Source organism: Anastrepha obliqua, chromosome 3 (assembly GCF_027943255.1).
Source record: "Anastrepha obliqua isolate idAnaObli1 chromosome 3, idAnaObli1_1.0, whole genome shotgun sequence".
NCBI classification, from domain to species: Eukaryota; Metazoa; Arthropoda; class Insecta; order Diptera; family Tephritidae; genus Anastrepha; species Anastrepha obliqua.
In genome coordinates, this window is record NC_072894.1 from 74013632 (window position 1) to 74146952 (window position 133321).

A 133321-nucleotide genomic window follows, 5' to 3' on the forward strand; every position below is an offset into this window, starting at 1 on the left:
TCGGAATTCGGAGTACGTAGGTTCGAATCTTCATGAAACACCAAAATGAAGAAAAAGTTCTTTCTAATAACGGTCGCCCCTCGGCAGGCAATGGCAAACCTCCGAATGTATTTCTGCCATGAAAAACCTCCTCATAAAAATATCTGCCGTTCGGAGTCGGCTTAAAACTGTAGGCCCCTCCATATATATATATAATATACCTGTATATAATATATATCACATAATTGGCACTTTTACCGTTTTTAAGTGTTTGGCCGAGCTCCTCCTCATATTTGTGGCGTACATATAATATATATTGGGTTGGGGAATAAGTTCGTAGCTTTTTTACCGAACACTTTTATTTTAACAAAAAATAATAATTTTTTGAAATTTTATTTACAACCTCTTCCCTCCTCTCGACCAATATGTTGATGCCGTTTCGCCAAAAATCGCCTGGTCTTGTGTCAAAGAAGTTGTTGAGTCAGGTTTTAAGAACCTCTTTGTTATCGTAGGCAACACCCTTCATATGGTTTGATAGGGAGCGGAAAAGATGGTAATCGGTCGGTGCAAAGTCCAGAGAAAATGGCGTATGACAACTTGTGCAACAGGGGTCCTGGCGTTGTCGTGAAGGAGTACGGCTTGCCCATGTCGATGAGGTCTTTTCAGTCAAATAGCCTCATTCACGTGGTGTAGCTGGGCAATTTAGAGCTCCTTGTTGACCCTGGCATTCTGTTCCAGCATTTCCCAGTGCACCATGTTCTCCCAGACCCACCAAAAAAATCTTTGGATGAAGATCCGGCTTGACTCTCGGCTTTCACGCATCTCCTGGAGTCACTCATTCCTTTCTTTGCTTTATATTGATGTATAGGTACCATTTCTCATCTCCTGTGCCGATTCGGTACAAAAGGCGCAATTTATGACAGCGTGTTGTTCGATGGCGTGCAAGATACTGAAAAGCAATTTGAAGGCGACTTTCATTGTTTTTTTCGTTGAGTTCGTGAAACACCCAGATTCATTATTTTTCGGTAAATCTCATTGAGTGATGGTGATTGAGAATTGTTTTATGAGCGCTCTTCATTTGTTCCGCCAACTCACGACTAGTTTGGTGACCGTTCTTCTTCAAAAGTGATTTGAGACGTTCTTCATCGTATTCAGACGACCTTCCGCTGCGGGACGTATCATCGACGTCCCCTCAATGAAAAGCAAAGAAGAGCAGGTGTCGAAAATGTTGATTTTTACCTCCTGTGCATTCCATTTCTAAGCCCCAAAACTAATACAAAATTAAAAGGTTACATGGGTTTCGTCGGGCAAAAAAGGCCTATTTTCAATATTTTTTTTTCTATGTAAAAAATTATTTATTTAATTCAAACTTTTTTTGTCTTATACAGGGTTTGATTGAAAAGTAGTGGCCTTATTTTTTTTAAGCAGTTTTATTAAACCTTTTGGCTTATACAACTAATATTCTTCAAAATAGGACCATTGACCGCTGGCAGCGGTTCTTTCACAGCAGGAAACATTTTTTAAACTCATCCGCCGGAATCGCGCTCAATTCGGCTGTCACAGTTTTTTGGATCGCCTCGATGGAGTCGAAATGCCTCCCCTTCAGCTTTCTTTTCAGACGCGGGAACAAGATGAAGTCCGGAGGCGACAGGTCTGGGCTGTAGGGAGGGTGGGGAAGCACCGGAACCTCCCTCTTGGCCAATACAGAGGTGCAGAGAAAGGCGACCTTCCAGATCGCTGTTCGTCTTCGACGTCCTCCCGGCTTTCCTTGAACGACTCGTGCCATCGTTTTACCTGGGCACTGGACCGAGATTGGTCCCCGTAAGCCTCCTTGGGTAGCCCAATGGTTTCGATACTCGTTTTGTTTAGCTTTCCGCAAAATTTGATCGAGAAACGTTGCTCCAACGATCGCTGCATTTTCGCCACTGCAAAATCCTAACACACTTTTAAAACAGCTTTCATGCACGGAGCGATGTTGACTGCACCGCTGTTGCCAGTGAACTAGGACCGGTTTCTAGTGAAAGGGGAAGGTCCAACGATCATTTTCCCCCTACTGAGATTTTTTCCGAAGAAATCTGATATTATAAGTGTAGTTGTTGTTTATGTTTCTTTTATTTCCCTACACAGAAAATCTGTTTCTTGCTTTGCTATTAGAATATCACTCAGAAAGAACTCCTCATCATCTATTAATTTATGAATCTCCGAATCTTCTGCTTCAATGTAGCCATCGTCATCAGCAGGGAATCCATGGAGGCAATCTACAACTAAACTCGTAAGTACTTTCGTCAGATGTGTCGGGTCCTAATTGGCTTATTAATTTTAAAGTTAAATAAATCACAATTCCCCCAGAGTCAGTTCTGTGTTTGAGTGATTTTCGTTGTTGTTCTGGACTTTTTAAAGCTCTATTTTCAACTAAATTGATTACCTCAGTGTATTCAGAGTTTTCGTCATCTAAATGACTACCCATCGATTTGGAACTGAAACATTCAGCGGCCCACACTGTGCGCACAATTTCGCAACTCTCTAAAGCTTTCGGGTGGTTTTCTAGCTGCATGAGAACTATCAATGTCGATAACTACAACTGAACTCCTAGCTGGCATTTTGAAGCTTCCCAGACTGGTGGACTATGCAAAATCGAGGAGTGGGAACGGAACGATCTAAGACAGGGTGAGTCCATCCATGTTGTTGTTGTTGTTGTTGCAGCATAAACATTCTCCGTGCACATACGAGGAATGCTGCTGAAGGACAGTCTATGGCCAGATATAAATCCGGGTCGTTCCGGTTACGTAGAGCCGACTGTCGTGGGAACGAGTCCATCCATGTATCCACAAATGGCACAAAGCTCTAAAGTAGGTTTCGAACATTTCGGCTTCCCTACTACTATAGTATCTCTCAGGCTGAACTGATCGCAATACTAAAAGCCGTGGAAATGGTACAGTGAGATGCGATACCTGGAGATGATATCTACATTTTCACTGATAGCCAGGCGGTGATACAACATCTCATAAAGCAGTCGACAACCTCCAAGGTAGCTATGAAGTTCCGTTCATCTCTTAACGAGATGGCTGAGTCATTTCACCTAAAGGTAACATGGTTTCCTGCCATTTTGACATTGAGAGTAACGGCAGGCCGATGAATTATCGAGACTTGGCACCAAGTTGACTGATAAGTGCACAGGCAATGACATGGGCATTCCCTTACAGACGTGGAATCTATTTATCTTCGAAGAAATTGTTAGGGCTGCGAATGAAAGATAGCATAATGAAACCATCTGCAGACTCACCCGATAAATGTGGCCAACTCTCAATGGTACGAGTAAGCCCACAAAATCTAAGCCAATGTGAGCATAGTCTTAGCACACTATTTTCCGTTATAACGGGGCAGATACGCCCAGACGAAGGGCTGAAAGCACTTGACTTCTGCAAAAGGAAGAGACGGTAAGAAAGAAGAAGAGTTGTCCTGCCCTATACAGACCATTTTTTAATGAGTTGAAAGATCTCAATACTCTAAAAATTACGGAGCTTCTAAAATTCTTGAAAAGTACACATTGGGTTTAGGAGAGATAAGGACGAATTCCCGACGCAGAATAACAATTGGCTATGAACCTGAGCCAATTGTGATGCTGTCCCTAAAAGGACAAACGCTTCAACTAATTTAACTTAAATAATAAATTCTTAAAGAACCTTTTGGGGTCTTAATACCATATTAAATAGCCGCATAGTCTGGCACATTAATAATATCTGACGTAAAACATTTAGAACTTTGTACCTCGCACCATATAAAATGAAATGGTGCAAAATCGATCAAAATCATTTTTTTTATTTAGTAAAAAAGTTATTCAAAACCAACATTTATGATGAAAACTGATTAATTTGGAGCCACATTGTCAACGCAAATATAAATATAATAATATTATATATATACAGTCTACACGCCTCACAATATCATTCAAATAATAACGGCTTCCAAAGCAACACAAAAAATGTTTAATTACAGAAGCAGAACTTTTCTTTTAGCAGCAGAGCTTTCCACAAGCAAATCGGATTTTTTCTAGTCTAGATTTACTTTCCTCTAAATGAGATGAAATTTTCAGTTATATCAACTCGGGGGAGGGACTAAATTCAACACCAACTCCTTGCACAGAGGAACCACTCCCATATTATGCATCTCTCTTTTCACAAAATCCTGCTTTGGTCCCGTTATATTGTTTGTCTTCAGCTGGATAATCTTCTTTGCTCAACAAACTATGCTGTTGTGTTTACCTCTTACCTATTCTGCTTTTTTTTCTGATGAAAGTTTCTTTCGGTCACAATCAAGTTGAGAGTGGATACAAGAACTAGAAATTTGAGAAAAAATGCTAACAAACTTTGGAAGTAGTGCAAAAGAGAAAAGAAAATCACATTTTAGTAGTGCATCAGCTGTACATGAGAGTTGGTTTCTAGGCAGCGATATTACATAGTTAGCCTTGCAGTTTACTCATATTCTTTTTTTTACAAAAACAAACACAGAAAAAAAATCAACATTTGTAGCATCTAAACAACTCAAACCAACTCTGCCGAACTGATTTTAAATGTGGGTATCTGCTTTCGAAGTTAAACCGAGAAATTAAACAAAACGCGTTTGTGCTTGGTTTGTTCAATGCATGCTTTTTGTGCAAGTGAAAACAACTGTTTTAGACTAATTTGGGTGTTTTCTTTTTATTTAAGCGGCCGCCGTAGCCGAATGGGTTGGTGCGTGACTACCATTCGGAATTCACAGAGAGAACGTAGGTTCGAATCTTGGTGAAACACTAAATTAAGAAAAACATTTTTCTAATAGCGGTCGCCCCTCGGCAGGCAATGGGAAACCTCCAAGTGTATTTCTGCCATGAAAAAACTCCTCATAAAAATATCTGCCGTTCTGAGTCGGCTTGAAACTGTACGTCCCTCCATTTGTGGAACAACATCACGACGCACACCACGAATAGGAGGAGAAGCTCAGCTCAAAATGAGTTTTAACCGATTGTTTCGATTTGTTTCCCGTCGGTGGCCTGCTTTATTTGTGTGTGACATTCATTCCCTTTTTTCCAAGTTTGGTATTTTTCTTCTCCTTCGAGGAGTCAAATGTCTCACTCGCAACTGCAGTTTTGCCTAATTTTGGATATAAAAAAGCATTTACATGCATTGTTGTGAGAGGAACATAATATAAAAATTTACTCCAATCCTGATAAAGAGCGTGTGTATGTACCCAGCTGAGTTATTAAGACAATTTGGATACTACCACATTTTTGTAAATACCCACTTGCTTCATTAGGATTTATTAAGAATTACTAGAGATACTGCAACCACTCCAATTTAAAACATTAATACTTTTACAAATATATATAATTTGAAAACTCTTTTTCAAATTCAAGCATGTGAATAACTCTTTTTCGCAGAAAAATGCAGATACCCTCATTTTAAATCCGAACCGCTTAACTATGTAACTTTCAAACTTTTTCCATATGTTACGAGTGCCCATACACAGGCACGTGCATACATGCATATTTATACTTAGACATGTGTTTTTAGGTTTGCCAAGAAATTCCACGCTTACAACGTCAACCCTCTTCAGTTTATTGTGTGTGCAAAATACTTGTGATTTTCTTTTTCATTTTACTTATGCATGTTTACACTTTCGGTGGCTGTAGAACAACACCAATATGAGGCGTGTAATAAATGTTTGCAACTCGCTTATAAGTAGAGACAATTGAGTCAACAATACACTAACCCATCAGCAAAAAGTTTCGCAACTGAATGAAGTAGGCGAGTTGGTAATAGGTCGCGGGGCAGGGAACGAAACGATTTTATCATCAGAGCGGAATATTTTTTGTACCTTTAAAGAAATTTTAATCCCAATCATATGAATCAGTACAGTCGTCGTATATATATAAGTTGTGAATTCCTTAATATCCTGAGAAGATGCCACTGGTTTTGGTTTTTTTTCGGTGAAAACATTTTCAATCGTTACTACTGTCGCGGTGGCGGCAGACGTTGACAAGACGAATCCACTCGCTTTGAACGTTGCCTTGCAACATTTTTTTTTTTCTCAATTAGTACAATAGAAGCTTGCATTAAAAATAAATTTGAAGTTAACTAAAAAGTTGTTAAAAAGAGTAGTAAAATGTAAAAGAAAAAGTTGAGTATGAAATGAAGAAAAATTGAGGTATGCATGAATGTAGCCAAACAGAAAATAGTTTGCTTACGCAGAGGATTGTCGACAAAGTAGAGAAGAAAATGAAAGCCCCAGCTTGTGATTTAGTATTAAAAGGCGTAGCTACACTCAAGGGACAACTCATATTTCTTTTTGATTTTGTAGTGAAAATCTATTAATTGCTGAAATTGAGTTCTGTCTGCAGTGTTAAGGTGGCTCTAATAAAATTTTATAACTAATTCATTATTATTTTTTAAACATGTTTCTGCTATAAAAACATTATTCAAAAATAGAAATTGCATGAAAAAAATCTTCAGCGATAACGACACATCCCAGTTAAATTTTGATAGCCTGAAGGAGAAGATCGCGTTTAAGAAACTTAAATGCCTTAAAACGAATAATGCCATCGTTATTTTATTTTATTGTTCAGAAACAACACAAACAGAGGGGTACACCAAACTTAAGAAATTATTTAAATGGGTAAAAATGGATGCCACAAAGCAAATTCTTAAAAAAAGTTTAAATTTAACAAAATAATTTGCACAGAAACTATTGACCTACCCCCTTCATCAAAAAGGGGACGCTCTAAGTCAACTGATTTCAGTTCTGCTTGTTTTTGTTAAATTGCCACATCTATGATTAATATTCCTATCAAAAATTCTATCCTCATTGCTTGGCATTGGTAAAAGTTATGGTGTGTTTAGGTAATCTATCTTCTGCAACTATCTGAGAGCTCGCAGAGAACTTGAACATTGCTTATGGATCAATTTAGGACATTGAAGTTGCAAAGTTTTTCCTAAGTGATCTGAATTGCAGGTAAAAAGGGACCGAGTTGATATCGCCGGAAATATGATTTCTAAGGTTGAATCCGATTCAACATTCATCAAACGCATTATTACTAGAGACGAGACGTAGATTTATGTGTATGACTCGCAATTCAGACATCAGGCGAGTGAATGGGAACTCCGAATGAACCAAGAACAAAAAGAAAAAAGAAGGCGATGCTTACGGTTAAAATCTACACGGATGGATCTAAAATCGAGCCCGGTATAGGATCAGGGTTATATTGCGAAGAGCTTTCTATCAGTGACTCCTTTTAACTACTGAATCTCTGTAGTGTTTTTCAAGTGGAAATAAACGCTATTTATGAATCCTCAAAATGGTTAAAGATAAACAGAATATCACTACGACAGCTAATAAGGCATATGGAATTATTTGGGTGTCGTAAGTCGTTTACGCGAAGCAGTTCGCCAAAAAAGAGAGGTTTAGCGGGAAAGCAACTTGAGAATATTGCCCCATAATAACGTACCTTCGCACAGTGCCATCATTATCCGTGAATATTTGACCAAGAACGAAATGAATACCATGCAAGCCATCGAATTCATCTGATATGTCTCCTGCCATTTTTTTCTCTTTGATCGAGTCAAAAAACCACTACTATGCTTTTTAACAGCTGCAAGGAAGTAATGGAAAAATCGAGACAGCTCTGATGGCTATACTGAAAATAGAGTTCCAGAAATGTTTCGAGAGCTGGATTAAACGCTGGCGATTATAATGCCTTCAAGGCGGTAATATCATGTTTGAGGAATAACCTTGAAAATTGAATTTTCGGAATATATCCCGGGATGTTTTTGCTCAAGGTGGTATTCAATAAAATACGGATATATGAATATGATTTCAGTTCTCAACGTACATTAATTTAATTAACGATTTAAAAGGAAATGTAGGAAATATACTCATATACATATAGATATAAATAAATGCATGCCACTCTTTTATATGGAGAAAATATGTAACATCCTCAAGAAAAAACTTTTAAAAAGTTAACGAGATTTTTGGCTATGTCGAAATTCATCAAACAATTCAACCATTACTAACTAATTTCACAGTTATTACTTTTGCTACTGGGAACACAACGCCCACACAAACACTAATACGTACGGTTCGTACGCTTCCAGGAACCCAGTTAACAAATAATGGGACTTCTCCAAATGAAGTCGAGAAATATTGATTTGACTACAAATAAGTCTGAAGCGATTCATTGCAGGGACAACCTTTGCAAAGTTCGACTAATATATTATATTAGATTGCGGAAAAAGAAATTCAATATTTTTCTCGCTAGGTGGCTGTAGTGATCGATGTCGCGTAAAGTATCGATCAAACAATTTAAAGTTTATGCTCGTTGTCAACATTTCACACTAAAAAAAATCGTTTTCTGTTTTTGGATTGTTTCATTCAGTTGTGATTTAGAGGGTTTCAACAATGAAAGTCCACAGAGATAAAGTTCGGTACATTTTACGGGTTGTCTTTGATAAAGGCGAAAATGCAACTCTGGCCTCTGAAAGTGTGAATGGTGCTTATGGGGCCGTTGAAATTGAAATTTGAAAAGGTCGAACCAAGGAGCATCAGGAGATTTGGTGGCTCCTAAAACACTCAGGCTAAAAAGCCCGTTGTATTTAAAACTCTGGAAAGGGGGTGGATAGTCAAGGAGGGAAGGAGAAAAGTATCAGAGAAAGGGATAGGAAAGAATAGAGACATAGATAGAGATAGTTAGTCCTGTGAGAATTTTCCAGATTCTTTGAAAAATCTGTAAGTATCGTCCAGTTTTAGAGAACGAATATTACTCATTCTCATGACATCGGAACCCAAAACTCATAGCCGTGCTCTAGCAAAGGCAGGACACTCACAGCCAATGATTCCAATGGTGGTCACATGCTGACCCCATGGGTTGTGTCCTGTAATGATACCAACCATCAACCTTCTAAGTTTTAGTAGAAAGTTTGACAGTTTTCCGTTCGGAAAATAGGAGCAGGAGCTTGGACAATCATCTAACTGCAGTGTACGCGCCAATTATTTATTTTTTTTAAATACGCCAAATTCTTTTTAAATCAGCTTACAAGGGTGTCAGCTTTTTTTTTAATTTAAACACATTTTTTTGTACAGCGGGACATAAGGCTACAATGTAATGATAGCCTGCCCAAGGACAGCCGCGACCTTGCCCAGCGAAGGAAGAACTATACACTCGGTGTTTAAACTCCGTCCGAATGTTGTGAGTCAAGCTGCAATGTAATGTAAACTAGTAGTCTTGAACGAATGCGCGAGGCGGTTGCGGCGCTTGACCGCAGCTTGGAAGATATCCGTGGTGGAGTTGTTGTTGTTGTAGCAGCATACACGGATATAAGTGTGGATCGTTCCGGTAACCTAGAGGGAATTGTCGTGGAAACGTGAAGTGGTTGTCTTGTTCGTAGGTAACTTCCGACAGATGCTACTGGTCACTGAGCGAGGCACCCGACATACGAAATCAGTGCGCTCTTCAAAGTTTCGCCATTGTGACCGTGAGTGGAACTCACAACTCACATCATAGTCCAGCTATGCTTTATGCCCAAAACCTGCTCAAAATCGGTGAGGACCGCACAGCAATGGATGCGTTAGATCCTACTATATTCAAGAGTTGTTTACGCAATGTTGCGAGTTTGGAAGTTAGTCTAATAAGCAAAGCTTTTCTCCCCAGAAACCTTTAATTTTATCAAAAATCAATAACTTCCGAAACGTTGTCTTTAGAGGTGTATTGCGATGGATTTGTTTTTAGAAAATAATGCGAATATGCTGCCCTGTGGAATGCGTCGTGTTTCTCTGCCCAAGTAGTATGAGAAAAACAAGAGTCTACGACGATCGTTGGATTAGGTTAGATTATAAATCTGCATTTTCTATAGATCCGCAAGTAGGAAAAAAAAAATCGCCACAATTACTTTTAGCAAACTTTTAAGGGCAGCATGCAAGTATGAAACTAATTTGAAAGGGACAAAATGTTCTATACTTAGGTTAAACTTGGTTGATCCCCTAGATTGCACCTTGTCCAGGAATTGATACATAGTGATAATAAACTATCTTAGTTCCTAAATTTTTTCTTATCCCGACTGAGTCAACCTCTTAACGACAATTCTCCCTTAATAATTCTATTAAAACTGGCTTCTCGAATTTTTGTTTGGTAGGTTGCTCGTATATATTTTTATTTAACACATGCACATGCAATAAAACGCACATTTTCACCCAACATATGGCTAAATAGCGGATTGTGTGTAATTGTAGCGCAGTGAAGTGGCTTCGTACTCGAAAAGTATGCCACGAATTTAATGCTTTTGTTTTATTATTTTTGTTGTTTGTCTTTCTTTCTTTTGTGCGTTGGATTTGCTTTTGTTGCGGTTGATTGTTAAAGTTTTTATTTTAAGCCACCATTGTAACACAACAGTTACACACAAATCTCCATGTTTTCATCGAGCCTCTCTCTACTTGTTAGACTCTCAACATTTCATTTTCATTCGGTATTTGACAGCCGTTGCATTTTGTTAAGCAACGACTCAATTCTATACCATCAGGCTATTTTGCTATGTACGAATTTTCTTTTGTAGTTCCTTTTTTTACACGCTTTTTTTTCCTCTTGCTTTCACCAGCTGTTGATTCTAGTTTTATTTTCTAGGAAAAGAGTTTATTTTTGTTGCTCCTTATTAGTAGCGCTAACTGTGTGGAAAGAAAATAAATTTTTAAGTCGTGTTAGTTCTTTCAACTCGATTGAGCAGCTGGCAACATCACTTGGACTATATTGGCTATATAGTTTGCAACAAGGTCGTGCCACTTTGCTTGCACTCCTTCTACTAAAGTCTATGTTATGCACTCTGTATACTATATTATTTCGGACTAGGTTAAATCTTCCGCTTTGTTGCTTTTTTCCACTTTTCAATTTCCAATTTTCTCGAAAAAGATTTATTTTTGTTTTTTGCAACTAAGCACTTTTGTATACATATTTGTTTTTTTTTGCACCTGCTTAGTTTTCTTATCATCGGCTGTGTGAAATATATTTGTAGTTGTTGCAGTTGCAGCAGAAATTCAAAATCTGACTAGCCTTTTTGCCAAATCCAAACACAAAAGCAGATCACTCGATGCCATAAAAAAGTAAAGTTGGCTGCTAAGTGAAATCATTGTTATGCTGAGAAGTTGTTCGACTTACTTTTAATGGGGAAAACCAGTTGCCAGCTCTCTGAATATATACCATTAAGTTTTGCTGCACATAAAAGTAGATAAATCAAATGTAATGAAGTTCCTTATCATTAGGATTTGCCTCAGTAGCAAAATATGAGAAAATTAAGTGAAACATCAGTTTATGTTTATGAGAATGAAAACTTATACAATTTTAAAGAATTCATTTTATTTCAACGGTCAAAAACAAAAAAAAAAGTACTTCCTTTAGTAGGTAGGTGAAATGGTTGAAATGCCAGTAGGCACTTCCCAAATAGCACCAAAGCGCCGTTTTGATACCATTATGAGACCTCCAACAGGAAGATATCTAAAGCCAGCCGGAGTTGCTGATATAATGATGAATATTGATGGGATTTAGATTGGCACACTGCCCCAGGCTGTCAAACCCGGACATTAACAGAGAAAGTGCTCAATAGTTTCCTTCTCTGAAAGCTCTCCACAGCTTCTGTAATGAGGGTTAAATGGTAGACCTAGCTTTTCCGCGAGTGTGCCGATCGTCCAGTAACCGGTAAATACAGTTATGAGTTTGGAAATTGAATGGTGAGGAGTCCAAAGGACTTTCTGAGTCCTCCGTATATTGTACTGGGGTCAAAGAGTTTTCGAATTAACACTTGAAGAAATGGAGCTCCATCTTTTCTGCGCTTTGCTGAAAATAATTTTTGCAGTTTTCCTTTAACAACTTTCAGGGGGAAGCCGATGCGCGGGTATGAGATTTCTGAGGCCAATTCAGTCCCTTTCCTGACAAGCTCATCAGCAATTTCATTTCCCTCTATGTTCCTATGTCCTGGAACCCAGATTACAGAAATGTTACCTGAACATCCAAGGGATTTTATCTCCTCCTTACAGGAGTTGATTAGTTTCGTTCTGCACCATGGCGTCGTCAGAGCCTTGATTAAGGCTTGACTATTGGAGAAAATGTTAATACTCCCTAAGCATTTTGCATGCCTGCAGGATCGCAAAGACTTCTGCCTGAAATTCACTAAGAGTATTCGTTAGTTTAAAGGAGATAGATAAATTGGCTGATTCCATCTTGGACCCGTCAGTGAAGACAGAGGTGCAAGCTTCGGTCCAACCCTGCCTATATGGAAAGATTGCCATAGCACGACCCTCAAACTCCAGTTTGCGGATAGAGAGATTTGTTTGAAATTCGAAGAAGTACGGTGTTAACTGCCCGAAAGTGCTACCATGTCCCTTGAGAGATTGCCTCCGGATGCCAACCTCCTTTAACCTGATGGCACTTTGAGCTGCGATGGAAATAGCGTAAAAGTCGATGGAAAGTAAATGCAAAAGGACATTTAGGGCACCAATGGGGCAAGTTTTACATGCTCCGGTGATGCCAATGCATGCAGTCCTTTGCACCCTCCCCAGTTTAGTGATATTATATAACTTCCGAAGAATTTCCCACCAAACCAGACATCCATACTATAATCCATTGATTTGCAGGAGTAGAAAGCTATACTGGCCTTCTTTACCCGATTTTCAATGTGTAGCTTCCAATGGAGTTTGGAGTCAAGTATCACTCCAAGATACCTAACTTCCGATGAAAGCGGGAGAACGTGGCTGCTTGATTTGGGAAGTCGGAAGTGTGGAGGTTTAAATTTTCTGGTATATATCGCCAGCTCCGTTTTGTCAGAGTTGACTCGGAGGCCGCAAGTGGCAGCTCAGCGAATGAGTACAGCCAGTGCCCTTTCCAAAATCTCAGCCATGACTGAGGGAAACAGTCCCGATACCATTTTCTTTGTCACGGCTTCAATAGGCTTGCTCCTTTAATGCAGATTTTACTTTGAGAAGAGGGACGCGATGTATGATCAGTTGAATAAGGCACTGAGATGCAGGATGAAAACCTTTTGACGTACAATGCTGATTGAACTCTTTTCCAGCGGAATTGAAAAACAATTTCAATATAACCAACAACTAGGTCCTTTCTAATTCGTTTACAGAAGTGAAAGATACTGCGTTTGAGAGAGAAGGCTTTATGAACAACGCTGTGGATTAAACGGTGACTGAGTTACGGATGCTTTAGCCGCTATATGCTGCTGATACAGTTCATCAGGTTGCTAATATCAAGGCCTGCTATATCAGCAGGCGTAGCAAAGTAGTGAGAACCAAGATGACGAAGTCTTAATCTCTCGAAAATAGGAAAGCTAAGAAGAATGAGTTGAGATGATTCCACTTCATTCTCCGTGTAGCTAATGCAAAAAAGACTCGAAGGAATACCGAGTTTCGCAGTATGCATACCTCGCGCATACTGTCTTATAAGGGCGTCATCGATATTTGGTAGCTAAATTTGGTAACTTTAAAAGATTTCACGAGCGGCTCCGATCCACACGTGGCCGCAATGATTTCGCGACATTATAAGTTTGTAGACTTGCCCAGTGTTCGCTGAGTTGACGTCAAGCCCATCCTTCCAGAAGCAGACCGCAGGTATTCAAAGCGAAACTACCTCGTAGCTCCATTGTTTGGCCAGCTCATCTATTTCCCATTTTTCTTTCCATGCCGCTGGGACCAGATACCTAGATGAGTCTTATGTCAAAGAATACGGATGCGATCGAATGTGAAACCAGGCATTACCCTACCAGTTTTAGGTGCACTACCATCGAGCCCATTACTCTGATTGTCGCTTAGCTATCGGAGCAGATATTTACTGTTTTATATAAGTGAGTAGCTTATTTGATTCCGGCTACCTCTGCTTGGGAAACATTTCAGCCTTTCAGTTCTGTCTCCAAATGTTGCACTCCACTCACTATTCCCTTGAAGAAATGTGAATGGAGAACGTTCTGCTTGGACTCGGCGATGGTGTACATTGATCAGTCGGCAAGAGGATGAACCCAAAGTTTCTGAGGATACTTGAATGTCCGTAAGTGAGGTGAATCCTGTAGCCCGCGTGTCTTAGTCAGATTGCGGCACATGTAGCGGCAGGTGCCAAATTTAACATTGCGTTAAACACTAGATTAGTAGCGCCCCACTGATTTCAATCGCTATTGGTGCCTTCCTTATCCTCTCTTCAATGTTGGGCTTCCAGGTTGGCCTTCAGTCAGGTATTGGACCTAAGTATTTCACCTAGTCAGAAACCACCAACGAAGCCCCCTGTTGAGAGGAGTTGAGCTATGGGTATTTCATATATATACTACGAGGTGTGCTCAAAAAATATCGCGAATTTTGAATTTTCGCAGGTTATGTTTATTCGAATTTCGCGTTTTTTGTAGCGATATGTTGGTACTCATGTCTCTCACTCATGCCGACAAGTTCGGCCATTTTGAATGTTCAGTTAATTGTTGACACGTGCTTCGGCTCGTCTTCCATTTTTACTTATTCAAAAAGATGGATCAAAAAACCTGTATCAAGTTTTGTGTGAAAAACGAAATTAAGTGCGCGGATGCATTCCGAATGTTGACTGTGACATACGCAAAAGCTACTTTGGACTAAAGCAACGTTTATCGGAAGTACAAAATGTTCTCAGAATGCCGAGAAGATGTAAACAACGAAAAGCATCCCGGACGCCCGAGCACTTCAACAACAGACGAAAAAATTGATGAAGTGAAGAAAATGGTATTGGCCAATCGTCAAATCAACGTTAGAGAAGTTGCTGAGGACCTAGACATATCGATTGGCTCGTGCTAAAATTCGTACCAAAACTGCTCAATTTCGACCAAAAGCAGCATCGTATGAACATTGCTAATGAGATGTTGGACTCTGTCCGCGACGACCCAAATTTGCTCCAGAGGGTCATAACTGGTCGTGGCTTTATGGTTATGACGTGAAAACCAAAGCTCAATCATCTCAATGGAGACTGCCTCAAGAACTAAGACAGAAAAAGCGCGCCAAGCTCGGTCGAATGTAAAAGTTTTGTTTACGGTTTTGTTCGATTGCAGGGGCGTTGTGCATCATGAGTTCTTACCACAGGGTAAACCGTTCAATAAGGAATTTTACTTGCAAATTATGCGCAATTTGCGAGAAGCAATCCGCCAGAAAAGCCCCGATTTGGGGAACAACAAAAATTGGCTCTTGCATCACGATAACGCCCCTGCTCACACGTCGTTGCTGTTTGCTGTGACTTTTTCTTGTCCCGAAACTAAAGAGGCTCATGAAAGGACCACGCTACGCTACGATTGACGAGATAAAGACGGCATCGAAGGAGGAGCTGAGCAAGATAAAAAAAAATGAATTTTTGAACTGCTTCGATTAGAAAAAACATTGGTACAAGTGCATAATATCTCATGGGGATTACTTTGAAGTGGACAAAATAGATATTAATGAAGAAATATATAATTTTTGAAAAAACAAAAAAATCGCGATACTTTTTGAGCACACCTCGTATATGCGACAAATACCCCCGAAGAATTTCGCTTCCAAATTCGTCTATCGGTTGAACAGCAAGAAAGTAAAAAATGTAATAATGTGAGTTCTTAATTGAAAATAATTTTGTTATTCAATAGATTTTTTTAATTTAATGCACTTATTATAAAATGCTATACCACATGCGAATGTGCTACTACCTTAAAGAAAAGCATTTCCGTAGGTAATTCATATGAAATAGCGATTTCATGTTTAGTCAAGCTTTGCTTTTCACGATCGATATCCCGTCCTCGCATCGTGTCTTTGGTTACATTAACACCACTTTTCCTTCGAACTCTAAGTTGGAATTTTCCCGGTCACGCTGCCATTTGACACACTGTATGTATATATATGTATGGGACCTTCTCTTTTAGGGATTTTTTACGTGAAAATTTATACTCAGACGCATTAAATTCCCTTTCATGTATGTAGCATTTTAAACATTTAATTGGACAACCATTTTAACCAAGCTACGGTGACAGATAATTAACTGTGGCATTCAACGGTCATGATGCAAACACGACAAATCGTCACAATAGCAGCATTGCACCTGCAGTAAAAAGGTTAAAAATGGCAATGTGTGTAACTGTAACAAAGTTTTGTGTAAAAAGGGTAGAGCATGGATGGATGATGTTTGGAAGGAGCACCCGACATCCTCATATGTAGCAGAAAGATCTTTTAAGTGCGTTTAATTAGCATTCATCTGCTCACTATACAACATTTCAACAGTATCACTTTGACTATGCATTTGCATTAGGGTGATCGATTTCAATTTAAAGTGTCGACATATTTTCCATAGAATTTTAGATATATCATAAATAGTCTAGCAATAGGAATATATATATATATATGGTATAGAAAGTTAACATGCAGCCAAAGGAACTCAAATATACTATTATTATGTGCATGCTTAGGCCTAAGTGACCATATAAATGTAAAGAAAAAGTATTACCTAGCAGCCGTAAAAAAGAACAATCACTTGTTCGGTGTTTCTATAGGTAATATCCGTCTTTAGTTGTCAAAAATATTGCAGTGTGTATTGACAGAAAATACTCGCAGCACGAGCAGTATAAGTGACGCTTTAGGAATTTATCTCAAACTATGCTGTCCAGTTGCTGGTTGTGGAAATATTCCGCCCCTGAGTGAGGCTCATTTGAAACTTAAAATGCATCTAAATTACATACGAATGTGTAGTTAGCAAAAGTGCCGGACGTCAAATATATATAAAACCATGCTACAAAAAAAGAAGACAGTTTGACTTTGAAATTTTTGTACGTAAACTATGCTTGTCGACGTTTACTTACTTACTTAACTGTCAACCGCGCAATCGACGGTCGGTCTTGGCCGCTATCAAAAACTTTCGCCAATCACCTCTGCATTGCGCGCTTTGACGCCAGTTAGAAACACCAAGGGTAGTCAGGTCGTCGTCGACTTGGTATTTTCAAAGTAGGTGAATACATCCTTTGTTGTGAGTTTCGCAAGTACATTTCGTGACCTAGCCAGCACATCCGCAGAGTTTTAATGCGGTCCTTTACGTCAGTGTAATCATACAGCTCTTACAGTTCCATCTTATTCGGTATACATCCTTCACGCAAATTGGACCATAGATCTTGGGAATAATTCTTCTCTTGAAACCGGCCATCAGTGTTGGTATCCAAGACTCCGCGCCATACAGGAAGACCGGGAGGATGAGTGACTGACTGAGAATACGGTGGCTGTGGGATTATTAGTGTGTTGTTCTCGGCCCAAAAGTCGAGCACAAGCAACGATGTGTGAGCAGGGGCGTTATCGCGATGCAAGAGCCAATTTTTGTTCTTCCACAAATCGGGGCGTTTTTGGCGGATTGCTTCTCGAAAATTGCGCATAACTTGCGGGTAATATTCCTTATTGACCGTTTTACTCTGTGGCAAGAACTCATGATGCACAACGCCCCTGCAATCGAAGAAAACGGTAAGCAAAACTTTTACATTCGACCGAGCTTGGCGCGCTTTTTTCGGTCTTTGTTTGTGCGGCAGCTTCCATTGAGATGATTGAGTTTTGATTTCCACGTCATAACCATAAACCCACGATTCGTCACCAGTTATGATCCTCTGGAGCAAATTTGGGTCGTTGCGGACAGAGTCTTATATCTCATTAGCAATGTTCAAGTGATGCTGCTTTTGGTCGAAATTGTGCAGTTTTGGTACGAATTTTAGCACGAGCCAATCGATATGTCTAGGTCCTCAGCAACTTCTCTAACGTTGATTCGACGATTGGCCAATACCATTTTCTTCACTTCATCAATTTTTTCGTCTGTTGTTGAAGTGCTCGGGCGTCAGGGATGCTTTTCGTCGTTCACATCTTCTCGGCCTTCTGAGAACATTCTGTACCACCGGTAAACGTTGCTTGGGTTCAAAGTAGCTTCTCCGTATGACACAGTCAACAATCGGAATGCATTCGCGCACTTAATTTCGAAATGGTTCAAAAAGTGAAGAAGCGACTTGAGCGAAATTCCCGATGAAGTGCCCATGAAGAGGCAAAAGAACTGAAAATATCTGACCGTAGCATCCACCGCATACTGAAAAATGATCTCAAAATCAAGCCTTACAAGATCCAAAAGCCGCATGATCTCACACCAAAGCAGCAACAAGTCGTACTTGAGAGATCGCACGAGTTGCTTTGCTTGGCCGAAAGCGGTCAACTTCCGAACATTGTGTTTTCTGACGAGAAAATTTTTCAAATTGAGCAGTTTGTAAACTTCTAAACTCCAAAGCTCGAGGATGGGTAAAAACCAACGTTCCTAACTTCATAACGTCCATACAATGGCTCTCAAATTCACCACACGCGAATCCGATGGATTATTCTCTTTGGACCAATTTGGAGAGCAAGGTCCGAACTAAACGATCCATCAGTCTCGAGACGCTGAAAAAAGCCGTTGTCCGCGAGTGGACCAAAATATCAGCAAGTCATATTCGGGCAGTCAAGGCCATAGTCAAGGCAAAAAGTGGTCATATCGAGCAAAAGTAAATTGTTAATTTGGTATTATTTTCCCACATTTTTTACTTTGAATTGAATAAAAGTAATTTTTCAAACTAAGTTTATGGCCTTTTTAATTCGTTACACTTCGAGTGTAGTCTTTAACTACTCTTTAACTAAAGTCTGTCCACATCCGTTCATGCATTCAGTAGAAAAAGAAAAAGAATTGTGGAAAATTTATTAATTGTGAGTTCAAATAAGTCACACCTAGAAGAATAATGGCTGTATTGAAGGGTAAAGAAGGGTCTGCACAATATTGAACCAGAAAAATAAACACATTTGTTAAATTTGTCTAAATGATATATGAACTCGATTTTAATGTTAATCGAAGTTATAGTTTGGAATGTTTTCTTATCATTCGTAATTCGATGCTGCAGTGTTGCCTGTAATGCTTAATACAATTTTATAAATCATGTTTTTTTAGATATATGTTCAAAAGAAAGCTTAAACTACTCAATCGAGAACACTTACATAATTTGGACTGCGAATAACCGATCTCCTTAATATTCAAAATAAATGTATAATAAGATGACATGAATGGACTGCGGAAGAGTCCTTAAAAATCGGTTCACAAATCCGGCGACCACCCTTATGCATAAGTATGTGTACATAGGTGTAACTTACATAAGTTCACCTTTGACCAATTTTGGAAACGACCACAATACATACACGTATATATATACATATACAGGTACTCATACATACATACACACATGTGTGTAGTATTGAAAGGAGAAATTAAATGTGCACTTACTCCATAGCTGTAAACCCAAAAACCCGTAGTTACTATGTCAAAAGCTTGAAAAATTGAAAAAAAATTCTCTAAACACAAAAAAATGTTTGACAACTCAATTGAGAGTATATTTAACACAATTTTATTTAAATTGATGGTGCGTATAATAATAAAAAGGAAAATAATAAAAGTTGTAAAGGTTATTGGAGCACCTTTCACGCGGAGGTATACACCTTCAATGTGTGCGCGGAGAATTCACACGGCAGTGAAAAGCCAACTAGTCAGCAAAGTCCATGTATTGGTATTTGTTGGAAAAAGTCATACTAGTTCGAAAGTGAACAGAACTGATCCAGTTCAAATGACCAATTAGATCGGCAGGTATTCAAAATAAATATAATATTATGCCTCTTTCATTCGTCACTTCTCTGCCCGTTATCTCTCTGTTCGACTAGGTAAGGTTAGATTGAAGGCTCATAGCCCATTGTGATTCCGCGTGGCGAGCTTTTCCTACAGGGTTTGATTGAAAAGTAATTAGCCTTCTCGCGCGGAGCGTCTGCCAAGCGGTCAACCGAATCGGCTGGTGGGGGAAAATGATCGTTGGACCTTCCCCTTCCACTAGAAACTGGTCCCAGTTCGCTGGCAACAGCGGTGCAGTCAACATCGCTCCGCGCGTGAAAGCTGTTTTAAAAGTGTGTTAGGATTTTGCACTGGCGAAAATGCAGCGATCGTTGGAGCAACGTTACTCGATCAAATTTTGCGTAAAGCTAAACAGTTTGTACTTCCAGGAAGCACTGTAAGCACTGTTCCTTCGGCTGAAAAACCGCATCGCCCGGGTTCGGCCCGACTTCGTCAACAATTGGACCTTTCATCACGTCAATGCGCCGGCGCACACCGCCTTCCTCTGCACCTCTGCATTGGCCAAGATGGGGGTTCCGGTGCTTCTTCACCCTCCCTACAGCCCAGACCTGTCCCCTCCGGACTTTTTCTTGTCCCCTCGCCTGAAAAGAAAGCTGAAGGGGAGGCGTTTCGACTCCATCGAGCCGATCCAAAAAACTGTGGCAGGCGAATTGAACGCGATTCCTGCGGATGAGTTTAAAAAATTTTTACTGCAGTGGAAGGACCGCTACCAGCGGTGTATTGACGCTCAAGGGTCCTATTTTGAGCAATATTAGTTGTATAAGCCAAAAGTTTTAATAAAACTGCTTAAAAAAAATAAGGCTCATTACTTTTCAATCAAACCCTGTATTTCTCCTAAAACCAGTGGGTGCTTTTCATGAATTTTAGAATACCTCCTATTTCTGCAGAACTGAGATCTTTCAATTCATTAAAAAAATTACCTGCTTAGAATAGCAAATCTCCGTCTGGATAGAGCAGGACAACTTCTACAGAAATCATGTGCTTACACACTCATTTTTGGGCGTACCTACCTAGTAAACAATGTCCCGTTATGACTGAAATCAGTGTGCTAAGATTCTATTCGTTTAGCATTGAGAGTTGGCCACAGTCGATGGGCGATTTTGCAGGTGGCTTCATTGCACCATCTTTCGTTTGCTTTCCTTACGATTTCTTCAAGGACAAGTAGCTTACATGTTTATAAGGGAATGCCCTTGTCATTGTCTATGTACTCATCAGTCAACTTGGTGCAGAGTCTCTGTAGTTCATCGTCTCTGTAGTTGCCCTCAATGTCGCGATGGCCAGGAACCCATATTATCCTTTAGCGAAATGATTCAGCCATCTCGTTAAGAGATGAGCGGCATTTTACGGCTATCTTGGAGGTTGTCGACTGTTTTGTGGGGAATATTATCGCCGCCTAGCTGTCAGGGAAAATGTAGATGTCATTTCCAGATGTCGCATCACACTGTACAAGTGTCGCAGCTTTCACTATTAGCATCAGTTCAGCCTGAAAGACACTACAGTAGTCGGGGAGCTGAAAACTGATGGAAATCCCCAGATGCTCGGGAGTGCTAGCCAGGACTGCTCGACTAACCTGATGAAAAATTTGTGTGCTAAAGCAATAAAAAAGTTCTCAAGTAAGATTCGCTGGATTATTAGTGCGGAGAATGAAATCAAAATGTCAGAAGCATTATCAAAGGTGCTGTCACACCAATGGTATGTGGGGCATGCTACCACTAACACTATAACATTCCTCCTTCCGTCTCGGCTGATTTCCACCCTGGAAGCGCGCTAGCATTTCTTTAAGGTAGAGCCTCGTTTAGGTCTATTGACACAACAGGTTTCTTCATCCAGATGCCGCTTTTTCTCTCTGTCACTTCTCTTCTTTCGTCCTTGACTAACAACCTTTTTACCTTCCAGAGCTTTAAATACTACAATCAACTTTTTACGTGAGTGTTTAGGGGTTACCATTCAATAGGTGCATTCTTGGCTCGCGTTCTCCAATTTCAATTTTCAGCAGACCTCTTAACTGCTAATAAGCAGTTCTGGTGGAAATAGGGTAATACATTTTTATATTGAAATATGACTCTGATTTCTTGTCAAAAACCACACACTTTTTTCATCTCAATTTTATTTTATACTGGGAACCCTTATTTAGAGTTTATTTGGCGATAGGGTTGAGAATTCTAGACTCGTGCCAAACTCAACATGCATTTTGGGTAGAATTGAAAAATTCCAATTCTTTCATTCCTTTCGATTTTCAAAACTCTTGTTTAGTGGAAATATGCGTAATTTATACAAACTCACTGGTGTGGTGTGGTATTTGTGGAGTCGCATGTTGTCAATGCGGCAATCAACAAAGGGCTTATGTGGATTTGTGCATAGGCAAAAATGCTAGTACAAAATATCAATGGCATGGTTCGAGGCAACAATGGCTAAAACATCCCCACATAACACAATTACACTAGACAACACAGAAAATTTAACATCTCATTACTAGTTGCTGCAGCCGATGTTGACACTACTTTGGATCGGCTTTCTATGATCTCTCCCTCCATCCTAATTTTCGTCACCGTACGCTTTGTACTTTTCGCGCTTAGAAAACTACAATTTGGTATGCATAATAAATATGTAGATTAGAAACGCACCCCCAACCAAGGGATCCCTCAATGCTAATTCCATTCGACCATCCACACCCACTTAGAAGTGGCGGGCGGATCAGTGCGCGCTGGTAAAAAATAGCAGCTCGGTACCATTGACGTGGATAGCCGTCAAACCAGCAACAAAATATAAACACACTTAAAGTTCGCATGGGTTATGCTGGGCTTTGCTAAACTGTAAAAGGGAGGAGTGGTGCTTGTGTCGTTGATGCAAATGAGCAAACAAGGGGGCGCACAGTGCTGTCACTGGGCAAAAATTGGAAGGTTTGCTATCTTGAAAGTAATCGAATTAGGTAATGATTTAAAAAGAAATGTATTAAGTATTAAAATTTATTTATTTATTTACCTATTTACGCGTTATAAACTAAAAAGTGTTTGTGTAAGCTGTGTAAATTGTGTATATATATTTGTAGTTAAGGTCACCGGCTAGTACAAAATTGATTTAGAAGATTTGCCTAAAATGGCTATAATTTAAAAATTCTTTGAACTAATTAATTGTTATTTTTCAGAAAACGCAATACCATTCTATCAATGCCAATACCATTTTAGGGCTCAATGACCCCAAATTTACTATACATATAAAAAAACATTTTAGTCTGCCTGATACTCTATTTTTGGCCGCTCTTTATATGGGTTCAAAGCACTGTGCGATGCTATGCTAAATTTGCGAATCTAAAGTAGAAAATACGACCGAGCAGCAGCACGGTATGTCATGATGAACTCCATTATACTTGCTTTTTTGAGTTTTGTTTTATATCTCATGCCTTTCATTGCTGTATTGTCATGTAAATTTTGTTGTTGTTGTTTTTTTTTTTTTGATTGGACAGATGTTTTATGGTCACTTAAAAGTTCAAAGTTTAAGCTGCATCTTTTCAGTTAACAATATTCGTTTCATTTATAGATACTTTGAAATTAGCGATGAGGAAGTAGATTTGTGCGTTGTCATACTTGTTAGTCTAATATCAGAATGATTTTGGAGTATTGATTCAGGGTACCAAAAGTATGAGGTTAAGCCAACAAGCATTTTCTGCAAAAATGATGTACATATGTTTAAGAGACCGTTATAAGAGTTGTCATATTCAAAATAATTGTTTCATTAAAAATTCAATATTTTTACAAGAATTACAAGGTGAATCTACAAAAGGTGTTATTGATTTTACAAATAAAACATTTTAGTGGGTTATTATCAAATTTCACCTGAAGAAGAATATGAGGAATAATACAAATACTCTCACTTTGAGAATCAGGCACCAATCAGCTGATGAAACAACACCATATTGCATAGATTTGCCTTTACCTTAATTGCGTTTGAGTTGTGTGATGAGTTTGCAGAATTGAATATGTATAAGTAAATAAATCAAAATGTAATTCAATTGACTAATGATCTAATTTTTTATATTAAACTTTTAATATACTATTTAAAATGGGCAATTTTTTTGTTCAAAGAAGTCAAAGCTGCAAAATACAAGAGAATTGATACCTTAAGATCAAATAGATGACGCTAGAAAATCAGCAAATTGAAAAAATATTTGAGTCACTTCTCGCTTCGGGGTAAATTAATAGCATTAAAAAATTGAAGTTATAATAGTAAAAGTAATGTAGGTTTGCACATCCTAACTTAATCAAAAAGTTCCTGGAACAACCATCAGGTGACGCCCTAAGTCAACGGAATTGAAATCGTTTTTTTTTTGCTAAATGCCACATCTGTGATTACTATTCCTACCAAACATGTATCGCCATTGCTTGACATTTGTAAAAGTTGCATCGTCTTGAGTAAATCTACCTCTGCACGTGTTTCGGTAATGATACTCTTAAGAAAACAGCTTCGCCAGCCCATCGATGATGACGAACGTAGTGGCTGGCCGTCGACATCGAAAACTGATGGAAAGTTGATCAATAACCGCAAATTAAAACCAAAGAACTGGCAGAGGACTTGAACATTGCCTATGGATCCGCTCAGGACATTGCAGTTAAATCGAAATCCAGACATCAGGCGAGTGAGTGGAGAGCCCCGAATGAACCAAGACCAAAAAAACCAAATCGTTTTCTGTGAAAAAAGAAAGTGATGTTCACGATTTTATGGATTACAACGGTATTGTGTCACGAATTTTCGCCACAAAGTTAATAAGGACTGTGGTATTATTTGGGTGTTATGGGACGTTTACATGAAGCAGTTCAGCAGAAAAGAAAGGATTCGTGAATTTTTGAAAGGAAATAATGAAAAATCGAACCGGCATTGGTGCTATAGCAAAAATAGAATAGAATAGAATAGAATAGAATAGAATAGAATAGAATAGAATAGAATAGAATAGAATAGAATAGAATAGAATAGAATAGAATAGAATAGAATAGAATAGAATAGAATAGAATAGAATAGAATAGAATAGAATAGAATAGAATAGAATAGAATAGAATAGAATAGAATAGAATAGAATAGAATAGAATAGAATAGAATAGAATAGAATAGAATAGAATAGAATAGAATAGAATAGAATAGAATAGAATAGAATAGAATAGAATAGAATAGAATAGAATAGAATAGAATAGAATAGAATAGAATAGAATAGAATAGAATAGAATAGAATAGAATAGAATAGAATAGAATAGAATAGAATAGAATAGAATAGAATAGAATAGAATAGAATAGAATAGAATAGAATAGAATAGAATAGAATAGAATAGAATAGAATAGAATAGAATAGAATAGAATAGAATAGAATAGAATAGAATAGAATAGAATAGAATAGAATAGAATAGAATAGAATAGAATAGAATAGAATAGAATAGAATAGAATAGAATAGAATAGAATAGAATAGAATAGAATAGAATAGAATAGAATAGAATAGAATAGAATAGAATAGAATAGAATAGAATAGAATAGAATAGAATAGAATAGAATAGAATAGAATAGAATAGAATAGAATAGAATAGAATAGAATAGAATAGAATAGAATAGAATAGAATAGAATAGAATAGAATAGAATAGAATAGAATAGAATAGAATAGAATAGAATAGAATAGAATAGAATAGAATAGAATAGAATAGAATAGAATAGAATAGAATAGAATAGAATAGAATAGAATAGAATAGAATAGAATAGAATAGAATAGAATAGAATAGAATAGAATAGAATAGAATAGAATAGAATAGAATATAATATAATATAATATAATATAATAGAATAGAATAGAATAGAATAGAATAGAATAGAATAGAATAGAATAGAATATAATAGAATAGAATAGAATAGAATAGAATAGAATAGAATAGAATAGAATAGAATAGAATAGAATAGAATAGAATAGAATAGAATAGAATAGAATAGAATAGAATAGAATAGAATAGAATAGAATAGAATAGAATAGAATAGAATAGAATAGAATAGAATAGAATAGAATAGAATAGAATAGAATAGAATAGAATAGAATAGAATAGAATAGAATAGAATAGAATAGAATAGAATAGAATAGAATAGAATAGAATAGAATAGAATAGAATAGAATAGAATAGAATAGAATAGAATAGAATAGAATAGAATAGAATAGAATAGAATAGAATAGAATAGAATAGAATAGAATAGAATAGAATAGAATAGAATAGAATAGAATAGAATAGAATAGAATAGAATAGAATAGAATAGAATAGAATAGAATAGAATAGAATAGAATAGAATAGAATAGAATAGAATAGAATAGAATAGAATAGAATAGAATAGAATAGAATAGAATAGAATAGAATAGAATAGAATAGAATAGAATAGAATAGAATAGAATAGAATAGAATAGAATAGAATAGAATAGAATAGAATAGAATAGAATAGAATAGAATAGAATAGAATAGAATAGAATAGAATAGAATAGAATAGAATAGAATAGAATAGAATAGAATAGAATAGAATAGAATAGAATAGAATAGAATAGAATAGAATAGAATAGAATAGAATAGAATAGAATAGAATAGAATAGAATAGAATAGAATAGAATAAAATAAAATAAAATAAAATAAAATAGAATAGAATAGAATAGAAAAGAATAGAATAGAATAGAATAGAATAGAATAGAATAGAAAAGAATAGAATAGAATAGAATAGAATAGAATAGAATAGAATAGAATAGAATAGAATAGAATAGAATAGAATAGAATAGAATAGAATAGAATAGAATAGAATAGAATAGAATAGAATAGAATAGAATAGAATAGAATAGAATAGAATAGAATAGAATAGAATAGAATAGAATAGAATAGAATAGAATAGAATAGAATAGAATAGAATAGAATAGAATAGAATAGAATAGAATAGAATAGAATAGAATAGAATAGAATAGAATAGAATAGAATAGAATAGAATAGAATAGAATAGAATAGAATAGAATAGAATAGAATAGAATAGAATAGAATAGAATAGAATAGAATAGAATAGAATAGAATAGAATAGAATAGAATAGAATAGAATAGAATAGAATAGAATAGAATAGAATAGAATAGAATAGAATAGAATAGAATAGAATAGAATAGAATAGAATAGAATAGAATAGAATAGAATAGAATAGAATAGAATAGAATAGAATAGAATAGAATAGAATAGAATAGAATAGAATAGAATAGAATAGAATAGAATAGAATAGAATAGAATAGAATAGAATAGAATAAAATAAAATAGAATAGAATAGAATAGAATAGAATAGAATAGAATAGAATAGAATAGAATAGAATAGAATAGAATAGAATAGAATAGAATAGAATAGAATAGAATAGAATAGAATAGAACTATAATTTTTGTAAATGGTGTCGTAAGTCGTCATATTTAACGCTTGTGAGCTAGAGAGTTGTAGTATACAAAAGTACTAGCAATGGAGCGCGTAACGGGAAAAATAAAAATTTCCATTACTCAAAATAATTTTTTTTTCGTATTTAGGAAAAAAATTATTCAATACAGAATTGAATAATAAATTGTGTGCCACATTTTACTTACCGTCGGTAACTATAAGCCGCCAGACTGCATTGACATTGTTTAGATGTACATGCAAATAATTTCCGATTTGTGATCTCTTGAATCTTGCGTTGAAAGCGCATGCGCCGTATTTCAGCCGCCATGATCAGTTTACATATTAAAGCTTTTCTTCTCTTGTCGCTTAATATCGAATAAATTAATTGGCCCACCAATTTGACAAATTTTCACTGAAAATTTCAACGCGAAATGCCTAAAAAGTTAAGTTCGTGGGAGTTAGACAGTTAAAAAAATTTACACACAGACAGTAGCTGACATACAATTTCTATGGTCAAAATAATTGTTTGTGTATAAAACCAAAAAGAATAAGTAACAATTGAGCCACTTGTACACAGATGGCCAACCCTGTATTTAATACTGCAATCGTACCCTAAAATTTTTCTTTCTTCTTCCACTTACATAATTTTGGCAGAGTTTAACAAAGCGCCAGTTGTTTCTTTCTCGTAGTAACCGCCACTTGGACACACTAAGTGAAGCGGAATCCTTCTTCCACTGGCTGCTACTGCATCGAATACTTTCTGAGCCAGAGCGTTGGTATCCATTTACTGGTATCCATTTACTATTTCATCGTTTTCTATGTTGTCGCAAAGCTCATACAGCTCATCGTTCCATCGCCTAGAACACTCAGCGTTGCTAGCATGTAAAAGTCCAAAAATCTTCCGCCGAATCTTTCTCTCAAACACTTCAAGAGACACCTCACCGGATATTGTCATCGTCCAAGGTTCTGCGTCAACTTTTCGTACGTTTGTCTACTTAGTCCAAAGTAGCATTTGTTAGCAAAGGCTTCTTGGTTGCTTTGCCTTCTCACATTAGCGCGCTCTCAAACGGATGTTCGAAAGCTACACAGAGGATACTTGCACGAAGCTTGGAAGTTGTGATATGGTTGGACTATATGCACTCCCAATGGCTTGGACGGTTTGTTACCCTCTTTCTTTGCTGCCATACAATTTCTATGTTGGTCCAAGCTTAAATATATTTATGCATGTTTTTGTTTTTTTTTTGGCTGCTAATATAAAATGATAATATTTTTACTATAATAAAAGTGTTAAAAGACGTGTCTATACATTGGACATTTCTTTAAAGGAATGACCGAAAGTGAAGCATTGGATCTAATATAATACCTACATTTGTACCACTTTTAGAATTTTGTCTGTCTGATTGCTGATTAGTGACTACATAGTAACCTCGGACATAACTTAGGGTATTTTATACCCTATACAAAATCGTCATATGGACGAAAAGATGGCTCGGGTTCCTGAGTTCCAGAGCCATTGTTGGAAATTGCTTCGCTGGTGAGTTGCCTAAGAGGGGAAGTGGTGTTAAATCAGCCTATTCTGTCCAGTAAGTGGGCATTCCTTTATCCACAAGCAAGTTCTGCCCACATTACGCAAACCATTAGTCTATGGACCGCGAAGCCCACTTGTAAAATAACAGGCCTGAGAGAGACGAAGTGGTTTCACCATGGTTGGAATTAGCGACAACTACCCCTTCAAACTAAAGGACCTCTCTATAGTATATACATCCTTATGGAAAGTTAGATAACCCACGTAGGTGTTAATAGAAAGTTTATAAACAACTTTGATTTTTTGTTCTGGTGGTGGTCTTTATATCTATCAGGTCGGTCCATAAGTTCGTGCGTATTTTACCCATAATTTCACTTTTGTACGATTTTTGCATACAAAAAATTATTCGCGGAAATAACGGAACTATTTATATATATTTTCATATCATTTGTTAAATTTTTTGTTGCAAGGGAATGTTGCAGTAAATTATATAATGTGAAGTAATTATTTCAATACAAACGTATCCAAATACTGACAAATTAATTTATTTCAAGTTGTCAAATACCTTTTTTTATCAGTTTAAATAACTTAATTTGTTTTGAAACTTGAAAATTTGTCATAGTTCGCTAACAGTTATTTTGTTATTGTAGTCGTTCTATGCATAATTTTGTTTATATTAAATATTCGCATAGCTAATCACCAACACAAACATAAAGAATAATAATTGTGCCAAAAATTAACATAAATTATTGGGAATTAATTAAAGTACTTACATGAAATATTCCCAATCATAAAAGCAATCAGAGCAAACAAATACGAAGTATGTATGTATGTGAGTACACATGTGGTGTGCATATTTATGTAATTAGAAAACAATCGCTCCCCTACAAATGCGTATATACAACCTTGATCAAAAAGTTCTCGGAACAAACGCGAAGTGGCCCTCTAAATCAACTGATTTGACTCACGTGTTTTTTTTGTTAGGTTTCCGCATCTGTTATTAACATTCCAACTAAAATGTTATCGCCATTGCTTGACATTTGCAAAAGTTACGTCGTCCTGATTAAATCTACCTCTGCACGTGTTTTCGTTTTTTGTTTTTCAGTTTTATATCTGGATTTCAATTTGTAACAACGAGTTTGTATTAAATTTTGCGTTATAAATGGTTTTAATGGTGCGAAAACCTTAAAAATGTTGGGAAACTGTTTCGGTAATGATAATGGGTTTATTAGTACGACACGCAATACATATATGAGGCGAGTGAGTGAAAAGCTATGAATGAACCAAGACCAAAAAACCACGTCGTTTTCAGTCAAAAGCGAAAGCGAAGCTCACGGTCTTTATGGATTACAACGGAAATGTTTGCGAGAAGGTCAGATTAATATTTGGATGTTATGTGACGTTTACGTGAGGCAATTCGCCAAAACAAAAAGAAAAAAGGATTTGTGAGAAATCAGCTCATAGCTTTGCCCAGTGTCATCATTACCCCTGAATTTTTGACCAAAGACGAAATAAATACCGTCCAACTGCTATAGAATTCACCAGTTACAGCTCTCTCCGATTTTTTCTGTTGATCGAGTCAAAAAAAGCACGTACGAATTTTAACAGCCGAATAAAGTACAGAAAAATCGCAGGGGGCTATATCGAAAATAGAGTTTCAGGATTGTTTCGAGGGCTGAACCAAACGCTGACATAAGTGCGTTGCAGTTGATGGGGAGAACTTTTAAGGCAATAATATCACTTTTGAGGAAATTTGGGGATATGTGTGAAGAGGAGGTTAAATGATATCTGTCTGTAAACATTTTATGCCAAATTTGTGGAAGAGGGTATTCAACGATTATTTTTTAAGCGTTAGCGAATCGGGTAAATATTGATTAAATAAATGAATAAAATATAGGTGACTCATTTTTGAGGCCATAGGAAATATTTACGAGAATTTCTTTTCCACTAAACTAATATTACTTATTATATATGTATATATTTAATTTTATTATTTAATATATTATATATAATTAATTTTGCACCACCTTGCTTAAGTGATTTGGAAGGCCTTTAATATTAAAGAGGCATATTTCAATATATTTTCAGTTTTAATTAAAAGTTTGCTCACTAAGTAAGACCAACCAGTATTCGGTTTTCTCGTACGAACCACATTTATATCCACTTAATTAGCCTACACCGGATTACAGGCGCAGTTAATTCTGATTAGATTTGCAGTGTGACAGATGGTTGGTACGCGGACGCTGTTCACTAGCTGTTTTGTTTATTTGATACTTTTGTCAGTGAAAGATGGATGGATGCAGGCGAGCAATATGGATATTAGTTGCACTGATACTAAAAAACAACTATTTAATTAAATAAAATCTTAAATTGCAATTTTCCAAACTGCTCCATAATATCACCACAATTAATGTAATTTCGAACGTGTTAGTACAAATTAGCGTTGCATTTAGCCTTTGTCGTTCTTCTCTTTAAATGTTCCATTATTTTTATTCGCAATAGATAATAACTGTCGTTTGTCGCCAATGTTGCCACCAAAAGCTCCCCAAACCCGCTTAAATTATGAGAATCATGTCTATTTGTCAATCCGCAATTCCTGAGATAATTTCAAATTAAGTCGTTAAATCCGATTAACGCCACCGTCGTCTAGGCTAAAAGACTCTTACTTCAACTGCATTTCCAAAGAGCTTAGTTGGCATAATTTAATTGTTTGCTATATTCGAGGTTGTATGACCAGATAAGAATATGCGCTTACGGCTTTAAATCATATTCAGTAAATTCAAAGGCTTTTTAAGATTTATAAAAAGGTTGTAAATGTTAAGAAGAGTTGAGAGAAGATGATCCAATATTCTTGCATAAACTCAAAAGCAGCAAAAAACTAGATTCCCACCTTCAAAATATCAAATTTTACAAGAATCAAAGAAGTTTCAATAGCCTTTAAATCTCCTCAGCATAAGCCTTAAACGAGAGAGTGATCTGTTTCAGCCTTCTTGTTTGAATTACAAATTCTTTTAACTTACAATTTCAGTAGCTTTAAATTAGAATAAAAAAGAAACAAACGCCAAACTAAACCACTAAAACACTGCATAACTATACTATTGTGACGTCACGCACTCCCTGATAGACGCAATCTTGTTTCTATCATTCTTAGATTTTCATTTTATAAGATTCGAATCAACTTATTATTCGCCATAATTTATTTCGCTAATGTAATTTGTTAGTAATCCGTACCTGGATATCTACTGCCTTTCCTCCACAGACGTACAAGGCTAGCAACTAGCCTCGACAACTTCCCACGCAACTAAGTACTTTCTTATCTGTATGGCTATTGAATATCTGTTAATTTTGCTAAATCGAATTTTTATTAACAAAATATTCACAGCGCCTCGGTCTATCGAATTATTTGGTATTTGTTAAATATTTCCTCACATAAAGCTCTGAATAGTCAAAATATAAATAATATTTAATACATATAAAAAGTAACTGCACTTGATAATAGTATATTTGCGGCTGCTGCTTTGCTGCTTTGTATGCAGAAAATCAACAAACTGTTCGACATACATACATACGTACTTATATATTTAACACTTTCCAACAATAATGCTAAAACAAGCAAGCATATTTGTATTTTTTTATTTGTATACATGCATGGATTTAGTTTGTTTAGGTGCATGCGCACATAAAATATTCTAAATAAACAAGTTTAAAAAGTGTATAAATATATCTGAAGTGCTTTTTGAAAGCCACCGGAATGGGAAGTACTGCAGTTATGAGTATGCAGCAAAAGTTAACTTACGGTAATTCGTCTATAATAGAGACTGTTAATGATTTAGGCAGGAATAGTGAATATTCACAGAATGATCAATATGAGAGTAATCTTAAAATAAAGGGCTGGTTGTCTGGTTAGCCAAGTGGCTAGAGATTTTCCAGCCCGTAATTGTTTGAATAGTTGAGACTAAAATTAAAAGTCTAACTCTGTTAGATCGGACATAAAGATATGCCAAGGGAACGGATTTTCGCTAAATTTAATTTACTCACTAATTTGGCTTTTTTTGTCTATGAAACACCCTGAAAATATCCTAATAAGAAATCCTAACTACACATGAGAAAGCTTGTAGAAGAATTACTCCAAATTATTAGTGAATGAGAGAAGCGTTCCAATAACGTAGTCAAAAAGCATTTGATTTAAATTTTAATGCCAGACAAAATTTCATTATTATATGTAAGCCATGCTGTAAATGTAAGATTTTTATCAGTTTACACAAAAATTTCTTTATTTTGTTAGCGGGCCAATCAAGTGCGATCACCGATCAAGCGATTTTGGCCTAATTTAACAAAACGCGCCAGTCGTTTCTTTCTCATGCTAACCGACACCAGTTGCACGTACTAAGTGAAGACGAGTCCACCTCTACATGACCCTTTTATCTTTTTCTTCTCAAAGGAGGCCTTCCTCTTTCTCTGCTACTACCAGCTGGTACCGCATTGAATACTTTCAGAACCGAAGCATTTGCATCCACGCGTACAACATTAACGCTGGGTTATCGCTTCATGTTTATACCTCGCCGAGAAGCTCATACATTTCATTGTTTCATCACTTGCGTTACTCACCGTCACCAATGTGGAACGGCCCAAAAATCCTGAGCGGCTGAGAGACCCGATGTGCTTCCAAGCATCGTGTTTATGTGTATGTGTATAAAGCATTCGTGGCCTTCTTCACCCTTTCCCTAATATGGGATTTCCACGTCAATTTATTGTCCACTATTACTCTTAGGTGGCCGCCGTACTCGAATGGGTTGGTGCGTGACTACTATTTGGAATTCAAAGAGAACGTAGGTTCGAATCTCGGTGAAACACCAAAATGAAGAAAAAGTTTTTTTCGAATAGCGGTCGCCCCTCGGCAGACAATGGCAAACCTCCGAGTGTATTTTTGCCATGAAAAAGCTCCTCATAAAAAATATGTACCGCTCGGAGTCGGCTTGAAACTGTAGGTCCCTCCATTTATGGAAGAACATCAAGAGGCACACCACAAATAGGAGGAGGAGGTGTATATTAATTTTAGGTATTTGGTGCAGGATTTCAGCGAAGAGAGACACCGTTGACCGAGGATAATGTCCATGCTGAAACTTTGAACTTCTTGGTTAAGAGTAGCAATTCCTTTTTTTAGCATTGACAATCAGACCAGTATTGCTACCTCAGTTGTGCATTGTGTTAAGGGCGTCGCTCATTAGAGCGCTTAGCGTGGATAGGAAGGTAATAACTGCAGCAATGTCATCTGCATAGGCAATCAGTTTTGGAGCACTACCTTGAAATCGAGAGAGTATTTGATTTGCAACTAGCGACCAGAGAAACGGCTGTTGATAGCCCCTTGAGGAGTCCCTCTGCGTGCTTCGCCCGCTAAAATAGTCTCATCCCATTCTACCGCAATCCTTACGCAATTCAGGAGACTTGGAATCAAGAGTTATTATATACAAATGATCTACGAAAATATTTCTCGTGAAATTTTGCTAGCCCTTTCCTATGATTTCGCACAAACTTATTTTTTAACTATCTTTTCCACAACTGAGGCTTTTTCACAACCTAAGCTTTTCAAATTCAATTAGTATTTTTTTACAGAATGGGTATACTTTCAGAAAATATAATATTAACAAAGTTCGGACTGGTTTCAGTTATTGCACAGGGTAAACAGCGCTAAAAAACATACAGATGTATGTAGATATCATATTTCACATATCGCGTACTGAGTACTCTCAACGAATCAACGAGGCGTATGAGTGATATTTCTGGCTGTGAATATACATTTTTTCATTTTTGTCGGCATTTGTTTCTGCTACGCACTTCTGGTCTCTGTTGTTTAGACTGCCGTGCACTAGTAGTGCAATGCAAATACAAACATATGCATTTCTGTAGCAGAGCTCGTAAATATTGTTTTTACCACCGATTATTTCGCGTTTATGCACAAATCACTACTCTATTTATTCGACTACTGGCATCTGTTGTGTGAAACCGTCGAAATGAATTCGACTACTGCTGTTTTGTGCAACTCGATTGGTTTGACGTTGCACCCGAATCGTTGTTCTTAATATTAACAAGCGATTGTAAACAACCGATGCGTTTGAAAATGATGCGTTTCATGTTTATAATTTCATTAGTTGATCTTTGCTTGCTGGACGTAACCTAATGAGTGTATAAACATTTGTATTTATGTAGAGATATATACACATACATACACCATTTTGAGGATACGTATTATCAGCGTTAATATCCAGCAATCACGAAAACAATAGGGCTAATTTGAAATGCTATTGAAATAACTGTACTAGTGTATTAGTGTGTCATTAATTGCTATCTGACAGATTGCACTGAAAAGTGACAGTCAGACAGTTGATAGGCACATCAGACCATTTATTTGAAACATTTTGTATGCCTTTCTATACACTGTAGGAATAACTGCTTTCTCTGTGTAAAGTTCCGTCGGTCGACTTTGAATCTTTATTATGCTGCTCATATTGTTGTAATGCTAGTGTTCCGTTCTTTTTATTTGAAATTAAGTGTCACCGGATGTAAACTATTCCAACAGTTGAAATTTTCCATTGGTTCAAAAGCGTAAACATTTTTTTGAGACCTAATTGTTAATTTTTCCCAAATTTTAGTTTATAATCGCTTCTAATCGCGTATACAAATAGCCATATAACAGATTGGCTGACAAAATTAAGAGAGAATCGAAAAAATCGATTTTCAGAGAATATGTATGTATGTACCCAGTGTTATATAAATTACAGTTTGTCTCGAAAATATTTTCAATGAAAATACATGACAAAAAAAAAAAATTGAAGTGGATTTCGAAAGTAACGCACTTATTTATTTATTTATTTTTATGACAAAACTAGCTTTATTCATTTGTACGACAGTTGTGAAAAGGATATTTATTTGTTTAAAGTGATGTAAAAAAAGATGTTATATTTGGCACTGTCGCAAAGTACTTTTTACATTTCAGCAAAATAAATTAGAAATAAATGTAAATCGTTAAGTACTTTCCTATACTAATAATAAAATTCTATACTAATAGTGTTGTGATCGCCTGGGCGACAGAGGACAACCTTGCCTTACGCCTACGTTGGTAGTGAATGGATCGCTGATATCGCCTTTGTGAAGCACTGCCAGTTCGGAGTTCTCGTACAGGACTTTGATGAGGCGGATTATCTTGGTGGGAACTCCCTTTTTACTTAGTTACATTGCGTCTCCTGAGATAGTGTCGAACGCCTTCTTAAAGTCTACGAATAGCATGTAGGGCGCGGAGCACCACTCAACTGATTGTTTTACTATAATCCTTCAGTTGGCTTGGTCAACACAGCTTCGGTGAGGGCGAAAACCAGCTAGCTCGTCTCTTAAGGAGCGTTCGATATCTTTGAGTCTGCCTTGTTTGATCACAGCATTTTGTAGATGGTATTAAGTAGGGCTACTCCTCTCCAGTTGCCGCAGTCACGCAGGTTGCCTTTCTTGGGCAGCTTCTCTTTGGTACCATTTGTCCTTCTGACGGCGATGATGTGGGGATGAAGAATTTCCGCTGATATTTACAGGTCGGCAGCCATTAGTTCAGGCTGTATGCCATCTGCACTCGCTGGGCAGGATGTTGTTATTTTATTGCTTGTTGTGCTGCCCACTTCAAAGCTAGATTTACTGATAATAGCAATGTTTCTAGTTGCTTTGAAGTGTTCCTTCCATCTGCAGATCTGGTCATCATTGGAAGTCAGCAAAGCACCATTCAGATCTCTCATCTGCTGGTTGCTGTTACTCCGCTGGTTGGTTAGGTGGCAAACTATGCGGTACAACTGTCTCATGTTGTTTACTTCTGCTGCCGCTTCGGCAAGGCCAGCAAGGCGAACGAACTTTCTCTTATCATTTCTGGCCGATTTCTTTACTTGCTTCGCCACCTCTCTGTTGGTTGGCCGAAGGGATCCATCGGTTTTAAGTTCGTTTCAGCGCTTAATGATGCCCCAAGTGGTGTCAGAGATCCAATGGTCTGCAGCTGGTGGTATTTATTGTGTCAAGTTTTTCCAATCAGTGTTGCTGTGGTTGACGAGCAGGTTCTCGCGAAAGGCGCTAGTTGTTTCTTTTCTGGTCCGCGGATCACGCAGCAGCACTTTGAGTCGCTTATGCCTGCGTGGTGTGTAATTTGTCTTACAGCATTTCAACTTGATCTTGACATCACCGGTAATTAGGTGGTGGTCGCTGTCTATGTCGGCTCCTCGTCTGTTCCTGACAACAAGTAACGAGCCTCTCCACTTACGACTGATGGGTGTTGCGCAAGCTCCTTTTCCTATTTGCAGCGTGCGTCTTGATATTGTTCCATAAATAGAGGGATCTACAGTTTCACGCCGACTCCGAACGGCGGCTGCATTTTTATATGAAGAGTTTTTTCATGGCATGAGATTTGCCATTCCCTGCGGAAGGGCGAGCGCTGTTAAAAAAAACTTTTTCTGTAATTTTAGTGTATCATGTACGGAGATTCGAACCTATGCACTGCCGGATAATAATGACATACCAAACCCTTCGTCTTCGGCCGGCATTACACTTTACCATAACCATAGCTTCCCAAGTTTCAATGTGGGAACAATGTTCTTGATTTTTAGTGCTGTTAGCGGCTTTCTCTAAATTATGTTGGATCCATAGAGGTTATATAGCATTATTTTTAACTCATCATAAAAAAACAATATCCTAGTATTCCATTGAGTGCGAAACGTGAGTTAGAGCAAACGAAAGTATAGGCTTTTCCAGTAACAGGGAGAGTTATGGTTATGGAAAATTTCATGAATGGTGGTCATTTGCCCGATCTTATTTTCCACTATTAACGGCATACCTTCCTCTTTATAATGAAATAAACATCCGGCCATATATATTAAAAAATAGCATTTTTCTTTGAATATCAAAACAACACCTCTTATTGGAAAACCCTTTAGCTTCTCTGTTAAATCTTAACAAGCTTTTTGATCGACCACTGTTCCATTTCGGCCATGTCTGTCTGCTTAGTTCGCATGTTGAGAGGTTTTGCCAACTTGTTTGATGGTTTCCCTATCTATAAGTAGTTTCTTTATATATAATTAGTTTATCTCTTAAATAAAATCATGCTTTTTGGGCATCTCTCCCAACGAAACATATCGAAATAAATCATTTAAAACAGATAATAATTGCGATTTAATTAGCACCATCAAATTTTACAAACTTTGCATACATATCCACATTCCTCTCATGCCATTTGAGAATTTCGCATTTACAGGCAAACTCTCATATGTACTACACAAAAATAATTTCATTGGCAGCTCATTATGGCCAGGTGGCTTATATTGCAGAAGGACACTCATTTATATTTCCATAAATTATAATAGCATAAATAGTAGGTGATTCACAAATAAGCAGAAGCTCTGAGCGAATAAAAGTCAAGTGAAGTAACAGGAATTTGAAAATTTGATAATTGTGAGTTGTTCAAAATCCTCATGGGATAAGCCCAAATAGCTTTGCTAATTTATGTAAAGTACATGCTGAAATTGTAAAGTATTATATTTTCATTTCTACGAACTCATCCATAGCTCATCCATATATAGACCCATTTGCATAGTTGTGCATATGTATGCATGTACATTCATATACAATTTTATATAGTCTTGTGAAGCTATTCGTGTATTCATTTCCATCTCCGAGTTTCACAGGCTATTAGAATATTTCTCATTTAATGTGTCTACAGAATATTGCATTTAGCTTATTAAATTTACAAATAAATAAATATACATTTAATAAATCAATTATTTTGATGCAAGGAAGTAAATCGTTATTTTTTTATTTATATTTATGGCAAGAAAATCAAAACAACTTTTTTGTAATATAATTAAATTGAAAAATATTCAAACTGATGCTACAGAATAACTAAACAAATTGAGAAGGCATAAAAGCAGGCGTAAATCTAACATAGAATAAAAGGGAGTAAATGCAATGCTGCTTCGTCCGTACAGTACTTCTGAATACATGAAATTGGTTTTGCAATATTAGTTATTCATTATGGAGTGAGGTTGGAGAAGTCATGAGTCTAAAAGCTCGATACCCACTGATTTTAACAGGGTGTTTCACAGTTCGATTAAGGGGACAGGTACCTGTAAACGGCCATATTTTCCCTGATTTTCATTAAAATTATTTAAAATGAAGAAGTCAATATATTTTTCAAAATTGGCATACAGTTTATTTATACATTAAAATAATATAAACAATTTTTTTTATTTCAATCATTTAAAATGGCGGATGTACACACATTTCTTCCAGGAAGGTCGCAGCAGGGCTTCTCAATTGGTGGGCATTGTAGCATCGGCGTCAGTGACCTGAAACCAAAAATTGTTTTCTTTATTAATGTCATAATTTCTATATTAATTAAAAAAATGGAAAAAAATGCGGAATAAAATGCTTAAAAAAATGAATTTTGCGTGTACGCCAATTCGAAAAATATAGTTTTGAGAAAAACGCGTCTAAAGTTTGAATACATAACTATACCTCTCCCTCGAACGCAAAGAATAAAGTCGGCACGGTTGACGATCTTTAATATAAGAAATACTTAACCCTCTAGTGCATAGAAAAGATTTTTTATTGTTATGTTTTGTACTAATTAGAGGCCATAAAACACAAATATAATATTATTTTTATTTGTACGACCCGAATTCGCTCTGTGGCCCTGGAAATTAGCACCCCGCCTCTGGACGGTCTTATGCAGGTAGCTTAAAAAAAATTACTAAAAATACAATACAACTTAAACAAGTAAACAGAAAACGTTTATTTATAAAAAATTAAGTAATATATAAAATAGTATACAAATTGTTAAGTTTGGTTCAAAGTCTAAGAAGAACGAATATAAATGTCCTTTATTCAGCATGAAATTCCTTAAAACATGATTTTTTGACAGACATGTAAAGTGGTATGTTGCATTTTTCGCAATAAACTTGAGTCTCCGATTGACATGGCTTGTTACGACATTGACGTTTACTACTTTTATCGCAGAAATTTGGGCAATGATTGAGACAATCATACCTTATATTGGATGGTGGTAGGTGCAGTAACTTGCTTCCCTTTGGTCCTTCTTCGGCTTGTTTTTCTGCAGTAGTGGGGCGACCCAATTTTTCCGATTCCGATATGAGCAGGAGAGTTTCGGCGATTTCTTCCCGAAATCGTGGAAGCTCGACACGCTGATGTTTTTCACGATTGATGCGATGGTATAAAACGTAAGCATTCACTATTGCCAAGTCGTTAACATGGTGAAATATACGAGATGGCCATTTACCAGTCTTCATGCGAATTTTGTAGCGACCAATTAGAATGTCCATCAAGTCCACTCCGCCCATGTGCCGGTTGTATTCTTTGACAATGTTTGGACAGCTCACATATTCATACTGTTTTCTATTGCGGTTATACGACGGGACAATGTGTTTCGGTCGCTCGGATTATTCGAGTTAAATGGCTGCACACCTGCATACGTTGACGCTAAACGAACTGGTTTGCTGTCCTTCCCAACAACAGTAGAAATATCTACTCCAAATGCGGTGGCAACGAATTCCTCCGAATATCCACGAGGAACTTTTTTCACCACTGGCTGTTCATCGGTAGATAGTTTACAGTTTTTCACACGGTTGGCTCGAAAAGTTCCAAGCGAGTAAATTCCACGACTTCGAAGGTAAACCAATAGTCCAAGCGACGTAAAGTAATTATCGAAATACACTATGTGGTTTGAAAAGTCTGGTATGTTTCTTGACAAACGGACAACAATATTTTAAGCGGCTCCCAAATCAGGCATTCCTTCTTTACGGACGTTATCGGCAGCGCCTGTAAACAATTCAAAACTATAAGAAAAACCTTTGGTGTCACAAATGGAGAATATTTTGAAACCCCATTTATGAGGCTTTTTCGGCATATACTGCTTGATATTTGTTTTAGACATTTTCGTGCCGCACATTTGTTCGTCGACGCTCAAACGCTGGGACATTGGCACAGAGGAAAATCGAACATTCATATGTTTGATAATAGGTACAACGAACAAGGTACAAGATATCATAGTCAGCGTGGTCTCTAGATGGTCGTTTCGATCCATCAGCGAAGTATGTAGCTCCGAATTTCTTCGAATCGATTTACTGGCATGGCATTTTTTATTGGTTGAAAAGAATGTCTGCCTCAATATGATCGCACATTCGGAAAACGATATATAGACATAAATATCAGTATGCCAATATATTTTCGTATTTCTTGCACTGTGCAGACGAAAGTTGAATTTATTTTCTTCTGACGAGCATAGAGATTGGTTTCGTCACAAATCAGTTCCAATAGCTCTGTATTAAAAAAGTATGCGAAGCAGTCATAGGGTGTTTTTAAGTGAAAAAACTTCTCAAGATTCGGGTTATGAAACGTCAACTCTTCAACATTTATTTGAAGATGATTTTTACGCCACAGTAAGTTTTGAAACTCTTTCATATTGTTTCGAAGATTAGCAACATCGCATTCAAAGTGCGCTGAAGAAGTTGGTATATCCCTTCCCGAAAATTCGTCTGTTCCTGTAATTTCAATTTCTCCTTGTGAAACCGGTACAGACATGCTTTTTAGATTTTCTTGTGGACCAGTTGGTACAGCAAGGGAAAGAGAAAGATCAGAAACATAAATGTTGTTTGCTGTTTCTTGTAGAAAGGAATCATTTTGATTGGGGACCACAAAATCTGGGTCATTCACGTCGTTGTCACTATCGAAATCATCGCCTTCAATTTCCTCATCACTGTTTTCGCAAAAGTCCATAAAGTCGTTGAACTCCTCATCTGACATCTTTGACAAGTCGTATTTGCGTTTGCGTCCCCACCGCAACATTTTTCTAGTGATAAAAAATATAAATCAGCATAATATGTGAGCTTGAAGTTCAAAATAACCGAACATTTTTTTTGAACGCACTGCATACGGCCTCCTGTAGACGGTTGCAGCGGGAAGCACACAATGGCACAATGTACATAAAAAAAAAACTTGGAGAGCACTTTATCTCACTCTACACTTCTCAATCTACTTACCAAATATTTTTTTAACTCAATATTCCAATAGGGCACTTCTTAGGAAGTCTCACAAAAACACCTTCTCAGAAAAATACTTTTTTCGGTTATTTGATCACTTCTTTTAATTCCACTTGCAAAATTTTTGTAATATGAGCACATGCAGCTTTCACGATCAAGGGTAAACTGAAGAATATGAATCGTGTAAGCTGCATGACAAACAAAAAAGCACTTCATGTTTTTATTAGTTTATTTTTTTTTTGCTCTTAAGTGTTGCCCGCCTGTAGGCAACATATTACATTGACATATTCTTAAAGGATTGCATTAACATTTTATGAAAAAAAAAAATTTTTTTTTTCGAAATTTTTCAGGTATTTGTCCCCTTAATCAATATTTCGCTAAATATGAACTAAGTATTCCGCATTGGATTAAATAATACAAAGTTAATGCTCCTCTGCACATATCTTCTCTTGTTTTCACTAACTGGCAAAAATATTCTTCCTTCAACTTTTTTTCAAATAGGTAAACCCTGTGTATGCGTTACTAGAATTCAGTAGTAGTAAATTTCCATTTTTGGCTTTCCACCAACGATGCGAACTTTTTTTTAGGTTTTTGTTTTTTTATATAGAAACTAGGAAAGTAGGTAAATTAGGAAAAGTGCGAGGGCTGTGCACGCACACTGGACTACCGCGGCCGCTGATTATCACACCTACTCCCATATAAAAGAAAAAAGTGGAATGTCTGTTATAAATCAAGCAAAATGTAATTCAAATAATGAAACCGCGCAAATAAATACGATGAAAGCAAAATTTTGGAAAATGGACGTTACCACACCCATTTTTGGATAAATTCATGTATCTCAAGAACGACTTTTTATATTTTGCTAAAATGTTCGTAGGTATATAAAGTTCGGTACGGACTAGATTTATCACTTTTTTACTTATTTGAATTTCGTATTAGTATTAAGTTACGCAAAAATTATAATGAAATTAAAAAATATGATTTGTCGGTATTCATTTTTCCCAGAAAAATTAAAAAAAATTCGACATATGCCATCTCTTGAATGAATGAATGAAAATAAGGTATGCAATTCCACTCCACTCATCACAGCACCTCAACCAAACCCAACTCCGTCAATTAACCTAAATTGTAGCTGAGTTGGGCTGAGCGTATATGCCTTTCTTCCTTTTTCTCGATCTAGCATCATATTCGAGAAGAAGATGTGTTGGAGTTTGCGGGGATTAGTCTCATAGTCGGGCTGTAGAATCTGCAGTTGCCTTTAGAATGCCAGAGATCATTCTTAGTTTGTATTAGCCTTTATTTCTCAACTACTCTTTAATAGTGTATGTTCAGCGGCAAGGAGGGGCTCGGATCCTATTAATATCGAGGCCGCAACCTCTCTAGTCAATACATCCGCTATTTTATCCCTTGGTACACCCTTATATACTGGGTTCCATAAGAGTCGCATGCGATTGTGTATTCTTAATAAATTCAAGAACTAACGAGGACTTAAATTCAAAATATGGCAATACTTTGAGTGCCGCCTGACTGTCGCTCAAAATCTAAATTTTCATTCCGGAGGTAAGTTGACCTCTGCACATAGACAGATGGCATACACTGCCGCCTGGAAAATGCTGGGAAAACTAACCATCTGTACAGGCTGCTTTATTTTGGGGTCATATAATACAGTGCTTATGCCTTCAGGTATCCTCGATATCTGCATACCAGCGTTGGGTACACATTTGAAGTTTCCTTCGAGAGCAGGTGAGCTCTAGCTTACTATACTTTATCGTTCAGTCGGATTGTGAACTTCTTCTCAAATTTAATAACCTTAGTGATATCATCCGTGGGGAGCTGAGTAAGTGGGAGCTCATGGCTCAGCGAATCCTTGTTCTTGGATGAGATACTTTCACGTTGCTAAAACCTTCTTAGCTAAATAATTGTGCGAAACGGCATTAGCTCGAGCAACGCTAAGCGCTAACCTTGGTTAGTGCTGCCGTACTGTCGTCAGGCGGTTTTTGATACCCACACAGCACTCCATATGTTATCTTTGGCCTTATCATATACTACATCTCTCTCAGAATTCTTTTGGCCTAAGCAATTTCCCGCCAATACACTTAACTCGTCGAATAGCGATCCCATCCATACTGACTTCCCTTATTCCTGGTAAAACTCTTCTTCTAGTGAAGAGAATGATGGCTGTTGTTGACGGGTTTGTGTTAAAACCCACTCCATCACACCATCTTTTCTTCAGACTCTTTACATTATGTCTCAAAGGATATTCTCGAACTTGCCACTAGCCTTGATTAACACGTCATGCGCATATCCATGATAGCGGATGTCATTATTTGTCGGCAATTGCAGCAAGTCATCAACGACTTGTCTCCACCGGAGGGCGGATAGGTCCTCCACAGGCACCCTGTACATGTGTTCGCTGCTTTGGTTTCAGTTATCCTTGTCTGTAGCAGGGACTCTATTCAATTGCAGATGGAGTGAGAAGCAATGTCGAAAGCTCCCCCGGTGTTAAGCAAGGCGCAGCCAAAATCACTCTGGATTTCCGTAGACAGCTAACACAGGGATTTGGATGGGGAGGTACTGTGAGAGGCGCAGAGAGTTCGATCTGATTTTGGTTTCTTATAACATAAAAAAATTGCTTGTGCCTATTATTCTTTTCCATAATACGGTTCTCTGCAAAAGAAATCAATGGATCTTTGCTCTAATGCGTAACTCTCAGTATTTGCAATAACAAACACCAAAATGCCATAGTTATGTAATAGTTTGATTTCAATAAATTTTCATACGTATGAATGTGCTGAATTGGATTGACTATGATCTCTATGACATGCATCAGTGTACATATGTATAGTATGTATAATAACTACTTGTGGGCCAAATGCAGATGTGGTTGATTGATATGTACTCGAACCAGATTATTGCGATTTGGCTATTTGCATATTTGTTCTTGCCTAATTAGGTGTGTTTATGCAGAAGCGGAGTTGTTATTGTTGTTAGCAATGATATTATTAACATTGTTACGCATAATGAGGATGCAATTTTGTTCTTGTTATTGAATATTGAAATGTAATTTGGAATTTTGTTGTCGCTGAAAATTTGCAGCATCGGCTTGAATTTGATTATGAAAGCAATTAATGTGAAAATCCTTCAATTGTCAACAAATCGGAATTACCACCAAACCACGTGCTGGCACATTTAACCGTAAACCATACATACAGGGTTGTGTGGTTATTGGTAATTTTGTGGCTTGTCAAGGATACATACATTTCTGATAAAATTGGCAGCTATCGATAACACATACGCTTAGGCAGCAGAAGCGCACGTTTGAGGAAATGTGGTGGTCAATCGCTAATGCAGCTTATTAAGCGTGAATGAGAAAAATTGGATTGGAATTATTTGTTATTCCCGTAATATCTTTTTAATTCTCAAATATTTTCTAAACTTTAATTAAAACGTTTTATTTTTTAATAAATGAAGCAGTTAACCGGAAAATTTGATAGCATTATTTTGAAAAATGACTCTACAGCCATAAAAGATGCATGAATGTGGCAAACATGTAGCAGGATCCGCTAGCCACTGTACATACATATTGTTGCGAATTCAAATAAATCTCTTCCAATAACCCTCTGAGTTCGATCATTAGACTGTCAAATAAAAGTCACAAATTGATGGCAACGCACTTGCTTTGCTTTAATTCAAACACTTTACTTTAAACGTACTCTTTCATCTTAAGATCATCACTCTACTTTCTTTTTATTCCTTGTGCACTCCTCTCGGGAGCACGGGACCTCGACAATACTCTTCTATCGTACACAGTTCTGTGCTGCTGTTTTTGCACCGTCCCATGAGATGTCAGCATCTGCTAGTTCGCGCAGCATCGACCTTCTCCAAGTGTTTTTGGTCACCGCAACCTCTATTACTTTTAGTTTACTCACTTACAAGTTCAACTTACAACAGAATACCCTATGCGAATACACCTCCCTTTAAATGCTGTCAACAAACATGAATCAGTAAAAAGAAGAAGTCAAAGATAATTAAAGAGTGCTATTTTTTCTATCTAAATCGAAAAAATTTAATTTATTTGTAGTATGATTTGAAAGCGAATTAAATTCTCCCACAGTTCTAGAAATCGGAGCATTGGAAACATAATTAGTTCTTACCATCCCTAAGCAGAAAAAATCATGATTCCGTAAACTTCGCAGAGGAATATTGAAATTGACTTTGTAGAGTAGCAATGGGGAGTCAATAACCCCATTTATTAAATCGCAAGGAAAGTAATGGAGAGAGTAGTCCTTCTAATATCTAGTGATTTTAGATTTATGAGCAAGCACCGACTTTTATAGGATGGAATTGGATCAGTGAAATTTAAAGAACGTAAAGCAAAACGCACCAAAGCTTTGTGGACACGTTCAAGTTTACTTATATGACAAGCATAATATGGTCTCCAAATAAACACGGCGTATTCCAACTTCGAACGCACCAGTGACGTATATAACAACTTAAATCTAACTTATTTTTTTACACCAAGCAACAACGGTATCTAAATCAGATTCAAGGTTTAAAGAGTCCACTGTACTTGCTATCCCCGAGTATATCTCTAAATCATGGGCGTACAAGAGAAAATTTGCGTTATTAAAACAACTAGAAATGTTATTAAAAAAAGTATAAAATTATAAAAAGTAGTGGACCCAGTGTACTTCCCTAGGGTAAACCAGAGGACGCAATAAAAGAAATAGATGACGCTCCATCAACATTAACGACACATTTCCGAGAAGAGAGATAGGATTTAATCCATTTTAAAATAGTGGAATGGAATCCTATAGCACTCAATTTGGAAAATAAAACCCAGTTCTAAAATTTTTAAAATTGAGCAATTTGTAAACTACCAAAACGACAGGGTTTATGTGACCGACCATTCGTACGAGAATTTGAGTCATCGATTAGCCACCAGGAGGGAATGGTTTGGACCGCTGTAACCACAGATGGGCGCACTCCAAACGTTTTCATCGAGCTTGGCGTCAAAGTAAATGCGAAATATGTACTATCGGGAAAGTATTCTGGAGGTTGCTTTGAAGCCGTGGGCAGACAAACATTTCAATGGCAGACCCTTTCAACAGGACTCGGCACCGTCCCACAAAGTTCGAGTGATCGAAGAATGGCAAAAAAATACAAAGTTCCGAACTTCAGAACGTCCACACAATGGGTCTCAAATTCATCAGACGCGAGTCCGATGGAACATTCTCTTTGGGCTCTTTTCGAGAGCAAGGTCCGAACTAAACGATTTACCAGTCTCGAAGCGCTGAAAAGAGTGGACCAAAAATACCTGCAAGTCACATTTGGGCAGCTTGCGATTCATTTCTCGACGATGTCAAGGCCACAGTCAAGGCAAAAGGTGCTCATATCGAGCAAAAGTAAATTGCTTCTTAATTTCGCATTATTTTGACACATTTTTTACTTTGAATTGAATAAAAGTGGTTTTCCAAACTAAATTTATGATGTTTGTAACTGGTTACACTTCGAGTGCCAGACCCTGTATAAAAATTTCGCTTACTTTTCAAAAATGGTAAAACAATCGTTAACTTCAGCTTCAGAAAATAGTGATTGCCAGTTTGTGGAAAAGACTTCAGATTAATAAGTTTGTGCATGATGCAAATAGTTTGTAACAACTCCTACAAATTATTACGTTTTGGTGTTCAAGTACCCACAAAACTTGCAAAGTAGGGGAAAGTGAAGTTGCAAGTTTTCACTGGATAAATTTTTTCTTGTAAGAATTTGCAAGTGAGAAAACTAGCTGATCGCAAAGTAAACATATAATAATTGAAATTTGCGAATTGGGTAAAAGTTGTAAGTTTAAATAAAAACGGTGATTAAAATGGATAATGTATAATATAAGCCAGATAAGGTTTAAAAAATTTAGTTGAATTCATATATCAAATAGGAATCGGCCAACGATGCAGAGGCATGTATAGTACTTCTGGACTACAGTCCCCATCTCCGTTGCTGCAGCTCTCGAAATTTGCCATTTTGTAAGGGCTTGCTATGTTTGCAAAAGAAGACAATTTAGAGTTTATTTCCGAGATGCCTTTAAACACATCTGTTGAACTTACAATCGATTTCGAAGTTTGCAGAGGAAATGAAGTGAGAGATCCTATATGCCGTGAAATACAAACACATCACCAAAATTTATGAATGATAAAATCAGAAATTACAAAAATGAACACGAAAAATTTGTTTAAAAAATCACTTTTGATCGTGAGTAACATACATACACATATAACTAAAAATTTTCTGAATTCAATTAGAAAACCAATATTCATAAAAAAAGGAATTTAAAAAACATAGCTACTACAAATAATAACAAAAATATATAATGAAATTCAGGATTCTCTTAATTAAAATTATAGGGCAGTGTAGTAATTAATTCTCAGTCTCTTATTTTCATATCACTTCAAATACATATATGTATACATATATACATATACATATTTACTTTTTGAGGAAATCGATCAGCGACTTCAAAATATCGACTTCCTTCCTTTCTATATGGGCTTTCCCTTCTGCTCTTTCTTAATTTTTCCTTCCAGCATTTTAAACAATAGAGCATCGAGCGTCTCTTGCTAATTCCTCTACTGCTTCATCTCTTTCGGTGGTGAGCTCATAAAGATCTACTGTCTCTTACGGAGTTTCACCGGCTATTTGTTGTATGACTAGCTCTCACACTTACGAAATGCTCCTGGGAAACAAGTGATGCCAAGCTTTTATTTGTCTTTTTTTTTAATTTAATTTTTCAACGAAAAAAGTGGTATTTATTTGATTTTTCCGGCCAACAATTTAATAAGCAGTCCGTAAAACATGCAAATCGTTACTGGTTTTACGTTCATGTATTTTTTTTGGTATTTTTCTCTCTGAGCGAATTCTAGGAAATTAAGTTACTGGTAACCCTGTGGATATTCTTACATTAACAGACCTAATATCAAAATTTTAACATATAAAAGATATCCGAGCAACGATTTTCAAACTAAAAATTATTGTATAAAACTCAATATCAATACTAACAGGGTCAAGCCGTTCACTTAAATTAAAATTTCTATTTTCATTAATAAAAACCAGATCCGGAGTTCTGGTGACTTGTAGTGAAACTAAATATCGGGGATGGTTAATGGTTAATGGTTGTAAAGGGTTAAGGAGTAGCCCTTTAGCACTGCGACCATGTTGATCTATTGTGCACCCTATGCTGTCTATTGACTGTGAAGTATGCTTATGAATTGTACCAGCTCCTTCTGAGGGAGTGATTGAAGGTCTTCATCTGTAAGCATGAACTTGTTTAAAAACCTTTTCCTTCTATGCGTCAACCCCGGACATTCGATAATGAGATGTTCCATAGACTCCTCATCTTCGTGCAGAATCTGCAGGTGCTGGTGTTAGTTATGCCTAATTTATGTAAGTGTTTGTTGCAGGTGAAGTGACCCGTGAGGGCGCCTGTGAGAGTGCGAATGCTCTTTTTGTTTAACGTGAGGGCCATGTTGGCTCTTTTAGCGTTGAAACTTAGGAACTTTTTGGAGTGTCTAAGACCCTCTACATTGTTCCAATGCTGATTTAATAGAGTTCGGGGATAGATTCATATTTAAACCTTTTAACGATTTAGACAAACTGTTAACATATTTGAGAAGTAAAGTGAGATTACTGCCTATGCATACATACCTATAATGTCTTTACTATTTGTACGAGTATTCGTATTAACATGGTATTGGGGTTCAACGTCAATATCATATGCGAACTTTTCGATAACTATGGTTTGACAGCTGAGAATGGCAAACTGTGCCGACGTTTCTCTTCACTAAAGTTTTGCAAGTCATCATGAATCTGGCGTTAGACGAGCTTGCAAATCGTGGAAATTTACATTGAAAAAAAAAAATCTATTCGGGAAGTTTTTAGTGCACTGGGGTCATCATCGGTTGTTATTTCTTTCGAATTGAGGAAGAATCTGCCTTACGGCGAATAATGAGAGCTATCGAGCCATGCTGACTAAAGTTTTGTTGCAAAAAATTAAGCCGTTAAACATCAACGACATTTGGTTCCAAGAAGGCGGCGCAACTTGCAATCGATTTATTGAAATATTCAAGCCACCATTGACGCCATACGGCCAGATATATTGGAAAATGTAGTCGAAAATTGGACTGATTGAATGGAGCATATAACTTGTAGCCGCGGCGGACATATGTATGCCGGATATCTTACTAAAGAAATAAATGCAAAAAAATTATCTACAGCTAATAATAAAAAAAAAACTTCATTCCAACAATATTTTTGTTTTGTATTATCATTTTGAAAATCCAAAACTAACATAATAGCGACTCATCCGTAACAAAAAATGACCGACGCCTGAGGGTTCATCAAATATAATATATGTATGTATGTACTAGGCGCGTAATTTGTTTAGTCCCAGGCTGCGTTTTCTCTCGATAACAACGCATGCACGCACATATGACCACTGCATTGAAACTTATTTTAACAAGTGCATTCTAAGCGAATGCAACTCATCTCGCAATTGCTTGTTAACATATTAAACACACAAAAGCTTTTTCCATAAACAACAATCTACGTACATACAGTGGCTCACAGCATTCATGCAAGCGAACTACTTAAACTTCGAATGCTGTATTTTGAAAGCTAAAACTTTTTTTGACATCAATAATTTTTAAATATCAAATAATTTATACGCAATTGCAGTATAGAAAAGGTACTTCATATATTTTTTAAGCTTTAAATAAAAAATATAAAAAACAAAAACACAGAACAGTTCAAAATTTTATGTTACAGCTCATTTCATGGAGTATTTATTTTTTCTTAAATTTAAGTTAAACTAATAATTTAAAATTTATTCAGTACTTTGTGTGGCTTTATTAACAGCTTGGCTTTATTTTAACCTTTCTGGAATTGACTCCACTAGCTTTTACGTTACTTTCGGTCCGATTTTGTTCCACTACTCCAAAATTAGGGTTTTTATCTGATCTCTATTGATTATGTGGTGTGTGCGGATTTTGCTTCCAGTAATGACCATAAATTCTCGATGACGTTCATGTGAGGTGATCGAGTCGGTGGTTGCATTAAATGTGGACAGTTCCATATGAGCCATGTCTGCACGATTGCCGCCTTAGGTATAGGGTCATTGTCCTGGTAGAAAAGGAAATCTTGAGGTGTTCCAAGTTTCCCAGCACTTTGGCGTAGATTATCTCTAAGAATATGGAGGTACATTGTTTTGTCCATAATACCCTCAACAAATACTAAATTTCCTACTCCGGCTGCCGACATACATGCCCATACCATTATACTGCCACCACCATGTTTCAAAGTCGGTTTTATGTTGCTTTTATGGAGCTCTGCATTAGGTTTCCACCAGACGTAAGACATTCCATCTGAGCCGAATAGTTTGAATTTGGACTCGTCAGAAAATATTACGGTTTTACAGAAATCAAAATCTTTACTTTCGAGCTCTCTGGCGAAGGAAACTCGGCTCAATTGATTTTTTTGTATTCATGAATGGCTTCTTTCGTGCTACTCGACCATTAAAATCCTTTTCACGTAGTTCCTGTCGCACTGTTTCGACGCAACATGATTGAATTTCGTTTAGCAGTTTTGGAGCCGATAGCATTGGGTTTTCTTTTATTTTTTGAACAATTAAACGCTCATCACGTTTGGCCTTTATTTTGCATCCGATTTTCATGATCGAAGCGTTCAATGATATTTTGTTCTGTAGCACTACTCAAACAAAGTATTTCCGCAATTTTTCGCTCCAATTTTCCGCTTTGAAAAGGCTTGATGACCAGTTCTCACTGTTCAATTGTAGTACGTCAGCCCATTTTTTATATATTTTTATATTGTCCACTTGGCGATCCCAAACATACTAAAAATTGCATAGAACAATAACTGTGCGCTAGTTACATAAACTAGAAATTCAAAATACCGTTAACAAAGCGACTAGCCGCCCCCACAACATAAAAAAGTGCTTGCATAAAATAAGCTGTGAGCAAAGATACCGCATTGTGGTTGCATTTCATCCCGTAGTGTGAGTGCTACTCATTATGTTAGCAAGTCATTGAACTAAATATTTACAATAATTTTTTTTTTTTAAATTGCGTCAATTTTCCATTCTGCAATAATTTAAATTCATAAACTGAAACTGCACGAAATTAGCTGTGAGCCACTGTATGTATGCACATATGTATGCCTTGCTTGGATGGGCATGAGTGCCGTTCAAAGTCTCTTCATTGTTGTATCGCGCTCACTTTGTGAGATCAGTCTCTATTCTCTGATTCATAACAGCGCTCGACATCTGACGCTCTATAGAGCACACTCTTGCCATTGATATATGTATATTCATAAATACATTTATGCAGCAACAAATGTTTGTATGCATATGTGTATGGTTATGTGTACATATATACATAAATATGTATGTAGATAAGCGATCAGTACTTAGAGTATCAATGTGACGGCAGAGTGATCGAGGCGCGTGCCATAATTAGTTTGATAGCAGAATACATAAATAGGAAGCCAGTTCTACACACCTACAAAATTTAGCGTCAGACGGAAGATGCTTACTGAAAAGAGGGAGATATCTTGCTCTCTACTAAAATGGTAAACATATACATATGTACGCACACATGTACATATGTATGTATATATATTTATGTATACCACAAAATTTTATTTGATTAGCAACAATCAATTAATTTGAGAACTTTGTAGAGTGACGTAAATTTATTGTTTCTGTTTTGGTATCGTATGGTATAGCTGATAGATATACTGATATATACATGTGTACATACATATATATGTTCATTAAGGTGCCCCACTCTTCATACAAATAAGAAAAGGTTCTGCCTATGCTTTTACACTTAATAACTTTCACAAAAATGGTTGGTGCCATATAGGGTTATTCTTGAGATAGACATTGTTGAAAATAAATCAAAATTTCTCCTTACATTTTTGAAACGATTTGTGTTGGAAAATATGTTTTTCTTCGTCCAAATTTTATACTGCAGGATATATTTTTGTAAATGTTCGCACATGATAGCCGAATTTAAACTTAAAGCATCTTCATATATGTACGAGTAAGTTAAAAAACATTTATCACCAAATATAACGTATTACGTGTATTTTCAACATAATCCAGTCCACGGTCTTCAACGTATTGAATCAAAGAAATCGATTTTTTCATAAACAACCCCATACCGCGACATTTTGGTGGAAGTTTATTCGATTGGTAACAAGTAGGGAAGTACTAAATTTGGCCCGGACTAAAGTTTAACGTCAGAGCAACGCCTTCACATTTACTTTGTTAAAAATAAATTTGTTCGCGAAGTTCTTAGAGCACTGGGGGCATCATCGGCCCTTATTTCTTTCGAATTGAGGAAAGAGCTACCCTAATGGTGAATGGTGAGCGCTATTGAGCCATGTTAATTGAAGTTTTGTTTCCAAAAATTAATCAGCTAAACATGAATGGTAACATTGCCGCAAAACTCAAGCCACCATTGACGCTATACAGCCAGATTTATTGAAAAGAGTATTCAAAATGTGGACTGATTGAATGGACCATGTAACTCGTAGCCGCGGCAGACATATGTCGGATATCATAATCAAAAAATATATGCCTAGAATATCTATCAGATTATCAAAAAAAAAAAAAGTATAGCAAAAATAGTTCTATAGTTTCCTTTAAATTCTCATGCTCTTAAAAAACACCCTATATGTCTATATCTATCTCGTTTCCTCTATGCTGCTACATACAGCTGTTATTTGAACAATATTATAATTCCGATGTGTACACGCGAGAATCAAAATCAACTTTGTGAGGCCTCCCTAATGCACATACATACATACATACGTGTATGAACATATATCTATTATATATGAAGGCATTCATGAATAAGTGTGTACCTACTTGGGTTTTGTTTTGATCGAGAACTGACTGGTTCGTAAGATAATTACACGGAGAAAAATTAGGCAAAATATTTATTCATTACCTATAAAACTTTAATGAGGCACTAAATTGGAACTCTAATTTTACAAACGCCGATAAGTGTGACCAGAATGCGAGTAAACACTTTGAACAGCCGATTATCTTAGACGGGACTGCCGTGAAAACAGCAACTTTACGCCTCTTTATTAGGTCTGGTCACCTTCGAGAGCAGCAGCTCCTCTAAAAATGTACAGGAGATATATAGTCGTTTTGATCACGTACCGTTATTCTGCTCCCAGGGGTGTGTGACGTCAAACTTGGCCAATTTATTTGTGTAATTTTCTCTGCTTCCTGCATTTTTCTTCGCATGCCCACAATTCTTTTACGCAACTGAGCCTGTGTGAAGCTATGTATCGAACAATTACCTATAAATTAAATCCTTTTGTATGGAAAGTTTTAACAAATTTGGAATGCCATATTCCTGCCCTTGTGGTTGTCGCTCTTAAACTGCAAAAAAGGAAATTATTAAAAAAAAATATTATATTTGGTTAGAGGCTCAAAATGACATTGACGCCCTGGAACTATGGTGTGCCCCTTCTCGGCTTTTTTTAACCCTTAAAACGGGATTTAAAGTCACGTATTCGAAGTCACACAATATCCAATAGCCGACGTCTTACAACATTTCTCATTAAAGAGCTTGGCGTTATTTTTTCGAGTAACTTTTCACTAATAGACATATAAGTCATATCGTTTAGAAAGCTTACTCGGTATTAGGGTTTCTGAGGCAAAATATGATAGTTCCAATAGTTCACTGACAACGTACACGCACAAACTTTATACAAGTCTTTCGTTAGAGCCGATTCATAGTTATAAAATCTACATAAGCAACATTCAACGGATTAAAATTTTCTTCTTAAATATGTTTTACGTTCATTGAGATTTGTTGACCCAATTCCTACTTACCAAACTGGTTTACTTTTGATTAACCAAAAGTCTTCGTAAGTAAGAAGATCAGTCCTCTCACTTTCATTTGATTATAAGGTCCCCAATGACAGTTTTTGACTGCTCATTTCCTTTGGAAATAATTAATTTCAAAATAATAATAATATTCCAAGTTGTTTACCTTTCCTTGGTGCTAAATGTAAAACCAAGTGTTCGAGCCTTAGGTCAATTTAATTCAATTTTGGGTTCATCCAATCAGTTAGTTCGTCTCCCAAAAGGGTATTTTAAATTAATTTATATTCAATTTTTTAGGTCTTTAAATCATCCTCGACTGTTATTCTACTCCTCGTGTAATTAGTCTATAAGAAACTTGCGCTCATAGACTAAATAATAATAAATAAATCATATATAAGAAATTGCCACCAGCTCTTCATTTACGCAGTGTAGAAAATTCACACCGATGTCTCATTCAGCAGCAGTATCTCATTAGATGAAAAAGCGTCTTTACTTATTTCTATGTACTTATGCCTCCCAGTAAACTGAAAGTGTTTTGTGAGTTTATTTCACAACCCACTACTTGGCTTGGTGTACGGAGGGGTTTACGCATACATATGTCGATGCCGGCAGATAGGCCAATACTACAATGACCTCAACGCGTTACCAGCCCATTAAAAAACTTCTATTGCATCGATAAATGGTGAATGCAACTGTCTCGTTTACCTCTTATTTGAAGCGAATGTTGACCAAAGGAATACTCCTAAGTTCACAAATACGCTCGTTGCATAATCATGGTTCCAGAATTAGGAACATAAAATAATTTCCGAGAAAAAAAAAATTTTAGTCATACTGACAAGAGATAAAACCATCAACTAAGTTTATCTACTTCCTTATATTGGAGTCGGGTATGTGTCCCTTTGAAGGACTTGAAATGATACTGCAAGAGTTATCTATATTTATGTATATACATACATGTATATCTATACATCTTTCGTGTGCCTAGTTTAGTTTTAAAAATGCCTCGTTTCAGTTTTTCGCTATGGAACTATTGGGATATTCCTATTAAATTCTGACTTTAGTTTCATACTTAATTCCTAATCTTAGCTGACAGTGAAGAAATATAAAAAAGCACCCTTTTGTTTATTTATTTATATATATGTACATATACATATACATACACATATACATATTGAGTATATCACAAAAAGGAGGAAACAAATACAAATAATAGAAAATACTTGACAGTAGATTAAAAATCAGTGCTCAGTACATTCAGAGACGTTTCTTTAGATAGTGAGAAATCAAGAAAAACAGAAACATCTTTTGTACACATTCAAGTCTATCGCTTATTGATTTTAGCGTAATTTGTTATGACATGCGCCATTGCTTGGATAGATCATCTGCCATATGTGTGCCTTCAATAAACTCGAAAAGTAGACATTTGACCGAATGGGCGGCCGTCGTTGCCGAATGGGTTTTTATGTGCACTAATCGGTATTGGCTGGCTCTGAAACCCACTGTGTGAATGAAACACCACAGTGACGAAAGAGGTTTTTTCTAATAGTGGTCTCCTCTCTGGTATTGGGAAACTTCTGAGTTATATCTGCCATGAAGAAAAGTTATATCTGACATAAAAAAAAAAAAAACTGCCCGGCATCTATTCGGCAGCGGTATAAAACTGTAAGACCCTGCATTTATAGAGCAACATCGAGACTCACCTGACAACATAACACCATAAAGTATGTACTATGTACTTATAAGAGTATATAGGTATAAAGGATGATGAGATGTGAGGTACTTTTTCCAATAGCGTTTTTTTGGCATATCACAGGTAACTACTGTCAAACCAAAAACATTTTTTTTCATTATGCATTGGCATTTCATCATAGAAAAAATTACGCCTTAACAACGTTTACAAATCGTACAATTTCATTATGAAAAGCGACGCTCTTTGAAAAATGTTCATCGCGCGCCCAACTTATGTTCTTCAGCGTGAGGCCCTTTTTTTGGCTTAATGGCTACGTCAATAAGCAAAATTGTCGTATTTGGGCTGGAAAGCAACCCGATGCCATTACATCCATTGAAAACAACTGTTTGGTGTGGTCTATGGGCTGGATAAATAATATTTCTTCAAAAGGGAGGCTGGTGTCAATGTAATAGTGAATGGCGAACGTTATCGCGCCATGATAAACGGAAATTTGAGTCCGTGATCACCCCAACATTCCATGGTCCCAACAAGACGGGGATAGCTGATATGCAAACCGTGAAACAATAGATTTACTGCGTCGTCTTTTCGATGAGCAACTTATCTCTCTCCTCAGGCCAATGGATTGGCCCCCAAGTGCATGTAATATCACACCTTTGCACTTTTATGTGTGGGATTATGTATCTAATTGCTTTGTGGATAAAGCAGCTTGGATAGAGGCATTGGAGGCCAATATTACCAAAGTTATTCGCGAGATACCGACCGAAGCTTTCCAGGGAGTCATTCAAAATTGGTTTTTACGGGTGCCCAAATTACGGCGCAGTTTGCGGTAATCACTTGAAAGGAATTGTCTTTAAAATGTCATGAATGGTTCTACACAAAAATAGTAAAGATGATCCAATCAATTTGAATTTTTGTTTTTTATTTCAATTTAAAATCCGATTTGATCACCCTTTACTGATGTATATTTTTTAAACTGCAGCCATGTTAAATGCCCATTAGTAGCACTCATTTTCGCTGCATGTTCTTTGTAAAAATTCTCAGCGCCAATTTTTCGCAGTGTATCTGCAGACCTCTGCGCCTGCAGCCAACGCTAGCTGGTCTTGTTGTGTAGTGATGCCGCTTTTCAGTCAGTCACTTTCAGTTTTACTGCTAAATTCTGTGTATGAGAGAGTGATTTTTTCAATCGCATCGCCGCTAGACTGTTCTTTTTCAAGGAAGGAAATATTATTATGTACGTACCTACGATTTTGTGTTATATCGAACAAAGGCGATAAAAACATAACAATTGAACCGTTCGGTAGTGCGTGCCACGGCAATGAAAGCACACAAATTAATGTTTAGAAAATCGTAAAAAAGCTAAACTAAATTAAATACCATTAATCAACTATTTTAAGTGAATTTGTTGTGGTAAAAAATAATATGAATTATTGAAAAGCGGCAGTGCGAAATTCTACAGAAAAGCAAACGCTTTGCCGCGCTGATAAATTAATGAAAATTTTCTTAACACTAAATAAATGGAATTGATGGTAATTGTATTAAAATATGCATCAAAAATTTATACACCTATACTTGAATTTATATAATTTAAGCAAAACCATCAAATATGCTTTATAAAAATGTGAAAAAAATAAACGGGCCGTGAAAGAAAATAATGCGGAAAAATATTTTAAGTATAATTTGTTTGAAAAATGCATACAATTTTATGCAAATAACTTGACCTGATTGTCCAGCAATAAATGTGTTTGTTTCAATTTATGTTAATAAAAAATACATTTTTTTGCAATTATTTGCTTCTGCGAGCAACTTTGCGCGCTTCAACGCTTGAGCGCCCAGCGCCTGTGCGATAGTGTGAGATCTGCTATCACGCGTCTATGTATGTACATATATTTGTATGTGGTAGGTCTACTTCAAATTTATTTTTATTTTTTAATCGGGTTTCAATCGCAATTATAGCACAAGGCTTGAAATCTACCAATTTTTTAAGCAAAACAATTTTATTATTTCTGTCAGACAAAAATTCGCTCAAATCAGGGGTGAACGTCTTTTCCTTTGTTTCGTTGCCAATTATTTAGCAATTACTAAACGCCAAGGGATGTTTTTAAATAATGAATGGTCATCACTCATTTTTATTAAATAAAAATATAAGGAAATTTCATGCTACAGATTATTGAGTTCACTGTTTACAGTTTTACCTCACAAAGGCGACTGTCGTTAGTTTTGCCTTTTCGAAACTGTTTAAAGAAGCTATAGATCTGATAGTGAATTAAAACAAAGAAATAAGATCAATAAGTAACTCATGGTTGTAGATATTTGTTTTGCTACTCAGGGAGAGGAACTCTTCCGGCTTTCTTCTGCTCTAATTTGGCCACAGTGGCTTAAGAAGTGTTGCAGATAGTGATGTCTTTCCTTCGCCTGCCTGCTTTTTTAAGGAAGAATTCGTTAATTCTGAGCTTGTGGAAAAGAAGTCGAGCCGACCTAACCGTTTGCAGGTTAGTGAGATCTCTTTCATGTAAGCTCGTCAGCCCTCTTAGCTAACTGGTATGTTATGTATATCTACACCGGTATGTGCCCACACCAGCTTATAAGCAACCGGCTTAAAAGCAACCTCTAAAGAATCTGTAGCATTGCGCTACTGTTTCCTAGTGTTTCCACTTCATGATGGAGCTAAATATTATACTTTGAGGGCTGTTTGGTTACTTTTGTCAATGCCAATATCATTTGTTGTGAAAATAAAAGTGCGTATAGCGTAGTACACATAACAGAAGTGAAACTTTCAAGGCAGACAAAGAAAGAGGGAGAGACCCGAGAGAGAATGAGAGAGAGAGAGAGAGAGAGAAAGAGAGAAAGAGAGAAATAATATATATCTAAATAAATTCACAACATTTGCAGAGAATATAAATAGACAAAATTTACAAAAAACGGAGAAGGGTCGACCGGTGTAGGTAAACGCCGGACACAAACCGTGGCAACAACGCGCACTACTCCGAGCGTTTATCACCCGCAGAAACGCAGCGATTGCAGGACCGCAGCAACGGCACAAATTACCGCAAGGCAATACCAATAAATCCGACGCCGGAATGGGTAGCACTTTATAGTGCGCACAAGCTTTAGCCAGGGAACGGAAATAAGCGCCAAAAAGTAGGCACCAAAAAAAAAGGCCAAAAAAATTGGGGCCAAAAAACGCCCCAACCAGTAGGCAGCAAGGAAATATAACGCCCAAAAGTATGCACCAAAAATATATTTCCTAAGATATACCTATATAACGTATAGTTCTCTCTCTCCTTTTCCTCTTCATTATATCTTTTTTTCTCTCGCGGAACGAAAATGCCCAAAACGTTGCATGGCCTCGAAATTTTACTCTCCATTCTTGCTCGTCCATCGACGCCTAAGAAGTTTCACTTCAAAAGTTAGTCGTATGCTATCAACAGATTTTTGTACTGCCGCTACTTCGGTCTGAGAAATCTACGAAATGTTTTAAAGGCTTATACAGTAGGTTCTGTTTTTATGCGGTAGATACGTTCCGCAAGAAACAGCAATAAAAAAAGCTACTAGTTCTATAGTAAAACTATAGATACGTTTCAAAAGTGCTACAACCGCATAAATCTGAAATAATGTAATAAAATCGCATAAACAAAAAATTGTATTTTTGAAAATTATATCTTTATTTAAGAAACGTTAGAACCGAAAAATAAATTTACATCGTCAGAAATAGAATCAGACTATACCCGCATGTTGCGCATTCGTTTAGGATTTGGCGTAAAATCACTTTCGTCACTTGAGGAAATGTACACGTCTGATCTAGATGGTTATGCAGGCGGTTCCATACTTGTAGGATTAGCATTTCTGATGTAATCTGTGATGAGTTTTTGCTTAGCTGGCTTAGAATCTTGTTTATATGTACAATTCCCGATAGATCGACATGCATTTTGTAATTTAAAAAAAAACCGCACTATTTCAAAACCGCATAAAAAAAGCCGCATAAAAACAGAACCTACTGTACTTTATAATCTACACATAAGTATATCGATTCTACCCCATACAACATTAAAACTAAAAAAACCAAAAACTTAAAGAGCCAGCAGACTACCTTGCGGGCGCCTTATTACCCTGCAGGGTACTATTATTAAAAAATAATGACTGCACTACTTGCATAGCGAGTAGCGACATTTGTCTTCAGAAATTGACTGCGCCACTGGAAGGAAACAAAAAAGGATACGCATAAAATCACTCTTCACGTACATTCTGACCCTGGTATGAAGACCACGGCAACTGATGTAATATTTAAGTACTAGATGAATGAAGAGATAGAAGATGATTTGAATCTTTCAAATACAATGAAATTAAGAATTCTGAATGAAATTAAGAATTAAGAATACAATTCTGGAGGGAATGTGCTCATAATTCCTTTCCTCCTAAACTGACCACTTGGCTGATTTTGGGGCTGCATATTCTAAAAAATCAGGAAAAATCAATAAATGCTTTTAGGAAAACTGGATCCACTGGGTGGCGTTAGTGTTAATGCATTCCCAAAAAGCGGATATGCTTTAATGTTCAACAAAACAGTCTTCGCAATTTTTACCTTTTTTATGGACAAAATTTTAGAATTAAATCAACGAGTAATGCAACTGTAGCTTGTAAACTTCGGGAATATATTGCTTTAACTAGTCGAAGCTGCTTGATATGGTTTTATCTAAATCAAATATCGCAAAAAATCTCCGTTTAATTGCTTAATCTGGCATTTATATAAATTGATTTTATTTTACCTCGCCAATTTGGCTTTTTTGTTATATTTTTGGTTAATCTGTAATGCAACTTGTACTGTATATTAGCTTAATAAATAAATAAATAAGTAAATATTTCAGAATATATTTTATTTACATTGGGAAAAAACCTTTGTATAAAACTATTTCGCTACATAGCAATCAACTTATTTATGACTCGATTCGAATAATATGCAGAATATATTTTGAGTACGTGAGAATAAATATAATATTACATATTTGGATTATGCAGGCACATCAGAGGTTGAAATATTTCGAAAAATCGATTTTAGGGTTTAACATACAAATGTTTTATGTGTGCCATCCAGCAATAAATACTTTGCTGATTGCCCTTGCAGTGCTCAATTGCCCAAATCGCGGCATAAAATGACTTTTAGTACAGCATAAACGGTTAAGTATAGAAAAATCGGAAGATGACAAACACTTTCTCTTCAAATTAAGGGTAATATATTATAATAAATGGAGTTTTATAAGGGTTATGCCCAGTTAAAGCTAGGTAAAAATATTCATGGTTCACAAACAAAGCCGTTGTAAACAAAGAGATTGCAAAATACGAATTCCTTAAAAAAAAGAAAGCATATTTACATACCGATGTAGATCAGAGAATATCGTATTTACATGGTTTCAGGATGTAATGACATATTTCTTATGTAATAAACAAGTATTTAACTTCGGTTTTGTTTTTATCAAAGAATTAACTTTTCGTGGGTGGAAAAATCAAAAATCGAACCTAAGCAATGGTGCGTTTTAACTACCAACTCGGCTAATGAGAGAGAAGCAGTTTCTATAAGTACGAGTATAGGTGTAACCAATCTTATATTACTCTACGACACGTCGCTAATTTCTAGAGATTTACTAGTCGTACAGAAACGTATTATGTAACAAAAAAAGTCCTCGTTCTGAGACTTTGCATACAATTTTTACATTTAAGATTCATTGAATCGGTTTCGAAATATTTTTAAAAGTTTAAAGCATTGCTATGCTTGAGCGCAACAAGGAGAGTTGTTTTGATGTTGTTTTCTGATGAGACGAACGCGTATCTACAATACAGGGTCCGGTACTCGAAGTGAAACCAATTAAAAAGGCCATAAATTTAGTTTGGTGAATTACTTTTATTCAATTCAATTCAATTGTGAAGATAATACAAAATTAAGAATCCATTTACTCTTTCTCGATATGATCACCTCTCGCCTTGACTATGGACTTGAGATCGTCCAGAAACGAGTCCCAAGCTGATATGACTTGCAGATATTTTGGATCACTCGCGGACAATGATTTTTTCAGCGCCTCGAGACTGGTGAATCTTTTAGTTCGGACCTTGCTTTCCAAAATGGCTCAAAGAGAATAATCTATCGGATTCACGTCTGGTGAATTTGAAATCCATTGTGTGGACGTTATGAAGTTCGGAACGTTGTTATTTTTTTTGCCATTCTTGGATCACTCGAACTTTATGAGACAGTGTCGAGTCCTGTTGAAACGTCCATTGGTCTGCCATCAAAAGATTTGTCTGCCCACGGCTTCAAAGCAGCCTCCAGAATACTTTCCCGATAGTACATATTTTGCATTTACTTTGACGCCGGGCTCGATGAAAACGTTTGGAGTGCGCCCATCTGTGATTACAGCGGTCCAAACTATCACCTATGGCGGGTGCTGCCTCCTGGTGGCCAATCTACGACTCAAATTCTCGTATGAATGGTCGGTCAAATGAACCCTAACGTTTTGGAAGTTTACGAATTGCTTCATGTGAAAAATTTTCTCGTTAGAAAACATAATGTTCGGAAATATATCGCTTTCGGCCCAGAGAAGCAACTCCTTTGCTCTCTCAATTCTGATTTGTTGCTGCTTTGGTGTGAGATCATGCGCCTCTTGGATCTTACAAGGCTAGACCTTGCACTCATTTTTCAGTATGCGGCGGATGCTACGATCAGATATTTTCAGTTCTTTAGCTATTTGATTGGCGCTTCATCGAAGATTTCGCTCAAGTCGCTTCTTCTCTTTTTGTACCATTTCACGTGACGTTGCAGTCTTTTGATGACTACTTCCATTACGTTTCATTGTATCGAGTAATGGTGGGATAAACAAAAACTTTATTTACTTTAAGGTTCTCGAGCTCACGAACAATCGCTGGTTGTGATTTTCCAGCCAAATATAATGCAATCACACTATTACTTTTGCAATCCATAACTGAGTTTCTTTGTTTGTGTTTCCTTTAGGCAAAATACTTCCGCGGGCTTGTAATCAATACTTTGGACTGTTATTTAGCCAACTAACAGACAACTGATGCCCGTTCATTTGATTTCATATTTTTTAGACCTGGAGCACACCGATTTTCAGGGTTTACTACTAGTTTGTTTAAATTTTAATACTGATATAGAACTGTCGGAGAAGGAATACAACGCTGAACGATTTATAGTTCTTATGACACTCAGAAGGATAGCAAAATAGCGATAGTTTTGTACCAGTTGGATACCAATGAACTTCCTGCAGGGTATTTAAAGATGTTTTAATTTTAAATATTCATTATTAGATTACATTCATACATCTAATGGAGGAGATTTTCTTTCAGGTAGAATGGCTCCCGGGTGGATATTTCAATATATTTTTAAAACTTTTTGTTTCAGCCATTCGAAACTTGTTGTACATACATATGTAGAATGATAATGTCATAAGCATATTAACCCTATATGGGCCCAGGTACGTTTCAGGTCACAAGCCAATATATATCCACTTTTTACCAAATAGTTTTAGTTTTTTCACAAAAAGGCGCATACATCGTCTTGATTATGTAATGCTTTTGAAATAGCCAAGACCGATACTGATGACATTTGGCAGCACCACCAACCTAAAATGTGAAATGAAATACCTTGCAAGTTGTCTGCAAATAGCAACCGGAGGGCCATTCCCATGGCAGTCGGTTCTACGTCACCGGAACGAGTCGGGTTCTTCCCGACCAAGGGCTGCTGCCCTAGTAAACTAGGTCTGTCTAGTGTGCGGTACGCCACTATATTGTGCAATTGAAATTATTTGAACTTTAGCCAGTGCTTGCTAACTAAAAAAACGTGCATAACAGCTCTGGGGTCGTATATCAATAACAAATTATTTATTTGAATTTCAGTAATCATTCTGTCACTATTTCGATATGATAGAGTTTTGTAAGTTTCGGGTTACATTGGGATATTGTGGTAGATTTGGTCGAATTATTGGTAGCGTTGTACCGCATAAAAATTCGACCAAGAAAATTGTACCAACGTATGATGTTTCATCTATTAGATTTCACGGTAGTGAATGCGTGGCTTTTATTTAAGAGAGATTGTTCAATGCATTGTATGAGCTCCCAGCGTCAATGTTCTTTATCAGAATTTAAAACTGACTTTACGTTTTCTTTATGTCACGAGCATAAAGGACGTCCTGCTTTAAGGACACAAAGGACGTTCCCACGACAATCGGTTCTACGTAACCAGAACGACCAGGATTTATTTCCAGTACAAACCGTTAAGTAGCACATTGACCGATTTTTTCAGACAACAGAGCGCGCTGCATAAAGCGGAGGTGTTAAAGAGTTCCAAAAGTAAAAACTTTCAGATGCAACTTACGTCTATGTTTTACGCCAAATTCAAACTGTGTTGTGCAATTTTGCGCTTAAGAGTTTTCTATACAAAAGTCGAAACATTGTAAGCCGTTATTGCTTCAAAGTTACAAATTTCATAAATTCTTATAAAGTTGTCTAAACTGTTACATATTTTTTAACTGGCATATATAGGTTTATAGTAATCGATTTTGCGTTGCATGATTTTTTCATATTTAAGAAAAAAATTTAGCCCATAAAGGGTTAATATAACCACTTACATAAGTATGCGTGCATGAGTGTTCATATCTGGTATTTCAAGTTCAAAAACACATGCCTTACTTTCTGTTCTTTAGCTTGCTGATGTAAGCATAATCTGATATAGTGCTCATAATCACTTCATATTGCTTCCGAGGCAAACCTATACAAGGTGATATGAGTAGAACAGTTGATTGGGTTTTTCTTGCGATTTTGTATTTTGAACGGTAAAGTGACCTGCGCCTTTGTTGTTGTTCTGGTTGCTTATTTACATTCTGATTGAAATTTGAACATTAAAAACACGAAACTGCAAAAAAAAAAATATGTAAAAATTGTTGCTCCAGCGCCACCACCTTGTACTAACTCGCCTTTATGGTATTGCTCCTCGCACACATAGCCTCATACTTCCCTTTGCTATTGTTGTCGACTCTCTTTGTCTGGTTTCTCAGACTTTGTTAATTAAGCCTTCAGTAATAAGGTGCTCAACAATGAACTTCTTACTGCATTGTGTGTTGCTTGTGATTGTCATGTATGATTTTTGTTATCAGCCACAGCTGTTGGCTCAACTGATAAAGAAGAAACAAAGCGTTCGTGAAGATGTGTATTATAGGCAATTACTATTGATGAAATCATACCTATGACCCTACTGATTATTATATTGGAATGGCTGAATAATGTCCATAGTGTGAATGTGGATAAGAGATGAGTGGGGATTAAAATACTTGGCGCCCTCTGTCTTTGGAGGCAAACCCACCTATCGCGGTGCTTTCTTATTATAGCGAATGCCTACTTTGTTCAGATTGCCCTGATTCATACCTGGAGAAGCTGAAATTACTTTCAAGATAATACAAGGGAGTACTGATGATTGAAAATTATGCAAATATTAGCTAATATCCGTTATGCGTTGCAGTACTAATCAAAGGGTAGTATTTAGGTGCACTGTTTAGGTAAACTATTTAATCAATAATGGAATTTAAATAATGGGATTCATGGCAACAGTATATCTTATTCATTATAGTTTCCATTTCTCTTACTACAATAACCCCTGAAACCACAATAGGTATTATACAGGGTGGGCCACATAAGACCTACTAATGACTAAAGACTACTGCCTAGCAGTATGCGCAGTTACTCCATCTTGTTGAAACCACAAATTAGGATATTGCTCCGCCATTGGCCGCAAAAAGTTTTCAATCAATGTTCTGTAAGAAGCACCTGAAATCGATTCTGGCGTTTCACCCTCCTTTTCGAAGAAATATGGACCTATAACTCTAGTGGCCATAACACCGCCTCCAACAGTACATTTAGTAGATGGGTGCAACTGATGTTGGTGCGTTGCTCTTGGATTTTCAGAGCCCCACAATCTACAGTTTTGTTTGTTGACATAACCATTTAAATGCAAATGCGCTTCATCCGACATCAAAACATTATTTAAAAAATCAATTTGTGTGGCTAATCGTGTAAACCGAATAGCGTATTGTTGTTGTAGCAGCATAAACATTTCCCATACTTACATACGGTGAGTGCTGCTGGAGTCCTTGGTCGGATATAATCTGGGTCGTTTCGGTAACGTAGAACCGACTGTCATGGAAACGGTTGTTGTTGTAGCAGCATAATACTGCATCAAATACTTTCAAAGCCGGAGCGTTTGTATCCATTCGGACGACATGACCCAGCCAACGTAGCCGCTGGATCTTTATTCGCTGCGCTATGTCTATGTCATCGTAAAGCTCATACAGCTCACAATCCCATCGCCTGCGATATTCGCCGTTGCCAACGTACAAAGGTCCAAAAATCTTACGCAGAATCTTTCTTTTAAACACTCCAAGCGTCGCTTCATCGGATGTTGTCATCGTCCAAGCTTCTGCGCCATACGTTAGGACGGGCATAATGAGAGTCTTATAGAGTGTTAGTTTTGTTCGTCGAGAGAGGACTTTACTACTCAGTTGCCTACTTAATCCAAAGTAGCACTTGTTGGCAAGAGAGATTCTACGTTGGATTTCAAGGCTGGCATTGTTATCGGTGTTAGTGCTGGTTCCTAAGTATACGAAGTCCTTTACAACCCCGAAATCATAACTGTCAAGTCGGCGAGTGCGCCGACTGTTTGTTTGATGAAAGGAGGTACTTCGTTTTGTCCTCGTTCACCACCAGATCCATTGGCCTTGCCTCTTTATCCAGTTTGGAGAAGGCAGAACTAACAGCGCGGTTGTTAAGGCCGATGATGTCGATATCATCGGCATAAGCCAACAATTGTACGCTCTTATAAAAAATTGTGCCTGAGCGATTAAGTTCTGCGGCTCGTACGATCCCCTCCAACGTCAGATTAAAGAAGTCACACGACAGCGAGTCACTCTGTCTGAAACCTCATTTATTATCAGACATCGCGGCATACAGGAAACTCCTTTTCGTACTGTCGAATGCAGCTTTGAAGTCGACGAAAAGAATTGTGTGTCGATTCTCCTTTCGTGGCGTATTGTGGATATTTGGTCGATGGTAGACTTTCCAGGTTTTAAGCCACACTAATAATTTTCCTGTAAGAACAAAGACGGCGATCTGGTGACTGACATCCAGGGCATTCTTGAATTATGGAGGGAACAGTTCTCGAACCTATTAAATAGTGACAGCTGCTCATGTAACAGAGAATGTGAAGATCCCGATACCCCAATAGTTGACGACGGAATTGTCGTTTAGTTACCCGACCATGACGTGGTGAGAATAACGATTACACGTCTAAAGAACAACAAAGCCGCAGGCGCCAACGGACTGTCGGTTGAACTATTCAAACATGGCGGCGAGGATCTGGTAAGGTGCATGCATCAGCTCCTATGCAAAATATGGTCGAATGAAAGCATGCCTGCCGATTGGAATTTAAGTGTGCTCTGCCCAATCCATAAAATGGGCGATCCTACAATCTGTCCCAATTACCGCGGGATTAGTCTTCTAAATATCGCCTATAAGGTTCTAGTGAGCGTATTGTCACATTCACAGCCTGGGATAAAAAAATCAAACCCACCCTTGACGATCTTCGGCAACACTGCTAGCAATATGAACAAACGAAAATCCCTATATCCTTCAAAAGATTTCAAGTGAAACTACCTTCTTTTTGGTACTATAGCTGAGACTATGCTCATTAATCCCGGAAAGTTTCATAGTGGGGTTCTCATAATTCCAATTAAATATCTTTTGATATCTTCGCTCTACCGACCCAAAAGGCTAGAAACACAACTGCAGTATATAAGGCAAATAAAATGAAAAATAAACGAAATATTATATCTTCCACATTGAACGAACTAAGCACAGTGCGGCTGCCTTTGTTAGCTATTCGGGGTTTTTTTCACTTAAGCACCCAAGAACAATTCTAGTGAAGAAAGGCCGGGCGATGCCAGTAAACGAATTTCCCACATTTCTTTTTTTCTACATCAACAAGATCTTTGATCGCCCTTATTTTATCAGAGAGCAACGCTCCCTTTATTTGGCAACTCACAAAGGTTTTCATAATTGAATTTCATCCCTTTTTGACGGACTGAAATTGAACTGATCGTGTATGATTGAAAAAAGTGCTACCTCTTCTTCGTGGGGACTTTTGTGTTTTAGATTTGCATTAACGCTTCAGCAGTTAGGGTGAAGAACGCATGATTTATACGTAAACGTAATAGAAATTTCTTGTTTATTGGCGCCCAGAAATCAGCAGCGGTCTCGTTTTGTTTTTGCTGCAGTTGTTTTTTACTGTTTTCTTACTTAAGTGTAATATGGCGCTGCAATTGGTAATTTTGCACAAATGTACTTTATAACTAGCTATTTTGTATCGTCCAAATGAACGAAAATCAAACAAAAAAGGAATTGCCAAATTTTTAATAAAACTCTCACAAGCCTGATAAACGTTTTCGCTTTCTCTTTATACATACATATATTTGTTTGAGTTTGTTTGATGATTAGGTTTGCGAAGGCCCTTACAAAAATTGTGCGGGAAATTTTTTTTTCAACCCTCCATCGACCTATCAATTTAATATTTTTTGCAGATTTTTAAAGTAAAGGTCAAAATTACACACATGGAAAAGAAATATTGGCTTTAAAGGTGCCGCATTAAAATTTATTATAGAGGGAATTTTAATGTTGAACGTAATTTTAAACGAGATTTCTCAAATCATTTGGATGCACTTGAGACCAAATTAGGAAGACCTTAATTTACTATAAAAATTGCGACGTTTTGAGGAGATTATTCCATGAAGAGCGTTAACTATCCCCAACAAGAAATTCGAAAGAAAAAAGTTTATCATGCGAAAAATTAAAAAAAAAAGTTGGGAGACCAATAATTTCGCAGGTTTTATGCGAAATGTTCAATATACGAATGGGATTAGTAGAAACGCTTCGTTTTTAAATTCCACCTTTGATTTTATAATGTAATCACCACAAAGATTTCGCATTAATGAAAATATAGCTGTCAAAATCTCTGGGAGGCAGTTCATTGCAAGGGGTAAACCTCATGCCATTAGCTCTGCGATTTATCGCATAAGACCTGCGATGAGTAGTATCCATTTGCTCTATATCGCATGAGATGATTTTCATGCAATCAGCGTTCGCTTGGTGAGATAGGGAGTTAAATTTATGAAACTTCACCCGAATTGTTTTGTAAGACTATTGAGAGATATATTTGTATGCCTTGTTTGTATGTCCACAACTTATATAAAAATTATTTTATTTCAGTTAGCAAGTAGCTTGTAATATCGATAAGCTCCCCTACCACAAGCATTTGTTGTAAAGATGATAGATTTACAAGGTTTGGCCAATACCTATGGTGAAAAACAAAATTGTGCTTGCAACTTCAGTCACGAGCAATTCGGCAGTCGAAAACTGAACCGACAGCAGTTTGTCAAATTCGCTGAGAGCCGGATAACGGTCTGGTATTGGCCTCACCTTCTCAATTCTTTTCACCATGCATTTGTGGTAGTTAAGAGGGTGGTGTATTCATTTCTGAGTCTTGCTGTCCCTATCATAAAGTAGATCGTAGCACCTGACACGCATGGTGAAAAGATTTTAGATTTGACAGAATCAGCTGATGGCCTGATGTTACTTGGGGTGTCTTTAAAATCTAGCTCGTTTTAATGATAAGCGAAATAAATCAACGAATGACTGACTGCCTTGCCGTCTGCGCAACATGTGATGCGGAATACGCTGTGGCAAAACAGTTTGTCTATACTTTCTTCCTCTTCCATAAACAAATAACTCCCCTTCCTTTTATTCGTTTATTCATGGGCTCTAACGGCACAGCGAATTCGGAAGACGCAACCATGTATTCTATCATCCTTGTATTGGACGGATGTGTCAATACATGTGAATGATCGTGCAGAACGCGGCTGTCGAATCAGCCAAGTGGTGTGGCAGCCAAAGTTCCCCTCACAATTTTCTTTTTCACCATAGCGAAATAGCAAACCTGGTAATCTATCATACGAGTACTTGGCTGACACGCTGGTCGCTAACTGCACCATTGTGTTGCTTTCGTGGAGGGTTTTTTGCGTTTATTATGCCTAATTGTGTCAATATTTACCACTACAAATCAATTACTTTCTTTTAATGCGTGTAAACATCGCATGTGTGATATATCGTATACATATGAAAATATATATGTACCTATAAGTGCTTACTTAAGTACGGGGACGCACATACATACATACGTATTTTAGTGATGGGTCATTGCCCGCTGTTGCCTTATGGCCTTTTTTTATAATTTTTCTAAATATCTTATCTCAATAATGACAATCAAAATTTTCTGAGTTATCGTTTGAGTAAAAGTTCTTGTTGAAGAACCCTATATGAACCTCGTACTTATAAAGCTTTAGCTTTGGTACAAAATTTTACAAGAGAAAATGTGAAAGTTTTTTAATTAGCTTAGCGTTTAACAGGTACCTCACTCTTAAGATTAAAAAAAAATGTTTCTTTTCAGAAACCAATCAACTATCAGTTAACGGTTTCACTTTTGCTATCAATTAGGGGTGGGACTATTCGAATAAAAATTATTCGAATAATAAAATCTTTTATTCGAGAGGTATTCGTAATTCGAATAATATTTATTCGAATTTTTTATTCGTTTATTCGACTAATGCTATTCGAATACCTTACTATTCGAATACATCACTATTCGAATACTTCACTATTCGAATATTTTTGGTAAATATTTATTTAGATTAGCGGACTACTAATCGGTTTATGTACAAGTGCATGCACCATGAGAAGGGCCAATGTAATTTTTATATTTTTAAAAGCATTTTCTCCCTGATGTAAATGAATATATAGTGAGGTATTCGAATAGTAAGGTATTCGAATAGTGAGGTATTCAAATAGTAAACTATTCGAATAGTGAGGTATTCGAATAGTAAGGTATTCGAATAATGAACTATTCGAATTATTTGAAACGAATAGTATTATTCGTTTTATTCGAATAATGTTTATTCGAATATTATTCGAAAATAATCCCACCCCTACTATCAATAAACTTCTACTGTCGCTAGGCGTTAATTTTCTTTGCACAAATATCATAGATGCCGTGTTCTTGTATGCGCGACTGTCGTATGTACAGTTGTCCGCGGATTAGATACCCACAGTGTATATAAAACAGTACAGGATAAAAAAAAAATGTTTTTTATAAAAGCTACCGTACTTCGATTGGCAATGGCACACCTTCAAATGAAATTTTGTCATGAAGCGGCTTTCATACAAAGTCATTGCAATTTGGAAGCAGAATAAACCAGTTGGTCACTCCATTTTCAAGAAAAAATCTGCACGCACACCACAAGTTGGAAGAAAGACTAGGCCAAGCACATAACCACTGTACAAATCTATATTCCCGATACAAATAAGTTGGATATATATATAAGTTGGATGACATAATTTTCAACAGCTAAGATCACCTGATTTCAGACACATTTAGTATTCCGTAAAACAATTCGTGGAAGAAATGCCAAAAAGGCAATAAATGTGGAAAGGAAGGATTGAGAATTCTAAAATTAAGAATTTTTAAAGTAAAGTTCATTATACTATAGTTGTTAAGTTTGACGTCTCAGATATTTTTATTATATGGGCTTTAATCCTTTCAGACCGAGATGTATCAATTGCGCGGCTGGTTGAAATTTGTATAAATGGACTTATTGTTTTGTATGCAATATAGGGAAGTGTGCATTTCTTTCTTCTAACGTCCTGTATACGTTGTTTTGCATGTGAACTTGAAGATAATTTGCAATTTGTGTCATAGCGTAATTTTTTTCATTTGTGAAAGTTTGAGATTTTTCGAACGTATTTACTTCGTATTTAAATTACAGATATTTCAGGATCAAGTGCGATAACTTTTATTAGAGCCTAAAGCCAATTAAAGCTGGGGTTCCACAAGGAATTTTCACATCTGACTTTCCGGTCTCTAAGACTAGCACTACAGCTGCCTTTGCTGACGATACGTGCAAGCTTCAGGAAGATGTTAACAAAATTACCAAATGGACTACAAAGTGGCATATAAAACTTTACGATGCGAAATCACTTCATGTAGATTTTAGGAATAAAAAATTTTAATATCGTCCTATATACTAAATATCAGACATTCAAATTTCGAACTCCATTACTGCGAAGTACTTAGAATGACGCTTGATGCCAAACTCTGTTGGAAGGAGTACGTTAAAATAAAAGAAGCGAAATTAAACCTCGAAATGCAAAAAATAAACTGGTTTACTGCAAGAAGGAAACAACTCCCTTTACTCGAAGGAATACAGGCCCATTAGTCTGGGATAAACGCTAAAAAAACACTTTTTTCATGAATTTATTGTAGCGAAACGGTTCAAGTCAGTTTATTGAAAGTTGTTGCATATTATAAAGTAACATTTCAAGAATATTTGATAAAATTTTCATGTAAAAGTATTGCAAAATGAGCGAATGAGAGCACATTTACGTAGACGTCTTTTCAAAAATACATTTTGCAGTAGTCAGCATATCTCAGCGTAGAATCATCTGAAATCAAAAAAATCGAATAATTTATTGTAGTTAAAGTATGAGTTAAACTTCCCCCCAACGTTTATTTTGACGATTTATTTTCATTTTCAGCCATTTGGTAGTCGTTTGAAGTAAAAAGTGATTTTTGACGAAAAAATGCCGCCATTTTGTAGGTGTAAAACCACCTTAATATAAAAAAAAAATGGCGAAAAAAAATCGTTGGCGGGAGGTTTTTTATATGTAAAATATGTGTGCAAAATTTCAAAAGGATCGGTTGAGTAGTTTTCAAATGCCAATGACTACGAACTTTAAAAAAAAAGGTTCGAGAAAACCGCGTTTAAAGTTTGTAACGGACTACGCGCGCAACTGCTGCGTCTCGGCAGATGTTTGAGGCGGCTCGGCTTTATGCTCTATAACTTAAAAAGTTTTGCTCGGATTGACTTAAAATTTTAACACGGAATTTTTGAAATGTTTTACTACAATAACATGCAAAAAAAAAAATCTATTTTTATCCCTTACCCCCCCCTTTAAGATCATGCGAGGTACCTCAGAGTACTGGACAGTAACTTGCAGTGAAGCAGGGTGAAGAAGTCCAGTAATGCGCTGCATGCATGTAGAAGAATGCTGGGCGTTATTTGGGGTCTATCGCCCTCACTGATCCATTTTTGCTACACGGCAGTAGTTTGACCTATATTGCTGTATGGGGCCTTAGTATGGTGGACTGCGACAAGAAAATTGACATACTTAATGCCACTGGAAAGGTTTCAGCGACTCTGAGCATAACAGGAGTGATGAAAACCACTCCAACGGCGGCGCTGGAACTGATGCGCAGCATGCAACCTATTGACCTTATGGCGGAAAATCTGGCAGCGAAATCCGCGGGGAGGTTAGTGGCTGCTGTAGTATTCACTTGTGGAATCTTCGGACATAGCTCAATAGGAAAGAGGAGTTCCGGTTGCACAGACTACATGACTCCGTACTTTAATTGGGAGAGAAGGTTTCATACTACAACTGAAGAGGAGGGATGGCGCAAGGGCATGAAGCCTTGCCTTAGGACTTTTCCCATCTACACAGATGACTCTAAAACTTTGGTCGGGGTGGGAGCAGGCGTTTACTGCTCAAAACGAGGGATTATGCAGCCTATCAAGCTGCCAGACCACAGCAGTATTTTCAAAGCGGACAGCTTAGTGGACCAATCTAACCACATGCAAAAGATGTTCATGTGTAGAACAAAATGTGTAAAAAACCGATTCAATTCGTACTTACGCACTCGCGAAAGGACTGCAGAGCTATTATAGGTATGCGGATATGTTGGTTGCACATGCTCACAAAATAGGGATTACTAAGATGGACATATGCAGGAAATGCAGAGAGGATGTTGAGTAAACTGTAGAACACTTTCCGTGCGTTTGTCCGGCATTATCAAAAAAGCGCTTAAAATGCCTGGGAACCTCACAGTTTGTGGGTTTAGAGGACGTCTCAAAGACGGATCTCCCAGCTCTGCTTCGATTCGCCAAAAGCGTTGACATCCCATCATGTAGTCTCATCTACTTTCAGCTTTCATGTCTATTTTCAGTTTTCATAGAGGTCGGTCTCCATCTGGTATCGCTGGGTACCAAAAGGCTTAAGCGTGGCTTATTGCCAACCAGGCTAACCTAACTGGGAAAAGTTTGCCTCATTTCATACAAAACAAACTTTTAATTTATAACCAAGTATCAGGTCAGTCCATAAGTTTGAGCGTATTTTACCCATAATTTTAATTTTGTACGATTTTTGCATACAAAAGGTTATGCGCGGAATATAACGGAACTATTTATATTTTCTTTGATATATTGTGCATTTAACAAGTGATTTTAATCGCGGATAGGAGCACGTGTTGTTAAAAAATAAAATGGAACCTTCGAACGCGTATAGGAGGCATATTTTGTATTTTTTTATAAAGTGGTAAAAATGCAACAACTGCTGCTGCAGAAATAAACACTGTTCACGGAGAGGATACCGTGAGTGTAAGGATTGCACAAAAGTGGTTTTCAAAATTCCGAAGTGGTAACTGCGACGTGGAGGATGCCCCGCGTGCTGGTCGTTCTGAAGTCTTTATTGTAACTCCGACGCCTTGCTTGAACTCGTGGAAGCTGAACCAAATTTGACATTTGATATGATAGCTCAGAGGTTAAATTCATTGCATGGAACAGTTCACAGGCACCTGGTTCAGTTGGGAAAGGTTTCAAAGCTGGGAAAATGGGTTCCGCACAGACTTTCCGTCGCCAACCTTCAGCAGAGAGTGAATGTGTGTTCTCAGCTGCTGCAATGGCTTGAAAATGAAAGTTTTTTTGAACCGTATCGTTACTGGTGATGAAAAATGGGTCCCTTACAATCCTGCTCGCAAACGCCAATGGTTAGATAAAGATGAAACACCAGAACCGACCCCTATAGATGGCCTTCACCCTAAGAAAATTCTTCTGTCTATTTGGTGGGATATGGCCGGTATTGTTTATTATGAACTTCTGGAACCAAACCAGACGATAACTGCTGATTATTATTTTCATCAGCTATCAAACCTGAATGAGGCTCTTAAAAAAAATCGGTCGAGTTTAGTGAAAAGGACTTTTGTTTCACCACGACAACGCAAGACCTGATACCGCAAGGCAAACATTAGGCAAGCTGAAGGAGCTCGGATGGGAGCTAGTGCCGCATCTACCATATTCTCCGGATATTGCACCTTGTGATTATTACCTTTTCCGTGAACTTCAATCACATATGAGTAACAAAGACTACTCCTCAAAAGAAGCTATAAAAAGGGATATGAAAGCGTATTTTGGCCCCAACGACAAACAATTTTTTGAGCAGGGAATTAAAAATTTGCCTAAACGTTGGGAAGACATTGTAATGAAGGAAAATGTATTACTGATTAATTAATACTTTAAACATCTTTTTTATTAATTTTAAAACCACCTTTAAAAAACGCATGAACTTATGGACTGACCTGATACTTAAATCTGTGCGGACTTATGGCATACAGCTATGCGGCAGTGTCAAACAAACTCACCTTTTTTCAAATTCAACGATTTCAAAACAAGTTCATAAGAGGCGCCGTAAACGCTCCATGGTATGTGAGGAGTTCCGGTTTACAGCGTGACCTCAAAATACCATCAGTATCAGAAGTTGTCAAACATTTCGCTGCAGCTCATACCGAAAAGCTCAAAAAACATACCAACCTGGAGACTCGGCAACTTGCCGATCCAGATCAGCAATGCCGGAGACTTAAACGAAAAAAAAAAAACAAATGATCTTGTTCTAGAAATTCTAACGGCTGGCAAACAGATGTAAATTTTTGTCAGCTGTCAGTTATATAAGTATTTCATGTAAATATTGTCGCATTTGATAGAAAAGTTTACTTAGTGGTGTAGTAGAATAAAATATATTTAAGTATTTATTTCAAAAACAAAAAAAATGTAAAAATGACTGGTGCAAGTACGGTGTGATATTTATTATAAATTTAATTTAGTGTTAAAATAGAAGTGAACATATCACTTTTTCAAAAATAATGCCATTTTAACTTCGTAGAGAAGTGTTTGCTTGAACTGTGTTAATTGTGCCAGTTCTCCAAAATTTTGAAGGACAAATGGCAGGCCAAGTTGAAAAACTTGTTTTATGCTCATAAAAGCTGTTAATGACCAGAATTTTTACAAGTTTCACAAGTGCTTTAATCATGGAATGGAAAGGATTAGGGGAGATTTTAATTTTAATAAATTTTCATGTCATCCTATAGAAAGTGACTAAGCTTATTTACCTGCCAGCGTTCAAGTTTTACATGTCGATAAACATTTTATGGGGAAGGTATTTTATTTGTAGGCTAGCACAATGTGCCTGGCGAAAGATCTGCACATGTATAATTTATGATGTAATAATACTATATGAATTTATGTGCATATCTGTGCAAGTATTTATGGTACTTTTAAATCAAAATTGCTAATTCGCATAATAAAGTAATGATAAGCCGGTTGCATACGTGCAAACATTAGCTTTGAAATTTATGTCTATATGTGTGTATGTATGCACTTCTTGACTCAAATACGAGTATGACACACGTATGTATGTACATACACATTCATTTATGTACATCCCCTTTTATTGATAATAAAAATATTTAAGCCATAAAAACACTTCAAGGATGCATCATTTTGATCAGTTGCTTACGCTTCATACTATGCCAGTACAGCTTGGCGTTTCAATAATGTCCAGTTTATGGTTTATTAGCCTTTTATTAGCGTTGTATTTTTGTTTAAGCACATACATATGTACATATATTTATACCCGAGCGTACTAGTCTACACAAGGGTATTGTAATTTTGTTCACATGAAAATGTTCACAGCATAAAAAGGGATAGATACACACATACATATGTATGTACAGTAGAGACTCCATTTTATTTGCTTTGCGTAACACCAGGCATATCAGAAAAAAAATTTAATGAACGCGGTTTCGCCGAATTCCCAATAACCATTATTTTTGCTTTGTGATTTCCAGCAGCATTTGTACAAGTAAGGAAGGTTATTATCTCCTCAATTGATCTTATGCCCTGGACCCGAGGTTTCTTTTGAGCACACAAGAGTGTTATCGGGTACGAGCTTTCAAAATAAGTCATCATTTTTGATAATTTTTCTCCGCAAATTTTTAGCCATTGTATTCTATGCCTCTCTTTAAAGTTTGCAATAACTTGGCTTTCTTTTTTAGCATATCACTTGTATTTGGTAAGCTTCTGACCCTTTGATCCGTAAACAATTTGAACAACCCTCTCTTATTTTTACATATATTGTATATATATTTATAATTGGCGTACACCCTTTTTGTGTGTTTGGCCGAGCTCCTCCTCCCATTTGGAGCGTACGTCTTGATGTTGTCCCACAAATGGAGGGACCTACAGTTTCCAGCCGACTCCGAACGGCAGAAATACATTCGGAGGTTTGCCATTGCCTGTCGAGGGGCGACCGCTATAAAAAAAAACGTTTTCTTAATTTTTGTGTTCAACCGAGATTCGAACCTACGTTCCCTCTTTAAATTCCGAATAGTAGTCACACACTAACCATTCGGCTACGGCGGCCGATTCTATTCTATTTTTGTAAACTCAAAAATCTTAAGAGATTTCCTTTTAGCTGGACCAGATTCAGATCGCGTAACAAACTTCTTTATCGACTGTTAATTTTTTTTTAATACGAGTTATTGTTGCTCTATGCACGGTAGTGTTTTTTGCTAACACATTACTGCAAATTCCCTCACTTAATTTGTTCAGAGTATCAGCTTTTTCTTTTATTGTAAATAATTAATTTTCTCTTTGCCATTATGAGACCCCACCATGCAAAAGTTAACGCAAAACTTTCATTTCGTCAACAAATGAATTAGACGGTATTCCCCCTTCATTCAGCTGATTCAATTCGAAAAATGTCATTACCATAATGACATTGACGGTACTTCTTCGAGCTTTATTCTTAAAAATACAATGTAAAAAGAGGACAAGGACAATGTCCCGTAAGAATACCTACCAAATTCGAGAGCTGCAGCTTTATTAGCCTTAGAAGTTCTCTCGAGCGCCTCTGATCTACCCGTAGTCTGAAGGATCTTGCTACTTTGTACGTTTGCGCACTGCATCTTTCGAGTAGCAGACCACGGGTTCTCATTTTGCGATCAAACCGTCCCCAGGGTCCCATGTTTTGCCAGCACATCAGCCCAGCAGTTTCCCTCTAAGCCGCTGTAACCTGGACCCCAAATGATCCTAATACTGAAGTATTCGGATGCAATCAAGAGTAAACTCAGGCATTCCCCGAGTAATTTCGAACGCACTAACAACGAGCCCAAGTCCCTAATCGCCGTTTGGCTGTCGGAGGAGATATTTACATCCTTTATAGTAATTACAGAAGCAAAAAACCAATCCACTGCTTCCTTAACTGCAGCTACCTCCGCTGGGAAAACACTATAGTGTTCCGGAAGTCTAAATTTGAGTTTTATAGGAAGCTTTTCGCAGAATACTTCCACACAAACTCATCCGTCTAACTTGGAGTCATCCGTAAACAAGTTTGCCATGCCCTGTACCATTTGGAACACCCCGCTCGCTTTACTCAATCACGATTAACTTTTCCAATAGGCGATACCACTCCCACTTTGGGGTAAATGCATATCTCGATAAGGAACGAATGATGAATTAAGGAATGGAATTAAAGTATGTACTTCGACTTTACTCATCGCAGTACCTCATCCAAACTCAGCCCCCTTAATAAACCTTAGATGGGGCTGTGTTCCGCAGAGCGTATGTATCTTTCTACCGGCCAGATCCTGAGATATAATCCTTCTTCTCACTATAGCCTAACATTCGAGAATGCGGTGTGTTGAAGTTTACGAGGATTGTGCAGATGGCTGCGACTGCATAAAACTGCATAAATTTTATTAAAGTGTGCGCGGGTACATAAGTAAAAAGTTCCGTCCGGACCGATTTTAGCTTGTTGTTTATTTAATTCTTTATTTATGGTTTAGTTTAAAAAAATATTGAATGTTTATTGTTTATTAAATTGAAATTGAAATGCTGCTAAATTTTTACTTGTAAGCCATGCGATAGATTTCAAAGCAGCCAACATAAGAAAGGGCATCCTTTCTTTCAATGTTGTAATCTTCTTAACGGATAATCGTTTCTGATAACAGTAAAAAAAGAGTATGGTATCTCGATTACCATTTGAAGACTTCAATTGAAAGTTTTCATTTTCAGTGCTAAGGGGAATTCAATTCTTCCTACCCAGATATCGCAAAGGCTTTAATGCGATAAGATGTACATATAAATAAAGATAACTGGCGCTTAAACATTTTTTGGGTGCTTGACTGAGCTCCTCCTCCTCTTTGTGGCGTGCGGTTTGGTGTTGTTCCACAAATGTGGGGATCTACTCCTTTATGCCGACTCCGAACAAATAGTTTTTATGAGGAACTTTTTCATGACCAAAATGCACACGGAGGTTAGCCATTGCCTGCCGAGATGAGACAGCTATTCGAAAAACTTTTCCGGGTTTCGAGGGTACTCTTCCGGATACTTCCAAATGATACGACGGCCGCCTGTAAATATTTATTTAACCGCTAAAAACTTTACTGCATAAGGCAATTCGACACTTAAGATACATTCCCAAGACTGTTGGTTCTGCGTTACCGAAACCTAACCGTCCTATAATGTAATCCCTTATTTCCCTTAATAATGTAAACTAAATAGACATAGAGGTTTGGTTTGGTTTCCTATCAAAAATGTAATAAAAAATGTCTCTACGAATTCGCTAAGAAAATTTCACTATGCGAAGGATGTAATTAGTAAAATAACTCTATAAGTATATTCTCAAGTTTCCATTTTTTTTTTTGTTTTTTGCAGATCATACTCGTATACTTGTATGTGTCTTGAAAACACGTTCTGCTTGGAATTATAACCGTTTGTATTAGTAAGATGAGGGTTAAGGCCTTTCTAACGACATGCGCTTCAAATTGTAAAAGAAAATCGGTCGAAGAGTTCCAAGACAAAACTTTTTTTGATTTCTCAAGAACTACTTGTCGCTCCTGCAGCCCTTATTCTTACGGTTTGGAGCTTTACATATCTTCATTTTATGTTAATAAAAATTACCGCAAAAAATCAACGCAATCCGTGCCGATGAGAGAGAGATCTCAACTATTGCCGACAAAAATGTTAATATTGGTGAGAAATAGCTTCCACTTCTGCTCTCGTTTGTTGTTTGTACCTTTTGTGACTTCTAGCATTCTTTTTCGAAAACATAGCCTAATGAATGAATAAACTTTGAAAAATGCTGTGATGATATCAACAGACTTTTGATTCGAGTTTAAACGGCGGCAATTCCGCGTGCGTCTGCCCTTTGCGGTGACCATCAACGTATTAGAAGGCCAATCGTCGGGATTAATTTGAATATTCTGCGTTTCACGCATTCATAATTTTATGTCGCGTGTTCTCGTGCTCATTTGCGTGTACACCATAAGAAAAAAACTAAAATCTTTTCCAAGTAAATGAAATGGATTGAATTCATTTGAATCAGGAAGACGTTTCATTTAAGCTCTAAAGGAACGCTTACGCTTCTATTTAATTAGCAACTACATTTTGGCTACCACTGATCAGCTTCGGCTGTTGTCTTTGTTAGACATGCGTGCTCGGTGCGGCCAATATGAATTGGGATTGGAAGGTTAATTGGGCATCATAATCGTCTATGAAGAGTTACTTTCCATCAAAATTTAGGTGGTACGAATTTCACTTGGTACTTCTAGTATTTTATAAAAAAAGTTTTTGTACAATACGCTTACTTCTATCTCCACCCGCGGAAAGCCAGATAATCTGCTATTATATGAATAAAAGTCCCGTTGCTCTGCCTTACTGCGCCACATATAATTTTAGTTTTTTTTTTTTTTAGTATTTTCCTTTTTGTTTGATATTTATGGCGTGTGCATGTGCTTAACCCGATTACTTAATATAATTACTTGGTTGATTCAATGCAATAATTCATAATGGCCTTCACAAGTATTTAATTGATTAAATGGAATTTTGTTGAACCACATCAACCGTGGCGATTCTTAATAATCATTGAATTTTTATGAGGGTGGGGAATTTATATTATATTTATACGGAGGCTATATACAGTTACATGTTATAGTTATATACATTTTACTTTATATTCTATACTAAGTGTCGGCTTTTACGTGCTCTCACCGCTATTAGTTCGTATCCCTACGCTTTCTTCTCATACATACCATAGAAGTATATACCCCGTTGAGAAATTATAAGCACACCACATTTTTTTACCGTAATATATGCACAGTGTAGTTTATACTACAACAAATATCATATACTAGGTTCTTCAATAAGTTTTGCGCACCGATAAGATAGAGCCAAGTCAAGACAGTTGTTAAGTTGGTACACTCTTCATATGAACATATTTTGAGGTTTTATTTCAAAATGTCAATTCATTCTTTGTTTACAAGCCATTTCGTATCAATGTGTCACAGTACTTTATACAAAGGTAAAAATTAAGTATCGTTCAGTGATTGAATTTTTATTTTGGAAGGCTTAAAAGCAAAGGAAATTTATGAACGAATGGTGCAAGTGTATAATGACTTTTAACCATCAGTTAGTACAATAGAAAGATGGGTTGCTGAATTTAAACCTCGTTGTACAAGCCTAGAAGACGATCCACATCAAGGACGTCCAAAAACAGCAACAAATACCAAAAATCGCGGAAAAAATACAGCAGGATATCGTATTGGAAAGTCGTCGAGTGACTGAAAGAGAAATAGTAGAAGCCCTAGGCATCTCAGTGGGCAGTGCAAGCAACATTTTGACTGAAATATTGGGTTTCAGAAAGCTGTGTGCACAATCAGCGCCGCGCTCGCTAACAATGGAACAAAAACACATTCGAATGCGACTTGTTCAGCAACATTTAGAGCGTTTTAGAAAGGATAAAGTGGATTTTGTTCATCGGTTCATCACTATTGATGAGACTTAGTTCTATTACCATGATTCTAAATAAAAATAAGAGACTGAAGGGTGGAGTGAACCTGGTTCTTCCGCTCTGAAACTAGTTCGTGCCCAGAAATTGGCCAATAAGATGTTAGCATCAGTTTTTATGCTACGTAAGGGATTTTGCTTGTGGATTACTTGCGAACTGGTAAAACAATAAATTCTGAATATTATTGTAATATTTTAGACCGAAGAAAAAAATCGAATTACCCAGTTTGCAAATGAAAAAAATTCTTTTTCATCTTTACAATGCGCCATGTCAAGCATTTTGACAATGGTTGAAGTCCATGAACTAAAGTTTGAACTGTTGGAGCATCCACCGTATTTATCTGTTTCTAGACCTAACAAAATTATTGTGTGGAGAGGGTATTTCTTTATCAAAACGCAAAACTTATGGAATAACCTAGTAATGCAACGTTTCAAACTTTTTTAACTAGAATTTTCAAATTCTTCTGGATATGCAGTTTTATAGCTTATTGAGCTTTAGTATTACAACGTGAAGGTTTAAAGCGACTGTAAAATAGTATTGATTTTCGGCAATTCTTTCGCTATTGAGTCACACCTTTTCTTCCATGTCAAGCACATGCTCGGGCTTAGCAACGGAGTGTATATGAGGAGAAAGTGTTGGGGTGTAATTTAACAGTGGTTAGGAAAATTATATACCAAAAAGATCAGAATAACGCCTTAGTATCATAGATGGGCACTTTGCAGTAGCAGTTGCATTTGCAGTAAAAATATTGATAGTATAATTTGATTTGCATTATCAGTAAAATATATCAAACTTCGTGAAGGCATTTAAAGAGTTTGGAGTCGGATTCAGTAATTGCCATAAGTTCTGTTACAAGTTAAGTCCGTTATATACATATATGAAATTATAATAATTTTTTCAATGAAATTAGTTTTATTTAATAATGCAAATATTAAAAAAAATTTAGTTTTCATTCAAAATGCTCATCATTTGCTTTAACAGAAGCTTTCAATCAATTAGGGCAATCAACTTTTGCAGCACGCACTGTGAAAACAAAATTTTCATTTCACTTGACCGCGAGCCACGGAAGAAGTTGCTGTCATCTGTCGATTCTGTGGAAAGGGGAATTAGTCGCCGGTCCTTCGTCGTAGTCTTTCGAGGGTGCTTAGTTTTTTCATAGTCTCTGCTATGACATCGCATGCTGCCGTCCATTTTTGCCTGCTTTGTAGCATGGATTGCAAGAATGAATCTGGGTCGTATTTTGCTCCAAATATGCTGCGAACCTTCAACCTGCGATGCGTTGCGTTTCACTCTCAGCCAATACTGGAGCTTCGTTTGGCAATATCACATGCATTCCAGCGATAACCAGCGCTGCTTCTTCTGAAACAGTTTTTAAGGCGGAACAGAATCGAAGCGCACATAAACGATACGTTGCCTTCATACCGCGGAAGTAAGAAGGATGTTGCGTAGCCATGTGCCAAACAGGCACGTATTTGTTCCTAATCATTTGTGTAACGACGCACACGAATACCTCTGTTTGTTAAGTCTGTCCTGATATCTTATTAATCGTCACTGAAAACCACAATCTAATTCGCAATGGAAGCCTTTTGCCACAACCATAAAGTATCATAGTGGCATAACTTAGGAGGTTTAAATTTCTTAAAAGTATTGTCGGAATTCGAATTTTTGTTGTGAATTTGTGTGCTCGTACAACTTTTGGAGTTAATTATTAATCTGTACTTAAATTGCTCATCTGAAATTGACCCTCACTTTACCACCGACTTTGAATTGTTGTGGTATTTGAAAAAAATATCCAAACGTTGATCGTTCGTAAGCTTCGACGTGATGAAAATATAAACCTTGAATGACGTTTTGACAATGCTCTAGATCATAAATAAATTTAAGGATGTTTTCGAATAAACCTCTTTATATTGACATATAATTTTGTACCTATGGAAACCCCGTTCACATATAGCATTTGATCAAAAAGCTCTCAGAATATCCGCCAAGTTACGCTCTAAGTCAACTGATTAGGGTGCTGCCTTTGTGTTGTATGCCACATTTAGGATTAACATTCCTACCAAAATTTTATCGCCATTGCTTGACATTTGCCTCTGCTCGTGCTTTACACTTTTTACTGTTTTAAAAATGGACATGTGGATTTTGCAATATCATAACGCATCGTCGCCATCATTGTCCGTGAATTTTTGACCAAGAACGAAACAAATACCATCCAACAGCCATTGAATTCATTTGAAATGCCTCCTGCGATTTTTTCTGTTCGATCGAGTCGATAAACCCCTAAACGTGTTTTAACAGTCGAAAGGAAGTAATGAAAAAATCGAAGACAGAAGTTAGAGTTCGAGAAATGTTTCGAGACCTGGATCAAACATTCGCATAAGTGAGTGGCATTTTGAAGTCAATAGGAGGAGGAGTATTTTGAAGTCAATAATATAATTTTTGAGGTTAACGTATATAACGGTAAATACGGCATGCGGACTACTACAGGGTTGCCCATATTCGACGGACCCATCTGGCAACCCTGTGTCTTTTGACAGAGACATTAGATCGCTTAATGACATACCGCGTTGGAAGCGTCAGTCCAAGCAGATTTTTACCATGGAACAGTACAAGCCACGCGAGCGCTCCCAATTTGTTGAAATCTACAGTCAACAAAATAAGTCAATTGTGAAAACTCAACGTGCGTATAAAAAATTAAATAATGTGAAAAGTGCGCCTTCTAAGAACACCATTAAACGTTTGTACGGCAGGTTTTCGACTGGTGATGCTCTTTCTAATCCAAAGAGGCCAAATCAAAACCGACCAAGGCGATCGAATGAGAATACTTCTCTTGTACGGGCCAGTGTTGAGACGTCACCAAGGACATCCGAAAATCGCCGCTCTCAGCAGTTGGGAATTGCTCGGACCACTTTACAACGAATTATCCGCATTGATTTGCATTTATTCCGGTATAAGATTCAATTGACGCAAAGATTATTGCCTGTCGACAAGCCTCGTCGATTGGAATGGGCCCAAAAAACACATGGGTCCGTCGAATATGGGCAACCCAGTACTGGATTCTCTTATTAGATGCGCTGCAGCGAGCGTGAAAACTCACAAAGTTTATTATAGTATTGCAAAACAATTAACTTCAAAAATAGTAGAGTTCCAATTTGATTTTTATAATTTTAGTTAAAATTATTGGGTGAGCAATTTTTTTTTCATTTAAGAGAAAATTCTGATAAATATGTTAAGTGAACATCTGCCGCAGAGTCTGTGCTCATTAATTGCATTAAGTTACACTTCAGGCTAATGATATTAATATACGTATAAGACGGACGTGTGTTCCAGCAGAGCAAAAAAAAAATAGAAATAAAAAATCTAAAATCACGAAATTTAAAGTCTTCTTCTATTTATGAAATGTTAGTAAATCAATTGAGAAATTGTTTTTGCTTAAAAAATTTGCTAATCTTATTAGAATTCTTTTAATAATTCTTTTTATTAAAAAGAGGAAGAAATCGCAAAACACAATAAATTCATTTGGTTTAATTGAAATTTTTCGAATGGAAATATTTATGACTTTTCATATGTAAATTTAAAATCGCAACCAATTTTTTATTGTTTATTTATATTGTAAACATTCCATTATAGGCAGCCCTACATATTTTCAGGTGTGTGTATATAGTGTATTATGGTCAAATGATTGAAAATGTTTTATTATATGTTTGATGCATTTCATAGCAGCGATGCACAACAATTCCACACGTAATTTAATTGATCCACAGCTGAGCGCGAAGTCGTTAAGTAATGAGGCGCAAGTGATGAGAAATTAAAATTCAATCCACATCCACTGGACGCTCGCCATTTACATATGTACATACTAGGTTGTTCAATAAGTTTTGCGATGCGATAAGGAAAGCGTTGCTACTTGCTAATTCTCTTTTGTTATGTCGACGTCAAAGACGTCCAAAAACAGCAACAACACCAGAAATTGTAGAATAAATACAGCAGAATATCGTATTGGAAAATCGTCGAGTGACTGAAAGAGAATTAGTAGAAGAAGAAAGAAAAAATGATTTTTCATCATTACAATGCGCCGTGTCACAAGAGCACTTTGGCAATGGTTGAAATCCATGAATTAGAGTTTGAACTGTTGGAGCATCCACCGTATTCACCAGATGGAGACTTAACAAAATTATTCTGTGGAAAGAATTTTTCGTGAAATGATGAAATCATAACAGCTGCGGCAGTTTGCTTTGCAGCCATTCCAGATTCTCACTTCAGAAATGGAGTTTGGAACAAGTGTATGTATTTATTTATATTCATGGAGACTCTACCTGATAAAAAAGAGTATTTCAACCATAAAATTGTGTTTTTCTTATCGAACCGCAAAACTTATGGAACAACCTAGTACATACTAGTACATTTAAATTTGCGCCTATGTTTGTGTGGTCGTGTTTTGGCAAAGTGTTAATGCTGTATAAATTAGTTGATATGTAGTAGCCGCCTATACTTATCACTCTTCTCCACTTTGTAATGTAAACATAGTATTTAATTACTTGATTTTGCAACAATACTAACAATTTTTGTAATCAACTACAGCACACTTATGCAAATGAGTATAAAAATAGAAAATACAATTATAAAATTCTACATAGTCGGTCTCGTATTGCCTGTGTAGGCAGTAATTTTGAAAGAGCTGCTTGGTAGGCAAGTGCTGGTTTTATTGATATGAGCATCCATTGTGAGTGAGTTCTGTAATTGGGGGGAAGAAATTCAATTAAAAAGTACCAGTTTGAGTTTTTAAAAAATTAATAAAAACATTTTTTCTAAGCAAGCAATAAAGTGAGCTTTGCATACCGAGCCGAAAAGGCCTTTATATTTTTAGTTTATCCACTAGCAAAATAATATTATCAAATTGCTCGAAATATATATTCTTACCTCATCTGGATTTTCTGCACTATAGCATCGCTCTGCCTTCAGAAAACTAGCCAGCGCTTCATTTAGTGCCGTCTTATATTTTTTGCTGAAAAACTCGTTCACTCTGTTAATTAAAAAAAGGGGGAAAAATGCTTAATTTGCATTATTGAGTTTTCCTTTCAGTGTGCTTACTCATCCGTCTCCGATGAGCTTTGTCTTGACCCCCTCCTTGACTCCGCCACATAGGCCGCCTTATTGTTTACTAAACAACGCTCCAACTCGACGCGCATACAAAGCGCTTCCATAAGGGAAATCGGTTCGACTGTTGGTCGTGTGCACGGTACTGGAGCACAGCCGAATACCAGTCTAAATGACATTTCATTAAAGTCCTCCTCACAATCGATTGTACTTTGTATGGCACCTGGACAATATTGATCCTTTACCAAATTTTCCAGTTGCAATTTTCGCATGCGACACTTAATCTCCGTCTCAGCTGCAAAGCAATTGAAAGTTTGCATTACATGTGCGTAGGTGTTTGTAAACAAGTGGACCACTTCACACATGCACGCCCACACTGAATTGAAAAAAAACCTTCTTCCACACTTACGAGAAGGTTTCTCCTCCTTTCGTGGCTGTGGCTTCGCTCTACATGGGAGTGATTGCTTTGGCGGCGACGACCGGCACGGTGACGTCATTGGCGCCTGGGCTGGGTCTTGTGGTTTGCCGCAATGTGGGCAACAGCAACAAGATATATTTGAAACCGTGTTTAGATTGCTACAAGAATCCTGTACTAAGGACGCTGCCGACGGCTCACATCTACTTCGGGCCATTGTGTAGGTTGACTATGTTGGAGGTGATTTAGCCATGAAATTGTGATGCAGTGAATTTTGCTTTTGAGTTTCAATTTGCTGCGTACATTTTACGGTTGTAACTCACCTGACGCGCTGATGATATCATGCCAGCACCCGTGTGCAAATTATTTGTGTGCATTTTTGGCATTGTACTCGAGCTAAAACGTGCGCGTGATAATGATGTAGGTGGCTGTGAATAACCGAGTTACAGCGAATACGATTGGAAATTTGTTCACATTTTGCGGTTTCCTATTACTCACCCTTATCTTTTGCGGGCAACAACAGCTTTCGTAATTTAGGGCTGCTGCTGCGGCTGCGGATGTGGAAGGTCCATTGCAATTATTTCGCATCGGCGATGGTTTTCTCTGAAAGTGTGAGAGAAGTTGTGAAATTAAGTACAACTTCTAGGGTGTTGACTTACCTGAGGCCTGCAATCAAAGCCACGACGTGCACCTTGAAAGCTGCGACGTGTACTTCCATTGCTGAAATAGTTCTTACAGAATACAGAAATGCTAATTTAGTTGGCTTTAAAGAATCTTTAACAAATGCTTTCACTTACTTCAACCATTATACTAGGAATTTTGAATTTTTATATTTTCTGAATTTTTACTCTATCCACAACAAAATTTGTAAGAACTATTATTTTTTTAATTTATTTACACAAGCGAAAATGTCAAACATATTTTTTAGCTTTTGAATCAGTGCTGGATAAATTCGCAATTTTATAAAAATATCGATATCATTTAAGTAAAAAAAATCCTTTTTCGACAGCTTAAATTTTTATTTGTATTTATTCCGCTGCCCATTGAAATACTGCTCCAGTCAAAAAGTCAAAAAATGCAGATTTTCGCCATTTTTTAAATTTTTTTTCGGGCAAGGTAAAGTTTTTTTTTAATTTTCCACAACGGCATCGCAAAGTACTAGTCTTCAGCTTTAAAATCCATTTTTAAAAATATTTTTGCGATTAATATAAAAAAAGTTATACTATTTTGAATTCGCCGTTTACAGGGGCGTTAGAGAGTTAGAAAGGTTGAATTTGCATATTTAAAAGTCTCCAATTCAAAATAGAATAACTTTTTTTATATTAATCGTAAAAATATTAAAAAAAAATGGATTTTAAAGCTGAGGACTAGTACTTTGCGATGCCGTTGTGGAAAATTAAAAAAAAACTTTACCTTGCAAGAAAAAAAAATTAAAAAAATGGCCAAAATCTGCATATTTTGACTTTTTAACCTCAAATTGCCAAAAATCTTGACGTGCTGGAGCATTTTTAAGGTCATATTCGTTTTCAGCATAAAAAACCCTTAAAACCTTAGTTAAAATTATCGAAAAAGTTTTTTGGTTGTTGGCCTGTGTAATTAACATTATTAAACATCGGTTTTAAATTATTTTTATAAAAATGTTAATTTTTATATGTATGTTTAAATTATTGATGGCTTTAAAATGTACTGTTTGGCAACACTGTGTGATGGGAGAGCAAAAAGCTGACGTGGTTTCACGGGAAAAATCAAAATTTCTCACTTTACACTCGCACACGGTGCACGTAACCGTCGCACATACACGGTGATGAGTTTTCATTTACATGGCGCTATACATATATATAAGTTTATTTGTGTCAGCTAACACGGTACGCACGTTTACGAGTGTGGGCACTATAAAGCTGCAATTAGTGACGCTGTAGCCATAACGCCATAGCCGTAACCATAGCCGTAAGCGCAACATTACAGCATGTATCAATGAGTCATATACATATAATTGGCGCTTATATCCCTTTTGGGTGTTTGGCCAGCTCCACCTCCTATTTGTGGGGTGTGCCTTGATGTTGTTGAACAAATGGAGGGATCTACAGTTTTATGTCGGCACCGAACGGCAAATATGTTTTATGAGGTGCTTTTTCATGGCAAAAATACACCTCGAGGTTTGCCATTGCCGGCCGAGGGGCGATAGCTTTTAGAAAAAACTTTTTCTATGATTTTGGTGTTTTATGTATGGAGATTAGAACCTACATTTTCCAAATTCCGAATGTTACTCACGATGAGTCATGCCATCAGGATAAACAGCTGATATTTCAGTTGAACTAATGGCAACATTTTTATTTCGAAAAAAAAAACACGAATAACTTTCCACTAAGTCAATGAATTTTTCGTCGTTAATTTCTAATATTAACATTTTTGTCGCATGTATCAAAACATATGTCAAGTATTTCAAGCTACATACGGTTACGCGGAAAATCTAAAATTCAATAGATTCATACGATTAATGCCATGGCTATAGCGCTATAACGGGCCTCACAATCCTTTACGGTTATGCCCATATATTTGATCAGAACAGCTACGGTTACAGTTACGGCTATGGCTAATTCATGGCACCACTAATTGTAGCTTAAACCCTGGCCAACAGAGTTCTTTCTCAACGTCAAATTTATATGTTTTCTCTTTCACTTTCTCTTTTTTGATTTATACAACATTTCATTTTCTCCTTAAATTTTCTCATGCCACACTATCCAGGACGCTACACAAATAATACGACACAATTTGTGTGTAATTAAATACATACTAACTGTGCATTGCTAATATCAGGTAAATACCATGTGGGCCGTGTGAGGAATTCATTTGATTCGCTGTTGCTCCTTTGGCCTGGATGGCATTCGTTAATACATTACCTGAATAATTTACTCAAAGCTCTACTCCTTTCAAGGGTCTGCTTAATAATGATTAACTTTTTTATACAAAAATGGCTATATAAAACTACAAAAAAGTTTTGTTTATTGCATTGATGAAAATATTTCGATTTTAATTCTAGTCGTTGAATTTATTTCTTTACAAAAATTAGCGAATTAATTTGTATAAGTTTCTATGTGACAGCTTTTATAAAATATTTAATAAAATATATCAATATAAAATAATAGTTTTGTTGTGTATACAAATTAATTACTAAGTTTTTACTTTTGAAGATCGTTTTCTCCAAACTCAATCACGCGGCCTGGTGGTTCCCGTAAAGGCTTGTATGGATATGGGTATACCCGGCAAATCAGTGCTGGTTTTATCCAATGCCAAATTCATAGATGGTACTTCCTAAAATTAAATTTATATAATTAGTATTCTGATCGAACTGTAAAAAAAACTTAAATTTACTATTTTACTACTTTTGTATGTGAAAATCATTGCCAACCTCTGTGTGGACATGAAACATCAAGTGACAATTTTTTTTCTAATAATGGTAATCCTCCCAGTGTATTTCTGCCATGAGAAAGTCAAAGTCATAGATGCTTAACTTGACTATGAGGATGCATTCTCTCTATTGTGATGCAATTTTGAAGGGACTCCCATCCAAAACTGAATTTCACCTTCATATACCTCCACTCACTGGGTGACTAAATTTTTGCGCTATCTGAAAGATATTGTTCATGCAGACCCTAACTGAAAGGCAATACTTAATAAAGGGACTGTCGCTCCGCCAACCATGACGAGGTAAGAATAGCGATAACGCGGGCGAGCCGCGGGCGCTGACGAACTACCGGCTGAGCTATTCAAACATAGCTGTGAGGAGCTGCTATGCAAAATATGGTGATGAAAACATGCCTGCCGATTTGAATTTAAGTGTGCTCTGCCCAATCCACAAGAGGGTGATCCTGTAATCTTTGCCAATTATCGCGGAATTAGTCTTCTAAATATCGCCTATAAGGTTCTAGCGAGCATATTGTGTGAAAGGCTAAAGGCCACCGTCAACCAACTGATTGGACCTTATCAGTGTGGCTTTAGACCTGGAAAGTCTACCATCGACCAAATATTCAATACGCCAAATCTTGGAAAATACCCATGAAAGGAGAATCGACGCACACCACCTTTTCGTTGATTTCAAAGCTGCATTTGACAATACGAAAAGGAGTTTCCTGTATGCCGCGATGTCTGAATTTGGTAACCTCGCAAAACTAATACGGTTATGTAAGATGACGTTGCTCAACACTAGCAGCGCTGTCAGAATTGGGAAGGACCTCTCCGAGCCGAAACGATATTTCAGACAGTGTGACTTGCTGTCGTGTAACTTCTTTTACATTTTGTTGGAAAAGATCGGGCGAACCGCAATAATTATCAATATTAATATTATCCACCTTAACAACAGCCCTGTTAGTTCTGTCATTTCCAATTTGTATAAAGAAGCAAAGCGACTGAATCTGGCGGTGAACGAGGACAAAACAAAGTATCTCCTGTTATCACGTCTCCCACGTCACTGTTGACAGTTATAATTTCGAAGTTGTAAAAAACTTCGTTTATCCAGGTACCAGCTTTAAGAGCGATAACAATGCCAGCCTTGAAATCCAACGTAGAATCTCTCTTGCCAACAAGTGCTACTTTGGACTAAGTAGGCAATTGAGCAGTAAAGTCCTCTCTCGACGAACAAAACTAACACTCTATAAGACTCTCATCATGCCCATCCTATTGTATGGCGCAGAAGCTTGGACGATAGGAGAATCCGACAGGCGTCCCTTGGAGTGTTTGAGAGAAAGATTCTGTGAAAGAATTTTGGAACTTTGCACGTTGGCGATGGAAAAATGAGCTGTATGAGGTGCAACATAGACATAGCACAGCGAATAAATATCCAACGGCTACGTTGGCTGGGTCATGTCGTCCGAATGGGTACACACGTTCCGGCCCTGAAAATATTGGATGCGGTACCAGCTGGTGGTAGCACAGGAGGAGGAAGGCCGACTTATTATGAAAATGGTCGATCTTTAGGCACGGCATATCGCAAAATTCCTGATTTCGTTGGTGGAAATAATCTTCCGAATGATTCGCCAATTTTAAAGTTGGTGAAAAAATTTCAAGAAACTGGTTCTGTCGAGGATATAAAAAGGACTGGCTGCTCAAAAACTGGACGTTCTGTTGAGAATATTACTGCCGTAGCCGCACAACCTTCAACATCTATATCTAAATGTTCTCAACAATGAATAAAATCTTTTTTCATATATAATTAAGAGCCTTATTTTGATTGAAAATAGTGAAATCAGAAAAAATATTTTATTTTAAAACAACATCTAGTGGTGTGTTTTGAAAAACTTTACAATGATTGTTTTGAGTAGATTTGTGATTAGAAAGAGTGTTGCTAAGAAACTTTCTTTGTAATAAAGGCCACTTCGGTCCATGTTGAACCAGCGTCAATTTGTTTGAATAATGGCTTCTGAGTTTTACAGTTATTACAACAGCAGTTTGAATTGCAAGGTCTCAGAAGAGTTGAAATATTGTAAATAGTCACTCAATACTCAACAGGCATTAAATGAAATAATAAAGATTTATCATATTTTTATACATACATACATAAAATACAAAGGAACACCATTTAGTACGAACCGGATTTGGATTATCGAAATTGAAACCTTTTTCCGCCTTCAAAAGATTCTCTATCGCCACATTGAGCTCGGTCGTATATTTGTGTTTAAAGCATTTTTCAATTATTGAATAGCTGTCGAAATGTAAGTTAGAATAATAAAATTTCAACCTTTTAGAAAATAATAAAAAACATTTACTAATATGAAAACTCACTCATCATTCGGTGGCGGAGTTCTAAGTGGCTCATCATCTTGATTGTTTTTATTATAAGCCGATTTCTCCAACTTTTTCAATTGGCAGCGATCGTAGTTGATGCGCTTACAGAACGCTTCGAGCAGGGTGATCGGCTCCACTATCGGCAAGCAATCGGGTAGGCGTGTCTCACCAAAAACAATATCCAATGCAAGAACATTGAAATTGACGATACCATCTATTGTGGACTGTATGGCGCCCGGGCAATCTTGATCCTTGACCAGAGCCTCCCATTGTTCGCGCTGTTTAATACAAATGAAATCATCCGCCGCTACAAATGAATTTATTCAATATGTAATTGTTTTTAAAGCCAATTATTTTTTGTTCATAATTACTGCCGCGTGGTATTTTGAATGGTGGTAAATTGCAGCATAGTTTCTATAAGTGGAAATAAAAACAAAATACAAATATTTTCATATATCTAAATCTTCCAATCTTCTGCTTCTTACCTTTGCAATTTCCGGGTCAAGTGGCTTACAACGTGGCGCCGGAAATTTTTCCTCATTACTTTCACTAACTTCACAAGGAAAACTCGCAATGTCTTTGATGCAAGTATCCTGTATATTTAAATGCAAAAAATTAGAATATATCACTAATGTATGATAAGTACTTTGGGCAAAGTACCTCATCCTTCCTGGGGCATGCTAGAGACCGCTCCATATTCTTTAATAAAAAAACATAGTTGTTAGTTAGTGCCGTATTATATACAAGGTGGGGCGACATTTGTCTTTAATTTTGCTTTTGAATAAGTTTTTTAATAAATAAAAAAATAAAGAAAAAAAAAAAATTGGGTGGCGGAAAGCTTTATTTGAGCCTATTACCTACTACAGCTGTCTAGTTCACAAGTGTCAAATTCCATATGATTGACGTATGCCGTTATTGCAAAAATGTATACGTTTTTCGATAGAGGTTTTAATTTTGCGCCACCTTGTATGTGTATGTTTGAGTATTTTATATTTATAGATAAAATAATAGAAAGAATAAATAAGGAGGGCAAAATTCATGCTGGGTCGAACTTTACACATTTCAGTAAAGTTTAATTTTGGGCTGGCTGTTAATTTTAGAAATCAAACAAATTCGTAGACAATGAGCGTTATTGCTTATAACAGATGGTCAGACGGAATACAATTATATTAATATAGTATTTCAGTCAGTCTAATTTAGGTGGGAACAATATGTCTATAACTTAGTTTAGGTGAGTTTTATTAAGTTGTTATCAAGAAAAATGTATTTAAATGAGCCTGAAAGTGCACATTTCTGAAAATTTTACTTGGACCGTATTTTTTTTTTTTTTTAATATTTGAATTTGATTATTTTTTCTTTCGTCATAGTAGAGATTTTACGTTTTTGTTTTTAATTTCTGAAATTGACTTTATATGAAGGTGACCGATTTCACCGAGTTTGCGCGCGCAATTCCTTTAAAATACAACCGTTATGTGAACAAAATTAGAACTACGAGTACGAGTACCCTTGGGTACAAGTCCACTGGTATGAAAATTCTTGCTGCGAAAGAATTCATTAGAAAAAAAGAAAATAAATAAATGGATGATTTCAGGCCCAATTAACTGGCAATTTATTATACGTACCCTGGGCTGCCCAATGGAGGGCTGTTCTAGAAATGAGGATTGCATGTTGCCGGGTAGTGACATCCATTGCGTGGGCATTGCTTGCGGTGTTAGTCCCTAAGTGATAGAAGTTGATAAGTTAGCAAGTAAATTGTATGCATCATGTAAAGGGCCTCTCAAAAGACGCGCCTAGATGTTATTTTGAAGTAGAACATGACAAAATTTAGATTCTTTTAGGTTTTACTATTTCTATTCAAAATACGATTCTTAGCAATTTTATGTGAAAAACGACATCATTTAAATGGCCTTCATGCGCACGGCTACAGGAAAAATCCGCCAAGCAGTCAATTCATGCGTCAAGGTAGAAGGTCGTTTAGCAACACTTTGCGCTACAGCAACAATTTCATTCCACAATTATTCAATACTGACATATAGGCGTCACTTTTGAAAGACATATACCTATACTCATACATATATATGTACACTCAATGGCACTAAAATAGGTGTGCGACATTTTGACCAGTTTGAGCTATTTCACTTCTGTTTATTTGGTGTCTAATATTTTTTTATAAAAGATTAGCACATCAGACAACGCAGCCCAAATAAATCGTATTATTGTAAATTTGTGTAAAAATTATGAAAATTATCGAAACTCTGCAAATTTTGACCAAAATTTCAAATTTTTAGAATAATTTTTGCTATGCAGTTTTATAGCCCATAAAGTTTTAAATAATAAAACGCAAGTTGCCCGAGATTACAAAATACCAATTGACTTCAGGCAACTTTTTTTGCTGGCAGTGTCACGCATCTTGCATGCAAAGTAAACCCGACAATATTTTTTTTAATTTGATGTGCTATGAAACGGCATACCAACAATTTTTGTAGAAATTTAAATTAAAGGCGTGAAATTGTGATGAAAAGTTTGTGGAATTTTCTAATTTTTCTTGTACGTTTAAAGCTTGGTTTTAAATGGGTTTTGTTAAGCAATGAGCTATACTTTTCTAAAAAAAGTAGGGGCATTCAAACACAAAATAATGTTAAAACTGGTTCTTATGCTGTCGCTTGTCGCTATACGCATATGTATTTATGTAATATATAAGTATGTATGCACATGTAAATATTTTGTAATGCAATTAACGAAAATTACCGGCATCCTGAAAGGCTGTCCCGGCAGACCCTTGTAGCGTGTGCTGCTCATTGACTACAAATACTCAAAGTTTGTTATTTACAAATAAAAAAGGATACGTTTTTATAAAGTACTAAATTTGACTATAAAAATATTTTCTAAAAAAAATTTTTTTAAATACTTACTGCTGGTGGTCGGTGACTGCGTCTAGGTTGCTCATATGAAATATTGGAGGCATCTAGAGAATACTGAAGAGTTGTTTGAATGTAAAGTAAAATGAAATGCAATAACCGCATAAGTGGACTCAAAAAATTTTTTAGTTCTAAAGGCCAACATATTCGACTAACAAAACTCAATATTCGTGTAAAATGACTGTTTTTCTAGCAGTACTTTTAAAAAATATTGATAATGGTAGTTGTATAAGAACGCTGGGCAACAAAATACGATGAAGAAAAAGATAAAAATGCGGTGTAGCAATTACGAAAGGGAAAGAGCTGTAGATATTCGACAAAATGTCATTTTCTTTTAAGCGAGAAACTTCTTCTTGGTCTCAATTTGATTTAAATTGAATAAATATTTTAACTCAAAATTTACTATAAATATTGTCTTTAACACTAGAACTTCCTCTATAAATTTTATTTATTATTTTATGATAATATTATGGTTTTTTTCTAATTTAATTTTTTAATAATTTTCTGGATTATTTTGAATTCCCACTTCCATTTTTATGATATTCCTATACACTCGTATACCTACCGGTCAAATTACCGGTCGCTATTCGTCTTCAATATGAAAACTTCTCAGGAACTATTTCAAGCCGAAATGAAAATATTAGGTATTATCATTTCCCATAATTACGAATGGACTTGCTACTTTTCTAATCTAAAAAAAGTATTAGCTGCCAGAATAAACATGTCATGCACACATTAATACTCTTATATATAGGGTTTTCCAAATAGAGGTGCTATTTTGATATTCAAAGAAAAATGCTATATTTTAATATAAATGATCGGATGTTTATTTCATTATAAAGGACCAAAGGAAGGTATGCCGTTAATAGTGGAAAATAACATCAGGTAAATTACAGGCACAACCATGCTTACAGGACAATATCCCTTTCGTGAAATTTTCCATAACCGAATTGTAAAGTGGCTGCCCTATGTCCTCGATAGCCTGACAAATTCCATCTTTGAGGTCTTGAATCGACACTGGGCTGTTGGCGTAGACCTTCTCCCAAAGAAAAAAGTCCCAAGGTGTTAAATCACAAGATCTCGGTGGCCAATTGTTATCACCTGTTCGAGAGATAACACGGTCCGGAAACTTTCTCCGTAAAAGATCAATAGTTTCGTTGCTTGTGTGGCACCTAGCGCCGTCTTGTTGAAAATAAACGTTGTTCAGATCAATAAGATCCAATTCCGGCCCTTAAAAACCGTTAATCATCTTTCGATAGCGCAATCCATTCACCAATAACACCTGCTATTGAAAAACCCTTTATTTAACCAAAATACTTATACTAAGCAATATCGACTACAGGATGTTCCTCTTTTGGGAACTCACCAAAATCGGCTTTAAACATCTTCAGGCCGGTATATCACCAAGCGGCGCGAACGAGTATTTTGCACTTCGCACAACTTCAATAAAAAACCTTTTAGCAGAGGCTGGCCTACCAACAATTGAAGAAAAAATACATCAAATTCGAGCGAGACTCATCCCTAAACATCTCTTCCCCTCCAACTCAATCATCGACAAAGGCATCTCAAATATAAACTGATCCAAAAGCTCAACCGATCCTTCTGTTATGTATCGAATATTTGGAATCGCCAACAAGCTAGATTTATCCAATCTGGTGGTACTAAGCAAAAAACCCGCAATGGGAGATAACGAAAGTATCCTGTGACCTCAGCCTATTCAAATTTACAAAAAAAAAAAAACTACATTACCCGGAGCATTCCTTTCTTTATTCCAGGAGCGCAAGACATACTATGAAGCTGACAATTGGACTCTATGGTGCACAGATGGCTCAAAATCTGATAACGTACCAGCCAGCTTTGCAGTGGTTGACATAAACGGATAAACTCTACGGGTGCATACTTTGCCGGACTGTGCATCTGTTTTTACTGCAGAAGCAGTCGCCGTTTGTCATGCTATAAACATAGCTTTGGCAAATAATTGTAAAACTCTCATATGCACCGACAGCAAATCTATTCTAAAAGCAGTTCTAAACCTCTATCTAATTTATCCACTATTAGTAGAATAAGGGATACGTTCATTGGCAAGGAGGCTACCTTACGTTTACTTGGATACCAAGCCATAAAGGAATTCACGGGAACGAGATGGCAGACAGTGCGGCCAAACAAGCCTCCTCAGCACCGATAACAAAAGATCCCACATGCGAAAAGAGAGACATGCTGTCAGCTATTAGACGATATCTCAACACCGAAACGAAACTTGAATGGCTAAACTACATCCACCGCCACTACACTACCATAAACCGTCTCTTGCCAAGCTAGACTTTTCTTTGTCTAATGTTGTTTTCATCGCCTTCTTTAAGAATTTGTTGTTCATATACTTTATACTTAAAGGATAAATATGAATATCCTCTACATACATGCACATATGTACTACATAGATTACTTCACCTAACTGCTTTGCTATATTAGATACCAAAGCAGGAGACTTTCATCTACTCGCGAAAGCTCCGATTAGAATAAGAGTTGAAAATGCTGCATTTCTTATGATTCTATATGCTTTGTTATTCTAAAATAAGTAATAATTACCCGTGTGGATGTCGGTGCTCGTGAGGGCTGCCTCATGGGTGATGATTGCGCCATTGGTGTAAAAAAAGACGATAACTCTGGATCGATAGTGGACTAAAAGGCATATAAACAAATTGGGATACTTTTTCTTGGAAATTATTTATTCATTCATTCGTATTACCGGATGCCTTGGCTGTATGCTTGAGTACTGATCATAAGACTGAAATATTTTTTAATAAGAAATAATTAATTTTTTTTTTTGTTTTATTGAAAAATCAAATTAAAGGCATTCAAACATTAAGTAGCAGGAGTCTCAAACATTTCCTGGAAAACATTTCCTTGCAAAAGTTAGGAATGAGAATACTATTTAGTTACTGAATACGAATCTGGGGTCAACAACTTTTGTCTGCAGCAATTGAAATCTATTCGGCTGTATTAGGTTTTGCCTTATTCAAAACATTTATGTAAGGCTGTGGTATTTTAAAACTTAGCACATATTTTTGGCTCATTCAATCTAAATGAAACTCTTGGAAAACTATTCTAAAATCCATTTCTGGCACTGCTGATGCCTTCATTTCAGCGCTAGATCCCAATAATGTGATTACTAAAGTGCCAAAAAATTTACTCAGAATTCGTTATATGCTTCGCAACCATTAAACTTTCGTGCAATGCGCATTTTACGGTTTAGGCGTTTAGATTGAATATTTTACTTGGAAACCCGCTACTATATATTTGTAAAATTAGTACTCTGTATTGAATTGTACGAAATATTATCAAACATTTACCGAACGACGTGTCGGCGATGATGGATACGGACTACTTGCAACAGCAGGGCCAGCCTATAAATGAAAAAGAAAATTAAAAAAACAAGATCACATATTTAAAATTAGTTGCATATGAGCTTTTTGGCTTGTGTTTATGCGTGGGTATTTCCTTGGTATTAAATGTAATGATTCTCCACTGAGTGCACGAAGCATAAACAATTTTGCTTACATAAAATACCTTTTTTAAAAGCTATTTAGTATTGAGAAAGACCATAGACCAGGAAAGTCCATTGGTTAGACATTATAATATCGTCTTAAATACTTTTCAAGTGTTTGCATGTCAGTAATACAGTATCTACATCACATTGGTATAAAAATTTTGAATAGCTGAATGTAAGTGTCGAAAAATGTTGTTTGATTTATAAATAAGCTTTCTGAAACTGGATTCGCAACGCTCCTTTCATTCGAACTAATACTAAACTTCAAGGTTTTAACTGTCTCTTGAGAAAAACCCTGCATATCGTTGTTTGAAAATACGACTGTTATACTCGTATGGACTTAGTTCATTAGGAAAATCAATAACTGTCGATACTTAGACGAGACGATTCATTTTCTGACAACACATTTGGTCGGCCGAAAACCGATTAGTCCTTATGAGTGTGACCTGCCAGCTAGCAAATCGATCAGCCACGATGTTCACTATGCATTAAAGCAGGTAAAGGAACTTGTTTTTTTGTAGGAGGTGTAATCGCCTTAGTCAGCGTGGGACTTTAACGCAACTAAAAAGATCTCAAATCCGACGATATATCTTACAGGGATTTAGCAATTACTTTTAAAAGCCGTCATGAAAAGTAAGCTCAACCGTCAGTTACATGCGTCTGCTGTTCTTATCTTATCAATACGGGAGTTGTTCTTCCCGCTGTGTTCGCCTAGCGTCATTTCTTTGCCTCCAATTAATGTTGCGAAGTTCCACCATGATTCGTGTTGCAAAAGCTTGCACCTCCTTTCACTTTTCATTCGAATCAAACATTTGTGGGACTTGACACCATTTTTGTTTGCTGGGTCGTTGCGTTCCTTAGTGAACCTTTTGTAATAAAAGACACACGTTCGGCAGTCTGCTCTTTGTCCAAGCATTCTAGGCAATAAGAACTACCAGCCAAGTCTAGACGATGCAGATGTTTATGAAAATATGCCCGCTTAAAAGCTGCTTCAGGAAAAAATCAATGTCCCCATGTTTTCGACAGATCCACTTGTTAATCGGTGGGTCAACTTATATGTCCAGCCTCTGTTTGGTGACTGGCCCCAAAGAAGAGAGGATCGATACCCACTTTCGAGCAACCTCGTTAGTCGTCATAGACCGCTGTGTCTAAAATTAGTATAGAAGTGAGAAAACCCATCTAAGAATGCCTAAGTATGTATGTGGAGGGAATATATAAGTACAAGTCTGCTAGCCAGATCACCTCGACTCGCTAGATAACTAAGCTTAAGACAACGAAGTTTTAATTGAGATTTCTTTGTTCTGAAACACCGGAGCGTTCAAGTATCTTTTGCTGGTGGTGTTTGAGGTGTTTTGTCTATTAATAGCAAATTGTCATGCCCAAGTACTGTTGTGTGTACTATCAGTACTATCAGACTAACTGAGCGGTAGATATAGACGTTTTGATGAAATACTTCGTAATCACAAACTTTCTTTGAATTTTCTCTTACCCCACCGGTTGGACAGAATGATGAGAAATTTTGCGTGTTTTGATCGAATGACCTGTTGTAATTGTTTGGGGAACCAGCGCGCAGTCGAGCTGTCTGTTGTCTAGTCGGTTGTGGTGGTTCTGGATCAAATTCATCATAATCTACGCTCGGATCAAGGGATTGATAGAATTTTTTCTCTTCCTCATCTTCACAGCTGAAGTGATCGCAACCAGCACTTAGCTAATAAATAGAAAATAGTTTTATTACTTTATAATTTGAGTAAGCATTAAAAATGTGTGCAAGAAACTCTTCCTTTCATACCCTCAATGGGTTTGGACGCGCTGTTGGTATATCGATCATGCTCCAACTGCGATGAAGCCCATGATTTACGCTTTGATCGGAACTCTGAAGAAGATAATCACATGCTTGAATATTCAAATGATGTTTTATGAAATACTAACGCAACATTTATTACCGAAATTTTTTTTCCACATGCCATTGCTGGTGACCTCGGTGATTGTATGCGTTTAAAGCCACCATAACATGAGCTAACTGGCATCCGCGCATCGGCATCTGAATACTGTTCCTTAAATGAGACATGGAATTTCTAAGCTATATTATTTAACGCCCAACCTGCTCTTGTTGGGTCTGCTTCTCCACTTCAAAATTACATGCGCGTAAATCTAGGGCTGGAAAGTCCAGTGGCCGAGGCGCACGCCGCATTGATGTTGACGACTAACGTTGGCAACACACACTACACACACTTTGATTCGCTGCTGTTCCAAATAAAAAATTCAAGAAAGCTGTACAATTGAAAAATTAATTTGTGCATTCTTGTTCGTTTCAGTCTCTAAACCTACACCTATGTGGGAAGCACCGAAGCAGACGATTAAGCCGACGAGCACTTTGGTCACTTCTGAAATACTAAATATGTATATGTTCGCAATGTAAAAATATAAAATTTTCTGGCGTAGTTTCGATATTTTGTGAAAATAATTCTTTCTTATAATTTTGAGAGTTGTCAGCTCTTGTAACCTTTGTCAATATTGAAAACACTGTGTTGTGGAATTGTTTTTTCTTGGTTTTGACAGTTTTTAAAAGAAATTGGAAGTAAATTTTATGGTTCCCGTATTGTATTTCTAATGTTGCTTATTTTCACATATTAAGGGTCCGAAAAAATCAGCGCGAAAAAGGAAATTCAATGAAATGTCTAATTGTTTGTTCCGAAAGCTACAGCAGTCAGAGCTCTTTTATTTACTCTTAGGTGAAATGGTTGAAGTACTACTCTGGTACTCCCTAAGTGATGAAAACACCAACAAAGAGAAAGAAAAGTTGATCAGAAACCGCAAAGTGACCATCAGAAAGCTGTCAGGCGACTCGAATGGACTGTTTATAAAACCGTTGTATCAGGTCAGTCCATAAGTTCGTCCGTTTTTAAAGGTGGTTTTAAAATTATTAAAAAAGATGTTTAAAGTATTTATTAATCAATAATATTATATAATTTCCTTCATTAATTACAATGTCTTCCCAACGTTTAGGCAAATTTTAAATTCCCTGCTCAAAAATTTTTTTGTCCTTGTAGCCAAAATACGCTTCGATATCCCTTTTATAGCTTCTTTTGAGGAGTATTTCTTGTTACTCATATGGGATTGAAGTCTACGGAAAAGGTGATAATCACAAGGTGCAATATCCGGAGAGAATGGTGGATGCGGCATTAGCTCCCATCCGAGCTCGTTCAGCTTGCCTAATGTTTACCTTGCGGTATGAGGTCTTACATTGTCGTGGTGAAACAAAACTTTGCGTCTATTCACTAACGACGGTCGATTTGTGTTAACTGCTTTATTCAGGTTTGATTGCTGATGGGAATAATAATCAGCAGTTATCGTCTGGCTTGGTTCCAGAAGTTCATAATAAACAATACCGGCCATATCCCACCAAATAGACAGGAGAATTTTCTTGGGCTGAAGGCAATCTCCAGGGGTCGGTTCTGATGTTTCATCTTTATCTAACCATTGGCGTTTGCGAACAGGATTATTGTAAAGGAACTATTTTTCATCACCAGTAACGATACGGTTCAAAAAACTTTCATTTTCAAGCCGTTGCAGCAGCTGAGAACACATATTCACTCTCTGCTGAAGGTTGGCGACGGTAAGTTTATGCGGAACCCATTTTCCCAGCTTTGAAACCTGTCCCAACTGAACCTGTGAACTGTTCCATGCGATAAATTTAACCTCTGAGCTATCATATCGACTGTCAAATTTGGTTCAGCTTCCACGAGTTCGAGCACGGCGTCGGTGTTAAAGACTTCAGGACGAGTAGCGCGCGCGGCATCCTCCACGTCGCAGTTGCCACTTCGGAATTTTAGAAACCACTTTCGCGCAGTCCTTACACTCACGGTATCCTCTCCGTGAACAGTGTTTATTTCTGCAGCAGCAATTGTTGCATTTTTACCACATCAATAAAAAAAATGGGAAATGGCAAAATGCGCATGAACTTATGGACTGACCTGATAGTTCATGATTTGGTCCCAAGGTACCTAAATTTCATGCAAAAAAGGGACCAAGTTGATATCCTCAAATACCTAATTTCGAAGGCTGAATCAAACGCATCATTACTGGAGACGAAACGTGGGCTTATGAAGACGACACGCAATCTAGGCATTAGCCGATTAGGCGATGAAGTTAAGAGCTCCGAACGAATCAAGACCAAATTGATCACATCGTTTTCAGTCAAAAAAGAAAAGGATACTCACGGATTTTAAGGATCAGTGGTGTACAATACACCACGAACTTTCGTCAGAAGGTCAGACAGTTAATAAGGACTATTATTTGGGTGTTGTAAGACGTTTGCGTCAAGCGATTCGCCAAAAAAGAAAGGATTCGTTGGAAAAAAGCTAATGAATTTTGCATGTTGATAACGCACTTTCGCACAGTGCCATCATTATCTGTGAATTTTTGAAAAAGAACGAAACGAATTCATCCACCATTTATAGAGGTCACCAGATACAGCTCCCTGCCACTTTTTTCTGTTCGATCGAGTCGGGAAAACCAATATGGGGAAAGCGATTTAATTGCTGGAAGGAAGTGCTGGAAAAATCGGATATGGCTCTGGTGACTTAACCGAAAATAGAGTTCCAGAAATATTTCGAGAGTTGGATCAAACGCTGGCATAAGTGCGTTGCAGTTAATGGGGAGTACTTTGAGGACGCTAATATCAGTTTTTCAGGACTAAACTTGTATTTTGCATTTTCTGAATATATTCCGCGAACTATTTGATCAAGGTGGTATATCCAACAAATGGCGCTCGTCAGTACTCAAATACGTTAATTCCATACTTACGGTGACCATAAATTAAAATTGAAAAAACAGAACAAATATTTATTTTCTTGGAACTTTTTTTTTATTAATAGTAACATAAAATTTGTTTGAAAAAATTCACATTTCATAGATTTTCACTTCAGTTTAAAAGTATGTAACAAAAAAAAAAAAAAATTGTAAATCACTGAAATTTTTCAGAGCTATAAATTTGCTTAAGTATATTTTCCTCATTTTGTAAATATTCCTTAAACTCTAAGCAATTAAGTTCATAATTGCATCTTGTTATTAAAATTGATTTAACAGTCTCAATTTTTATTTGTGATTTTTCATCAGTCCATTTATTGTTTAATATGGAAAATACCCTTTCAGTGGGGGCATTTGAACCCGGTAAACACAAATTAAATTCTACAATTTTTAAAATATTTTCATACGGTATAGTATTTTCTATAAAATGCTGGAATATTTCAGTCCATTTACTGTCGACATTATGTAAAGCTGAAATACAAATAGCAATTGTGAAGCTAAAGTTTTATATCTACTTGCAGTAAAATTTACCTATATTTTTAATTTTAAGCGGTGAAATGCAAAAGCAACTTAGATTCAATTTATGTACATATGTATATTGCACAATCAGCTGTTTAATAGGGAATGCTAAGTGATATCGATAGCAACATACATTTTGATTATTAAAAAGTTGCCACCGCAAAACAAACAGAACAAAAAAAAGAACATTTTCGCAAAACAGAACATTCTGGACTATATTTCTTAAAAAAAAATACGCAGAACAAGCATTTTAAAAACAGAACGGTTCTGCTAAAAACAGAACGGATGGTCACCGTATCCATACTCTATGAACTATTGGTGCGTTTAACCCTATAGCGATCTACAAGATGTTGTGTACGAGTAAATGATTTGAGTTTTTAGGGCTCACATCATTGATTTTCGACAAAATCATCATCATCGGTTCCTGTTTCTTCCATCGGTGTATAGGACCTCAAGTTCGCGCAAATATAGTGCGCTAAATAACTGTAGCACAAGGACCTGTTAACGAATAAATTATCAAAACTAGTCAATAAGTCGCTTTGCAACGCAGTGTACGTATATATATTTTTTTCCTTGTTCTCCCCTCTCGGGAGCATAGGGCCTCGACAAGACTCAGTCTTGCGTTCGGTAGGTAGGTGATTAGCCTGCCGCTACCAGTCCTAAGTGGTGGGAATTCCCACCTGTCGTTGCTTAGGAACAACGCCTTATTATTTATTGGAGCGCCATCTGTGTGTCAAATTTTTCTGGCAGAAGGATCGCACAGATGGTTGAGGACTTCGCTAAACTTCGTATGTCTGCGCTATTACCGCGGTCGCCCGCTTTCTCTTGCTGGCGCCACTGTTGCAATGTATAACTGTGTGTTTTTCTTTATTTTTTGCTTGTTTTAGCGATGTAATGCAAATAATGCGCAGACTATTGTGCGGGAGTAAGTGTATGGAAAGGATAAGTTTTTGGAGTTGACGAATGGAATTGGAGGAATTTTTTGTTTTGGTTTTTTTTTTGAAACAAGGAAAGTATATAAATTTGGAAAACCTCTGGGTTGGCAGGCTAGTGCACTTACGGTAGACTATCGAGGCCGTCAGTGTACTTATATATTTATATATCATATTTACCAGTATTATTTTACATGTTCAGGGAAACTCTTTTATCGATTCTCGATTTCGATATGTTCGTACGTATGTATGTACATATAGAGCCACAAGTGCCAGCTCCTTCAATATTAATAAATTTTTTCATATTGTAAACCAAAACAATTTTTCTAATATTTCTGAAAAATTAAAAAAAAAACGAGGACAGCCGCTCGTGCAAATTATATGTAGTTAAAATAATAAATGTTGCAAACTTTTGGCACATATCTGTGCGCTTCCTGCAGCTACCCAGATCCGTTAGACGCAAAAGAACTCCGAACCTCACTCAGAGAGCTTAGCGGCGAAAACAATTGCACACAGCAACGGTCAAGTCGATACTGATTATCGATTTGTTCTTACAGATTTAATAATTAGCGAGCACACACAGAGCATTGTTGCATAAGTCGAAAAGTTTCTGAGAACGAGTTAGGCAATAACCTCAGCTCACTCGCCAAAGCTCAGTCAGTTTGTAAGTGTCGGTTGAGCAATTGCGACGATGGCCAATTTCTGTTGGATACGAAATCTGGCCATACTTTTGATATTGGCGAATTGTTTGGCACTCGTGCTGCTGTTACAGTTGCCGGCACTGAATAGTTTTACCCCACTCGCGGAACGTATGCGTATTTACGAAACGATGCGCGCCAACATATTGGAGAAGGAGGCACAGGGACAACTCGGTGGAAACGTGTGGCTTAACGCTAATGAAAGAGTCGTCAATGAGCTGATTATGTTGGAGAAGAAATATGAATTAGAGATGAGTATGAAAAATCTAAGTCACTTTCAGGTGGCGCAACACTTTTTCCACTCATATGAGAAAATTAGCAAAACGCCGCTCTTTCGACTCTTGCAAGCTATGCCAAAGGGCGGCGTTTTGCATGCTCACGATATGGCGCTATGTAGCAGTGATTACTTGCTCTCGCTGACATATCGGGAGCACTTATGGATTTGTGTGTCTCAAAGTGAGACAAAAGAGTACGAGAAATTGCGCTTCTCTTTGTTGCAACCGCAGAGCGAACAGACTTGTGAGTGGCTGCTTTTGAGTGATCTGCGACGAAGCCAGCAGAGTGATGTTGTTGATAAAAAGTTACTGGCGCGATTGACTATGTACCCGCGGTTGCACTTTCAAAATGAGGATGCAGTATGGAGGCATTTTCGTAGCATATTCCGGTTTGTTATTGGGCTGTTGACTTATGCGCCTATATGGGAGGAGTACATATATAGAGCGTTGCAGGAATTCCATGCAGATGGCGTGCAGTATCTGGAAATACGATCTGTGTTGCCAATAGTAAGTTCGATACCATTAATCGCTTTTCTTCGAAACTATAGCTTCTCTTGCTTGACAGTTGTACGATCTGGTTGGCGGCAACTATACTATTTTGAATACGACATTCGCAATGCGCAATGCTGAGTTACGTTTTCGCGCGTCATTTCCTGACTGGATTGGTTCGCGTCTGATCTATGCACCTACGCGAAAAGTTAGCGACGCTCGTTTTGTCGAGTATCTGGGCAATGCGCTACTGCTAAAGGTTGGTAAATTGGCATTTGCTGATTGAAGCTCGAAGCAAATCAGCAGGAATGCTACATCCGATTTCGTTAAAATGACCCGCTCTCATTTATATGCTTTGTCTCTTCGCAGTCTCACTTCCCTGACTACTTTGCTGGCTTCGATTTGGTTGGTTACGAGGATGAAGGTCGCCCGTTGCGCGATTACGCTCGTGAATTACTTGCTGTACAAGATGAAATTAACTTCTATTTTCATGCCGGCGAAACAAATTGGTACGGCACAAACACCGATGCAAATCTTCTCGACGCTGTACTACTCGGCACGAAACGCATTGGTCACGGTCTGGCGCTGCTAAAACATCCTGAGGTGCTGCGTTTAGCGCGCTCACAAAATATTGCCATTGAAGTGAATCCGATATCCAATCAGGTGTTGCAGTATGTTAGTGATTTGCGTACACATCCCGGTGCAGTGCTCTTTGCGTCTAATTATCCGGTTGTAATTGCTTCGGATGATCCATCGTTTTGGAAAGCCACGCCGCTGTCGCATGACTTCTATGTGGCATTCATGGTGATAGCGTCGCAGAAATCAGATCTAGGCATGTTGAAGCAATTGGCTTGGAACTCCATTGCTTACGGTGCATTTCGGCCGATTGAGCGGGAGGAAGCATTTGAAAAATGGAATTATAGGTGGGAGAAATGGATTGCCGGCATTGTTAAGTCTTGATTGAATTGCACATACAAAATGTATATCTCGTAAAAATATTAAATTTCGTAGTTTGCAAGTTACGGTGATGATCACAAATAAAATTGTATTGGTGTTGTCTGGTCAAATGGTGTTTATTCATTCCTTTTAGATAAGTAACATCTATTCCCTTACCTTTCTCAATAGGAATCGCAGAAATTTTAAAGAGAGTAACATTGAAGTATAAACAGCATCGACAAGGTTGTATTTGTCGTCAGATTGGTGGTGTACTGCCGTCAAAAAAGTGCTGAGAATTGATAATTTAAAAAGTCCGTTCACAGGAATTGTCAAAATTCTAAAACAGATGAAACGGTAAATAATGATTATACGGGGTATGTCAGGTGCCATTATGATTTCACGCTACTAAAGTCGCTTTGGTCAAATAGTCGCTTGCAAGATGAGTCATGTGAGAAAGTGCATTGTGGTGGTGAGAAAATGTCGATTTACTTATTTTTATCGATTTTTTTTTATTCAAAATATTCTCCATGATGATTCTTTTTCGCATTCATTTCAACTAATCTTCGAATCACTAAATAATTCTAATGCTGCTCGCACATCAAAACGTTCTAAGTGCGACATCAGTTGACGTCTTATAACACTGAAAGTGCACAAGGCCTGAAATATAAATAGTAACCCTCGTAATACTCTAAACACCATTCCGATGATTGTTCATTGCTTCCAATAAGTCTGCACTTATAATTTTCCAGTAATATCGTCCAGTAAAAAAAAACAGTAGAGAAATTTCTGAAAATATCCCTCCAGTCCAAGGAACCTAATAAAGTGTGGTGCTGGATAAGCGACCTCCTACGTTCATTCTCTAACACAGTAAACAGTAGCTTTAAACTCGTTGTACGTATACAAGTAACTTACGTTTTCAATATTGATGAGGCCGTTAACAGTAGCGTAAAATGTTTAATCTTCTCTATACTATAAAGGGGAATGTCTGTACGTTGTCAGCGCCTCACTACGAAACGACAACACCAAATGACGTAAACATTTTTATACATTCATATTTTCACCCAGTGAAGGTTATAGGCATGTTTTTTATGATAGAACTCTCTTCCCACAGCCCCCAGGCCGTGCCACCACTCTCATTCGTCACTAATAATCGAATATTTGCTTAAATTTAATCTAAAAAATCTTAGTTTTTCCTATTTCCCACTATTTATAGCACACTCTAGACTTCATAATCCGCATAAGCTGTTCAACTATGACCCAAATGCGAAGTTCAAAAACGGTTTGATATAGAAAATTAATAAAAATAATTTTGCTTGATGTTTTTCTGATTGGTTGTTTTGATTTTATTCAACGAGGCATAGCAACTATGACCCAAATGCGAAGTTCAAAAACGGTTTGATATAGAAAATTAATAAAAATAATTTTGCTTGATGTTTTTCTGATTGGTTGTTTTGATTTTATTCAACGAGGCATAGCAACGGATTTTTCTATGAAATTATTGTTTGTAATTATTTTGTATACATATCCTAAATCCCTCAAAACTACTCCTACAAGCGGGGCCGCGGGTTAAAGCCAGTTTATTTATAATACAAGAAAAAGTTCTGGCTATTTTCCCTTTTATCCCACGAGAGTCGGTTTTACGTTGCCGGAGTGGACAGAGTTTATATCCGGCCAAAGACGGGCAAAGCATTAAATAAACATATATGTGTGTGGCCGAGCTTCTTCTCCTATTTGCGGTGTGCGTCTTGATGTTGTTCCACAAATGGGGGGACCTACAGTTTTAAGCCGACTCCGAACGGCAGCTGTTCTTTATGTGAAGCTTTTCCATGGCAGAAATATACTCGTAGGTTTGCCATTGCATGCCGAGAGGGGCCGCTATTAGAAAAAACTAAACTTTATAAAACTATACCGCTTCAAAAATATCTTTTTTGACGGTTTTGAGCTTGGTGAAGCCAACCAGCGTACCAAATAGATAAATTCGATTCAATTTTCAGAGTCATTACGTCCAAGGCCAAAGAAATGTGTGTAGTTTGTGAACCCAATACAAAATCGAATGCAACAGCAAAGCGATAATCCCCATGATTCTGCTTTGGTCATATGGAAGTCTGGCTCTCCAGATAGAAATCCTTCATAGAGTTATTTTTCTAACGCATCCTCAGAATTTTTTGTTTCAAGAAATATTCTACGTCGAATTTGCCAAATCTTACTTTAGCACTTATTTTCCGAATACAACATTTTGTTTTTTGTTGAGTCAAAATCTTGCTTTCGTCATTTTCGATCATGTGCGATCATGTCTGTCTAATAGAAGCCAGACCGCCATAACTTATAAGCTACTAGCTTTAACCCGCGTCCCCGCTCGGGTAGGAGTAGTTTTGAGGGATTTAGGATATGTACCTATATAAAAGAGTTACAAATAATAATTTCATAGAAAATATTTTTTTATTAATAACCAGAATATTACAATACACGGCATCCGTTGCTATGCCTCGTTGAATAAAATCAAAACAACCAATCAGAAAAATATCAAGCAAAATTATTTTTATTAATTTTCTATATCAAACCGTTTTTGAACTTCGCATTTGGGTCATAGTTGAACAGCTTATGCGGATTATGAAGTCTAGAGTGTGCTATAAATAGTGGGAAATAGGAAAAACTAAGATTTTTTAGATTAAATTTAAGCAAATATTCGATTATTAGTGACGAATGAGAGTGGTGGCACGGCCTGGGGGCTGTGGGAAGAGAGTTCTATCATAAAAAACATGCCTATAACCTTCATTGGGTGAAAATATGAATGTATAAAAATGTTTACGTCATTTGGAGTTGACGTTTCGTAGTGATGCGCGGACAACGTACAGACATTCACCTTTATATTATAGATTTGACTAATTGGATTCTAACAAACTTCATTGTTTCGCAAATAATATTTATTATACGCAATATATTCAATAAAATGTCGCTTCGAGTCATACCATGCTAGGTAACCGGCTCCAAATCAGCCGAACTTGCCTTGATAATTTTTTGACATTTTCAATAGGTTTGGTATCGGTCGACTGTTAATGCCAATCTAACATTTAAACCCCATTTTGCTGTTTCCACTCAACATACACACCTTTGGCCTCGATGTTTGGGATTGTTGGTTGGGCTTGGGTTGTCTTCTTGTAAAATACAAGTTTAGCTAGTTCTTCCAAACATCTTCACAGCTGACAAAAATAATGCTTTTGGTAAATTTTATTTAATAAAACTGCATTAAAATTGGCGGTCAATTCAAAAAAACGGCCAAAACTTTTTTCGGAGTAGCAGCTCCAAACATGAACCCTAAGGGGTTAGGGGTAGTCAGAGGCCCGAAAAAATGATGATTTTCAATAATTTTTTTCTGCTAGTTTATTGCTTTATTTTACAAAAATAAAAACAGAGCATTAATACTATACATCATGTTTCGACTTGACTTTAGTAAAATTAAAAAAAAATATTAATAATTGGAAAAATTATCACAAGTCCTTGGAGATTCATCTCAAATCAATCGGACAAGAGAAATTAGTTTTATTAATAGCTTTATTTTTTTTCAAAATTAACAATGTGGCGGCCTCAGAAAATATTTTTCAGATTTTCGGGAAGAAAACCGAAAATTAATTGTAAAAAAAAACGAAGTTTTTGAAAAAAAAATCCTTCGATCAGGCAGGAGTATTTTATGTTTTTCAAAAGCAGTATACATTTTATTCAAATTCACCAAGCGGTTTTTAAGTTACAGTGATCACCAGTTCAAAAAACATAGTTTTGAGAAAAATGCATTTAAAGTTTTGCTATTGAGCTCCGGAGCGCCCTTTGTTAATTTTTGAATAACTCGAAATGTATTTGTCGGATTCACTTCAAATTTACACACACTATTTTTTAGATATTATACTTTACGAAAATGCAAAAAAACAGTTTTTTGAAAATTCTAACTACCCCTTAACTGGATGCTTAACAGTTCCTTGAAGTTTTCAATGTGCTCCGGAGTTTGAGGTCTTCTGCTCGTAAACGTCCTCGAATCGTGTCTTTGGATATATTAACACCACTTTTCAATAAAACTGCTTCAGCTTCACCCCACCATAAGTTCGGCTTTGTCGCAAATAAATCAATGATCTTCAGCTTGCTTGATCTTGCTTTGGAGAGGATTTTTTTGGGCCACGTCCGCGGAAGTCGGCAACGTTTTTAACTTCGGTCTACCATTGCCGCCATTCATTTATGAACGTCTGCGACTTCTTCAAATATTTTGTTGCAGATACACGTGACATTTTTGGACCAAATCGTTCTTCATACGCGGAACTCATTTTGTAAAAGCAACGTATGCTTTCTAAATTTCTCGTGAAGCTAACACATGGCCCAACGCCTATTGCGAGAATGATTGGTAGCCCTTAAATTTTTGTATAGCTGAATTTTGCCGGTCGCGCTTCCAGTACACAGATTGTATGTATATAAAATTCGCCTTATCAGAAGTCAATTTTAAATTTCTGAGATCTTTTCGCTCAAGCACATGGCCGCAGTGCTATCTACTTCACCCTAAGTATTAATGGAAACCACTTTAAGATTAAAAAAAGGAACTTATAATGGTCTATTGAATAAGTATACTTGCACGAGTATAACTCATTTTTATCTTATCTACAACTAAAAGCCTTTGCTTAGCTCCCAATATCTTTCATTAATACTTGAAATATTGATGCGGAAAATACCTTTATGCGATTTCGCTGATAAGCCGTCTAATAAAGTCGAAAGATGATTAACTTTGGAAATGCTAACAAAATTTATTCCCTTGCAGATTATCGTAGCACCTGAGCAACACTAACTACATTCTCAGTTTGCATTCGATTGGCATTCAAACCGGGCGCTAAAGTTATAAATAGCGGCAAGTTTCTCAACAAAGCCAAATTTTTCGAGTTTTAAGCGTTTCGTTCAACATTGACTGACCAGATGTCTCGCTGTGCGCGCCTTGCTTATGTCGCGTGTTTATTTTGTGTTCTTTTCACGCGCACTTACTCACGCAGCCAGTTGGCCGCTTCACATTTGGCTGCATATGTCCCCTATCGTCAAGATGGCAGTAGTATACGTAACAATCGTCCCACACCAGAAGCTTACGATACCGAACGTTCACAGTTTTTCCGCTATGAGGAGTCCAAGGGAGTGGGAGCTGAAATTGAGTTGAACGATCGTGAGTTGCTTGCTAATCAAATCATTATGGCAGCAAAAACATACGAGTATGAAGAGGGTCTGGCTACGCCGCATCTGTTCAAACCCTCGAAACATTTCTTTAGCGTCTTGGAAGAAATCAGTAAGACACCGCTATTCACCTACCTTCAAGCGATGCCAAAAGGCGGTGTGTTGCATGCTCACGATACCGCTTTGTGCAGTACGGATTTTTTGATTGAATTGACTTATCGTGAGAATTTGTGGATCTGTGAACGTAGTGGGGCCTTGGAAGCGGTGTCAATGATTTTTGCCAATGAAAAGCCAACGCTTACCCTTGAAAGCGCGAATTGCACATGGACGCTGTTGGAAGAAATGCGGGACAGAAAAGGTGCGTCAGCGGTGGATGATTATTTGCGGGAACGTTTCACTTTGTATCCGAAAGAGAAGTTTTTAGATAATAACGAGGCTTGGGAGAATTTTATGGAGATCTTTTCGCTGTTGGAAGGATTGGTGACGTACGCACCTGTGTGGGCGGACTACTACTACAATGCGTTGAAGGAATTTCGTGCTGATGGCGTGCAGTATTTGGAGTTTCGCAGCACACTGCCGAAGGTAAGTTGGGTAAACAATAATTTAGATTGAGAGAAAAGTGTTTTTTTTAATGGGTGTTGAGCCTTAGTTCATGTCATAAATGAAACGAGGAGCTCAGCTTTTATAATTAACTTAACTTAAGAACCAGCTAATTTTTGATGTGTGGGACTGCTCAATATTATACTTCTGTAAAGACTTTCATGAGGAATTTTTTCGATGTGGAAATACACTCGGAGGTTTGCTATTGCCTTCGGAGGGTCGGCCGTTGTTAGAAAAAACTCTTTTTATTTTTGGTGTTTTATGTTCGGGGTTTCGAACCCGGAAATTTTGATGAAAATTTCATGAATTTTTCTGAATTTCTTAAAAAATGTGGAGCTTTGATTCATGGCTTTCATTAAATAATGAACTGTATTTTTATTGAAAAATTGTTGAAATTTAATTTAAAAAATTAAATGGCAAAATTTATAATCACAAGTTGGGCTTGGGTTCCACGGGTGTATACAGCCAAAATTATGCGGCCTTAAAAAACGTTGCTTATAACTATTGGGTTAACAACTAAGTAATTGCGGATTTTTTTTAGAAAATCAAAGGTAATTTTTTCATGGAACTAAATAACTTTATTTTGTAATGTATTGCCCATTTTGACCAATGACCTTTGCCATCTTTTAAGCAGCATCATCATCGCACGTTCAAAAAACTTCTGGTTTTTATTAGCAAAAAACTGAATCAGGTACGATTTGATATCATCATCATTATTGAAATTTTTACCATTCAAGGAGTTTTGTAAAGATTGAAACAAAAAGTAATCAGATGGTGGAAGGTCAGGACTATATGGTAGATATGGCAAAACATCCCAATCAAGCTCTAATAATTTTTGCCTAGTGGCCAAAGACGTGTGTGACCGTGCATTGTCATGATGGAATACAATAGCTTTTCGGTTTGTCAATGCGGCCGGCTTTTCTTCAACTGTATTGTTTAATTTCGTTAGTTGTTCAATGTAGACATCAGAATTGATCGTTAGGTTGCGCGGTAAGAGTTCAAAGTAGACAATTCCTTTGTAATCCCACCAAACCAATAAAAAAACCTTCTTTTGATGAATATCAGCTTTTGATGTTGTTTGAGTTGGTTCACCTGTCCTGCTCCACGATCTTCTCCCGCTTGCTATTGTTGTAAACAACCCATTTTACATTGCCAATTATCAGTCGTTTTAAAAATGGATCGTTTTCATTATGTTGCTTTAGCAAATCGCAGCTGTTAATGCGTTGCGTTAAATGCGTTTCTATTAGCTCGTGAGGAATGTATCAAGTTTTTGAGCATAGTCAAGTTGTTTGAAGTGATTTTCAATGCATGTACCTGTATGTGATACGAGTACATGAAGCTTCTCAGCAATCTCACGTGTTCTACTGTGACGATCCGAATCGATTATTGCTTTGATTAGGGCGTCATCAACTTCAACTGGACGACGACCTGAGCGTTTTTCATCTTTGAGTGAAAAATCACCAGAACGAACCAATTTTTTACACTGGCGTTCTTTTAAGGCTTCGTCACCATAAACGGCACTTTTTATGAGCTTGCGATGCGGTTTTCCCTTTGCGGAAATAAAAAAGCAAAATATGGCGAAAATGTTCCTTGTGATTTTCCATTTTTCAACGAACGCCAAACGAAAACTACGCAACTGATCAAAAAACACTTTTTACTGATTAGCTGTCTACTATCAAATAACAAAATGTGTTTTACATTTGTACTACGTCTGCAAACCTAAAAATTCAACTGAAGCCATCTATGAGTGAAATGCGCCATTACTTAGTTGCTAACCCAAAACGTTTAAGGCAGTAATAATTTAGTACTTTGTAGGATATGCGCTTTTGTCAATAATAGCCTGGACTACCTTAAAATCGATTCTACCAACTTCTGAGTATATTCAGAGGGTATTTTTTGTCATTATACTTTTAACGCGATTTTGAGGTTCGACCAATAATATTCAAATCTGGCGATTGCGCTGGTGTTTTGAACAACGTGAGGGTAAATTCCAAATTAGCCAGTTCGCTACAATCCCCAATTTACACTTCGGGTTGTTATCCCGTTGGAAGCGAAACATTTTCCGTTTTTAATAAATTTTGTGATCTATCCATATCACTTTCAACGGAAGTCAAATTTCCGGTTCCTTCAGACACTCTGCAAGTTCGACTAAGGTGCTCAGATTTTGTAGTTATAGCTCTGAATTTATCAAACCAAACTTGTGCCTTCTGTTATGATTCGTCTGGTGTTCCAGAAGTTCCCATCCTTAGTTATATGGTCTCTACTTCAATTTGGCAGTAGGATTTTTGGTACTGATTAATGACTTGTAGTAAGATGCGCGTCCATGGATGACAAGCTTCAGCATGGAAAATATATCAAATTAAATAAAAATAGCAAAAAAAAAAATTGTCGGGTCAATTACAAGATTCTAGCGCAAAATTGCTATAAGTGATTGCTGCATCATTTTGGCTGTGAGCCGATATAAATATTGTAGTTATATCTTACATACCCGCTGACAATTGACTTTATTAAGAAATTATACTTATTCAATCTTGCCTAGGAGCTAAGAATTTACCACATTATGATTCATTGTTCAATTTTTCGTTACAGTTATATGACTTGGAGGGCAAAAATTATACCGAGTTGGACACTGTGCGCATTTACAAGGAGACCTTGGACAAGTTTATGCAAGATTATCCAGACTTCATTGGCTCAAAAATTATATATGCGCCCTTACGCATAGTAAGTCCAACAACAGTTGAAGAATATATACGTATTTGCATTGAAATAAAGGTTAGAATTAATGCTTTCAGACATAAGAATATTGAGCGTTAGGGCCCTCGCCTCATTTGAAATGATGTTTTTAGGTGTTTCTTTAAAAGCGTGTAAAACGGAAGGGAAAAAAGATTTTTCATTCTTGTGTTCAGTATTTTGTTTTTTGAGGTTCGTTCAGTTGTCAGCTTTCAACAAATGGTCTTCACATGGACAATGAACACAGATACAGTCGGTTCCATTGAACTGATTCTGATGAAATGAAATTTAATCGTTATCGTGTGAACTACATGCGATCATTAGGAAAAAAAGTTTTTTAGTTTTTCATCTGTGAACGTCCGCCACTTTGTCAAATTGTTTTTTGTTTAAAGGTCAAAGCTCATAAAAGAGAAAGAAACACCAAAAAACACCATTTCAAATGAGGCGAGGTCCTTAATTCCTTTATTTCTTAATTTTCATGACTTACATATTTACTTACACATTCAGATGGAATAAACATTTCCCCATTTGCAGGCCAAGTATCCGGACTTCCTTGCTGGCTTCGATTTGGTTGGACAAGAAGAACTCGGACGGCCGTTAAAAGATTTCATTCCACAATTACTAAGTATGCCTGATGATATCGATTTTTATTTTCATGCCGGTGAGACGAATTGGTACGGTTCAGACGTTGATGAAAATTTAATTGACGCTGTGTTGCTCGGCACGAAGCGTATTGGTCATGGCTTTGCGCTCACCAAACATCCACTCGTTCTGCAGGCGCTGAAGGAACGCAACATTCCCGTCGAGATCAATCCCATTTCGAATCAAGTCTTACAACTTGTCTCAGACTATCGTAATCATCCATGCTCTCATTTGTTCGCCAGCAATTACACGGTGGTTATCTCATCAGACGATCCATCATTTTGGCGTGCCACACCACTCTCACACGATTTCTATATTGCCTTTTTGGGTATCGCTTCGGCGCATGCCGATCTGCGTTTGCTAAAGAAATTGGCGATCAATTCGCTGGCTTATAGTGCATTGAGTGAACAACAAATACAACTGGCGTTACAAAAGTGGCAAGTAAAATGGGATGCATTTATTGAGCACATAATTGACGGTGATACAGATGGCGCTGGAAGTCGTCTGCAGACGAATCGGATCGATTGACTAGCACGGGTGGTGGCGGCGTTTATATTGTTGCGTTTGGTATGTTGCTAGGCGGTGCGCCTTGATGTCGCATGACTAAAGTAACAATAGCGCCAGTCGGTTCAAAGAAACATAAAAGTTTCATTTTTACAAGACAAAACTGAGAGCCAGATAAACATAACAGTGCAGATATTAGCTAAATTTATTGACGGAGTTAGTTAAATCATTGACGAAAATCAAATAGATTAATTTATGTTCTAAGATCATAGGTATTATAGTGATAATTATAAGAGTGACATTCCTATTTACCATAAATCTGTATGATACTCTGCACTATAATATAATGAATAGAACGGTTCTTAGGTTCTTGTATGGTTGGTATTTGCTATCGACAGATACAGCATAGTTAACAGCTAGTTTATGTAGCGCTGACTACAGTTTGTGGAGAGCAAGGAAAGAAAAGGAACTGTACCCATGAATGTTGATATTTTTAATCTTATGCTAGTTCAGAAAACAATGTATTTTAGAGTATTTATTACAGGGTGGGCCCGATTGAATTGTATATTTCTAAAACTAGTGAATTTTTTTTTTCAGTTACTTTTATTTTTAAAATTTGTATTTGCTGATTTCATATAGCAAAAGGTAATCCAAGTAAAAATTACTTTTAAAATTAATATCAAATTAATACAAATCGAAATTTTCTTATAAGGCAATTTACTATTAACTGGAAATGGTAGATGGTAGACATTACATTAGCAAATTATGGGTATTTGCATGCACAAGGTGGCGCAAAATTAATCATCATTAAACAGTATGGTTGTTGAATAAGTTTTACTAAATAAGCAAAAAATCATTTTGAGTGATGAAAATCTTTATTTTGACCTTTAAGCGCTCCATTGATTGTCTGTTTGTATACTGCAACTGTATAGTTCACCAGTATCAAATATCATTGACGAGCGACGCCATTTGCAAAAATTATAAATCTAGCCATAGTGTGATGAATTTTGCGCCACATTGTTGTTGTATAGCTGTAATAGTTTGCACGCGCTATGACGTTAAGTTATTTTCCCTTAATGTTAGACTCTGAGCTAAGAAATTTTGTATAATATGATTTTATTAGAACTAGCAAAAGCTTCCGATATTTATGGAATACCACTAAATTAGATAAGTAAATTATATGGTTGCTTCGGCCTGCTCCGTTTTGACGTATTCGCTCAACACATTTTTCCGCGACGTTTTAGTAGGTTTGCAGATCTGAATGTACTCGTATTGACAGACGGCGGCGTTAATCCAATTCGGATCCAATCGGAACAGTTAATCCGATTAAAATTGTAGTATGACAGACGATTGTAACACGGATTAGTGAACCGCTGATTTGTTTTTTCGATAGTTTGGTCAAATACGCTGCCCTGATACTAAAAAATAATTATTTATTAAAAAAAAATCTTAAATCACAATTTTTCAAACTGCTTCAAAATATCAAAACAATTAATATAATTTCGAACGTGTTAGTGCAAATAAGATTACCAGATGAAATTTATCTATTCGTACACTTAAAAAGGAAATTTGAATAACGCGCAGTTTCGAGGCCTCCAAGTGTTATCACTACGGCGGGCGGTGGATATCATGATTAACGAGCTTCGTTCGAAAAATATTAAGATTACCTGTGTGTCTTAGTTAGCCAGCCTACTAGACTGCGAAAAATGAGCTTTTAATTTATACGTATGTATATGTATAATTGGCCCTAACACCCTTTGTTGGATGTTTAGCCCCGCTCTTCATCTGATTTAAGGCGGCGTCTTGATATTGTTCCGCAAATGTAGAGTCCCTCACTTTTATACCACCCCCAGCTGCAGATGGTTTTTTATATGAGAAGCTTTTTCATGGCAAACCTTTAATTAGGAAGAACTATTCTATCATTTTGGCGTTTCATGCCCACAGCAAGTTTCGAATAGTCACCCACGATCTAGTGTTGTAACAGCATAAAATATCCTACATAAATTTGAGGTAAGGAAGCTGAAGAGTGTAAGAGTAAAGAGTGAGCAATTTTGGCTGTTTTTAATTATAGTTTTTTCCCAAAAAAAAAAAAAAACCCAAAACTCACTTCGCTTAAATTTTACATACTTTTTTGGCTAAATTCAAAACTCAGTTTGAGCTTTTCTTGGGTTAAATTGTGGACCGGTAGCAACATAAGTGGATGGTTTTTTGCCTTCAACTGCTCTTTAATTGACTTAGCCGGAATTTTTGTAAAAATGCCATCAAATGTTGAGTTGTTGAGATGGTTTCTATTGGATATTCTCGGATGTAGACCTTCATGAAAATTATCACTTTCTCTTTCAAACTCTGTTTACGAAACCTTTGATCTGCTATTAACTGCTATCGAATCCGCGGCCGATTGAAAATGTATGAGCAAAAATAAGAATAAAGATTGACGTGGCATGATTTTATGATGCTTAAATTAATAAAGCTTATTTTTTAATAAAATTAGTAGAGAATTTGAAAGTGACGTAATAGGGTTGAATAATATTATATAAAAAGTATCCCTAAGCACTCAATTAGTCTTAAATAGATGTAAGTTGACACAAATTCAAATATATTTTGCTCTATAACTTTTGAAATTTAAATGGGGTGAGGTTATCGTCTTAGAATTCCACGTGGAAATCAGGTTTTTAGAATTCTAGGTCTAAATTTCTTTAATGACAATTTGTGTTTGACTTAATTTATTTTATATATTTACTTATTTAACGTTTCAAACGCAAAAACCACGAGTTTTAATTTAAGTTTATGACGATAAAAGATATTAACATAACAAATGCCTCGATCTCTTGTCGGCTTCAGATATGAATTAAGTATCTCTTCTTAGTAAACTTGAATTTTATGATTTTAAAATGCTTTTTGTTGAAAATCAACGGCATAGCTTTTACTTCAAACACTGTAACTTAGAAATTGTTAACAATGAAATTTTTGCTGTGGAGACTAGGAGCCTTTGTTTGCTGTTGTCGAATGTTTTGAAATTTTAGAATGAGATTTGTTGTTAGAATATACAAATTATGCGTAAAAAATGCCTAAAATTCTTTCACATAAAAACAAATTAAAGAAGCTGAAGAATTAGAGGAATAAATTTATTAAAAGATTCTGATGGTCAGTGCCCTTATTAATAGTGGAAACTACTTGCACTATTTACAGAAGTTTAAATCGTTGATGGAACTCCTTCAATGCAACTGTACTCGTAATTTTGCGTATGATATCTATTGAAACCCTAAAGCATTCTAGCTCTACGTCAAATCCAAAAAGTCTAATTCAGGCATTCCTAATTGAGATTCCTTCCTCCCATGTGGCTGCTATTCTATTTGCGTATTACCAGGGAATCCAGGTGATGATTTCAAACCAAAAGCTAATGTCTGTATCAATTTTGGTTACTTATTTTGTTCCTGGACCATAAAATAGATATCATCGAGCACATCAGAAATTAAACCGATTTTCACCTTATCTTATCTAGAATTGCTCCGCTTTTGCTTATCCATTTTGGTGAGCTTATCAACGCTTCAAAACACGGTGGAGAGGATAAAGAAGGTGGCGACAACCGCGAAACGCTATCCTATTTTTGTTTTTCTTGTTCACTCCTCTCGGGAGCATAGGGCCTCGACAAGACTTCCATCGTGCACGGTTCTGTACTGTTGTTTTTGCATCGTCCTATGATATGTCGGCATCTGCTAGTTCGCGCAGCATCGACCTTTTCCAGGTGTTTTTTGGTCGACCGCGACCTATGATCCATTGCGGGTTCCAGTCTAGGCTATTCTATTTTTGCGCATTTGAAAGAATCAGCTCATTTGCTGACGTAATAATTAAATATTTGTGTTCGCTTTATTGTTTGTCGAGTAGCCAGTGTGCTTTTATGGCTGCTAGATGGGAATTTACTAATCTCACAGTTTTCTCAGAAATTTTTATGCCTGCTTTTGATGATCGTGTTCAGATTGATACTGTGTGCCCTGATTTCTTGAAAGCAATCGACACAGTCGGTCATTCAATTTTCATTTCCAAACAACTTAGGTTGAATTTCATTCCATTTTCTTAAAATGGTGTAAATACGTGCATATATACCTTTTTCTGTTGTTGTTGTTGACATCACTTGTTTATTTGCCACCCTTTTATTGCCTCGTCCGGCGTTCCTCAAGATAGTGTCTTAAGTTTTTTGCTCTCATCATTTTTATTATCAATAACTCGGACACTTCTACATATAAGTAAATTTCTTTTGTATGCAGACAATTTAAAATTTTTGAATACCATCTCGAGTTATTCTGGTGCAATAAAGTTACAGTCGAATCTCAAAAACCCTTAACTGCTTGCGGTTGTAAAATTTATCTTCATTTAAGTACTAAAAACGTTTGCTGTGACTTTCTCTAAACCTCGTTCTTTAATTCTAACAAATTATTTTAAAGGTAGGTTAGGCCAGGTTTAGGTTGGCGGCTGTTTACTATGTTTACTATCCCCTATTGTGATACCGAATGGGGAACTAATCCTGATCTCCCTAAAACCCATGCGAACTTTTAAAAGATATTAGATTCCTGATTTTCATAGCGCTGAGATCTTTCATCTCATTAAAAAATTGTATACCTAAAGTGCTGAACCTTCGTCCGGATAGTATTTTTAATGGTAACTCATGCCTATCTATTCTTAATGAAATCACTGATATTGCAATTTTTTTTCACTCAAAATTTCTGTTTCTCAGTTATTTCAATTATATTATTGTCGCGTTTATATAATATATACTTAGTAGTGGCACATTTAGTATACTAAGTAATATAGAGTTATCCCTCATTCGAAAGTTCGATTCTGCTTACACTGCTCTTGTTCCCTTTGAGCTGGAGTGCGCAGCCTTCATATGGATCGCGATTGTCATATTAAAAGGCTTGAATGCATTCAAAATGCCTTCGTTCGTTTTGCTGTTAAATCTTTGAAGTTTGCGGATTCAATCCCTTCCTAGAACGCTAGATGCTTACTAATTAATTGAAAATCTTTACATAGTAGAATTGAAGTTTTTGACACTCCTTCCTTTGTTGAGCTCATTTATTTTCAGATTTCTCAAAGAAGCCTTCGCAGTACTAATATTTTCTTCACAGAGCGAGTTCAAATAACTTCTGTATCTCCTGCTCTTATAATCAGAGGCATAAGGGAAATTAATTGATTCTCAAATTCTTTGGATTTCGATTTTTAATCTTTTAAATTATTAGTAAATGAAAGCTTGTGCAATTTTTATTTTAATATCAGATATCCTGTAGTTTTAAGAGCGTAATCTGTAAGAAATGTTGTGTATTTTTCGATTATTATTTGAATAGCTCCTGAAGACCTGGTTATGTGATTTTGTTTGACACTCCGGTCCAACTTAGTCTAATTCTTGGACTAAAAAGGCTTATGTGGCGTGGTTTTTTGTTTAAAATATTTTAGTATGAGCAACAAAGAGCTACTAATTTTGCGAAAATTACAGCTCTCTGAATTTCGTTCTAGTACAATCGGGTCACGCCTATATATTTATATATGTATGTGTTTAGGTTTTATACCGAAAAAAATTTATAAATACCTATTTCTAAAAGTTATTACTTTGTGTTTTGGACTTATGCAAAAAGCAATGTAATTTAACAATTTATATAACCTTTATTTACCTACTATCAAAAAAGTACCAGGAATCAGCCAATAAAACACAAAATAGTTATTATCCTCCAAAATGTATTGTATGGCTTAAGAAGTAGGCCACTTCAAATTCATTTTTCAAACGCACTTTCCGAAATCGACTTAAGTTCTCGCAGGGAATTCACTTTTATGTTTTCTATCGACTGAAGACGGTTGCCGCGAAATGGAAGGAGAAAAGTCAACCAAAGCCATAACACTTGAAAACGATGTTGATCGCGTTGGTTGCTGCTGAGTCCTGGGTCAGAGAGAAAAACGTGAGAGGTGGTGTGTTATTCTGGTGCAAAAACCAGATTGCCGCATCACTGTCAGATATTTTATAAGTAATATTCTTTATTTATTGTTTCATTTTCTGGCAAGAATTTTGGTCATTCCTTTAAACGCACTTTCTAATTAACTAATTCTCGGTGCTTTTTTGACGGGATGTATGTACGTATGTATGTGTAATAGTAAAGCAACAAATAGTATGTATGTAAAGTATTAACACTGAAGTGCTACAATCTAAATATTCCTAAACACATATGGTTTTAATATTAATATAATTGTACGCATTGTTAATAAAATATTTGTAAATTTATACAAAACAATTAACCGAGAGTAAAATTTTTGTATTCAAATAAAAATAAAAAAATAAATATGTACTAGATTTTAGGTTAACATTGGCTTTTTATTATTTTTGGTGTGGTATGGTTCGAATTGCTTAAATCTGCCAATCACTCTGCTCGAATGTGTGCAACGCGATAATTCAAAAGCATGAACTCTTTGCGGCATTGGCAAGTCGCATAGATATCATTAAGAGGAAAGGAAAGATTTCCGGGATCAGTAGAGTTGAGATCACTATTAAACACAATACACCAGTTTCAATGAACTCTGTGTTTTCTGATACCCACATATTTGGTTTAAATCACTAAGGGACAAATAACTCTGGATAAATTTGCTCCGACTAGCTAATACTCCCATCAGAGCAATTTGCCTATCGCAAAGGGTTAAAGGTTTCCTACCAGTTTGTGGCAATCCTAAGTTTATAACGGCATTATTTAAAGTTATCAAACAATATTTCTATTAAATATAATACGAAAGTTCTCCACTTTCAATTAAATCTTTCGACGGTTGTAAATGATTCCTTGCACCATATCACTCTTTACAAACATAAGTTTTGTGGCCATACGCAAATATCAAAAGTGAGGGCTTGGTAGAATTTTTTTGCATAAGTATTAATGATTTTCCAGAACATATTGTACGTTGTTTAATAATTTGGTTTTCTACATTTGTTAAAGTTCTTGAACGCCAACTGCTAGTCGATTAAATATGCAAATTTTTCAAAATTTTACGACCTACTATTTTGGATATCTTTCCCATAGGCGAACAAAACTAATGACACGTAGAAACATTTCAAAACCAATTTCTACTTATTGGGGTGGGGAATAAGTTCAAAGCGTTTTTCTATTTTCTTTTATTTTACAACGATTTCTTTGCTGTTTGGCGAAGGTAGGTATTCAATCTATAGAATGCTTTCTGCTCTACAAAACGATGCCAATTGTATTTTTGAGTTATTTAATATAATATTGAGGTGAGTTTTGAGGCTTAGAAATAGAATATCCAGAGGGAAAAAAATCAACGTTTTCATCACCTGCTCTTCTTTGTTTTTCATCGAGGTCAAAAAGCTGTCGAAGCAGCATGAGACATTTGCGACGTGTGAGTCTATAGCACGGAAATGGTTTGCAAAGTTCAAAAATGATGACTTTGACGTCAATGACACATCTCGCAGCGGCGAACGGGCGCCAAACCAATCGTGAATTGGCGGCAAAAATGAATATCCTGGGTGATTAATGAACTAAACGAAAAAAGATGAAGAAAATCGCCATAAAATTGTTTCTCAGCATCTCGCCGCCATCGAGCCACACGCGGTCATAAACAGCGCTTTTTTACCGAATCGTCCCGCGTGGGGTCAATTCGGATCTTCAACCAAAAAAGAGCATGATTTGTGTTTGGTGGGACTGGGAGGGCATGGTGCACTCGGAAATGCTCGAAAATAGTGCCATGATTAACAAGGAGCTTTACATTGCCCAGCTACACCACGTGAATGAGGCTATGCGACTGAAAAGGCTTCATCCACATGATCACTCCTTTTACGACAACGCCACGCCCCATGTTGCAGACATCGTCAAAGCAGCACTCTAAGAGCTTGAACCAATCTAATTGCTGAAAATGTTGATGACAGTTTTTTGAAATTTGCTAAGTTTTTCTGTGGGTTTTGTGCAAAGTTGAATCTTGATTTGTAACGGTTTTGTTATACAATGAACTTTGAAAATTATTAAAAAACCTTTAGCATGAAAATATTCTAAAAAGAAGAATTGACTTAATTATGTGAGCTCAAGTGTATGTGCTACACTTTTGCCATGAACGCGATTTTTATTTGCCGATAAGTTTATGGTTTTCTGGCTACTGAAAGTTTGAATGACATATAGTGTATCCAACATAAAAAATACACTTTTATTTTCTGTCTACTTTCCAACTGTGATCAAAAGTGACGTGCCAATGTGATTCAAATTTTATATTCTGATTTTGGACGTCATTGATGCGCCATGCGTCAGTGAATGGTGAATGGCGAATGGTGAATGGCTGGTATAAATAGACATATGTTGGTAGCACTGGAAAAGAATTGCCAAAAATTACATTTGCTTGGAAGCACTTCACGAATGTTAGCAAGATCGCGTTCACACAGGGAAATATTAGTGGCTACTTGTGATGCTTGTGCTTTAGGGTTCTCGTTCTTTTTAATGCCTGACTGTAGACCAAAAATTAAATGGCAAGCAACTTCGCAAAGAAAAGAGAACTCCCAAAGTTCAAGCAATACAAATTTGATTTGTATGAATGCGGCCTAATGAAACTTGCCTAATATCAGAATAGAGATTTGCCAGCAAAATCGTGAGTTAATTCAGTATTATGTGTATGCAGTATGATGTGTACCTTCACACGAATAATTCTTAATTGACAGTATAATTCTTCGCTCCTTGCGAAATTCATCAACAAAGGATTAATATACATTTTCCATGAGGGTCACAATGGAATTGTGTTCAAAATAGATTTGTTGCTGTCGCATAAAATGATAAATATGTATTTGATATAAACCAGAGCATTCTAGCTGTACTAAATAATGCCATCATTGTACTGCTTAAGTAATGGAATTCCTTTCACTACACTTTTTGCATGAAATCTGAGATATTGCAAAAAAGAAAAAAAGCTAATTTTTCCAGGTTTACACCAATTTAAGTGAATGCAATCGACAGCAGGACGTAATGAATTCCAATTTCTTTGCAGCAGCACTGAAGCCCTTTGAAAGAATTGGCAGCATTTGCGTTACTACTAAATCTGAAATATTGACCCCTGGACAAGCTCAGCCTTTTATTGGAAAACTTCAACATCTATAAATACTGGCTGGGCAACTGTCATATATTCAGCACATACAGTCTGGCAAAAAAGTTTTGGCACAGTGACTTTTTTAACGGTATTCGCAACTTTTTCATGCCAAATTTTTTTTTTATTAATTTTGTATCAAAACATGCCTTTTGGTGTATTAAATAAATAAAACGAGACTTTGAATTAGCTTTTTTCAAAATTCAAAAAAATGCATGCAATTTGCGTCAGAATTTGGAACTTTTTACAATAATTTTTTTTGTTCTGGTGTGCAATTGTATAGCAATGCAAGAGAGTGCAATATTTTGTATTTTTTTGTGACCGTCAATACATTCTTCTTCCAAAATTTAAACTCTGATTAAATTGTTTGAATTTTTTAGGGTGCTAGTCGTAGTCGAATGGGTGCATGACTACTATTTGTTTCTCTCCGGTTTTAAGCCCGTAATAGGCATGAAACATAAACAGAAAAATGTTTTTTCTACCAGCGGTCGGTCTTTAGTAGACAAGGCAGACATCAGTGAGTATATATCTGCCATAAGAAAACTGACATTCGGAAACGGCATAATACTGTAGGTCCCTCTATGTGTGGAACAACGTCAAGATAAACACCAGAAATTAAAGATGAGCTCAGCCAAATATATAACAAAAGATGAACGCACCAACAATGTATTTAGAGAAAGTTCAAATCTTTAAAATATGTTGTTTTTGTTGCAGTATAGCATGTTTATACAGAATTAACGAACGAAAAAATTGCATTGAAAAACGTTGACAATATAAAAAACTCTGTATCAAAACTTTTCTGACTCACTGCATGCGTTTAACTTATTTACGCTTTGTATTCGACTGCACTCACTTTTCTCTTATATGTATATGCCCAGGGAAGTGTATATACACCGGTGGGCACAATAATAGCACAGCGACAAAGTTGCAAAGTTTTGACTATTTATTTAATTTTTCACAAAAAATGTGTACTACAACAGAAACTATCAAAATTGAAGTTTCAAGCCTTGTAAGAATTTCAATATATACTCCAAAGTTTCGTAGAAATTTTAAATTTTTATCAGAATTTTTTGGAAACGTTCAGGTATGTAGTTTAGTAGCCCATTAAATTTTGGTTTCCAGCTTTAAAAGGAGTTGGTCATATGCCGCGATGTGGGAATTTGGTATCCCCGCAAAACTAATACGGCTATGCAAAATGACGTTGCTCAATACCAGCAGCGCCGTCAGAATGGTGAAGGACCTCTCCGAGCCGTTTGACACCAAACGAGCTTTCAGACAGGGTGACTCGCTGTCGTTTGACTTCTTTCACCTTTTGTTGGAGAGGATCGTGCGAACCGCAAAACTTATCGGTATTAATATCATCGTCCTTAACAACAGCCCTGTTAGTTCTGTCATTTCCAAACTGTATTGAGAAGCAAAGCGAATGGATCTGGTGGTGAGCGAGGACAAAACAAAATATCTCCAATATCTCCTGTCATCAAACAAACAGCGCCGCATTCCCAGTTGACAATTTGATTTCGGGGTTGTAAAAGACGTCGTTTATGCAGATACCAGCATTAAGACCGATAATAATGTCAGCCTTAAAACTCAACAAAGGATGCCTCTTGGCAACAAGTGCTACTTTGGACAAAGTAGACAATTGAGTAGTAAATGCGGCTTTCGACGAATAAAACTAACACTATAAGACTCTCATAATGCCCGTTCTAACGTGTGGCGCAGAAGCTTAAACGATGACAATGTCCGATAAGGAGTCCTTGGAGGGTTTGAGAGAAAGATCCTTCGGACGATTTTTGGATCTTTGTACGATGGCGACGGCGAGATATAGACATAGCGCAGCGAATAAAAATCCAGCGGCTTCGTCGGCTGGGTCATGTCGTCCGAACGGATACAAACGCTCCGGCTTTGAAAGTATTCGATGCGGTACCACCTGTAGTAGCAGAGGAAAAGGAAGGCCTCCTCTACGTTGGAAAGTAGGTGGAGAAGAACTTGGTTTCACTTGGTGTGATACTGATACAATGTGAAATTATTTTTTTTAATTTATACGAGCTTGAAAGTTTGAGTTATATGGTTTGTGTTTTACGAGTAATTATCTGTGCTAATTTTTAAAATATTTATCTATGCTTATTTTTAAAAGAAAAATGTCGCCCTGCTATTATTGTGAACACAGGTGTACATACATATATGTACATATGTATGCACTAATTCGCACGAAGAGGTTTATTGAATATTCTGCTAAATTAGAATTGATAAAGCCGAACTGAAACTACGTTGGTTTGAAATAATAGGGCCGCCACAATGGGTCCGTTGCGGAACCGAATTTGACTGACAGGAAAATAACTTATGCGTATTTGAGTCGAAGGCGCCACATACGTACCGTACGCCACAAAAACTGGCAACTTACTGCTTTTGCCGTATGGCAAGTGTGGCGAAAATGACAATTGTTTAAAGGAGAACAATTATACAGGGTGCGCCATCATTTATATTATGTCGGTATGAAATCATTGAAAAACTTTGAAAAAAAAAACAACTGATTTGTATAGAGAAGTATTTTTCTTTGGATTGGTTATTTACAATTTATTACAACTAGTTTTTGAATACAATATCAATCAAGCTGCCACCTTTATTAGCAATCACAAACTGCAATATTTTTTCTGCGTTTCTCATCACCTTGTCAAGAATTTCGGGTTTTATAGCGTCAATTTCGGATCGAATGTTTGCCTTAAGCTGGTCAACAGTCTGCGGCTTGTTGGCGTGAACCTTTCTTTGCATATAACCCCACAAAAAGAATTTCGGGGGGTTAAATCAGGTGATCTGACGATGTCGTTTTTTTTTACACTAAACGTCCCGGGAATTTTTGTTGCAGGAATTCAATTGTTGCATTCGCAGTGTGGCATGGCGCACCATCTTGTTGAAACCAGTAACCGTCTACACCTTTCTCAGGCATTTGCGGGCAGACATAATGAGCCAGCATCCATCGATATCGGTTTCCATCGCCCGTTTCGTTTTCTCGGTAAAAATATGGCCCAATGATGGCTTTGTCGCAAATGCCGGCCAAAACAGTTACTTTTCGGTCATGCAATGGCGCTTCATGGATCTCGTGTGGATTCTCAGTTCCCCAAATGCAGTAATTTTGTGTATTCAATCTGCCAGAGGGATTAAAATGTGCTTCGTCAGTCATTAATATTTAATTCCAAAAATTGGGTTCAGTGTGAACCATTCGAGCGACTGTTTGGCCGTATTCCAAGCGACGTGAATGGTCTGTCGGCAATATTCTTTGTGTCAATTGCACTTTATACGGAAACAATACATCCTTTGAAATGCGCCCCATTGTGGTTTCACTGCGACGACGATACGACACTGTTGGCTCCTGGACAACGCTCTCCCTCACTGCTTCAACCAGTTCATTGGAACGTATTGGTCGTTCACGAACTGCATGTTGATGATCTCCTACTCTCCCATGCTCAAAAAAATTTGACACCAAACGACGAATAGTATTGTCAGACGGTGCCTGTTTGCCGCGATACTTTTTGCGACAAGCGCGTTGTGTTAGAACAATAGAACGACTATTTTCGTTGTATACCGTCACTATTTTCGCGCGTTGTTTGGGTGTAAAACGATCCATGGTTGAAATTGTACTGAATTGACGTATCGAAAACATGTATGTTGAAGTCTGTATATATCAAATTAAATATAGAAAATAAATGGGATTTAAATTAATTGAATCTATTGTATTTATGTGCGTCCCGATCTCGAAGTTATGGACGCACCCCTGTCTACGGCAACCTCAATTCTATTAAAACAATTTTCAGTATAATTAATTTTATAATATAATTCAACAAAAACCTGTTTACAAAAAATAAATAATTTTCGCATACACTTCTGTTAGGTGTTTGGCCAAGCTCCTCCTTGTGGTGGTATGTGGTGTGTGTCTTGATGTTTTTCCACAAATTGAGCCGATTCCGAAAGGCAAATGGTTTTATGTTAGGAGCTTTTATACTCGCAGAAATGCACTTGGAGGTTTGTCATTGCCTGTCGAGAGGCGACCGCTATTAGAATGTTTCAATCACCTACCTACGACCGTACCTACCCACGTACGAAACGATTTGGCGACGGCGACCGGTTATTTATATGCGGTAATACTTTAATTGTAGCACTACGGCACGTTTTACACGTCACATCAGTCGAATGCATTGAAGTAACGAATGCAACGGACCCATTGTGACAGTCGTATAAGTTCATTTCATTTAAGAATGCATAGAAGCGCTAGGGTGTTGGCAGGTAAGCAGAACCTTGCCCAGCATTGTTTGCAAATATTGCATTGCAGTTTGCATACAAATAAACACACTATGTGTGCATATTTGTATAAGTTTAAAGTGTCAGTAGGCATTTACAAACGATCAAATTTTCTCATGCTACTGCAGTAAAACGAAAGAGTTTCGAAAAAGTGCTGAAGGCCTGAGATCTCGCAATTTCGCTACATATAGTATTATCTTGAATTAAATATTTACTTTTATATGGCGATGGCCACACTAAGTGGTAATGGCCAACCACAGCACAGTTTTCGAATGCATTCTAAATTGATTCCGCTACGTACAACAACAACAATTCTGTAGAACGAAAACAATGAAACCTTTGCCTCAACACCCATAGAGTATATCTAGATCTGATCTAGAACACATTTCGTAGACACAAAATTTCAGCGATGTGCCTGCTTACTAAATGGGCTCGATATCACTGTTGGGTGCAGTAACTTATAGATTGCTTCGTGTGATCCTTTATTCCAAAAAAAATGGACTACGTGTTTTACACAAGTTGGCGTCATCATCATCATTTGGCGTTACAAGCCGAGGTGGGAATTTTAGCCTCGCTTACGATATTCTTTCAGGCTTCTCTGTCTCTTGCCAAATATTTCCAGTTGGTTACTTCGTGCGTTCGTAGGTCTTCTTCTATGTAGTTTATTAGTCGCCTTCGCGGGTGACTTTTATTTCTCTTTGTCGTAAGTTCGTGTTGCATTATTAGTTTTATTCCATTCTTAGAAAATGTTCATTTAAACCTTAGCCTTTGCGCTTAGCTGATGAATTTGACAATGTCCATCCACGCCGTGCATGAATTAGTCAACTGCTTGTCATAAAGCATAATAATGAAATGGCTGTAAAAATCTATACAAATTCCATTGCCGTGAAATATGCACGAAATTTCATATGTATCTCACGGCAGAGGAGTACTCAGCTCACGCCATGAAAACAACGGGCAGCATGCCAGCAACAGTTTTTCACACCTATTTAAAATGCTCGCCATTTTAACTTGAGCAAGAACAGTTAGTTCGTTTGCAAGTGAAGGGCCTGAGTTTGAATACTCCTAAGAACTGGCATATTTAGGGGGTCTTCTACCGTCACGGTTTGAAAAAATCGATTTTTTTTTTTTTAGATTTTTTAAAAGCTACTAATGTTAAGAGTATGCTATAAAGAGGGTTTTATGAAAAACATGTTCCTTCATGAGCATTTCGGGGAGAATACATGCATGCGCGTGGCATTTTCGAGCGTTTCTTTATCTTTAAACCCCTTTTCCCGAAAGTTGACTTTTTTCAACTTTCTGGTCACACATCTACTATAAATATTTGTCGAATTCATTCCATCTTTTTTCCAGTTATTCAGTGAACATCTCGCTATGTTTTCCCAGACCACTTTTTTCAATTTTTGATTAGTTTAATTTTGCGGGCCTCTAAAGTGTAAAAAAAAG

General features: G+C 36.8%; 4 protein-coding genes across 7 annotated transcripts; 2 read left to right on the top strand and 2 right to left on the bottom strand.

Annotated features, from left to right (window-relative positions):
- The first annotated feature begins 57435 nt into the window (after positions 1-57435).
- LOC129243145 (adenosine deaminase 2-A-like) lies at positions 57436-120527 on the top strand. Of its 2 annotated transcripts, none has more exons than XM_054880304.1 (4): positions 57436-57815; positions 113604-114583; positions 117191-117373; positions 117866-120527. In XM_054880304.1, the coding sequence occupies exons 2-4, from the start codon at positions 113756-113758 to the stop codon at positions 118499-118501; spliced, it is 1647 nt and encodes a 548-aa protein (XP_054736279.1). In that variant the 5' UTR covers positions 57436-57815; positions 113604-113755; the 3' UTR covers positions 118502-120527. The 2 variants fall into 2 exon arrangements, with proteins under 2 accessions (XP_054736279.1, XP_054736280.1); XM_054880305.1 differs by lacking the exon at positions 57436-57815 and adding an exon at positions 58088-58185.
- On the bottom strand, positions 86583-88810 carry LOC129243148 (uncharacterized). Of its 2 annotated transcripts, none has more exons than XM_054880309.1 (8): positions 88702-88810; positions 88564-88635; positions 88403-88507; positions 88228-88332; positions 87899-88133; positions 87484-87784; positions 87313-87415; positions 86583-87126 (listed from the first exon to the last, which is right to left on the bottom strand). In XM_054880309.1, exons 1-8 carry the CDS (start codon positions 88708-88710, stop codon positions 87022-87024), a joined length of 1035 nt encoding a protein of 344 aa, XP_054736284.1. In that variant the 5' UTR covers positions 88711-88810; the 3' UTR covers positions 86583-87021. The 2 variants fall into 2 exon arrangements, with proteins under 2 accessions (XP_054736284.1, XP_054736285.1); XM_054880310.1 differs by having other exon boundaries at positions 86705-87126; positions 88564-88624; positions 88702-88791.
- Positions 90952-102763, bottom strand: LOC129243146 (uncharacterized). 2 transcript variants are annotated; one of them, XM_054880306.1, is made up of 17 exons: positions 102479-102762; positions 102252-102421; positions 102094-102198; positions 101940-102023; positions 101640-101858; positions 99954-100007; positions 99350-99388; positions 99190-99282; positions 96598-96660; positions 96434-96487; positions 95308-95403; positions 94346-94384; positions 94171-94278; positions 94057-94099; positions 93683-93992; positions 93491-93602; positions 90952-91216 (listed from the first exon to the last, which is right to left on the bottom strand). In XM_054880306.1, the coding sequence occupies exons 2-17, from the start codon at positions 102339-102341 to the stop codon at positions 91112-91114; spliced, it is 1614 nt and encodes a 537-aa protein (XP_054736281.1). In that variant the 5' UTR covers positions 102342-102421; positions 102479-102762; the 3' UTR covers positions 90952-91111. The 2 variants fall into 2 exon arrangements, with proteins under 2 accessions (XP_054736281.1, XP_054736282.1); XM_054880307.1 differs by lacking the exon at positions 99954-100007 and having other exon boundaries at positions 102479-102763.
- On the top strand, positions 106689-108939 carry LOC129243147 (adenosine deaminase 2-like). Its single transcript, XM_054880308.1, has 3 exons — positions 106689-107890; positions 107949-108131; positions 108242-108939. The coding sequence occupies exons 1-3, from the start codon at positions 107102-107104 to the stop codon at positions 108830-108832; spliced, it is 1563 nt and encodes a 520-aa protein (XP_054736283.1). The 5' UTR covers positions 106689-107101; the 3' UTR covers positions 108833-108939.
- Positions 120528-133321: the final 12794 nt, after the last annotated feature.

Bases quoted from the DNA above. Each gene is read 5' to 3' on its own strand.
- LOC129243147 (XM_054880308.1), top strand. From the start codon at position 107,102: ATGGCCAATTTCTGTTGGATACGAAATCTGGCCATACTTTTGATATTG. The intron at 107,891-107,948 runs GTAAGTTCGATA...CTTGCTTGACAG, and splicing joins TACGATCTGTGTTGCCAATA to TTGTACGATCTGGTTGGCGG. The intron at 108,132-108,241 runs GTTGGTAAATTG...GTCTCTTCGCAG, and splicing joins GCAATGCGCTACTGCTAAAG to TCTCACTTCCCTGACTACTT.
- LOC129243145 (XM_054880304.1), top strand. From the start codon at position 113,756: ATGTCTCGCTGTGCGCGCCTTGCTTATGTCGCGTGTTTATTTTGTGTT. The intron at 114,584-117,190 runs GTAAGTTGGGTA...TTTTCGTTACAG, and splicing joins TTCGCAGCACACTGCCGAAG to TTATATGACTTGGAGGGCAA. The intron at 117,374-117,865 runs GTTAGAATTAAT...CCCCATTTGCAG, and splicing joins GTATTTGCATTGAAATAAAG to GCCAAGTATCCGGACTTCCT.
- LOC129243148 (XM_054880309.1), bottom strand. The intron at 88,333-88,402 runs GTGAGTAATAGG...GGTTATTCACAG, and splicing joins GTTGCCCGCAAAAGATAAGG to CCACCTACATCATTATCACG. The intron at 87,785-87,898 runs GTAAGTGTGGAA...ATTGCTTTGCAG, and splicing joins AAAGGAGGAGAAACCTTCTC to CTGAGACGGAGATTAAGTGT.
- LOC129243146 (XM_054880306.1), bottom strand. From the start codon at position 102,341: ATGCGGCGTGCGCCTCGGCCACTGGACTTTCCAGCCCTAGATTTACGC. The intron at 99,389-99,953 runs GTAAATGTTTGA...AAAATATTTCAG, and splicing joins CATCGCCGACACGTCGTTCG to TCTTATGATCAGTACTCAAG. The intron at 94,100-94,170 runs GTAAGAAGCAGA...TTCCACTTATAG, and splicing joins TTGACCCGGAAATTGCAAAG to AAACTATGCTGCAATTTACC.